The sequence below is a fragment of the Strix uralensis genome, chromosome 2 (genome assembly GCF_047716275.1).
Source record: "Strix uralensis isolate ZFMK-TIS-50842 chromosome 2, bStrUra1, whole genome shotgun sequence".
Taxonomy (NCBI): Eukaryota; Metazoa; Chordata; class Aves; order Strigiformes; family Strigidae; genus Strix; species Strix uralensis.
The window spans coordinates 6,826,318-6,944,620 of NC_133973.1; the positions used below are offsets into that span (position 1 = coordinate 6,826,318).

Consider the following 118,303-nt stretch of genomic DNA (forward strand, 5'->3'; position numbering starts at 1 on the left):
GTGGGGTGTCAAGGCCTTAAGGAGGTAGTCTGCTCAGGGAAGTTGCTATCCTGGGAGGATTTCACCTGTGCACCTAACTGAACACCAAGTACATGATTTTAACATGCTTTAGCCTGTTATTTTTGCTACTGTCCTCCAAACACTGATCTACATTTGCTTTGCACGGTTACAACCAAGGAAAAAGTTTACTATTTTTTTTCCACTTCACTGTTAGCTTGTTTTTAATCCTCATAGACTGTCGGTGTAAATTTCACACAGAGTCATATTTGTGTACTTACAACTTTACATCTTGGGACAGGGAAGTCTCTCAGGTTTTTTTCCTCTTCTTTTTCAGTCTTGATGCTGAATATTCTGATGCTGAGTCAAAAAAACATTTAAACATATGCTAAAATGAAGGAATAACTAGCTAACCAAGTGTCTCATTTTATGTATGTGCCACATAAGAGCTAAATAAATATGCCTATACATATGGTCAATAAATGCTCACCAGAAGTCAGTAAGTTTCATACTGAAAGCAATTGGATGGAGTAGCATTATCTCAGTACACTGAAGACCTTGGTTGGATCAGGGACAGGGTGCTCAGAACCTTGGAGGACCACATTGCTGAAGAGTCCCGGTGACAATTTCAAAGCTTTTCCCCACAGATTCCTATTAAAATGCATGGAAACTGGGGTTCCAGTTCTTCACACTAATATTGAAGGCTGTGCCCTACACCTGTCTTTTGCTTTCTTCAGTGACTCTTTCCAGAGATAATTTTTGATAAAATTAATTTTTGTTTTACTCAAGATTAGAAACATATATTTTGATACTGAGAATTACTTTGATTATTTTGAATCAAAGCTGAAATACAGACTCATTCACAAAGAATTAAATGGAATAAATAACAAAATGCAATCTAATGCAAATAGCCAGCAGACTGAAATACTGGTTCACACAACATACTATTAACCTGTAGAAATCATTGCCATAGGATGGAATCAAACCCAAAAGCATGGCAAACCTCAAAGCACAGATTGAAGAGTACTTCTGAAAGATTCTGAAAGGCCTTTAGAAAGTCTATGAAACTCCCTGTTACAAGATTAAACCAAGAATTAATTCTTAGGGGTAAACAGAAGACAACAAGGGGAGGGACAGATTTTCTCCCATCCATAGTGCCTCCAACCCTTTTTTGGCAGCATCCACAGCCAGGCACAGTAAAAGCCAGAATACAGTTGGACAGACTAGGCACAGAACTGGGAATGGTATAGGTATATTTATCTTCCCCTGTAAAAATAAAAGTTAAGAAATGCTTGCAGAATTTATCTTTCAAAGTCTTTATACTTTCCTGGTGCTTTTTCAGTTCAGAAAAACAGTTTATTGACACAAAGAAAGCTGCAAACTCTGCAGCCATAACTTACAGCCAAGTTTAGGGCTTCAGCTTCCCCACTGCTTTCAGTATTAATGTCTCAATCTCATATTAGAAATGTAGTACAAATGAAAAGCTGACACATATCCCGAAATGACATTTAAAAATGAGAAACAAATCATACTGTTATTTGTAAGTATTATTTTCTATATTGACTATGAAAAACTATTCTGAAGAGCTTTTTATTAGACTTTAACAATCAAAATAACAACTCTAGCTCTCTGTAAGACACACTTCCTGTGAAAGCAGGCACCTGACAGATCCCAAGCAACTTTTAAAATTTCTTGAGAAGACAGAATTTTTATTTTTATTGTAATATTGCCTGGACTTCACAATTCAGCACCGTGTTTTCATTTCTTCTCTTGTGCAAACAGGCGTGACAGTATTTTGAAAATGTCTCTCTCTAGAATACCACTGGGGAAGCCTCACAGACAGAAAAAAACACAGAGGAAACAATTGCAAAGATTTATTTAGCGCATTCTGTGCTTGGCACTTAGAAACAGAGTTCCGTGCATAGGGCAAATCTTTATACACCTTTTTCTTCATACATATTTTACATACCATTTTTATTGCCCTCTTTTATATTCATAATATTGAATCCCCCACTAGGCATATAAATACATTTATCTACAACACCTCACAACAAATCTCAATAATATCTGTATTCTGTTACTTGGTATTTGCATTTTCACACAACTTAAATGCATAGCTTGCACCAAGCTACAATTGTTTTCTTATTTTTAAAGGATTTGAAGAAAAAAAAAAAAAAGAGAAGAAAAAAAACAGAAAAGAAAGATGTCAAAAGGCAATGATCTATTTGGTTAAACAGAGATCATGTGGCAGGCGGGAGGTTGACGAATACTCGACCTCACTGTTACTGAAATGCTAATGATTTTCTATGGCAACTCTTGCATGCAAGGTGAGGGAGGCCGGCTTCACTTCTGCAGAGCAGAGCTCTCTTTTCTTATTGCTCTTCCCTGTGAGCTCAGTCTGAACAGTTTCCTCCATTGGGTTGAGTGCTGTGGGACACACGTTCTCCACAAAGGCCATCATCCATTCAGTTTGGGTGCATCACTTCGGGTCACGTCAACCGTGAGCCCTCTCTACCCCATGCATATTTCTGAAGATCATTCCCTTCTTATGTCTGAGGCTCGCTTGTGGGTTAAAAATTTTCTCTCTCTTCTCTCTCTCCCATCTCCATCTGCAGGCTGGGTGCTGGTAAGCTCGACCCTCACAAAGAAACCACTGGTTGGGCAGAGCTGTGGTGAAAATGCAGAAACCTCTTTGGGAAGAGAAGCTCCAGCCCAGCAGTGCCATTCCAGTGCTACAGTGGGAGAAGGACCCACGGGCCACTGCTGGCTTCAGAAATGGGCTAAGCCACTCCAGCAGTGAGGAACGGTCTGGGAAGAGGGAGGTCTTTAAAGCTATGGGCAGTACAGCTTCAAAGGTTGAAGCCTTGAGAGACTGCCTTTCTTCAACACCCAGACGAGACAGCACAGGGGCACGGCTTCCTCCACGCCGAGAGCTCACACTAGCTGAGAGTTAATGCATAAACAGTATATTTAGCTGCTTCTCTCCAGCTTCTCATTAAAGTCATGCCCTTCTCTCTGCAATGTCCAGAAAGAGCAGACACTCCATGCCAGGTCTGGAGGCCCTGGGCTACAAGCTGCAATGCCTGTCAGTTGAGGCTTTCCACAAGGTTCTGTAGCACATACCTAGATGGCTTGTATTCTTATTTATCATTACAATACTAGTTCCACTATAAGTTTGAAGGCAAAAAGGTACTGGGATGGGTTTACTCCTGGCAATGACGAAGGTCCAGCTGCCTTCGATGCCAAGGAGAAACATGGCTTGTTAGACCATGTGCACAGACATCTGTGAGGAGGAGCCCTGAACCGCACCATACTGTCTGTTGTCACAGGCGTTGGCTGTCTGCTGGTTGCTGGAGGGAGGGCTGATCATGTGCATCCCGTGATCCATCCCTGTGGAAAGGTATTGCCTCTCTCCGAAGGCCCCGCTGGACGGGGAAGAGCAGAGTAAAGTGCTTTGGGAGGTGGTGAGTTTCTCCGGGCTCGCCGCCAGCCTGGGTGAAGCAGGGAAATTGTATCCATAGAGGTTGTAGGGATTGTGCAGGGAGAAGGCATTGTAGGAGCTCTGCTGCATGTGGCCACCACCAAACATGTGTGAAGAGGAGGAGGTGGAGGCAGGGTTGCCTGCTTGCATGACATACTGAAACTGGGAGCTGGGGAAGGATCCCAGCTGGCTGCTGTATGCCTCCATCTTGCTGTTGCTAGGCAGGGAGGAAGGAGTCGGCATTCCTGAGATCAAGGATGGAGTCCTCTGAGGCATGAAGGTTTCTGAGGGCTGCGAGGCGGAAGCGGTGCCACTCTGCAGCCGGTTGTAGCCACCATCACTCAGCCCTGGGTAGCTCTGCAAGGCAGCCATGTTGCTTCTGGCACACGGGGGATAATCAGATAGGTTGAGGTTGCAAAGCTGACTCTCCCGGCAGCCAACGTTGAAAGTGTTGGGGGCCAGATGAAAGGCTGGAGGGGAGCAGGATGGAGAGAGAAGGTGAGAGGAAGCAGAGGGTGATGGGGTCCCTGTGCTGGAGGTGGTCGGGGAGGTGCCTGTGCTGCCTCCTGCAAAACAAAACACATAGGAGGATGTTCAGGGCCCAGGATAAACATCTGCAGAACGAGACAGTCTCATTAAAAAACAACTTAGTTTAATAAAGAAACAAGGGTGGTAAAATGGCCGCTGGAAAGCTCAGCCTTTCTTGGCAAGGGCCCTCACTTTATTAATAGCATGCCTTGATCTTTCCTGCTGCTTTTTTGTTATGACTTTGTTTTTCAAAAGAAGTTTTCTTCCCTTTTAAAATAGGAGAGGGCAGCAAGCCTGCCACAGAGCAATGGAAAGCACTGGGAAAAGCTGCGAGGAACCACTATTCCATCAGTCAAGAAATCTGCCATTTCCAGGCATGTTTATCTAGTCCTTTTTCTTTTAAAAAAAAAAAAAGTCTTTTCTCCTCTCTCCTGGTCTGCAGAAAACCACCAGTCAGTGAGCTGTATGGTGCTGCTACAAACATGCTTTATCATCCGCTCAGGGGGCTTGCAGCAGGAAGTGGCTGAAAGCATGTTGGACTTCTGCACCGTTCAAGTTTTTTCGGATGGTTCAAATGGTGCAGTGGTACTGATTTAAGTCAGAAGTAACACTAAAATGAATGGACACAGTTTCAGGCTATAGCCTGTTCCACAGGGTGGAGAAAGAGGATGTATCAGGTTTTTAAATCATGTATTTAGCTTTAAAAGGGATTCCATATGTTGTATCACTGGTGTTAACAAAATACTGAGATATATGCCTGTTGGTAGTATCGATGTATTATACAGTATTTATGCTATGAATGATAGAATTGATTCTTTTGCACAGCAGGAATGGTCACATGTTCTGACCTGGGAAAATAATACTGAATAATTCTACCAAGAACAGTAATAAACTGAAAGTAAGTGATATGAAGAAGCTGATGGCACAATTTTGAGCTTGAGAAGAGATTACTTATAGGCAAGATTCTGAGTTAGAGGAAGTTTCCTTGATCAACCAGGAAAATCAGTTCTGTGCTTAAGGAAATGCAGTTTTCTGGTGTGAAACTTTTTGTTTGTTTGTTTGAATGATTCTCTTTGCATAAGATCCCATTTCTGCAACTAACACTGAAGACTCTTGTAAAAGGAGCATAGAGGTGGTGGTGAAGAGATTTGACTGGGGGCTAAATAGAATCAGAGGAACTAGGAAGACAACTGGTGAGGACCATTTTGGACAAGCTAGAAAATGACAGGTGAGAGGTGAAGGGACTGGAAAAGAAGGCGTTAGAGTGGGCAGCTGAAATTTAACCAAGCCAGAGATTGCACATTGAAGATCAAAAGTAAGGGACAGCTTTCTCTTGTATCGCCTTGTGGGGAAAAAAAAAAAACAGCAGGATTTTGAGAACAGTCTAGGTTTGCCGCTTGATGAAAAGAGAAGAGGTGGTGTTGATGGTTAAGAGATGCACTAGAAAGACAGGTTCTGAGTCAGTATATGATGGTGAGAATGTAAACGAAATTATATCTGACTCTTTCTGACACATCTAGGATGAAACAGAGTGGGGCAATAGAGTGGAAATGTAACTTTGAGACATTGACATTAATAATATTTGGGATACTTTTTTTTTCCAAACAAGAGCCAGAAAAAAAAAAAAAAAAAAAAAAAACAAACAAACAACCTTGGGTAAGTATAGTCTGGAGTGGCTGTCATTGACCTAGATAGCATCAAGAAAATGGATGTTTCTGTGTTGCTAAGTCAAAACAGTCATCCCCATTACCAGCCATGGGGAGGAATGCTTATTGCTAAGCCACTGACTCCTTTTGTCATTCATTCAGAAACATAAAAGAGAAACATAGCATCAAATCTCCATTAAAATTAACAAGAAAATTTGATGTTTCAAATGGCATCATAGACTCCCTATATTCCCTCCTTGACAACACCGAAATGCTCAAATTTGCTAGCGTATTTTAGATCCAGAGTTCAAAGACTTTTTGTGTGAATTTCTAATTTAGCATTTATTTTAAAAGGTACACTTCCCTGCTCCATTAAAGTCTCTAAAAGACAATCTCTGGCTAATTTTGTTGCGGTAAATTAAGATGGTACCTCCTCCAGCCTTTCTCCCTGTCTCTGTTACAGGTTGTCAATACTGAAGCAGGGTCAGCAGGAGGAAACGTCTCTACACATGTCATTTCATTGCAAAGTCTATTTTAGTTGAAATTGCTGATAAAGGTGAGATTGAACCGAGGTACATGATTACAGACACACATTTTCCTGTCAGCCCTACACTAAAGAGGGTAACCTCCAACAGAGAGGGCAAGCAGACAGCTGAGTTCATATATCATCACTTAGCTATCAAAGCTTAAAATACAGAGATCACATAATCACAAAACAAATACAGCACAAAGTGAGATGTATTCAACCCACAGTAATCCCGCACTTGATTCTTTACACCACATATTTCATGAACAAACTTCAGACGGTGACTTACTTGCTGACAGTGTCTGGAGAATAAGTAAAAATACATATGTATATGTATGAGCATTTAATGATCTGTTTGAAATAAAATACGTAGAATAGATGATTAACTGCAATGTCTTCATTTCAGTCTTCCCTTACCCCATAGTTAACCTTTAAAAACTATGCAGAAGAGCACACACACCAGTTACCTCAAGCATTAGGCTTTAAACATCTGCTAAGGAGTTACGATTGAGTTGTACCTTAACTGAGGCTTTGGCTCCACAGAATAAGAGTAAGTAGGGATCTCTGACTAACAATTGCAAGAGTTGCTTAATGGTTCCAAAACTGAGAACGGCACATTTCATGTTACCTCCAAAAATGGACTGAAGTGATTCTGCTCTGAATTATCCCTGTTTGTGGGCCAACAGAAAAACCCTGAAGTGACAACACAGCAATTAGGAAACAAAGTAAAAAAAAATCTTTTTTTTTTTTCTCTGTAACTTTAAAATGATGAGGCAGTGAGAGATCTATCAATGGGACCAAAAGCCAGACCTGATGACTCTCTTTCAAGAATGCTTCGCGGCCGGTGTCAACCACAAGCCCAGAACACACCACACTTCTGCTGCAACAGAGCATAACACAGAAGCCTGAAGTTCCTGATCATTTCCAGAATAATCTTTACACCTTTAAGTGGAATGGAAAACAGTACAAAGCAAGGCCCATCTCAGCTCACTCTCTTCAGAAGGCAAACAGCTCCACTCTGCTTTATATTTCTCCACTCTGAATTATATTTCTTATCCCTCTTTGCTGGCAGTGCTATGTATGAGCCAAACACAACCTGGACTTTTGTGAAGTTATAACTTGGACTATAGTTGTTACAGTCAGCCAAATACCCCTAGAGATGGCTACAAGCCCAGCAAGTATATCCACACCATACTACGGTCTCAGATACACAGATGTGTATGTCGTTTTAATGGAAGGCATGGATACAAACCAATCTAGTTAAACTGATACACAATGCTATGTTTGGGTCTGGTTTAAGTCAACTGAAACCACATTTAAGCAAGAACAAAATGAATCCCTCAATATTCTCCCCTGTTCCTTTCCTATACCCACTGTTCCCCCTGGAAATAGTTGCCAACACCAACAGCATTTACCGGTAATGTCACAGTATCTCTCACCAACACACTTACCATGATTCCAAAGTGATTAATTACTATTGTGTCTGGTCTCCAAAAGATCATTTCTGGCCCTGCATACATCAGTCCTACATATGTGTGGTTAGCAAGTCACATTTGTATAAAAAAATACAAGGTTCATAACTTCAGAGCTACCTCCTTTGCATCTGAACCCTGTCCTGCATGGCAGATCAAAGTGTCTGTCCTCACAGTGTCCTGCTGTTACGTTCAGGGCTTAGCCAAGCACTGGTGCCCTCCTGAAAGGAGCCTGCGCTCTGTCTGGGCATGCAAGTGATAACTCAGTTGACCTTATCAAAGGGACAGGAACAGTTCCAAAGAGGGGGAGTGGCGAATGATCTAGTGCGAGAAAGGTCAAAACTTGCAAACTGGACTGGAGAGTCATTGGTAAGGAGGAGAGGTGGGAAAAAGAAGAATGAAATCGTGGTGGAAGACAGAGAAACCCTGTGGAGAGGGTGCAATGTAAAGGCAAACTTTTTTCCTTATGCCAGCGTTCCTTCTTGTGACACCATATAGAAATGCTGGCTGTGCACCAGTGTCAAATACCTGCCCACAAGGATTAGGGAAGAAACTACAGCTTCTCATCTGGGTACAAGTAAGACTGCCATTAAAAATTCATCCCAAGTAGCTTATGACTGGTCTTTCCTTCCTATCACCTCTGTCCTTCTAAGTCTTGGTAGTGGTGCTGTCTCTATATACGTTCCAAATAGACCCTGGCTTTTGCTTTCACCTAGACTGAGCTTGCATTAAGGACAATTTCTGTAAACTGCAAGCCCAAACATACCCAGTCCATGGGTATGATGTGCCTTAAAATGAGGAACTAGAGTATTCTTGAAGCATTCAGCATGCCAGGGCATCTGAAAGGCAACTGGGACCTCTTCCACACAGGGCAGGTCACGTAGCGAACTTCTAACGCTGGAGTGTAGATGGAAAACACATCTGCCAGCAGCCAACATTAGCCAAGGGAGCCTTCTGGCAACAGGAAGATAGGGGGGAGAGCATCAGTGTCAAGGGAGTCTGAAGCAATTGTGCATGGAAAATTTTCTTACAAATGACACCACACTAGTCAGTTGACCCAAAACTTATCCCAAGCTCCTTTATCTGAAAGGACCACATAAATCATGCTTTGGACTCCACTGCAGTGTATTTCCCTTGCTAATGTTTCCAGGCATCGGTTGCTACCATCACCTGCAGTGCCTCCATACAAACCTCTCAGTCCTTGAAGTCCTTGCTTAGGGCAGAGGAGGAGAGCAAACGCAAGTGGAAGCTGCAGTCAGCACAAGGTAGCTGAACAAAAGTGCCATGCCCTGTGCAACAGCAAAGTCTCATCCGACAGCTGAGAGCTTTAATGTAGCTTGGGCAACTTGATCACTGCCATTATTTGACCACATCTGTAGCCTACAGCTCTTAGCATGGTTGGGCTCAGACAGTGATAACCTGGTATTCACTGTCTCGTTAAGAACAGATGTGGCTGAGGGTCCTCAGAGCTTGTGCCTTGACTTTCTAACAAGGATGGGAACAGCAAGGTCAATTGTCTTAAGATTTTACATTTTGACATGTCAGTCAGCACAAAGTTCTTTTTCTTTGAGTTCAAATGCTTCTTAAACAGACCGGCCTGCTTCTGCATACAAGCTAGTTTAGCTTACCAAGGCTGCACGTATGAGCTGTGTGTTCAGCATGGCCAGCCTATGGCCCATAGGCTGTACTCAGCCCAACAGGACAGTTTCAGGCCCACAACCTCAGCCCAGCCATCTTCTCCCACCTTCAGATGCGAGCAGGACCTAGCCCAAAGGCCAGATGCTTGGGAGTGATAGGTGCACAACCTCGCTGATCGGTCTCCTGGAGGAGCCACGGCCCCTCTTGTGACACATGCCCAACATGTTGGCATCTCCACCAAGTGATAAGCATGTGTCCGAGCACCTGAGTGTGTGGGAAAGAGGGTCTGTGGCCACTAGCCATTCATCTGGCTCACGGCTCTCCTTCTGGCGATTAACTTGAGCGAATAAGCCCTCCTGAGAGGCAGTTTTTATTCACTTGGGCACAGAGCCATGCTAATGCAGCTCTCCAGCTTTCCAAATGGAGCTGGCTGGGAGCTGGCATGTGTCTGGCCAGCATGGAGGAGGAGCCTGTCCATGCAGACATACTCTAAGTCACTCCTGAAAGGCCTGGGTTTTGTGAAGACTATACAGACATACACATATGTAAAGGGACTTTTTAAACCATGGGAGTGACCAACTCTTCCCAGTTTTTTCCAATGTTCTACACAACAGTAAATAAATGTGGTGGCATGCATACAAGAAAACAAATTTGAACAAAAATCCCACTCCTGTTCTGTGCATTTGTATATGCATGCACCCCAAGTATGGTTTATGAAACTTACTCCCAGTCTTCCAAGTTACTGCACCTTTGGTCACAGAACAAAGATTAAGTATTTGCCCAAAGATGGAAATCTGAGACAGTAATGAGGGAGGGTTTGTGGAGATTGCCAGGTGACGTGACTGATAGATTATGAGGCCAGAGGGTGTGCCACTGTAATCATCTGATCTCATGTCCTTTAAGAGCCAGGCCTAGCACAAATCTGGATTCATTTCTGCTTCAAGCAGCACATGCCTCGGTCCTACTCAACACCTACTTGCATCTCCAGGCATCTAAATGCCACAAAATCAGGTGTCACTACTGGTTTCAATATCATGACAACTTTTGCCTTGCAAGTATAAATGACAGACCAAGGTCTCTCTTCCCATTCCTAGCTTTCCAAAACTCAAGCCTAAAACTTCAGAAAGACTGAAAGATTCTTCATCACATTCTTCTTGCGCCATCACTACCCCTCTGAGTTCCCTCTTCACCACCTTGGAAAACTAAACAGCTTTGATGCCTCTTCCTCATCCTCTCACCCAGCAAGGGCAGGGCCACCTCATCTGTGACGTGCTGGACTCTCTCTTCGTTCTTTCCACATTTCTAGGAATGAAAACTTTCCACTTTCATGGGAATGAGAGCTGTTTCTGTCTTCATGGAGTGTAGCTGCCTGTTTTCTCTCTAGAGCCCTTGGCCAATTATCAAATTATGAATCCGCTGGTAAAATCTTTAAAAGGCCCAAATGAAACCTGAAATCTACCACATGGCAAGTTGCTGGGGTGGTAGAGGAAACATAAAGAGTGCTTTGTAGTTCTTTGAGATGCAGCTCACAGAGCGCAAAAAAGATTGTTACAGCAATAGATTTAAGGGGGAAAGTATGTACTGTATGGCACAAAAGTGCGGAATGAAAGAAAAATTTGTTTAAGTTTAGTAAATTATAGAGAAAGACCTTTTTTTATAAGTTTGCCTCAGATTACAAGAATCACTGGAATTAATGGTAAATCTAGAACAACTCAGAATAACACTTTACTTCCCTTTAGCTTTAGTAACACAAACTGAGCAGTCAGAAAGCTAGAGAAACTTGCCTTAGTCATCCTCGAAGATAAAATATTTTCAAGATCTAATGGTAAAAAACAACCCTTTTTTCCAATGTGGGCAAAAAGTACAATTCAGGATGTCTGATTTCCATTCCTATCTATATCCAGAGTACCAAGAGATCTTACCCAAAAGTAAGAGACAACAACCCTTTCCCAGTCCCCCCAGACTGTCTTTAATACAAGAGTTTCTGATCTTCATATAAACACATGGTATCCTTGGGCCAGCTCCATGCTGTCTCAGGAAAAGGCCTCTTGGATGTGATTTTCTGTCTTTTGCGCAGACACTTGTAACGCAGTGTACACACTTTCATGAGCTGTATGTCAGCTCCTAGAGAAATGTCTCCTGTTTCCCTTCTTCAAGTACAGACAGATCAAATCATCTCAGGTTTGGAGGATGATGAACCCCTCACTTTAGCAGAGAAGATTGCTCATCAGTGATAATTATGCACTGTCCCTCACACTTACAACCATCATCTGGGCACAGACATTGACAAGGGGGTCATGTACCAAAAGCTATCCAGGAGATGACACTGAATGGAAGCAGGATTGCAGGAAAGGGCTCCCTGTGGCACAAATCCTTCAGGAGGTCACAACAGAAGCTGCTGCAACTTTGCAGCTGAGATTAACTGAAATTGGAGTGATTTCTTTGGTGGTGACAGAAGTAAACTGAATTGTAAACCTCTACTGCCAATCTTGATGTGGTCTGTTCTGGGCCAACACAGGCCCTGGAAGCTCCAGCACATTAAACAATTAAAAATATGATAAACAACTATAAAACCCCAGAGACACTGTAGTTCAAACTTTCTAAACTGAGGAAAAATGTCACAGTATTGTGGCAAGCTCAAAGCACATGCCACTTTGTATTCGTAACAAAATAATGTGCCGCTCTGAGCAAATTGTGCGACTCTTCAACGTATCATTGCTCCCCTCCAGTCATTCATGTGAAATATGATCACCACCCATGAGATAACAGAGATTTAGGCTTCAGTAACTAGACTTTGGGGTAAACACTTCCCTGGAGTAGCAAGAGTGCTTCAGGCTCCTTTCAGGTCGTCAGGGAGTGGCACAGACTGTGACTCTCAGCCCCTTATGTCACATCTGGGAGGGTATTTTAGCTTTTCACTGTGAAAGATGAGACCTTGAAGCACCAGAAACGCCCCTTCCCTAAAGAAAAACTGTCTGCAGCTCAACCAAGAAGCTGGAACGGTTTGTTCCCTGTTGCTTCGTTTAAATGAGGCAATCTATGAGCCATTTGAAGTATGCAGCAGAAATCAGCGCTTGATCCCAATAACTCTGGCAACAACTGCTGTTTCCAATCTCCTCTTCAAGGTCAAAAGAATCAAGAAGATAATTGAGACCAAACCCAGATATCTGACCTCTGCCAATAGCCTAGACCGTTCACAATTGATTTCAAAAGGGAAGCAGCATCCAGATTATCCTGGTGGCATTGCTGAGAGAACCAATGGCTGCCGTTGGGAGGCAAGTGGCCAAGCAGATGTATTTGTAGGTTGTTCAGCCTTCTTTGACACCAGCAGCTCCGCTCTTCTAGCAGATGCTATTTTAGGGTTCCAGGATCTCAGATAAAGCCAAAAGGATCTTAACAGTTATTTGCTTCTTTCTGTCTCAAGATGCCTCTGATGCCTTCAGATGAAGTTCTAGAGGTCTCAGTCTTCCCTCCACTCGACACCAATACACATTTGTGCATTCACGATATTGTTTTCAGATGGGTGCAATCAGGGCAGCTCTCTCAGCACCAGCCCCAGCAAGGAGAAGAATATTATACCAAAGAAGAAATGAGTAACAAGCAGTACAGACAAACTTTGGCAAGACAGAGGTGATGCCTGCCCAAAAAGGGTAATGTTTACAGACAGGGAAGATGGAAAAGCAGCAACACCTCAGCTCAGGGTATCTGGCTCCCATCTGCTGATACATCATGCAGCCTTAGGGTCTGTCTGGAACCATCGCTACTACAAGAAAACATTGTTCCTTTCCAGCAGTAAATGAGAAGATTGAACCTCTTCCACACAGAAGAGGGAGCCTTTTGTGCATATCCTTGTTGATGTAAGACTGCAGGGTTGTGATGTTCCCTCTCAGAGGAAGACACTAGGAGCCATACTCAATCACCAGTTTGTACACACATGCTGCTCTAGAAAGAGCAGCATACTTGCTGCTACCAGAGATACTTACTGATACTAGAGATAGTCTGACTGGTGAGGAGCACACTCCTCTTTGCCTCCAGTACCCTTCCAGACAAATTTCAAGCTGTTGATGTTAATCTCAACAACCATTAAAAGTTTTGCAGAATCTCTACCTCAGGTCTCCAAATCCAAGATCAATGCAGATGCTCAAGTTGATGAAGAACAGGTTGAATCTACTGAAAGCAATTGGTAGAGTCCTCAGCAAAAGCACTTATTCAATAAAAGATACCCCATTTTAAAAGAAAGCTGCCTTGAGAACTCACCAGTCAAAGCTAAGATGCTTGACTCTTGTGGATTTGGTATGCATGTATCAAAACAGTAATTTTAATGGTGAAGTAAAATTTTATGTGCTGCAAACCTGCTGATAATACTACATTGGGTGACTCTCATACTGGTCCTGAAGTTCTGCTTAGAAGGCAATTGGTTTTGCCAGCTGCCAGGGTACCTTCAATTTTACTTCTTGCATAAGTCAGCAGCTTTTGTAGGAAGGATCAGATAATGATCACTGTTCTAGCATTGTCACAGTGCCTTTCTAGTCTCTATGTCCTGGCAAAATTTACAGTCACTGGTAGTGCTCTGCTCATCACAATATCCTGTGGGAAACTGTATATCACATAGGAGCCAGCAATGACTCTTTTTACTCTTGGAAAGCGACACAATCCAGAGTTACTGGAACTCTTATTTTCTTTTTCCCCACTCTCTTCTTTTTTTTTTTTTTTTTTTTTTTTTTTATGTTCCCTGTTAAAATCAAGAAACTGAGCCACATATTTTTAATAATGAGAATCTGGATGAGGTTCAATCTAAATTTTGAAAATATATTCCAATTAAAGACTTTAATAGATTCTTGGCTTTCCCTACATCTCATTGCCATGTGCATTCAATAATCCCAAGCCCCCTTTTTCCCTAGTAATAAGTAGACTGCAGAGCGGGTGACATCATTCTCCAGAAGGTCAGCCTCTCCTGGACTGCTGTTTTCTAAGCACTTCTTGCAAAGGTTTTGTTCAGAGGGGACTTTTTTTTCCAAGTTGGCTGCAGATCTGCTGTGATTGTGTCAAACATGGCGCTTGCCCTTGTAAAGCTGTGATGATTTTCGGATTGCGTGCTCCAAAACAGAGGTTTTGTTCTCAGGCCAGAGGGTTTTACTGACAGAAACAGCACGTTCTTCTCCTTGGTAGGACAATATGGTGACGACTCAGGTCACAGACCTGCAGAGACTTACTGATGCGCTTTACTTCAATGGCAACATGTGCAAATAAATCTTGTGGACTTCTAGAGTCAACCACACCAGGCATCTGTGTGACCGGTCATAATATCAGGCTCTTCAGTTTGTGTGGCAGCTGAATCCTATCGTTCTGTAGATTAGAAAGTTATTTAATCCCTGTATGAAACAGCTGCAACCAGCATGCCAAGTCTTGATTCGGTGTGTCACTGTGGCCCTTGCTCAACACAGCTTGGGCCAAACAAATAAGCAAAGCACTAGGATGTATGTTGAATGGCAGAAAGAATAATGTGGAAAAAATTCTAATACCTTTAGATAATTGTATCATGTGGACACATCTGGAATACTCTGTGCAGACGTGTTTTCAAAGAAACAATTAAGGACCTGGAAAACTTCCCACTTGAAAAGAAATTAAATGACTGGTGCTATTCACTGTGAGAAGCACAGAAGAGGGACATAAAAACCTGCAAAACAATTAAATATATGAAGGACGTGGATGAGGGGGAACTTCTGTTCTTCTCTCTTAACATCCCACGGAAAGGGATGAACATTCAGTTAGAGTAGGAAAATCAGAATGAATCAGAATGAACCACTTGAATGAAGCATGTTCCACACAGTTGTGTCATAAAAACATGGAAATTGGAGTCACAAGAGTCTATTGAGGATGGGTGACACAAAACTACCATGTATTCTTCTCTCTGCAAGGTAGAATAAGCCGTAAAGATTCATTACTGGATCTTCTTTTTGATTAACTATGCAAACTGAGTATTCGTTCTCAGGCACCTTCTCCATTCAACAAATCATTCTACTTTTTTTCCCCTGAATTCTCTTCAATCTCTTTCCTCCCTTTAAAAATACATACAGTAGAAGACCATATTGTAATGTCAGTTTGCAGTTAGGAAATTGTCTCCCCACTGCTTACCACTATTTTTTTTCTACACCAAAGACTGCATGTCCCTTTTTATCACAGTATTACATACACTGTCTCTTGCCTGTGGCTTATCCACCAAGACCTCCAAATTCTTGTCAGTGCCAACACTTTCCAGCACACTGAGTGGGTATGTATGTCCTAAATTTTGTTTCTAGACACAGAATACTGTATCCACCTGAACTAAAAGCCACGCTTTGCTTGAATGCATGCAGGTTACCAAGCAACCCCCATTGCTCTTCATACCTTTGTCCCCATCATTTCTGACCACGTTGCAGTCTTTATGAGATTTGTACCTTTTAGCAACTTCACTGTTTCATTTCATTCTGGACAACTTAATATTGAAACCAGTCTCTTGCAGAGCAACACTGGGACTGTCCTCACTGGATGGTGTATTCACGGTTATCACATCAGCTTTGAGATCAGTCAGCTACTCATTTCTTAATACACACTAATGCTAATTTTTCCAAGCTGGCACATGTGGCAATAAGTTAAATGCTCTCCAAAAATCCATCACACCTATACAGTTATTTCTATCAGTCAAATCTCTAACCTAACAAAATAATTCAGTTGGATTTGTTTGACAAAACTGTTTTGGAAAAAGCAGATAACTTTTATTTCATGAAAATATTACTAAGTGACAAAAGAAAAGCTAAGAATCCATAGCAGTCCATAGCACAGAAAAATCTAACTGAAAGCAGCAAAGGTACCATATTTAGGCTGCTGAAATCCCAAGCTTCTGCCCCAGAAAGCATCGTTTTTCCTACCACGGTAGGAAAAATCAGGGCTGAATTCCACTGTTCCTACAGGGGATCTGCTCCATCACTTCTCTAGATTTCATATAACTGGAGCCTATTGCTTTTTTCCTATCCATCACAGACAGCATCTTATTTCAGTACTATGAAGTCCTCCCTCCCCTCCCAGCTGAATAACCATAACTCATTCCTCATCAGTGATGTTTCTTCCTAGTCATGTGGCCATTTTTGCCACTCTCATCTCATCTCATCTCATCTCATCTCATCTCATCTCATCTCATCTCATCTCATCTCATCTCATCTCAGCAATAAGTGTGCCCTCCTCTTAAGTTGCAGTGGACACATCTAGGCTTCATGTAGAGCCACAGCAGAGATAAGAATTGAGGAAGAATAGTTCACACATCTTAAAAGTCTCCTGTAGCCCCAGAGCAGTTTCCCAGAGTCAGCACCTTCCTGGTGCCTTCCTGTTCAGCCTCCCAGGAGCTGATCTGCTTCTCATCCATAGCCACAACTAAAAATATCCATTTTGGTGTCAATCCCAAAGAATGTCACCCTAAACTAGATGCAGCCTATGAGAAACCAACAATTCAAGGGATAAAATAGAGGCTTGCGATCCCTTGAGTGTTTATTTGAAAATGCCACATATTCACCCAGCTTTGGAGACAACAGTGTGATCTAGAACTAAAGTGTCTGTTTATTAAAATAATACCCTGAAGACTTCTAATTCATAAATATGCAAGGATACAAGGTAACAGCACGCAGCTCAGAGCACTGATGCTTCAGGTGGGAGAGAGGACTAGAGTCCCGGGCAAGTCCCTTACGTTGAAAAACTGGCTAAGTCTCAGAGGATCTGAGGTGCAATAGCTTATGCTGAAGTCAGCTGTTAAACACCAGTGATTTACTCACCTGTCACACAGTTCATGTGCTAGAAAGCAAGGGGATGAAGAGGTATGGACACCATCCATCCTGGTCATCTTAGCTTTGGAGGGAAGAATCACATGTGGCTTAAAGCCACCTCAGCATTTCTTGCTCTTTCTGCCAGCAATTCCAAGCCTCCAGACCAGTGTATTTGTGCTGGCCCTTGGGGGTTGTCTTGGCAGCCAGAAATTAAAAGAGCTTTTAAAAGTGTCTGTATCTTGGCTTTGCACCTATCACTGAAACCAGGGGTCAGCTCGTTACAGCAGCCACTGGAGAGGTGAGCACTATGATGGAGGGAATATTTCTGATTCATTATCTTGAGGTCATTTCGCATGGCTAAATACAGAGTTCGAGAGCACTGTTTTATAGTGAGTTATTAACTTTTGAGACTGACCTGTGGACACAACTTTAGTTAAGGGCTGCCCTAAAGCTAGTGGTCTGTGGTGTGGCAGTGGTGGTCTGCACAGAGCTGGCTGGTTATAGGGTTCTGGCTTGCTTCCTGATTTTTCAGCTGCCAAACTATATTAAAACAAGCTAAAAATACATTAAATATTTTCCTTTCCTAATATTACCTTACCACGTAAGCACTAGCTGGACTTGCCACTAGGATGTTATCTGATAACCAATGGGAGGGGAGGGGAGGTGTGTGAGCCCGAATAGGGGGTGAGGCAGAGGACGGAGGCTGCTTCAGCAACCGTGACCAGGAGGAGAGGCAGTTATGTTTCTATTTAGGTGGGTGATGAAAACATTTCTGAATCCCTGCTTTAACCCATCTCTGACCGCACGCCCCACCAGAAGTGCTCCTCGACAAAAGCCCCTGAGCTTGTGCAAAACCTTGCCTGCCCCATGCTGTGCTGTTTAAGAAGGGTTGGGTGGTTGTGGAAAGACCAGGCATAGGGAGTCTCACACAGCTGACAGGAGTGTGGTCTGTCCTCTGGTGCTGTGACTTCAGAAAAATGATTTAGTGGGTGAGCTGGGTTCTGGCATGTTGCTTGGGGAACTGGGGTGGGGGATGGATGGCCAGAAGAGATTCCTGCTCTGGATCCCCTTCTGATTCTGCCCTGGTGATGGGTAGCCCCGGCAGCCACTGCTGCTCCCCTCCCTCTAGAGGAGACCACGCCATCCCCAGATGGATTCAAGGTCCAGAGGGAAGTTTTGGGGTGATGTCAAGCTCAAGTGTGACAGGCTGGAGAAGCTGCTACACAGGGCATGCATTTGGTTTTGATTGCTTAACATTTGTGTCACATTTGAACACAGTTTTGGATTGTTTCTTTTCTTGCATGTATATTGGAATAAAAAAAGTACCAGATTGCCTTAATACCTCTATTCCCAGTGATCACTGTGTTTTTAACTAGAAATAACTGCAATGAAGTGAATGGGGAAGCCCTACTCCTAAAAAAAAAAAAAAAAAAAAAAAAAGTAACACATCCTGAAACTAGAGATGAAAGCCCTACTTAACAAATGAAAGATGTAAAGGGCAGAAGCTATGAAAAGACACGGCATGAATAAGCGGAAAACACTTGGCCTACCCAATAATTCCTCCCAAACTCATACTAACAGAAAGTCTTTCCAGCAAGGCCAACAGGTTTTTAAAGCAAGACAGCGTGATCCTGGGCGAAGGCCCATTTCTGGTCTCCTAAAGCTTCCAGAGGGCATACATCCCTTCCCCTTGTGTTTCCACACAAATGGTAAATGTTAACTGTAAATGCAGAACACAGTGTCTGACATGCTGGAGCATTTCCTCAGTTTCTCTGTGCATTCTTCATGCTTAACTCATGCCAGGTACTTGGGCTGGTTCACCTAACCCCTGTGCTCCTTCCTGCTCCTCCTTCCAGCTCTTAGGACTCTAGCTCTAGCACTGGGAACACCAGGGAGATGAAGCAGCTCCATTGCACCTCATAAGGCACGGCCTGTCCACCATTTCCATCCATCCTCTCTGCTCTGTGTCCTTTCACAGCAGTCAGGAGCTCAACAAGGTGTGTGATATCCCCATCCCAGGCACTGGATGCACAGCAGAGCACATTGCTGCTCTTACACCCTCTTCTCCTGCTTATTCTGCAGCTCTTTGCATGCTCTTTGTCTGCTCACCTTGCTGCTTCTGCATGGTAGTGAAATCTTCGAAGGTGAGAGTGCGCACGGGGGGCCTCCAGAAGGCGTAGGTCTCCATAATGGCCTCCAGCCCCGTCCTGTGCAATGAAAATAAAACAAGGAAAGAAGAATGTCAGTCAGCTGGCAAGGGTATCAGTGCCGGGGGAAGAGGACTCTGACCTTGCTTGACAGGCTGCCAGCGGCCTCTGAAAGGTCACCTTGGCATCTGTGAATTCCTCAAGCGAGCCTTCCCGCACAGGTGTTAGCCACTAGAGTAAAAAGAAATTTCCCCAGCCCAGGATTTCATGAGCTCCTAACAGTCTTCCAGCACCTTTTTCTTTTTTTAACAAGGAACCCAAATTTTCTGTCTGCTTTGCAGGGGACACATGACCGTCAGCTCCTCAAGGCATGCTTTATCATAGAGCAGGCTTCCACACTTTGTGGATGCAAGCTGTGATGCAAATGAGGAAGGTCTGCGATTCAGCCTTCAGAGTCAGAGAGATCTTGTGATTTGGTTTCCCTGCCACCTCCTAGTTCTGGACACTGCTTTGAAGTGCTACGGGAAGCTGTCCAAAAGGGAATCTCCTTGGTTTTTGGACTTCAACTAAAAATACATAAGAAGTTTTTTATGAAGGATCTGTGGCGTCTCTGCTTTGGGGACCTAACTCATTTCAAAGACAGTATCAAAGAGAAAAAGCCAAAAATCAAGTGAGAACTTTTCCTTTCGAAAGGCTGGGGTCTCATATTTGTTCTTATTTTCACCACAGAATGCTAGCTCTTCTGAAAGTCTCTAACTCCATAGGCTCAGAGAGGACATAGGTGTATTATCAGGGAAAGACCCCCATGTTCTTCACGAGACAACCCCCTGGAGTTTCTTCCCAGGAAAGGCTCTCCTCTGTGGAAGCTGCACATTGCTCTGTTCCCCATTTCTTGCCTTCCCCTGCCTCTTTTCCAGCAGTAGGTTATAGACCTCACACTGACCGAACTTGACTAGAGATGCTTCGTCAAATGTGAGAACATATCCCCTTTCAACGCAAAAGGCTCTAACATCCCCAGAGCCTCTCATCAGATGTTGAGCTGATACTGGAGCTGCCTTTTGCTTCTGAAAATGTCTTTCTGCACGTGCCTCCACTCACTCAGTTAACTTTCCAAAGTCTCCCCGGAAGCTCAGATGCTTTAAATACATTGGAGTTGGCAAACCAAACTCTGTATTTTAAGAGGAGGTTTAGAAGAGAGGTTGTTGCATGGTGTTTATTAGCTGCTAAGCTGTTAGAAGTAGAAACAGAAGACATCTCTGCATAGCAGTCTCACACTAGTGCTGAGCACATTACAACAAAACTATTTGGTTAATACAGTGGCCTCTGCCAGCTCATGAAGCTCAGAGACAAGGCAGCGCAGAATGCGAACCCATCTGCTAAGCTGGGCTCTGTGTGCAGAATCAGCTCTTCGACTACTGGTACCACCCCCAGGATTTCCTCCACTCCCTGTGTGAGAAAGCCACGCATGTTCAGACTCCATCTGCTTCTCGACACACACAGTCAGGAAGAGAACAGTACCTTTTGCATTCTCATGAAACAATCCCCAGCCCAAACACCAAGGGAGGGCATTCTGGTACTTTATATCCAGGGGGCATAAAATGCCCTGAGCAAGTTGCAATGCAAGAAGACTTGCTGTTGGTAGGACCTGCCTTGATGATTAAAACCAAGTAACACATCCAGAAATACAGACTGGAAGTTCCATCTGTGTTAATCCACCTGCTCTGCGTCTGCCACAAGGATTGTGCAGGGAAGTAGGGAGGCCAGCTCACTAAAACCAGTATTCACACAGTATGGCTCAGTCATCAGATCCCTGTGCACATAACCCCACTTTACACCAGCATCTGACTTCTAGTCTCCTCTTATGTCTCCCTTCCAGTAAAATCCAACCCCTAATGGGAGGTGGCTCAGGGAAACAGTAAAGGGAGGTTAAAGCTATTACCCCTGCCTCTGCCTGGAGCCTGCATCACTCTCATCTCAGTTTGACTCACAGTTCAAAGTTTCTAGCTCCCACACTACCACTTTCCCCTGTATCAATACAGTTCTCGCGAGTACCGTATAATTTGTACTTCTAAAAGGAAAGGAAAAAAGAGAATAGTCAGGAGATAATAAAAAGAAGAAATAAAAGATTAAAAAAAGGAATATTATACTGCTTTGAAGGGTTGGACTCCACTGTGCCTGTGAGCTGATAGAGGGTAAATAGCAGCGCTGTATAAATAGGTGATGGTAAATGGGCAATAGGCATATAAATGGTAAATAAGCAAGCTGCTCTGTATTCCTGCCCTGTATGCCAGGGATAGGAGGGATGTCACCAGGGTCTTACCTCCTCCCGCTCCAGGGGAGCAGGTCTACAACAGCCCCTTTGCTATGGACATGGCTCCTATCACCCTTCCCTTTCCACACTGCAACTGCTGGCAGCAACACCATGGCTTCACCAAATTCACAGACTCCCCTGTAATGCTGCGGGCAACACTGCAGCCACGGGTACCTGAAGAATAGATGCCAAATTTCACAGCCTCTTTCCTCTTCCTGCCCCAAATGAGAGTCCTTTACTCCCCCAGAGGTATGCACATGTTGAACATGCATTATAAAACACCCTCTCTAAGTATGTGTGTGACAGATCTCAAAGTTATGTCCAGCTCTCCTATGCACAAATTTAGGTCCCTATATACTATATCATCTTTTTTTCCTGTTGGGTTTTTTTGGGTTTTTTTTCTTTGTCCAGAACAAATATTTTTGAAATAGTATCTAAGCAGAACACATCCTTACTGAACTTCCACATCCTTCTATGAATTCATGATTCATGAGGCAGCAGCCTCAAGATTCATGAGGCAGCAGCCTCACGTGCTAACCTGCTAGGCACCTACCACCCCATGTCTGGAGTCTTGCAGAAAAAGAATGTGCAGCTTTGCAAAAAACAGCTTTGGCAAGAAGTCACACCACCTTTGAGTAACTGATTTTACAACTCTATCCCCAGCCTTTCAATATATTTTTTTCTTCTGTCTCTGATGTATTCCTATTTTTGAAAGAAAATGTTGAGGTAAGGAGGTGGGAATCAAGAAACTCTATCACTGTCAACTCTAACAGCCCTCTCTCCCATAGCAGTTTATCCATTGGTGTGGTACCAAGATATCCAGAGCCACATCACAGGCCTCCACGACAGGACAGAAAGGTAGTGCTCTCTTAGTCAGCAAAAATAGTGGAGTGCTATTCTGTGTGTGTTTCAGCCCATAACAGGGAAAACAAACTCCACCTGGACAACGAAGAGATGTTTTGGGACAGCAATAAATGTTGACAAAAAAAACCCCAAAAAAATTGTTTTCAGCATTTCTGAAATCTCAGCAACTTCTTTTGGACTTTGGTGAGGGCTGATGGTACCAAGTGTGTTGAACATTATCCATGTGGCATCCACTTTCTCTTCCAAAGAACTGCACTGAAAGATTGACTTCAAAATGTCTATCAGGCCATAAACCCTCCCCTCTCACACCATCTTTATGAAGGAAGTAAAAAAAGTATCAGAAGAGGACTCACTGCCAGCTTTATTTTAATAAGGTCAGTCCTTTAAAAGGTATCCAAAATTCGCTCTCTCTTTTTCATTCATTCTTTTATTTTTAGTGCTATAAAGTTTTAATAATAGGCAATAAATGAAACAGTTCCATTGTCTGAAAAATGAAAAAAGATGGACTATCTATCTGTGCACCTCCATAATCCATCCCATATGGCCGACCTTGACATTCCCGCTGCACACAGGATTCAGGTCATTGTTTCATTTTTCACTGGGGAAGCCAAACTGTTGGCTTCAAGCACCCTCCTGGCTCTCCTACCCTAGACAAAAGCTCAAAGAGCATTTCCAACGCAAACAACTTTTATTCACCTCAGCTGCCCACATCTGAAAGGAAAGCGCTGTTGCTTGCCTTCAGCTTGGGTTTTTTTTCTTCCATCACCCTGCTGAGTTTCCTGACTGTTGTCCGTTCTGGCTTCCTCCTGGATAAGGAGCTCCCGCAAGCATCCCACTGTCAAATGAACTTTACTCAGTCTCCAAAAATAGGTTCTGTGGCATTAAACATGCACCCTCGCTACCCAAACATTTGGGTAGCTGAGCTCCATATGTCAAAATCTCTGGTTCTCAATCTCTTGAAGTTCAGGAAAGCAACCAGGTGATACCTGCCCCGTACGTACGTTACATAGGTATTCTTTCACCACCAGTACTGGTTCTCTTGTTTCACTTTTACAGATGCTTCACGTGCTTTTGCAGATAAACCAAAGAGGGAACAAAAATCATGTAGAGGGAATCTCTAGTAAGTGAGAACTAAGACTTGGCCTTCTAACACAGGCTAGCTCCCTAATCCATCAAGACTAATGGCTAGATTGCTGAACACCATTAGTTAATATGGTTTGAGTGCTCAAAGACTGCAAAACAATGTCCAGCTGCTGAGGTGTTCGCATCCTTTCCTCTGAAATATCTCACTGCTCCTTCTCCCAGCACAAGGACTGAGGCAGTCAGCTGTGAAGGGAGACAATCATGCGAAAAAACTGAAGGAGATCCCAGAAGAGATCCATGAAAAAAATCTCTCCCCAGGGTGGATACTGGCAGTTACATCATGATGGGATTGTCCCCAGGGCAGCAGGATTTTAGCAGTCTCTTGTACTAGTGAAGGGAAACCACAGTCATAAGGAAACATACGGGAAGGCTGTGAGTTGACAGAAGTGAAAGGTTTAAAATGGAAACTAGTTTTAAAAACAACAGTCAACTCCATAATTTCTGCAGCAGGCAACAACAGTGTTATCAGAATAAGAAATAAGTGAAGGAAAAACATCCATCTCTTTTCATGGAAAAGTCTCAACACAAAGCAGAAAGGAAATGTCCTAGGGAAGAGGTGGCCTAAGAGTTTCACTTCTCCCACCATGCTCTGTTTTTTCCAGCGTTTGTTTTTTTCTTCCATCATTTGCTGGCAAACTCTAACCATGGCACTAATTCAGTATCCCGATGTTGCTGGGATACCATGCCCTGGCACAACTTCAGACATTCTGTCGCCCCTGTTGCTGCCACACTGGTTTTTTTTCTTTTAAGGCCTTATACAGAAAACCTCTTACACATATTCTACACTTGCCTTCTTCACAAATGGCTTCTTTTTCAAATTACCCTGTTTCTTTTTCAAAGGAGGCCTACACTTTCAGTGGGACGTTCTCCAGCCTGATGCACCATAGCTGACCAAAGTTGTTGTGGGGATGTGGGAAGTTACAGAGCATCACCGTCATCACTCCAGTTGACCAGTGATCCTGATGAGATTAGAAAGTCATGAGGGGAAGAGGAGCCAACCAGCACAGTTTGGAGAGTCCTTTCCACATGCAGCTTGGACCTTAATGCTTTTCTCCCTCTTATGTGCACATCTATGTCCATGTCCTCTTTAAGGGGAGCAACTGAGTGTTAGTGTCCTCCACCAGCTGACAACAGCAGTGCAACCTTAGCCAGACCACTGCTTGTGAGGCAGGCGCCTGACTGCTATATGTGCTTGCAAATACCTTTGCCTGTTTTTTCTTCCTAAAGCCTCAGGCTGCTCTCTTTGATGTGTAATACCTTAAAGATTTTAATTCCTCTTTACATCAGCAGAGAGCCTTACTGAGCCCTCCCCACAGCTGCAGTCGTGTAGCAATTTCCTGCCCTTTCTTAAATCAATGAGCTACAAAGATCAGTAATTCCCAACCTTTTCAGGAAACTGTCCAAATTCACTGGGCTAGGACCTTATTAATGCCTTCCATGTTAATCTAGCCCACCATGTACCTGGAACTGCATCAATCCCTCTTCTAAACCCAGCCTCCAGTGCAGCTGTATCTCTGCACACAGGGAAGACCTTGTACCCAGAGCACATACTACTTCTCCCACTCAGGAGAGGAAATCAGAGTGAAAATCACATATGCCTCAAGTATCAGACCTAATGTTCACGGCAGGGATTAAACGAGGGCAGTAACATCTTTTTGTATAGCTCCAGCAAGATGAAAACAGGGGAGCTGAGCTAGGAAGTTGCTAGGTCAGTAAGATGTCTTCTTGGTGATCATGGAGAGCGTAGCATTTGCACAGGTGATGGGAAACATGGGGCAGTTGCCCATTCACTGAACGCTTCCCATACCAAACCATGAGTGAGGGAGTAGTCCTGGCGAACACACACACGAGGAGCATGCAAGTAGAAACTGAATTACAGTGCCCGTGGGGACAGCAAATGACGGCTACGCACATGACTTTCACTCTGGTCTGCACATTCAGAGCCTTGCTTTACAACCCTAGGGTTCTTGTAACGTAGTCATATATGTCTAATTCTATAATGAATTTAATGTTTAAAGCCTTTGTCACACTGATTTAAAGGATACCTATGTCATGTAGATCTGAAATATTTAGATCTACTGCACATACTGCAGGGTTCATGAGTGGCAGAAAAAGTTGAAACTTTTTGTTTGGACTTTCTTATTCTTCTTTGACAATTCTGTAATGTCTTTTACTAATACAAAAGTTTTTTTGATTAAAAGTTCCTGTTTTACTATTGTGTTGTTACAACACAATGTATTCTAAATAATGTTTGAGGTACTCTACTTGATCTTCTCATAAAAGTCCTGACAAAATTAGTGACACGGTCAAAGTGAAACAATTTGACATCACTGGAGAAAAGCTGAAATTGTTTGAAACTAGAATATTTTTGCACTTTTATCCTGCAAACATATTAGAAACTCAGTTTTCTTCTAATGTAAAGCAAGCATTTGTGCTCCAAGTTTTGGAATTTCCTGTGAAAATTAAAATTTTAAAATGCCCTTCAGTCAGCTCTACAAGAACAAGCAAAAGTGTCTAGGTCCCCTCACCTACAACTTACATTATTTTGCAGAATGTTAGTCTATGACATATTAGTCTGGTTTACAATCTGAAATTTTATATTTTTCTCTCCGTTCTTCATTTTAATAACAAAAAAAAAAAAGTAATTCTACAGTATCTTTACAAGTCCATTTACCTAATTTTTTGGATATCGTGGCACCATATCAGTAATACACAGTTTACTAGTAACTTACCAGAGATCCTAAAGAATGTTTTAATCTCAACAACAAATGGAAAAGCTCAGAGGAACATGAAAATAATAGAAATGAGCATAAATAAATTATCCGGCAGGAAATAAAACAACAGCAAAATATATACAGAAGAAAACAGCCTTGAAAGTACTGGTAACAGAAGGGGTACTGAGGTAGCAGCAAGCAGGAAATGAAACATATAACAGCAAAAAAATACAGTCACAGAAAAATGTTGTCAAGCAGGAAAGTAATAAGCTGTCTTTACAGATATGTTGTCTAAGAATATCTAATGCCTTCTGTCAGGGTTTGGGACTGCAAGACCCAGGCAAAGGTAGGACCAGCACTGGAAGAGACTTCTGAAAAGAAATGGGGTCTGTCTAGCTGGCTAACCTGGAAAGTAGGAAGCCATCATTATACATTGGATCTGTTCAGGTAATTAAAACAGTCCTTCTAATTCCTCTAAGAAATAGTCTACAGCAAACTTCTCCTGTAAAAATTAATTAGGATCACAAAACACCTTCCTCAGCCTTAGATGCATGCCCTGTGCACTTATCAGGGGAAGGAGAGGTAAGATCAGTGAGGAAACACAAACAAGCTCCTCTTACCTGTTTCTCCCAGAATCTCTGAAACCTTTAGCAAAGGGGTTTCTGTCAATTTTTAATCTGGTGATCTACAAAGGAAGAAAAAGACAATTAGTTGATCTCTCTATTTTTTTTTTCTTTCAACAAATGAAAATTACTGATGATTACAACTCTTGCCCAAATCACCTGTACAATGATCTTTCATACTTATTTCCCCAGACTTATATTAAAGTTGCCCTTCTGTTAGCTGTAAACAAACTATCTGCTTAGCAAATGAATGGTGCCAGAGGCAGAAATCTGGCAGCATCGGGACACCTGGCACAACACTGGCGCTGAGCAGCTGCTCCCAAAGGAGGAGCACACCTTGGACCCAGGTACAAAACCCCAGGAGCTATAACTCATCAATGGCCATGTGGTTCAGGAAGCAGACATACAGCTCAGGTTTGGCTGGTATCTGGGTTATCCCCACCTCAACGCTCTAGATATCAAGCAGCTGGATGCATTCATGGACCTTTAAACAATTCTAAGAAATAAAGGCCAAGCAAAGCACAGGCTACAGTCTCCAAAGATGGCAGCTGGCCACCCAGTCCCATGCACAAAGTGCTGCTGTTCTGGTCAGCATCTGGGTGGCCCTTCAAGGGTTTAATGGTCTGGAAACCATATTTTTTTCTTTTTTCCCTCCTCTAAACAAAGAAGATGACAGCCAGACTTTAGTGCTTTTGGGGAACCTTCCTTCCTGCTTTATTTTTAGACATGAATTTCATGCTGGTAAATATGGAAAATAATACTGGGATTTTGACCTTGCAGCCCGTGGTATCATACTCCCTGTTGCTGGCTATTCCCCAACCTGCTGCAGCACAAGAGCTTCCTTCTGCCAGCCTTACCTTGTCCCTGAGTCTCTGGAGTGAAAAGAGAGAGAGATCTCCAGATCCTATCAAATTTGAGGTGGTTTTGCTGAAACAGCTCAAAAGGGACTAGTTTAATATAGACTTATCTGAAGGGGATTTGCAGGTGTTTTGCTTCTGTCAGGATCAAGCCTTTACTCTAGATATTAACCTCAGATCTGGAATGCAGCTCCTATTTTTGCAGAAGCTTAATTTGTGAACTTAATTTCCGCTAGCCTGACTTTGCAGCTGTCCTGGGACTTGTGTGTACAGAGACAGATATGTTCTGTGGAGGATGGAATTACAGCAGAGGGAATCCCTGTGGTGGATTTGCTAACATTTTACAATTGTTTCCAGAGACTCTTCTCCCAGTAAGGCAAAGTTTTACAACCACTGGAGGGCATGCAGGCAGATTGAGGGGATTTAAATTTATATCTAATGAAAAGGTTTCTACAACCCATCAGAATCTTCTTTACTTGTATTATAAAAATCCACCCCCCAATTTTGGGAAGGTGCAAAATGCCCAAATGTTTGGAATTCAGAGTGACAGGAAGAAATTTCAGTGCTTCTTTACAGTGAGGTGGCCTTACAGAGCCAGTGCCTGACAGATATTCCTGCCTTAGCACTCCCCTTACCTGCATAATTATGTCTTATAGGTCTGGTCATTAGGAAGGAATGACAGGCTTCTTTCCTGTCATTACTTTTCCTTTCTCTATCCTCTTTCTATATCTGGTCTATAGTTAAAAGTTTCTGAAGTACATACATGCATTTGGGCGAGGGGGGCAGGAAATTTCAAATGCTGCAATGGCAGCAAACCCACCATTGTGTTGCAGTATTTTTTTCTGCTGGAAGTTGATCCATTTTGGATCCAAATTTAATTCAAGGGGACCAGTCAGAGAAAAAGTTAGGAGTGGGTATCCAGAAGCAGTCATGGGAGCACTGTAAGCATATGTGCTCTCTCTTATATGTTGCACAATGAAAACTCTGTAACAATTTACTAAATTGTTACAATTCACAATTGTTACGTATTGGCTAAATCTTACAATCTGCCCTGAACTGACCTGACATGAGTCTGTCTCTCAGTCCAAGAATACTAAATATAATGACATTCACTGAGTTCATGAAGTCATTCTCCAGAAGCACAGATGTTGTCATGGAAAAAATATTTACTTCACCATTTCTGATTCAAGACTCCTCTGCAATTTATGGCACAAAATTGTATAACCTATTTCCTTAACAGGCTTGATAACAGATTATTTTTATTCCAAGATGGGTTTATAACAGTACCTTGTGCTCTCTAAGCAGACACACTGTTAATACAGCAAAAAGCTTCGCTAACTGAGATTCTGTTTCACGTGGCTGGGAAAAAATTACCTTCCACAGACCTTTTAATGCCGTCACAACCCCCGCCCCAGTAAGAAGGAGAATGGTAGGAAAGGGAAATGTGATGTGCACAGTACCTCTCACCTGAGAATAAAATAGGGAGTACGTGTACACGAACAAGAGAAGAGGAACACACTAAGCCCAAAGCGTGACAGAGGTGGTGTGAAGGTTAATGGGAATCCCTGAGGCAGATGAGCAATACATAAGGAGACTATAAAGAGAATAGATGAATATAAGGAGCTCTCAATGTGTGCAACGAACATGGCTGCAGAAACGATGAAGCAGGCCACCTCCTTAAAGACTAGGGCACCATCTTTCACTGGCCACTAAAGAAAAAGGGGAAACAAACATGTGTAATCCACAACAGGACCTTTCCAAATCTCTTTTCTGGTGTCTCAAATGCTTATATTCTCAAATGTTCACATTTTCCTAGCAATTAATTTCCTCTTAAAGATATCTTTGGGGAAAATAGAGATAGATAGGGAATTCTGTAATCAAACACTGAGATTATATTTCTTAGTGCTATGAAGTCTAGTTTAAGAAAAAGGGCAGATCAGTAACAAAGCTCAGTAGTCAAGGTCTCTACAGATAGGATCCTGGTGTGGCAACATCTTTTCCTTATGATATCTGGAGTCAGTAGTAACACTCTTCACTAGGAACTGTGCAAGGTCTGAATCAAACGTGAAGCATGCATGAGAATTTCAGTTCAGATGCAATACATTGATTGCTGCTGCTGATTGTCAAAGGCTTCTTTTGTCAGCAAACTGATAAAATTGTGCTTCTCTAAAACTTTCTTTCACTGTTAAAAAAAAACCCACAACTATGTGTTTTGTCTGTGAGATAACAGATCTGGACTAGTTGTACTGCCTTAAAATTACAGTGGGGACAGGACACTGTAGTATGTACCATGAGGCAGCAAGGAAATGAGTACACAACACCTCTTCTTTATGGTTGATCTCACCTACTTACTTTACACGAGAAACCGCAGACACCTTATCTGCAAGGTGGTTTTCTGGATAAATACTTCGTGCCTACACACTACTCCATCACAAGCATTTTCTTTTTGTGCAGAAAAATAAAAAACAGTGAGCCTGTAAAGTGTATACTCTTCTTGAGCTACATTTCTTAGAGAAGTTAATGTCTCAAACATGAAGAGCACAGTGATATTTTTACGAACAGCCAGCATAAAAGGAGACCGAAGGCATGCAGCTTCACCTGTTGATTTTGGTAGGCTGTCACTGTGGTGAAGACAGTCTCAGGGAAGTTAAAGGTTTTCACCCCATCTCCTGAAGGAACTGGTTTTGTAGGAGAAAGATCACTGCTGAAATCCTTGCGGATGACATGAACACGGGGCTGGTACTTGTGCATTGAATGTAAGATTATCTGAAGAGAAAACAAAAGGAGAAGGAAAAGGATTATTTTATTTTTTTCCAAATATTCTACACTACATCCAGATGTACAAGAAAGCAGGGATGGAGTAAGGTCTAATATGAAGAAAAATATCCTTTTCTTACAAGCATGTATGAAACAAAGTTTGTGCTATGTGCAGAGAGAAATGTTCTATATTGCTTTATAGGGTCAGGCAACATTTTGAGGAAAAGCACCGAAGTAGGGAAAAAAAGCCCCATAAATCTGGAGAGCGTGCCCAGCAGGACATCGAAGCAGCAGCAACACCCTTCTGAGTCTGAGAGAAGCGAGGCTGGAGCAGCAGGCACCAGGATTAGCTTCTAACTTACATGGCCTTGATCATCAAGCTCGTTGTTGGTCAGCTTGAGCTTGTCAAAACTGACCACCTGCCTCATCCAGGTGTCTCCAGAAGCCAGCGAGTCGGGGTGGATGTAAACCCTTGGGGGCACTGGGGAGTCAGCATTGCCAGCCACCATCCACTTGGAGCTATGATACACATATCTGAAAGAGGAAGGGTAGATGGCTAAGGGAAGTTCCCACTCACTCACTGGAGGAACATTTCCAGGGCTCCCCCTCCCCTGCCACCCTACCGCACGCACCCCAAGCTCTCATTTGCAGTCAGTGGAGAATGTGCTTTATTGCAACCTCCTACATTCTAAATGAAAGCCAGATTACCCCTGAGCCACTTGTTCAGACTTGATTCCTTATTAAAACCACCTTTGCAGTTATTTTCCCTGTAAAACTCTGCCACATGTGCCTTCTCAACTCCTTAACCCTCTCTGAGCCAGAGTAAGAGGCTACGAAATATGTGTAAACAAAGCCCTCTCCAAAAACATTAATAAATGCCCTGTAATTTCTGGAAGTCTGTACTGGCTGCCATGCCAGACTGTACAAAACACGTGTCTTCACCCAGAAAGAACAAAATCCAATGGATACCACTAAAACAATTGATAAAAGAGAATTTCTGGTTTGAAATGTTGCAAAATAGGAAATTCCATATAGTATTACAGATGTTGGGATTACAGAAAAAAATAATTTTTGTGTTCCTGGTCTTTTGTAATATTTTGTGTTCCTGATCTAGCCATTCTATATATGCCATAAATTTCTCTACCACAAATTTGCCTAGACACTTTTTTTCTTTCTGTCCTGTGGCTCCTTCAGCCTACAGCATTTCACAAACAGTCCTGCTAATGTCTCTGAGTTGTGCTGCCCTGTGCTGCCCCTCATTGGGTCTCTACTCAGCTCTACTAAGCTATTTCAGTCCTTACCTACAGTGACTCATTTCCTGTACTTTCATAAGAAAACCAAAAAAAAAAAAAAATCTGTTCCTTTCACTGTTAGTTTGCTTGATATTGCTACAGAAGCTAACAAAGAGAAACAAAGTGTAAGACAACATATTTATTTTCAACATTATTGCTGTTCAGAACCATACTCAAAGAAAGCGGAAAAACATTTAGCTGAGTATAAGACACTACCTTGATGCTTCCCAGCAAAAGCATTTTCCTGAGAAACACTGCACAGTCTGAGAGCAAAAATGTAATATTTAGTATTTGAAGCAGAGGATCAATTCTTGAATCCTTGAAATGTGGTTCAGTCAAGACTATCTGGGGAAAAGACCTGCTCTCAGGGGTCTTTTAATGAGTATAGATAAATCGCCTCTGTCTGGATAGTTTTCTGGGATGCAGAGGACCATGGGTTTTCCAGACTACTTTTTAGGATCAGAAGCCCATTAATATCAGAAAAATCACTTCTTCTTGTCTTTCAGCTTAGGGGTGAAGATTCACAGAGAGTTTCTTAATGGCTCCACACTGTAGGTCAGGGCCTATGTCCCCTGTGGCTGCTGTGCTGGACAGTGAACTCTTTTAAAACAAAAATCACGCAATTCATTTCAGGCCAGACTGGAGGTGCCCACCTTAGTTCAGCTTCTACTTGCCCATTCCTTTCTTGCTGAAATAATTTGAGAGGCTCCAGACTCCCCATTGATAACTCCAGTTATCAGTTCCCTCAGACAGTCATTGTTAATCACATCAATTGTGAAACGTATGCTATGGATTTCCCCTATTAAAAACTGCTATTTGAAAAGAGCAAGATTTCAATCCAGAAGTGCAAGAGAGTGTATTCAACATCTGGGTTTGTATCTCACAATTCTGGTCAAATCAACTATGTTGGTGTCAATCAAGATGGTCTCCTCCAGCACACCTTTGCAATGGTGCATAGTGGCATGTGTCTTTCCTCTTCTGTCACTGACAGCGAGTTATCACAAGGTTCCTACCTCTGCACCTAAAACGTTTACCTGTATCTCTTGTTATCCACAGGCACAATGTCCATGGCAATATAATACTGCTGGTGGGGATCCAAGCCTGTAATTTTCACTCTCATGGCTGGAAACATTCTCCTAGGAAAAGTAGAAATAACGAAGAAAATGGTGAATAAAGGAGCTGAAGGGGCTTCTTAGACCTGTCTCTGACACCAGGAGTATGCTACTTTACACAGCCCAGCTCTTGGCATGACTCCTCTGGGCTTGGTGTGGGTAGCAAAGGCTCTGCTGGCAGTGGTTTGAATCTTCAAATTTTTACCACTTAAGAAAAGGTGTAGCAGGATAACAACCTGTGGGTAAAAGTAAAACACTCCTAGTCAAGCACTCTGTTCCCAGCTCCTATCAGACAGTTCTGCTATGCTCCACACAAAATGTCCTCTCTAGGCCTTTCTAGGGTGGGCAGTGTACCTCCTTCCTGCTGTTTTTCCCGCTGGCCATCCATCTATAATTATTCTCTCATATTCCATTAAACACAGGATCACTTTAGTTCTCTTTTTTGTGAAAATAACATTTCAGTATAGAGTTTGATAGTACTGGAGTAATATTTAAAGCAAATCCATCATCTTGAAAGATCCTCTCATTCTTATGTTTATAGTTATTTAAGAAAAAGTGTCCCTCAAATTAGTCTACTTATTAGGCACATATTTCACATTTAACAGAAACACTGGCATTATCATCATGGTTTCCTTGAAGTCCTGGTGGTATTTTGTGCAATTTTTTAAATAAGTGTTGCTTTTTCTACATCATATGATCCAGATCTGTCTTAAGCATTTTCTCCTAATAGGCAAGTCATGAAACTTTACACCAGCAAGAATCAATTCCCAGCCTCTCTTTTCCTGTCTGAGCACAAGTTTAACTCTGCTGTGCACTAGTCACTGTTCTGGAGGTGTTTGTAGCTAGGTAGTTATTTCAGAAGAGAACAGCAATGTTAACCTCAAAGCATGTCAGTGTTAGTGCGGCTATGGCATAATTTCTCCTTAAAAATTTTCTGGTTGCCAATAGTCCAGTTGCCATTCTACACTTTCCTCAGCATGCTGAGCTGAATTGTTTATGCCATATTATATTTGCAACTAATGCAGTGTTTTAACATCTTCATAAAATCTGAGGAGCAGAACTGGGTGAAAGGAAATGAGCAGCAGAGCGCTGAAAGAAATCCTGTGTTGTTTCACTGACTATTAACTCAAACCTGAGCTCTACCTGAGTGGCTTCTCAGCCTTTATTGGAGAAAATCTTGAGCTGAGGTCCTACAGGATGGTGTTACTCGATTGCATGACTTCTGCCCAGAAGATACAGAGCTTTGGTAGGAGAAACGCTGAAAGTACTGGATGCTCATATGAAGCTACATTCTGCTCCTCTGATAAATAGATATATCTTTATGGAATGAGGGTAGTTTGGATGGCAGGAGGATATTAAAGGGGAATTTAAAATCGCAATGCCAGAATTGTGGAAAAGTGTACAAGAAATGTTTGTCCACTGTTTCTAGGGTCCATCCCTGGAAACCATCAAGACACTTTCCTTTCTATTTAGTAAGGAGCAGTGAAATGTCAGAGAAGATTTAGACCTCCTCCCAATATTTTTGTTTCTCAAAGTATTACCAGTGGACACAGCCTGAAGGAGGAAGAAAACAAGAAAGCTTATGTCAAGATCTCCAAACATGTCTTTAGAACTTTGCACTGAAGGGATGTAACCATGAGAAGCTATTTTATTCTTTCCCATCCAGGCCACATATACCCACTTGCAGAAGACGGTGGGAAGGAGAAGGTTGGTGCTCAGCCTTCACCCTACCCGCAGTTCTTCCATTTCAGGCCACCAAGAAGTAAAGTTCTGACTTATTAGTAACTGCATCTGCCTTAGAAACAGGCATTTCTCATGGGGGGCAGGGAGAGCACCACCCCACAGTTGCTGGGGCACAACTACCCACAGTTATGAGAGACATAAAACTGTCAGAAAAATTGTCTGCAGAAACCCTTCAAGGAGAGAGCACATTTGTGCAACTAATAGTGTGAGTGTGCTAGTTGAATGATTTGGGGGGGGGGGGGGGGAAAGGAATAATGGATTAGTCTTCAGTGTCTTGAGGGCATTACCTTTTTTCTACCACAATGGCTCATTAAATCTGCCAAGCCAAATGGGTACCGGATGTGGCATTTTACAGTCCAGCTTTCCTTAATTGGAGAGAAGTGGCTTGGGAGCAGCTTAAGAGGTAGGTCATGTTTCAGAGGGTTGATGAGAAACCCAGGATTAAATCTGAGTCTCTTTGGGTCTAAGTCTGCGCACTGTATTGGGAAAATTGAACGCTGCATGTCCCAAGAAGCTCTCTCTGAATCTGCAGCCCAGTGTAAAGTTGCATATAGCCTGTGGGGTTGTTTGCTTATGAAATACCTTGTAAAAGATTACCACAGACCATTCAGCAGGCTTAGAGGCTAATCTCTAAAATGATCAGAGAGAGCTCTGCTGATCCCACTGCTTTCTCTAAGGTTTAAGTGTACTTTTAAAGTTTTGTAAATTATTACTTTTTTTCTTTTTCAGGGGATGTAAGAGTAACTCAGGTTTCTTTACTATAAGGATGTGGCCTGGAATTGTCACAGCAGGTCTCCAACAGCGCTGCTGTGTGGAAAGGGGAAAATGGAAAAGGCAGAGGCAAACAGTGGCGATTTAGGGATGTACTCAGGTATAATCCTGGCTAAGTCCCTGTGCTCTGGGTTTCCTCTTGGCTGGCTCTTGGCTCCCCAGAGGCACCAGCCCTATAGAAAATGGGAGGCTTGAAGGTTTGGAAGGAATTCAGGCCATTTGAATATGACTGTATTAATAAACAGTCAAGAACCTTTCATCTAGAAAGATATCAGCTAACTTTATAGACAACAGCTACAGACACGAGGGCTGTCTGTTTTCATAGGAAACACGTGACAACATCTGATAGATTTCAGGAGGTTTTATATCAGCAGCAGTTTGGGATGATCAAGTTATTTATATGTCAACTTTACCACTCAGCAGGAAAACGGTCTTCCTAAACTTAGACTGTGAATTTACACACAGTACCCTTTCAGGGGAAATATGATGTGATATGAAATAAGTTATTACAATTATTTTAGGATCACTTAAAAGTTTTTTAAAAAGCATTTTTGTAACAACCATGTACCTCAGTCTACTGAATTCCCATCTCCTTCCATAATGAGAATTAAGTTTATGAAACTCTGAATGTGAAGAAAATTAATTATATACAAAGCTCTCTAAAATTTGATTAAAATAGTATTTGTCAGCACAGATATTAAGAACCATGTTTAGGAACTTTCAGCAATAGAAAGAAGTCATTAGATTGTTGCAGCCAGCATTATTTTGTTGTTGTTGTTTAAAATTTTCATTTAACACAAAAATATAGCTCAATTTTCCTTTGTGAAAACTGTTTAAAGAAGGAGGATCACAGGTATATCCCCAAACTGGATTTTTTTTTCCCCCAATAGCATAAACCTTCAGTTTCTAACCCTCGGGAGCCTCAAAGTCCCAACTGTTGCCTCTGACCCTTGAATCAGCACATATGAAGCTTGTGTCAAATTGGATCTGTCTTCAAAGTTGGCCTGCTCTGAGTGGAGGCATGGGCCAGGTGACCTCCAAAAATCCCTTCCAACATAAATTCATTCTTTGTTTCACAGCTTAATTTTATAGAGAGCAATTCCCCATTAGGGGATAAAAATTAAAATTCCTTGAAGCTCTTCAGACATTGGAAATACTCCTGTAGAGACAGCTTAGTGAGCAGAAGTCAGATGAGAGTTTAAAAGGGCTGACACAATTTACTGTACAGTTTTCATGCCTGTTTAATGTAATGATTTATGCTCTGCGTAAGAAACAACTTAACTTAAACAAGATTAAATTTGCCTAAGGGTGACATCTGCTAAATACAAACCCTAAAATGAACGGATGTGCTCTTCAATTGTAGCAAAAGACAATTTGTCTATTGACAGCAACAGAGTAGTCATTTCCCAGTCATAAAAAAATCTGATTGAGAAACACTGCAAAATAATCTGATTTAGGTTTGCAGATTAAGTGTGCATGGTGTTTACAATGTGCATGAGTTTACAGGGCAGCCTGAGGTTATCATTGCTATTTTATACCTCATATTTCCCTGCATTTAAGACTGGTGCCACATATATATTTCTTCATAAAAACAAACCTGTGATAAGTGAAAATGAGGGAAGGGAAAGAAAGGCAAGGCAAGGCAAGGCAAGGCAAGGCAAGGCAAGGCAAGGCAAGGCAAGGGAGGAATGCCTTTCTGTTTCCCTCTGCAGAGTGGGATCATGTAGAGGAGATGTTTGTGTTGAGAGAAAAGGCTGAGGGCAGGGTCTGGGAGCAAAGAATGTATTGTTTATCAGGGATAGGGAGGCCAGCAGATCTTCTCAGTAGCTCCCAAAGGGCACTTTTTTTCTGGAAGCCGAAGAACTCTTATCTGGCCCACTGAACTAGGACCTCTGGGTGGCACTTTGGTAGCTGTAGCCTGCCAGCCCTCACTTCGAGAAGTCCTCTCCATAGGCCCCTTCAGCATCAACAGAGCTTTGCAACAAAATCCTGCTGCTGTCTCTAACTGAAGAGCACTGTGGGACCCTTCCTTCCTTCCACTGAAGATTAAAAAAAAAAAAAAAAATTTGGTAATGTAAACAGCCCCTAGTACATGTTTCAAACAACTCAGATTCATGGTTTCAGGGAAGCAAAGAAACTCCAGACAACCATTCAACCTATCAGGAGGCACAGAGGAGTCAAGACAGGGCAAGATCACCTGTTCCACTCACCATTAGTTTTTTCCACTCTTATTACTGAGCCTGGCCTCAGCACATAGGTTGGAGCCATCCCACAGTAGAGATATGATAACTATAATATGACAGATGAGATCATTTCCCTCACTGTTGAGATGAGATCCTGGCTCTGTGACAGGTAGAACCTGGGTCTGCAGAGGAACACCTCCTGGCTGTGTTTGTGTGTGTGGTCACACTCATATAACCACCTCCCTAAACAGTAGTCAGTGCTTCCCTTCCAGAACAATACTCCAAGCAAGATTTATAGTGTATTTCCCCAGTGCTAAGTGCAAATCGCTTCCCACTTTGGGCAGCACTTTTATACAGCAGTCACCTAACAGTTACCCCTGCAGCTCAGGTGACCATTGACTTCAGCTAGGGGTGTGGGGAGGGACTCAAATTCCTCTGCTGATGTTGCTAGGGTACATGCATGATCACTGTTGGTGAAGGAGAGTAGTGGAAAAGAGTTCAAGATGGGTTTAGGTCTAGTTGCTTAAATCAGTATGACCTGGAGCTTAAGTTGAATTTATTTTGTGCAGAAAGATTGCCTTTCACACAAAAAGGAGATAAAGGTGATTGCAGATTTGAATGTGTTGCACCTGACAGAAAGCCATTTGCATCTTTAGCACAAAGAACAAAGGAGTTTTGTTATAAGCATCTTATTAAATTCTGAATAAAAACATTCTGATGGAAAGGAAGAAAGGAAAAGTTCTAAGAGGACTGAAGTAGGTTTATGGAAACAGACAAAAAAAGACATCTATAAATATAGCATCGAGAAAAGAAAAGACAAGTAGAATTAAATGTGAGTGGGAGTGGGAGTCTGAAAGTTAAAAAGCGTAGTAGGCCTGACGTAGGCAGGATATAGCTCCAGAAATATGTTTGAAATGATAACCTAGGTTAGAAACTAGCATTACAAAGTAAGAGCAGAAAGACATTGTGGGGTCAGGCAGGAACGAAGCAGTGCCTTAAGAGTCACAGAAAATTAAGGAGCAGCTGTAGTTATAGGCAACTGCGTCTGTAATTATAATGGCTTTCAAAACAAGAAGGCCTCACAGGACTCAAAACAGGGTTTCCAAAGAGAAAGCAACAAGAAGAGAAAAATCTTCCCAGGGGAAGGAAGAAGTTGCAAATTACACTGTGCGTCTCTCTCAATTTTGATAAGTAGTAGGAAATCTACAGGAAATAACACCAGTTCTGTTATTTTTGCCAGAAATCATGGTCTAATCTATGGAATTCACCATGCATCCCATATGGAGAAACAGGACTGTTAGACTCAGCTCTCACCCATCACAGACACATCCTCTCTGAAAGAAAAATGTTTAACTTGAGAGGTTAAATATTTAATTTATTAATTTTATCATATCTCAAAGGGCCATTCCCAATACAGAAGTACGACCTAAAGAAACTGCCCAACTCTTCATTATGCTTTTCAATGGTTAACCTACAAATGTAGTCAGCAGGAAAAAAAATTCCCTCCAATACTGTTAACATCACTTCTGGAGAAGAGCATCATTAAGCAGAAAAAATATATATATTTAGTAGCTATACAGATTTTGTGTGGGCGGCCAGTGATGAGCCACTTGGCCATCAGGACTCAAGTAATGATAAACATCTCCTTTCAGAGAGAAAGAATATTATTTAGGATTGTAAAGAATCATTTGCACAGTAAGTTATAACTCTGTATTGTGATACATGGTCTTTTGTAACTGGAAAAATTATTGACATTGGAGCTTGCAAAGGCACTTAAGAATTCTGTTAATGGTGTTACAGAAAAAAATCTTGGAAAGAAAAATATTCTTTACAGTCATTACAGGTTTCCCTATGTCTATTCCCTACTAAAAATTATGGAAATACGTATTGTATTGGACTCCTTAAAATAAAGTTAGGGTGTCCTTCTTTCTTAACATATGCTATTAAACACCTCTGACAGTTGCATAAACAAGGAAAGACATATTCAGAATCAGAAAATTCAGACCAAGATTTTTCGGAGAGTATAGAGATCTCTCCTCCAAAACAGGAAAACCAAAATCTTTGAGCCAAAATGTAAAGATATAAGCAATTTTTTTTTTTATTTGGGGCCAGGTTGAAACAAAGAGAAAAGATCAGGAGGGGGAAGAGAATCTGAATGTTTAGTTTTGGGATGCTTCTTTATTAAATGGGGCTCATTATTCTTGGCATGGTTCTTCACTGAAATTGTACTTCAGCCGCATCATGTACCCACATGGAAGGAACTATGTACATCTCACAATAGTTTTTAATTAGCTTCCTCTTATTACTGTGTAATTAGGTATATGTATCTATTGTTTGTTATGATGATATGTGATGTGGGAAGCCATATTTGTCAGAAAGGCAACATGAATGGCAAGTTCCATGAACCATTGCTGACATGAAACATTTCAATTCATAGATGTCAGAACAAAAGTTTTATATCAAAAGTGTCAAGATATATAGTTCCAGTCAACAAATAAGAGTTTATAGCTTGAAGACAGCAGATGACAAATTCCAACAAAAAGCTGGGGTTTTTTTTAAAAAAAGCAATGTATTCAATATTGTAATTTCTTAAAGACTTTTAAGGAACTACAAAATGGTTTTTGTATACATACATCAGTCTGACCAAATAGAAATTTTTCATTTTTTGAACTGATCCAAAGTATTTAATTTCATTATGTTCTATCTCCACAGAATATTTCACTGGTTTTTTCTATGAACCCTATTTCTCCAGGACCCCTGCCAATGCTGTCAAGGCTTTTGTGAGAAGTTGTGTTGAACTATTTGCAAAATTGCAGTGGCATTGATGTTGCAACTTTTTTGGTGACATTTTTTGTAATCAGGCTATGGCTTTTTAAGATCCCAGAAAGGTCACCTACTTCATTCAGAAATGTGTGAGCTGCTGAGATCATCTTCATACCACTAAGCTCTGGGCATTTTAGTGTGAATTGGTGTTGGTGGACTTCAAGATATTTATGCTGCTGTTAAGTCTATTTACTCCATGTATCATAAAAGAATTAATTGTAGGTAATCCAACAGTTAACATTATATTTCAATTTTCTGAGACAGCATGGCCCAGGCACCAGGACAACAAAGTCAGAAGCAAGGAACTTGATTCTGCCAGTGTCATATTTAATGATGCTGGACAGATCACTTAATCTGTTTAGATCTCAATTTCACTCCCTATAAAAAGAGGAAAATAATAATTTTCTCTGCATCTCCTTTGACATCTTCAGAGAAAAAGTGTTGTATAGTAACCAGTGTTATAATTCCCATTACTTGCCTCTTCCATTTGAAGCAGAAGGGCAAAAACCACAGCCCACTCTGTACTTATGCAAGATGCTTCCTGTGTCAATGAGATCATATATCTAAAACCGGGAGCTAACCTGGTTCTGATAATCTTCTTCAGGGATAATCTGGGTTGTTTGTCTGATAAAACTTTCCTCAAATTATCTGGACTTCTTGGGACTACTGAGCAATAGCGCTCACTTCACAAGAACGTGAAACAACAAGTCTAGTTGTTCTGGCAAATTCTGGGAGTGCAGACGTGAAACAAAATTATAAACAATAGAGCACCGTGATTTTTCCCCAAAACTTGGGGAAAATTCCCTTCTGCAGGCCTGCGGAAGGGGCAGAACAGCTCCTGGGACAGTCACGTGGTTTCTTCGCTTTAATCGGCTCTGTCCATGGTCCTGACTTCCTTCACAGCATCAATCGGCATTAAAACGGCATGAGGTGGAAGTCAGGAACATTATGTTAACACAAACATGGCTGAAAGTCCTAGTTTGAGGGATCTAGAAACTTACAACTAGCTTCAAGTTGTGTTTTGGCGAACAGATTTCTAGCCATTTTTTAATAGTAGACAGCAATGAAGATCTTACCCTTGACTAACAGCATGACAGGGTGAGGTATTCTTTTTAAAAAAAACTCTTATTAGTGACTCTTCCCAACCTCAGCTGATGTGGTATCCATTGCAATAGCAGAGGGAAACATTAAACCTGCACATTTTTTATACAGGAAGTCATTAACATTTTATCTATTTAGAATTGCAGGAAGATATTCATTTGGTGCAAAGGTGAGTTTGAATTTCACTATATTTGAGATTAAGTCAACTGGATCATGAAGTGCTATAGGAACTTGAAAGGAAATTCAAATGGCTCACCCCCAAACTCATAACTCATCTTAAATTCAGTACAGCCAGCAGTACAATAATCATTTCCTGACTTATTTGCTCAAAGGAAAGATTATCCTCAACAGTTTCCTGCAGCTGCCAGTTTTCCTTTGGAGCCACTGATTCAAGCAATATGAAACAACTTTACCTGTCTTAAGAAAGCTAGTAGGAGATACAGCTGTGAAACTCTGTCAGCCATTTAATTTTTCCTGCATATTTATTCCTTTGGTTTATCAAGAAGAAAAAAAGGGATTCTTTCTTAAAAAAAAAAAAAAAATATTGTTTTGTTATGATCTTTTTTTTTTTTTTTAACTAGATGGAAAGTCAAAGATCTCTTACCTGCCTGCTTTTGTGATGATCATCTCTGTCCCAATATCATGAAATCTTTTCCAGAGGTCAGCACACTGCAGCTCTACCTGGATCTCTTCCATGGATGAAGGTGGAGGAGGCTGAGGGCCTGAGCCACCGGATGTAAGGTCAGAATGGGAGCCAAATGAGCAGGACGTCCTTTCTGCCAGCACTTCTGTGTCTGACCCAGTGCTCTGCTCTGAGTCTACAAAGTAAACATGCCAGGTAAGAGACTTCAGTTCTACCTGCTGTGAGCGGTAAAGGGAGGGAAGAGGAAAGCCAACAAGGGAAGTGCTAAAGAACAGTACAATGGCCTTTTATATATATAAACACACATATATATTTATGGTTTGTTGTGATTTATGGCCTGATGTGGGGCCTTGGGTTTCCAACATGACATCTGGCATTTTTGTAAAGTTTTAGAAACAGCTGAAAAAAGGACTCAACATAAAATATAAATAGCAACAAACAATGCTGGGAATGGAGTACAAAATATAGATTAAAAAAATAGAAATGAAAAAAAAATTAATTCAACCCATAGTTTCAATCCAAGATTAGATGGGCTCACTGGAAAACTACATTCCGTTTAATTGAATATCCTCCCGCACTACTATTGAAGAGTTGGCTATTTTTAAACAACACATTTTTTTCCTTTTAATATGCTTGTCATCAAAAATAATGAGCATTTTTTTATTTTGCTATTTGGCAGCACCATTTTGGAAATGTCTTTTATTTGCTCCTATAATATCTTCTTTGGAACAATGATATTTCCTGGGAAAATAACCACGCAGCTTTTAGTGCGGAAAATGCTCTAGGCTACTGAAGGACAAAAAGAGGAGATAGTAAACATATGGAATATGTTACCGAGGAAAGCAACTGAAGCAAACTGCAGAAAAGAGAACATGAGACAACCACGTCTCTAGGGGGGGGGGGGGGGGGGGGGGGGGGAGAGAAGAAGAAGAAGAAAGCTTGCTCAAAAAATAAGCAAACAAACAAAAAAATGAGGTTGGACTAGTTTAAAAGGCCAAGTTGGCGTGTTGAGTCAGATGGCCATTTCCTTGCAAAAATATGTCATGTATGTATTAGGCAGGCATGGCATATACATGGTCTTAGTTCTCATAAGGTAGGGTTATGATGGAATTTTGCAAATAGCAGTGTTATTTTGCAACAGGCTGCACACTCACACAGCATCAAAATAATTCACAATACATTCTGCAAAGCAAGGTGTTTAGGTTTTGAACTTGATTTTTAACAAATTGGCACTAGTATTATATAGATGATTGACAGATGAATAAAATGAGTGAAGCACTTGGTCAAGTGGCTCAAGAAGAGCTCTGTGGATTTCAAAGAAGATACAGAAACAATAGAGTGTCCTCATTGATCACACAAGTACAAGCATCTCATTGAAGGAATGAAACAGCTATTTATATGTATTCTCTGCACTTTAAGAAAGAGATACCTCTGCTGGGGAAACTTGAGGAGACAAAAAGTAACTATCTGTGTTAAAAATGTGATGAAATCACCCCAGCTAAAATTCCTTCCATACCAAGCAAATACCAGAAACTGTTTAATAACCCTGTGGTCATGCAGACTGAGTCTCAGATTTACAGTATTTCTGAGAGACAATGTTTCCTGGAGCAGCTTGCACATCACTGCAGAGGGCAATAGTTAAGAAGAGGCTGGGGTTGAAGATGTCACCTGCAGAACCACCACCCCCACCTCTTGCAACAGGGAAACATTTCTGGAAAATTCATACTGCCACAGTGGCACAAACATAATCTGTTTGGCTGATAGTATATGAGAAACTTCCAGCCCCAGGTGCCATCAGGAAGCATTTATCTTCTGTGAGAACCCTAGGTGATATGTCATTGGGTAGTGGACATTTTGTTTGAAGGACATTTTCAGTAAACTTTGCCAATGATTCAGATAATCTGCCAGTACAATGTAGCAATTCTGTAGTACATTAGAAAGGTTCAGTATGTATTGCTCCCAATCCATTTTGAATATGGAGTCCTTTATGTCTCCCACTGACTTCCAAGTTGGGCTGAAGCAATAACAGATCCATCCCTCTAAACCTACCAACAGAGGATTGTTACCTGGAGACCAGTACCACACCCAAAATTGATATCCTAGACACGAGATGATTCAAGACAAGATGAGATAACCTGCTGGGGTTCTGTCACAAGACAGAGAATCAATCTGAGAGTACAAAGGGGCCGAGACATTTGCTCTGTGCCTCAGGAGTCCAGTGATGCAGGAGCAAAGTGATACTTATCTGCTTCCTCTTGCTCCAATTATTCCATCTCAGAGTGCTGGAGAGGATAAGCCTGAGTGCTAAGGACATTTGTTTTCCTAGTGATGGTTAATCACTTTATCCTTCAACAAAAAGCAAGAATATGCTTCACAAATCACAGTAAGATTTTTTTGTATATTTACTCATGTGCTGAACCATTAACCAAAAGTCTTACATCTTCTTTGAGGTCCTAAGAAAGTAAAGGTAAACTATACTGGGAGTCTGAAGAGACTGGACCTAGGGAAAAGTTTCCACTATGGAGTCCTCCTCCCGAAATGAGGTACCAACCCACCGGTTTGAATCTAAAGAGACAGGTTTAGGACATATCACCTGTGTTTGGTTCAGGCACTCAAACTCCGTGCATCCCTGAAGCAGTATGGTAAATGGCCAACAGATGGCACTTGGCTAGATGTTGTCCCCGCATCATTCTAGCATTTCCTGGACAGCCTTTCAAACTGGGCATGTGGTTGGAGCCTTGGGGATCCCCGGAAATTGACTGGAATTACATGCTGCAGAAAATTAAATATCAGAGGCTTAAGCTCCCTCTCACTGATTTTATGCTGATATCATTCCACTGACTTTACAGACTTTTGGAGGGATTTTTTGACAATGATGGAAGTGGAAGGAGAGGCACAACCTTGGATATAATTTGCCATGCTGGCACAAATCAAAAATTGCAAAAGGAATTCACTAGCCAGTATCTACCCAACCATGCAGTACCACACAAAGGAGGAAAGAACTTGTTTTTCTTCCAAGGACTAATTTTTGTGCCCTGAAATATGAGTTATAATTACCCCCAAATTAGTGCACAGAACAGCAATTATATCTCCTTCCTCCAATTTTGGAAATGGGAGAGGGAGAGTCACTAGTGTTGCTGCTCTTAGTTCACTCTCAGTAGGCATTGAGATGGCTTTTGTGTTTTCTTCAGCTTTTCCTGAGCTAAACTCTCCTGAATGGTGTCATCCAGTTGGAGACACTGACTTCATTCCAGACTCAGAGAATTTGGGGAAATTTAAGTGCATCTGACATATGAAAATCATCCCTAATGACATCCAGCTGCATAAGACTCTGTGACTCTTAACTAGAGTTCTCTGCATGTGTTAGGATTCTGAACTAATCAAGAGACAGGTGTCAACATCTGTAAGTGAGCAACATACAGAGGGGTGCAGAGTGAACCAGTCTCAATATGTAGTAATTACTTGTGGGGGCTGGCAGCTAGCACAGCTCAAGCCACTCTGCTGCACATACTTGCTCACAATGAAACAAAACAGGAAGAAGATCTGAGTTTTCTTCTGGGAACTGGGAGCTTGGCTTTCTTCATGCAACAGCTTCGGTGGAGTGCAACTTTGCTAAGCTCAAAGACATTACTTCTACTTTACGTTGATGTAAGCAGATGTGAATTAGGGAATAGCTCCTGAAGCGCCAACAAAGTAGAACATGTCTATGAACACCCTGAGGTGCAGATTGTGGCTGGTACTACATATTGTGTCTGACTGAAGGACAAGGATTTCTGAAGAAGAAGGATTTCTAAGGAAGATAAACCTTCTATAATTTCTTTTAGCCCCAAAGTGACAAGATAAGATTATTTGCCTTTCCTTAAAGAGGTGCCTTGTACAAAAGCCCACATGCTGAATTCTAAGTCCAGCCACAGGGAAATGCAGACCCCACCATGCAGTAACTTCCTTTCAGAGTTAGGAGACCTTATCAGACTATTGCCATATGAATGTTGGTTCTATGGTGCCATGTTAGGTTGCAATCCATGCCACTTTTGACATATGCTAGGCAAATGGCAATTAAAAGAGTTTTATGGTTTTCTCTTGCTAGAGGAGTGTAGTCTTTGAGAAAGGATACTTCAAAACCAAGCTCATCATTGCTGGTAACTAGCATAGGTAGAAGTAGGTGCAACTGAGATATCTAAACCTACGGTATTCCACTGGACTTTCAGTTGAGACAGTCTCACATCAAAATGTTCCTCATTGCTTTTATGGGCATGGATGAACTTGCATTTTCTGATCTTACCTACTTTTCTCTACAAAGTCCTTCCCCTCACCTGTCTGCTTGAAGAAGGGCCCTCCCTGCCATACCATAGCTACTGAGGTGAATACCTCCAAAGCTCCTGCTGACTGCACAGTTTGTATCACTCTGCCCCTTTCTTTTCCCCCTTCTGTTCTAAAACCATCCATTTCCACTCTTGCTCATTCCTTATGTTCTTTTTTTTTCTGTTGTTTCCACCAATTATTTCTGCTCTTCTATGGAGTGATGTATAACCAGAAGAAAACACAGCCATTTTAGTCTGTGCAGAGAAGGACCCACTAATCACAGAGGAATGCCAGTTCTTAACTCCTCTAGGCTGATACATTCTCACCAGAGACAATACAGGGTTCCTAAAATACTGTCCCTTGTTACAGGCAACTTGCTGGACAAACAGACTGACCAAGTGTTTTTGACCATGGGACTTGGCCTGATCTGTCAAAAACAGACAGGCTCTTGCAAGCATTGTATTTCAAGGAGCTTGAAACTATCTCATGCAACACTACTGAAAAGTTCATGGAGAAGATCTGTGGGTTCAATGTGCAAAAAAACTCCTGCAGCACAGCTCTCTTTCACTGCCACTGTGCCCTTTCTACCGCCCTGTTGGATGGCTTCCTATCATCCCTTCTTACCACACTGACCACATACCCAGCTACTGCAGTTTAACCTATTGGGCCTGGAGAAGAGGAAATTTCTCAGCACTTCCAGCAACCTTTGAGCCTGCCAACAAGACCACAGGGTCACTTTCAGAGTGCCCAGGGATACCGTGGCCATTGCTGAGATTACAGAGGAACATTAAACTAGTTCAGATTTTTTCTTTCTTAATCGCTTTCCCATTTCTACTATCTCCAGATCGCCCTGAAAATCCTCAGCTCATAATTTCTTTTGATCCACAAATTCCCAGGCTTCTTGTTGGCAGATAGGAAGGAAAACACCATTCTCACAAGCATGGTGACTCTGAGGTCAGCATCCCTACTGAGTGCCCCAAGATGAGGGAAAATAACCCCAACCGGATTCCTGTGTCCTGGGATCAGAGCCCTCATACACAAAACAGTGAGCTGCTACTGCTGGACTTCATTCTACAACTCATCCGCCTAATATTACTCATATACATACCCTACTTTTTCATCAGACATTAAAAGACATTAATTTTCTAAGCAACTTCATACATGAATCTTCAGCAGAATTTTCTCTGCAGCTGGAGCACAGCAGGGATACTGCTCCCCTTATTTAACCAATAAAACAAAAAGAGCTCAGTTTAGTCCTTGGCCATATCATGTAGCTCATGTACCCAACAAATGTTTTACTCCAAGGTATCAAAGAATGTAAACTACAGGAGTGAGAACAATCTCAAAAACATTACATACATACAACACTGCCTACCCATAGGAGCCCAAAAACACTTAATGTCTTTCTCTTTTTTCTTTTTCTCTTTTTTTCCCTCTTTTTTTTTTTTTTTTGATTGCATACGTGTAGATATCTCATGTAGATCCTGTCAGATTCCATTTGCATAAATATTTCTCTTGGGTGGAATGTGGCAGCTGTTACAAGCTGTTAGGGTTTTTTTTTTTTTAACTGTTTATTTTTGTTTGCAAGGTTTGCGAACATTTAGTGCAACAGGTGGTCCTTCCCTCTCCCCTACAGTCAATTTGCTGGCAATCTAAAGACTACAAAGAAGGTACTAAATCCTGGATGTGCATGGGCAAAGAAAATTTGGGGGAGGGCACTGTTTTGGGGGTTTTCTCTGTGAACTCAGCTGAAATTAACAGAGCGGACACCTTCTTTTGCTGCTGTTTGCAGACAGATCTCATGGTTCTTTTCAGATTTCTAATTTTAAAACAGGCTACTGCTACCCCACAAAATCAGCAGCATAGGATCCATGCATATAGCAGTGTGACGTTACTGGAATCTGGATACAAAATGTCACAACCCTATGAAAGTGAAAAAACAGAAACTCATTAAGTCAGAACAGTTTCGAAGAGTAGAAGTTCATTTTGGCCATGGTGTGGTGACTGCTGGTGCAACTATTTCAGGTATACAACTCTTTTCCTCTGATAACTAATACTTGAGCAGAAGCTAAAACAAAGACCTCAGTAACTTCAAAATTACACAAGAAGCCTGTCTGTGGCAAAGACAGCAGGAGCACCAGAGGTGAAGCAAATTGGAGTTCAACAGAGCCATGCAGATTAGCATGGTTGCATTTTATGCAGCTGATCTGGCTTTTGCTGAAGGCAAAAGTTTCTAAATGCTTCCCAGGTAATTGTAACCATATACACATGCTACACACAACAAATAACACAAAGATAGTTCTACAGGTGTTCTTATATGCTGCCTTATCCCCCTGAACTGTTTTCTATTCATTGCCATACTCTACTACATTAATCATGCCTTTTTCCAGCATTACCTACAGCTAGAATTTGTAACCTGTTTGTTACTGCTAATAGAGTCACAGAATGGTTTGGGTTGGAAGAGACCTTTTAAAGATCATCTAGTCTATCCCTCAATAATATTTATCATTACTACATTAGTGCTACAATGCTACAAATTGCAACCAATATCAGGATTTACTGATCTGGAGACAGTACAAGCTTGTCCAAACCAAATCTATCTATACTCATGCTACAGTGCAATCTCAAGACAGCCAAAACAAGCATTTGAGTAATTAATTTTCAGCCTAAGACTCTTTTATGAAACCACAGCAGAAAATGGTACTAACATCAGCAAGACTCAAAGAGACAAAAACTAGAAGACGTTGTATAGATGGGAAAATGTGACATAGACAAATAAAGAGACCTGATACAGTCACAGTGAAATCAATGAGAGACAAGCTGATTCTGAAGTGAAGAATTCCTCTGGCACTTTAACCTCAAAGACTTCTTCATCCTCCTGAATTATAATTTTATAAGGTGTTTTCGTAAGATGACTTGAGCCAGCATAACTTGTAAAATACACTGAAGCTGATGACTGCCCTTACCCAAACAAAGACTGAATATAATAAGGCCAGTATGACACAGAATTATTACACATCTATATCCCCATGGTAAAAACAACTAGTAGGAGAATATAAAAACAAACACAAAGACAAAAAAAACGTGGTGGCTTTGGCTCTAACTGCAAGTCTTGCATCAACTTGACTGTGCACTGCCAAGAACTGACTGCCTCTGCCTTGGCTTATTCCATGTAAGACTCAACAAAGGGACACAAGACCCAGCAAAGAAAAAATCACCCTGATTCACTGGTATGCTCCAGCTGCTCTGTTCCACTCCAGCAATGCAAAACAGCTGTAAACCTGGTTTAACCAGCAAGTTAAATTGGGTTTATGGCTTCTCAGTATTGGCAAAGAAGTACAAAGCAGCTGGAGTTTACTAGTATACTTAGCCCTGGGGGTTTGCCCTCAAAAGTTAACTCTTGCTCCAGCCAGGATAAAGAATATCAGCCACAGTTAAACTTTAAAGTGATTTTTTTATCTCACAATCAATGGTATTTTTTAAGAATGGTGAGATAAAGAAAACTTCCACATTTTGACAACATACAGTCCAGAACTAGACGCTCAAGAGGCCAGCTCCACTTTCGAGCTGCATCAGCTAAAAATGGAGATGCTGACTGCTGGGCTCTGAAGTCATCCTTGGCAAATATAAATTTTCATTACAGAAGTGTAAGATAGGTGACCAAGAGTGTTCTGAGTAATGGCAGAGCATAGGACTTTCTTTGTAGACTTTATGCCAAATCCCACCATATTGTGTCAGGAAAACTGTCTGCAACTCATCAGTCTGTGCTTTAGACTATTTATCACAACTGAAAATATCCCGTCAAATAGATGTCAACCAAAAACCTGTTCTATAAACTCTCCCATCTCTGGATTGAGGTAACCTGTTTACTTAACAGCATTTTGTAAGCATAACCTTTCCCCAGCAGAGGCTCCTAGCAATCATATTTCAGGAGAACAAACCCCACTGAAGTAGCAAAATTTGGACTCAAAATGTTTGATGTTGTATTATTGTCTTCCAGAAAGCAAAAAATAGCTTGGGTCTTCAGTATCTTACACTAGCTTTATTGAAAATGCAATCTGAAATTTCGATATAGAAGAAACCTAAAGAGATTCCTAAAATTTCCTGAGGAGGCTCTCTGCAGCTGTCAGTCAGCATTGCTTTAGGACAAGGAATCTCCATCAGAGCCTCATAAAAAGTCTGCTCAGTAGCAAATATTCAAAAAGCTCATACTTAAAATGGTAAAGGGCTTAAAAAGAACATGCAGAAAAGTAAGATTAAGTGAAATTAGGAGACAAAATAAAAGACCATAATATTCAAGAAAATGCAGAAGAACAGAGAACAGCAACCTTCAAAAACATGAGAAGTACTAGGGAGAAAGTGGCATGTTATTAAAAGAAGAGGGAGGTGAAATTGATGACAACTTTAATCTGGCCAAGATCCTGAACTGTACAGACTACAAAGAATTTGTCTGGCCAATGTCCAAGACCTTGTGTAAAATTAAAGAGTGGAAATGCACTTGAAAGTTAGGGAAAGCTAAAAAAATAAGAGACCAGGCATTAGATGCATTATATGCTGTAGCCCATAAACATAGAGTCATTATTCTTATAAATAAAACCATACAACAAATATTTAGAGACCAACCTAAACCAAAATGTTGGCTCTAAATAACCACAAATTGTGCAGGAGTTTGAAACTAGATCCCAGCTCTGCGGCAGGCCCTTCCCTGATGGGAGCGGGCAAAAGCTCTGGGACAGTCTGTTTCTGGATTCTGTGGCTTGGACCACTCTCTGCCAGCCAGGAAAAAAAAATCATTTGTAAAAAAGGAAAACATGATACAAGATTAATGCTGCAGAGGTATCTATACTCTCTGAGACCAGTGTGAAATCGCCGAGAAATTTTAAATTACTGCAAAGTCCAGAAAATATTGCCATCTTTTTTGCATGTATGAACACAGCTCAAGCAAATGAAGATTAACATTTTAAATATTTGGTGGCCTACAAACCACAGGGAAAGAGACATTACATATGTTTCCCTATACCATAGTGGTTATCATGACAGCAGTATCAGGGAGCCAGCTGGCATCTTAATAACAAGAAATGTCCAACCCTTTCCTGAGTCCTACTGAGTTCTTGGCACTGCTGTCACATGGCGGTGAGTTCCACTGTATAACTGTGCACACAAGAAGAGAAAGAGTCCTTTTTCATTTTAAAATGCATTGCCTTTTTAGTATGAGTGTTCATTTGCTGCAGTGTTATAATAAGATAAATACCAACCTAAGTGTTACTTGTATTTCCTTTCTAAATGAAACCATTTCAAAAGGAAATCATTAGGAAATTTCCATGGAAATGGCTTTACAAGAAAAATGCAGCTCTCCATTAAGCTGAAGTTTCAAGTTTAAATTGTTCAGTTTGTTCACAGTCTACAATTTTCTATTGGGAAAACAGTAGTTATCAGACTAGTCCTGTTGAACTGATGTTTGGGTTTGTAATAGTTCAACAAATCATTAAACTACATTTTTTTCATCCACATCCTACCTTAACCAAGCTGTCCTCAGACCTCCACACCACCAGACTGTGGAAGACTATCTGCCCTAGTACAATTTTGATCACCTCCTATCTAAACTTCTTGACTATAATCCAAATCCTTTCAGATTTTATTCATAACAAAGCTTCTCCTGAACATTTCAACTGGTCACTCTGAATCTGTTTTATTTTTATTATATCCATGCACACACAAAGACACATATGTGTGGGGTTGAATGCTTAAAAATGTATTTGGCATTTAAATCAGTGATCTGCCACTGGCTCACATAGCAGAAATTATAGTATTTTCAATGGTACTTTCCACCGGGAAGTTTCCTGCAACCTAATGTTCTGTTTGCTGTTTTGATCACCTCTGCAGAGTGACCAGATGTTTTTACTAAACAATGAGCCTGGGGCATTTTTCACAAGTGATAAACATATTCTTACTTTTATTTGCTTCACGTACAACTCACTTGCATCCAAACCAGCCAGTTTTCCTGCCTCTGACTATGTAGCCATGCAGGTTTGAGACAGAAGATTCTCCAGAAACACCTGAACATCGTGCTGATTTTTTTAACTTCTAGTGTTTCAAGACTGACCCAGGAACATAAAAAATTACCTTTAAAAGTGATAAAACAGGGGATGGAGTTGGTATGAGTTCACAGGGGACAGAACCACAAGAGACTGAACAGGTTACAGTGTGGCATTATGAGAGTATGGTGCATGGACTTGGAAAGGATGTGTTAGGAATTTCAATCCAGCCTACACTGTGAAAAACAACCATGCCATATAAAAACAATTTCATTTGAAAACCGAAATATCAGACACACATGCCAAGCCATAAATGGAATCTCCCCTTCAACTACAACCAAGAATGTACCTCATATCAATTTGAAACAATTATCTTAACAACTTTAAAATAAGCAGGCAACTTGCAAAAGTGAACAACGCTTAGGATGAGGTTATTCACAGAAAGTGTTGAAACTGTGAAAGTTTTCAAAGTCGCAAAAGTTGATGCTTCACTCCACATCCAGGGAGTGGTACCAGGCACTGATGTTTAAGAACATCTTGATAATTAAACCACTGCCCAGATGAGCTGGAAGATTGATGTAGGCAGCACATCAACAGCTGCTATAATTGACAGAAGACAGGGAAGGGAATGCTGAAAGAGACCTAAGGGTGAGAAAGGACAGATGAGCGGACTTCCATACTATGTCATTTGACCAGGTAAAATAACCTCGTGCAATTCTGGGCAGTGCATACAAAGACAATGCTTCAGTGAGAGCCCGGGTGTGGCTGCGTTTAGCAACCAGGGCACGAGGAAGCCCTGTAGCTCGAGACTCCCATTTCATGTACATCAGAGGAAGGAGACACTGAGTTATGTTCCTCCTCAATCCAGCAGACAGGCAGGATGAGGAATGGACGGGGAACAGAGGAGCACAAGCTTCATGCCCATGTTCAGAGGTGGCACAACAGCAGGTATAAACTGTTACCCTATAGAGCAGCAGTGCTACCAGGAATGAGGTCACGGCTGAGAGAGACTCCAGGTCCTCCCCAGCTCCAGCGCAGCAATTAAATTAAATTAACCCTACTCAAAAGTCAGACAGTCTGGACAGTCTGAACATCAGATCTTGAACACCAACCATTATTTCACCCTGCAGGCCGCTTCTGTCAGGTTGCATAGCTTGTTAATGCAGACATTGCCATCAACTGAATTATGTAAAAGATCAGTCTTCTAAAATCCCACAGCTTCCACCTACTTTCACTGAGAAACAGCAGCAAAACTGGTGGCTTAGCCTGGAGGATCAGTCTCAGTGTCTGTATTCTTTCCTTTTCCCTTAACATCCATGCTCCCTGGATGTGTATTTGTGGCTTGGCTTTTTCTCTTTTCTTTTACTAACTGTCTTCAGCAAAGCTCCCAAAGTCACATCCTGACACACTCTGCCAACCGCAATCCCACACGTCAAAGGCCCTACAGGCAGTCACACGTACTGATTCCAGGAAGCACACACTGCTGGACTTCAGTGCCTTTCACTGAGCCACTCTGATTTACGCCAGCTGAAGCCATGGTCCTGAGTGTAATAGCACCTACACTGCACAGTTGTCCCACATGTGTATATCCTGTTATCCAAACAGCAGATGCACCAGCAAGCATACACACACATATTCCAACATCTGGTGATCACAAGCTAACTGTAATAACTCCATGAACTTCATTCATCTTTACAAAACTCACAAACACTTCATCTATACATCCACTGAAGAGATGCATAACCTTTTCCACTTCACCGAAAGAAGTATGTGCTCTTAACATGGCATTCAGTCACACACAGAAATACCACCAAGCGCTTACTCTTACTCTTAAAGCACACATTTAGTCCCTTCTGAATAACAGGGCATGAATGGCTCTTGACATAAACATTTCACAGGTGTTACACCTCTCTATTTCTCAGTCTTACCTGTTTGTGTGCCTACATGCCCTTACCTGCTATGAGGCCCACTTTTCCACTTTCTGAAGTCATGCAAGAATAAAACTGATAAAAGGAAATGAAGAATCACATCATAATATCCAGATATCTGTTAACTTAAAAACATCCCACTGCTTAACACTAAATTTGATACTTGCATAATTCAGCACTTCTGGATGTTGGAAATTTCCTGTTTGTTTTCTTTTGTTTCTCTCATCTGCATCTAATCTAAAAGATATGTCCAAGAAGAATGTGGGCAAAAACTAGTTTGTGTTTGACATTTTATGAAAGATACTTTAATTTAGAATGCTTGTGCCTGCCAGGCTTTCAGTTCAACACACAGGAAATAATGGGATGCCCCACTGTCATGTTCTCAGCAAACTCTACCTTACAGCAAAATATGATGGAAAGTACACAGTCTGGAAGCATTGAAGTTGCAAAGGTCTCAGGTTTGTCTGATTCCCCTACCAGCAATGTCAGTCCATCAGTGGTGACCTCAGAAACCTACTGGCTTCTGTGACCTCAGATAGCATCCTTTATGGATGTCAAGAACAGGGCTAGTAATTTTCTGTGTGTATGAATACCCACACATTTTCAACCATGCAGAACTAAACTATTTCATAACCCATTCTTTTAAAACCTTTAAAAGCATGTACTACACTTGGAAAATTATATGCATATTTCGAGTTTATTGAGGTTTTTTTCCAACCATGTCTAAAAAAGTTAGGTTTTTTGACAGTAGGAAGAATGGCTTGCTGTATTTTACTGCAGATGAGAAGAAGAAAAGTGATAAGTTCTACCGAATCACTTTAGTAAGTTCTAGTTAGAAAATGAGGATCAAAATGTTCATGTGGAAAGGAAAGCTGCAAAATTCTCAAGATTTTCAATCTCAACTACAGGTAGGAATGCAAATATTCCATATATTTTTGAAGTAGAAAACAAGAAGAATTTACATCACTATTAACTTTAGCCTTCAGGATATGACTTTAAAATAATTAAGTTTCCAGATCTCAAGTGTGCAAAAATCCCTGACAGTTAAATGAATATACTTTAATATAACAGCAACTTCTCAGGGTTCTGGCTGTCTTAGAATATCAGCTCTGAATGATGTGATTTGTTCCACGTATCTCACTGTGCTGTTAACTATGAAACTGAAGGGAAAATGTAGTGATAAAGTCATTAACCATTTCATTAATAAACAGATATACAGATAACACATTGAATTTGCAGTGTCCTTGTGCCTCCTAAAATGCCCTGTTCAACCTCACCTTGCCATCCAGCATTAGAGCTTGCACACTGAGACACTCCTCCTGCACTTAGGGGTTTCCATCACAAATAACTGTGTGCTACTGCAGAAAACACAGAATGGAAATTCAAAATCATTCACACTAGAGCCCAGAGATGGAAAGGCACTCGTGGATACCAACACACCAAGAATCCAGTATCTGCCAGTCCTACCAGGGTTTGTTACCACTTAGCATATTCCACATGAAAGATCTTAATGAAAAAGTGTGTGACTTTTCTTACTGGTCAGCTCAAGAAGTGTAGAGAGGCAAAGCAGAGATTTAACTGTCACTGGGGTTTCATTATGAGCGGGGCATAAGTGCACAATCAGCCAATTAGCACATCCCTTATTGGGCCTCTAAACATATTATTTCATCAATTTATTATCTCTGGTGCTTTTGTGCATCCCCCCATGCCCTCCTTATTGCTGAAATGCTGCCATCTGTGGCTCAAAAGATCCCTTCAGGCCTTCCCATCCGGCAGCATGAGGTGGTTGGAAAGAAGCACTAAACTAATAAGAGACCCACCAGTTCTCATGGGGGAAAAGAAAAAGATAGTTTCAAAACAACGTACTTTCCTCCCCCTCTCTCCACCTTCCCTTCAATCATACTTCTGTCACCTTCTTCTTGTGTGGTAAAATTTGATGTGAAAAGCAGCCCAAGCTTGTCTCTAATGCTGCTGAGCTTGACCATGTGGCTACAGGAGGACGCAGCAATTTCCTCTCCTAGTACAGTTGCAGAGCCCCACAGGGATGCTTCAAAGCGAAACTGTGACCCACCCCTTCCAGCCTGGAGCCCAGCAGGGTCTGAGAAGCAGCTGGGCTGTTCTTCAGTGAGATGCGTTATGGAAGGCAGAGAAGGAGAGGGAGGGAAAGGAAGAAAAGAAGGATAAAACAGAAGTTAAACAAATGTACAGAGTAAGAAAGGAGAAGGAAGGGGCTAGGGATTAGGACAGCTTATTGGAATTGGCTTCTTGACACCAAATGTTGTAAAGAGAGGACAGTTCAGGAAGCATTACAGCCCTGTACCTTATACCTTCTCACAAAAGACCCGAGCAGAAAGAATGAGAGTGAGCCAGGCTAACGTCCTCAATGCCATCCAATTCTTTCTCCCCCTTTCCACAGCTCTTGTCAGACAGTCTTGCTTTCTACAGCTGGCTGCAGGTGTGATCTGCTCAGGCAGATCAGCTTATTTCCTCCTGTGTGTGCCAGATAAGCAGGGACCTCTTAACCCATCTCAGCAGGTTGCTTGCCCATTTCCATTTCATGACGAAGGAAAATATGAACATAATAGAGAAATGATTCAAGAAGACACCCTTTGTTGCATGAAGCACTCAGAATCCTGACTGAAGAGTCTGTTCTTTATTTAAACCTTACAGCATTTAGGTGTAAAGAAACCAGTACTAAAAAGCCTTTCACCCACTTGCAGAGTCTTTCTTCTCCCAGCCCTGAGCAGACAGCATGTCTCACAACACTCCTCATTAACAACGCAGTACAGTTGCAGGCAAGTTCCACTGAGGCATACAGGGAAAAAAAAAAAAAAAATAGAAGTGGCTGGCTGAAATTAAATGGTTATTTCCGTGGCTGAATCTCAAGGTGTCTTTTTGTTGCTAAAACAAGTCAGGATATTTACAGAAAGGTAAACTAATGCACTTTGGTGGCCTCACTGGAAAACAGGAGCAACAATTTTCCCCCAGAAGGCAGCAAAGCAAATCCAACATTACATCTATTACATCCCCTGCCTCTCCATTACTTTCTCTGCAACAGGGGCAAACCCCCCACAAGCTCATTGTATCAAGTATTTTACAGAAAGACAGCTAACTTCGTTTTATGTATCTTTAAAAAATGTGCCTTTCTTGCACAGAGCACACAGCTAGATAATAACTGATTCCACCGCTTACTGAGTGGAAGGAACAGAGAAGGTCACATCCATGAGACATGCTTTGTATAATAACTCTGGTGTTTCTAAATCCAGTAAGGCATCTCCACATGAACTTATAGGTTGTAAATACTTTTGGGTTACTTAGATAGCAAGCATGATTCTGGTTTTGTTTTTTTCTTGAGTGAAGGATACCTTACACTGATTGGCAATCAAAAAAATTCAGTAAGAACCTCCCATGCGGAGAAGCCCTTGGAGCACAAAGCAGGATATTGCTAGGGCAACCTATGGTGTCCCACCCACCTCCACCACACTCATCCAGCCTCACACCCCAAAACTTGTACTTCTTGGGTCCCTTGTGTTTCAAGCAGCAAGTGGCCATGCAGCATTTCCTGGAGGGACTCGTGCATGGCACATCCAGGAGGCACATGCTGTCCCCCCCATTGAAACCTGAGCCACAGCAATCCTCTCCTTTGGGAAAGGTTGTTACAAAGAGCATTTCCTCACCCCAGAAGAGGCCTCAGTTCTCTCCTGCACATAGCTCAGGCACATGCACCAGCACACACCTCCTGCAACCAGCCAGATGCACTCCACCTCTGAACATGGCATCATGCTGTTCCCTTGTCAACCTCCACGTAACCCATTATACAGCAATAACTGCTGTCAGCTATACATAGAAAAAATGAAAATATATACCAGAGGGTTCTACAAGACAGCTGCTCCTGCCATTCATGTTTAGTCATTGTTTTGCAAGGCTCCCCCTCCTTTATGAAACTCACACAGCTCAGATTTCACAGAATCACAGAATCACCGAATCACCTAGGTTGGAAAAGACCTTGAACATCATCTAGTCCAGCCATTAACCTCACACTGACCGTTCTCAACTACACCATATCCCTTAGTGCTATATCAACCCGAAAGTCTTTCAAAGTCTTTCAAAGTCTTTCTCAACAGACTCAGCAAGTCCACTCAAAGCTTTGTTTGGAGGTCCACCACAAGCCTTCTCCTCAGCAAGAGCACACATCTGCCCTGACACCCAGTAAGTGTCCCAATCCTATCCACGAGGTACCACAGGAAAACATCATCTGACTGGGAGAAAAACATCTTAAAAATTCACCCTTAGAAGTCACCCTCCAAAGCTTTTCTCTGACATAATTTACCTAGCCTGCCCCACAAAATATTCACTGTTTACCAGGCCAGAGATTCAAATGTTGTAAAATGACAAGTGTGAATAGCTTTCTGTAAGCATCACATCTGCCACGGAGCAATTTTGACCCTGATATGAGGAGCTCCTATATGACAATGTCCTGGGTTTGGGGACTCAGGCAATCATTATGCTAAACCTCACAGAAAGAGAGCATCTTTGCTGCAGAGGACAAGACTGGGAAGCCAGTTTGTGCAGTAGGAGAAGGAACTGAGATTCATCATACTCATCCTTAAAGAGGGACCACTGTGTATCCACGAAGTTGGGGATAACTGTTATACACCCTGAGCTGCACTTGATCCAGATTCTGATCTGGTGCTGAAAGACTCTATAACCCACTAGTTATGCCCTAAAGACCTGCTGGTGCTAATGTTGCATTCTCAAAACTGAGACTAGCTTTGTGGGAAGAAATTGACTGAACCAAAGCTGAGATTCTAAGAGCCTACCCAAATGGTCTTCCATAACAGACTGCATCATCTTCAGGTTCTGTTTGCCACCCCTTTAACCTTAAATGGACACTGCATACATGCAAACAAAACACCTAGCACAACATTCACATGTTTACTAATAATTGCTGTAGGAATGTTACAATTTTTTTCACATAAACGTACTCAGGAGAACAGAGAGAGTAGCAGGGCTTAAAGAAGAAATTATACTTACAGCTACTTTATTCTAAATATCCTAGGGTAAAACAGATCAAGTAATAGGTAAGAAGTATGTTGCTACTCTTTACATGAACAGGCCAATACTACATTTTGCAATGACTGAAGCATAAATCTACCAATAGAAAACAGTGGGCATCAAATTTTTGGTTTCTACCCCTGGCCTAGTATTTAACATCAAAATGAGCAAACATAATAAAGTCCTGTTAAGACTGCCAGTCAAGAGTTCAAAGGAAGCCTCTAGGTGTAAAAAACAGTCTCGGGTCTATACCTGAGCTAAAGGATCTGTTGCTTTTCATGTAACAGTGATAGAAGCATCAAGAAAAGCCATGTGTACATCAGCTTGCAGAGGGTGGTACACAGTACATGGCTATTAGACAAGAAGATAATTAAACAAAAGGAAATGTCTTCTCTGAAATGCTTCTTCTGGAAGATTGCATGAAAAAAGAATAAGACTGAGCTTTACTAGGACAGATATCTCACTTCATTTCCAACTCTGTCAGATGCCCACTCTGTCTGTGAGATTTGTGATGAGCCATTACCAAAGATTACCCATTCCTAGAGGTGTGACACCCTGGAGGGCTGGAGCTTCCTCTGGGTTTCCTGCATAACACATTTCTCTCAAGGCTCTGAGAAGTCCTTTCTCTTTGACCTGATTTCTTAAAAACCATGTACAGCCAGTAACCTGTTTCTGCATTGTGAAACTGATGCAGCATAAGCAAAACCTTATGATAAATCCATAAGATTTGTCAGCACCAGTATTGATAAGATTTGTCAGTACTGGCATGTTGTTCACTGCAAAATTGTTTTTTCTGAGACCTAAAATCTTGCCACAATTACATTTGTGTAAAACACCATTGTGAGGATAAAATTCCCATCTTGTCACCTGACCTCTCCACTGTATCACATCCCGCCACTCTCTTTCCTTTTATTAGTACATCATACAAAAATGAAAATCTTCTCAAGGACCTGCCCAACTTTTTTCTGTTGCCCTACCAAAACCACAGAAGATATTGAAAGGCTCCTAGTGCCAGCAGCTATTCCCAGAGTGCTACAGACCTCAGCAAGCGTCTCTGTGACTTCTCCTATGACACATTTCACACATGGGAGGAGACGTTTACACAGCCAAGTCATCCTTCTCTCTCCAACCCTTCCTTTGGACTTGACCCCACCAGACCCATATGAAAGACCTGGAAACAGCTACAGTACAGCTGAGCTCACCACCATCACCCCCCGATCAATGTCATCTAATGGGGAAACACTCTGGTATAACAATGCCTCTGTAACTAAACTCCTACAGTCTAGTTTAATCATAATTTCCATAAACACACATGCACACCAGCCATTGTGAGTGAAGGACATCAGCTGTCTCATTAATTAACAAATTAAGTACCGGGGTGCGGGAGTCCAGCTGTAATGCACAGACACCAGGGGTCAGAGCTGAGACTGGCCTGGAAAACTTTTCCCCTGCGTTTTTTGCCTAATGCAGGGGAAAGATGATTAATGCCTAATTTCTTGTGACATTCCACTAGCGCATGAAAACCCATATTTGCTTGCAGGAGGCAATGTATTTAAAAGATAAGAATAACTTCCCAGTTGCCTCAGTTATGTCAGGAGGTGCTCCACAGACTTCAACATCCCTTTCTGGTTCCCCCACTCTTACTGTACACAGGACTGGGCAGAGGAGCTTGGGAACTGGAAAGGAACTGAGCAGGAACTCCGAACATGAAAACCTACATGCAGTGAATACTGCTTCTGTCCCATTCCCACACACTGACCCACTGAATGGGTCCTGCAGACTGCTGATGCAAGGACTGTGTGCTACTATTTCACTCTCACAGTGAGAGTGGCACAGCACTCAGCTTCAGAGGAACTAGAGTATGTGTACCTCCAGCTATAAAATGTTTGTTTAACTGCTAGATTGAGCTGCTGGAGTGGAGCAAAGCAGCCTCCAGGCTGCTTAGCACCTGACCCACTGTTTTTTCTGATTTTATTATATCTCTTTACAGTATCATTGCTATTTCACACTTTTTGCTATTTCTTTCACAATCCTTAGGCTGTCTATGCACTCCTGGTGATTTACTGCATGTGATTTCCTCCCGTTTATTTATGCAAATACTCCACCGCTTTTTATTTCAAAGGTTTGCAAAGCACTCAAAAGAATCTTCCAGAAACATACAGCTCTTGAGCAAAAAGCGTATTACCGTTCATACAAATCAGTCACACAGGCCAGCACAGTCTGCCTAAGAATGAACAGAGCTTTCAAACTTTATAAGGCAGCACGGTTGCCTTGATAGCACAAACCACCAGAAAGCAAAAACCACTGTGGTAGCACAGACTGCTTTAGTACAGACCCCAATATCCCAATAAATGCTTTAATTTCTGCAAACAATTTAAAGCAATTCTATGCAGAATGTCTCACAGAAACTATTATATTCCAGCTTCTTCAATGATCTCAAGAAATTTCTTACTTATTTTAGACCAAGGTTGGTCAGAGGGGGTTTACACAAGGGTTACACATTCACAAGAGCAAAGACACACACATCTACTTACATACAATGCACTGAAACCCCTGCCAGGAACATTCCCCTGTGCCTGTGCTCAGCTGTGCTAGAAGCATCCTGGGGAAGTCCAAGCTGAATCACACTTACCAGAATTGCTCAAATCTGAGCCATTCCCTCATAGGGGCTATGATTAATCCACAGTTGCTACCTCAAAGTAGCAGTAAATCCATTAACATTCACTATTGGCCAGAATGCCTTCCCATACAAAATGAAACCCTCACACAGAAGGCAGAGTTGGGCTCACAGACAGTGCCTGATGACTTGCACAAACCACCTCAAGTTATTGCTTACAGCACCACTATTGGCTTTAGAGTAGATACATCCACCATGTAGTCTTAAAACAATTTCACCGTGTTAACGCTAGCACCAGTTCAATAGCTTTCACACCCACACATTTCACTGAGAAAGGACATCCCACCCTGCACAGTGCTCTCCTGGGTGTGGAAGGAAGAAACCAGGCTCCAAGGGAAAAGAGATCTGAAAGCCACTGTGGAGAGAAGGACCCTGGGCAGCAAATCCCTTTTCCCAGCCAGTATCCCTTCACGTTCTTTCCCATTTCCTTGCCATAGGCAATGGCAAGCGACAGCTGCTGATGTTCTCTAAGGCTGCATGCTACCTGAACACTTAGCAAAGAAGTCAGAGCATCCAGCAGGGACCATTACAGGAGAAACACAAGTGAATTTTAGGTCCAATTCAGTTATTGTCTCAGGAGAGGTAACCTTCAGACCTCCTAAGCTGAACACTCCAAATTTTAATTTTTAATATCATAAAAACCTGTTCCTTAGAGGCATAGGTCACTCTGCTCTCAGTAGTTTTAAATGGAGCAAGCAAAATATGATAGGAACAATAAGAATACAAAGAGAAAAAGGGTAGAAGAAGCAAGATGAAAGGACCTGGAAGGACATAGTGGATGGAAATAGATGATGTGGTGGTGTTATGGGGAGAAAAATAATTGAAGGGAGGGGAAAAGAAAAGTAAAAACAAAAAGCCAAAGATGTAATTAAATAAAGGAATAGGAAAAAAATAAAGCAAAAAGAAAATCTGCCCACACATACGCAATAATAATTCAGTGACTGCAGACTTACTAACCAACAAATTGAATCACTGAAAACATTCTCAAGAATTTCCTATGTGTCTTGAAAGCCAATGCAAACACTCAGGAGCCACCTCTCCTGCCACAGGGAAGGCTACAATACTTTTTATTTGCTAAAATTAAAGCTTCAGCTGTAGGATTCCCTAAAAGATCTGTTGGCTCATATTTCCCCAAAAACTCTTTAAGACCATCCTGAGTCCAGATGTTTTCAGAGGAAACACTGCAGGTTGCACAGCAGTAAGAAAGGGGAGAAAACACAGGAGAAGGAGAATGGGAAAAAGCTAAAGAGATCAGTGGGAAAAGAGATTAGGAGAAGAAAAGACAGTAAAGAACTATAACAGCACAGCTTTAAAAAAACATAGAGCAAAAAATAAAACAAAAGAGACATCAAGACATTAAAGGGATGTTAGAAAGACACAAAAACATGAAAGAAAAACATAAAGAGAAAAAAGACTATAAAAAATGCAAGTCAAGCTGAAATTCAGAAATTACTCTGACATGCTAAATGGTTTGAACACCTTCCCAATGCTCCCTGGGTATAATTTCTATACTTCTGTGAGAGGCCCACATTGCATGAAACAGACATTCAGGTGGGCACAAAGCCACATATCCTGGATTATGGAGGAAATCTATAAAACTCATCTAATATTGAATCTTAATCTACTGCTGTATTTCTTTGTGTGCCTTTAACTCAGTACAAAGGAATTCTAGTTCTCCATCACAACAGCTACATTATCTATTTTAATGGCATTTTTCCTCCTTTACAATGATACTAGAGATTTCTAATTATTCTCCATTGTGCTCTCTTTCTACACAGCTATAACCCAGACCACAAACCAAAGGAGAATGAGCTCTCCAGTGTAATATACTGGAGAAAATATTTCTACATCTCTATCTCAAATTAGAAAGCTCTTGCAGAAGACCTTGGAATGGACCTACTCAGACAACCAAAGCCAGACTTTCCTTACCGTCCTGTGGACACTCAGGTAGAGGTGATTATGGGTTTATTTGAAAAAGACGCAAAGGTAAAGTGCAAGACAACAGATGACAGCAGGAAACCACTGTCATATCATTTGTCCCCAAACTGAGGTATGACCTCTCTCTTCTCCACCAACAGAAGCCTCCAATATCAGAAAGCACTCACAGGAACCCAGGGATTAAAACTGCTTAGCTGCCCCAGCTTTTGCAGCTGTTAATCCAACAGATGAACAGGAGTAAACATTTTGCACAGCCTTCAAAATTCCCCTGGTAGTAGGGAGAGGGAAGGTCAAGACACAAAAGGAACATTAACAACAGAATTTACTGCAGTCCACATTGTTTGTCCCCTGTTTCCTCAACCACCAATATCTCTTGATCAAAGGAGGTTGAGGGACTGCCAGCAGAAGGCTTGGCTGGGTCCCATGGTTCTCTTAATATCAGTCTCTTGAGGAGAAACCTATAACCACAGCATCTTACAAGGCTCCAGGGCAACCATGACCCCTCCACACATGCCTTCCTTTTGCATCATACAGGGACTGTCAGTAGCAGAAATATTTAGGAGCATTTGTAAAACAGGGATTGTGACTGAAACATCCAGGAAGCCAAAAATTATCTTTATACCTGTGCACCCTCAGCACCGTGCTGAAGCTTGTAACTATGAACCGTGATGACCCTGCTCACCCTGCATAGCCACCATACCCACAGTACCAAACTAACTTTGGAAGTCCTACCCTGGCCCTGAGGGGAAAATGTGGGATGAATACCTGACATGTGTTTTCTTCTTTGGCTTTTTGTTCAACCTGGAGAAGAACTCTGCAGGAGTCAAGCAGTTCATGTCATCAAACAAGACCGAAAGCTGGCTGGCTGACCACTGCCCAGTCACAGGGCTGAGTGTGGGGGTATGTGTGCATTTGTACCTGCAGCAAAGGATCCACTGAGGGAAGGAAGGCAGCAAGGAGGCTGGACATTCATGAACACTGATTTAGTAATACAACATACCAGCATTTTCTTGAGTCTTTGTTGTTCTAGTCCATCTGAGAAAGTGATGGTAAAATGAAACTTTGACTGAAGCTGGTCAAAACACACTGATGAAATAGCTTTTCTTCAGAAAAAGACATTTTGTGAAAGTAGAAGTGTATCAAAGAGATATTATTTTTGTTTCATAATTGAAACTATGTCTAATTCCCCATTTCATTTTGATTATTACAACCCTTTTTGTACTGACATTTGTAAAAATATAAATATTAAAAAGTCCGCATAATTTTCTGAAACGTCTTGCATATTCCCACCTACTGAAATATTTTCCTCTGTACTATGTACAGTGATACAGAAAAGAGAAAAATACCGGGCAAAGCTGTGGAGTAAAAACAGATGTTGGAATGATCCAGCCAATGGAAGGACAGGTGAGCAGCTCTTGTTCCTTTTCCACCGTAACACTTGATTTTGCAGGTGCCCTGCCCTGCTGCCGTCTCCATTTGGTGCAGAAGGCTGTACGGCTGCAGGTCTGTTACGGTGTAAAACGTCCTGAGAGACCACGACTGGTCTGAAAAACTAAAGGATCAGCAGAGATACCTGTGTCCCCCACTCTTCAATCATTCCTAGGTTAAACCCATTCCATTTCCCAATGTACAAGCAAAGCAAGTTTAGGGAGGGGTTTTTTTGTTTGTTATTGTTTCTCTTGGTTTTGGGGGAGGGGGGGGGCGGGGGGGGGGGGGTGTTTGGAGAGGGAGGGCCCAACCTTGTAAGCTGGCCTGGGATTTGACAGCCAAGCTGAGATCCTTCCAAGAGGTTTCCCTCCAATGAAATAGATTTTATTCTTGCAATCACAGCAACACCTTTCCTGATGAAAAGCCATCTCACTTCTCTTACTACTCTGGCTCTATTGCAGCAGAAGAAATAGGAAGTTCTAAAAATACACCCTTTTTTTTTTTTTTTTTAAGCAAAAATTACTCTAAGAGCAGCCCTCCACAAAACAGGGGTATTTGCCCACAGTACACCTAAGATTATAAAATATTTTTAATTTTAGCACAGGTTTTTGTTTGTTTGTTTGCTTATTTGTGGAGGTACAATTTATAAGCAGTGGCTCTGCCCTCTGACTAAGAATCACTCTCAAATGGCCTTCAGGACATAACCACAGATGTAAACAATGTTTTAGAAAGTACTAACTCATTACTCCCCAATTCCTCTAAAAACCTGTGCTGCAGCATAACCTTAAGACAAACAGACAGTATTCTTTGTAAGTGTAGCTTAATGTAATGCAAAGTCCAAAGAAAAGCACTTTCTTTGCCATTAAGAGTGAAAACCGATGTTTCAGTCTCATTCACTGTCGTTTCTTCAGGATTCCCTAAGTGGTAAATCCAGCTCCTTAAAACTCCTCCTGTAGAGCAGGCAGGCATGAGCCAGCTGAAAGTCATCTGCAGCGATCTTCTGTCCTGCTGCCTTATTTTTGTTCGAGTTTAGTGAGGGTTTGTTTTTTTTTTTTAGCATGAGATTTTTGACGGCACTGAAAATATCTCGTAGCACAAACTCTGCAGCATGCTGTGAGTAATTTACAGCTGCCAAAATCATCTAAATCAAATCCCACAAGGGATTCTTCTTTCTTCAACCCATGCACGTTAGAAAACAAAAATGGCCAGCAGCCATCCTCCTTCTCCTCCTCCTCTTTCGCTGAGCAGATTCCTGCAGCTGGAACAATGTCATTAGAAGCTGCACTTACAGACTCCAGGGCAGAAGCATGGCGTAGTTTAGATATGCAACACAAGCAGTTCAATTCATAACAACAGCTTCACCCTTTTTTTTTCTTTTTTCTTTTTTCTTTTTTCTTTTTTCTTTTTTCTTTTTTCTTTTTTCTTTTTTCTTTTTTCTTTTCTTTTCTTTTCTCTTACCAAAACTGGGAAGTAGGAGAATTTCAGAAGTGAACCCTGTGGTCTGAATTCTCAGCATTGCACAGTGTGCTGGCTGTACAATTGTTTGTAATCACCATTCATCCAACTGCACGCAAAGGCAGTTCAGACATACAGTAGGATTTAATGTCTAACCAGTGTTCTGCCTATATGATTTTTGCAATTGCATTCAATTAAAACAGGTTTTTTAAGGCAAACACTGAGAAATCTATAAAACACCATACAAACCAAATACACACACACAGCGATTCAGGTTTTTCCTCAAAAAAAACCCACAGGTAGTTTTGAAAAATGTGTGCCTTGATTTATTGATTGAGGAAGTTGTTTCTAAGGAGGTTTTTTGCTCTCATTTTTCAATTTTCAGCCTCCAAAGAGAAGCCTCAGGACTATGCATGAAGGCTAGTGTGTGTAAGGTGGGGAGTTCGCCTTCCATAAAGTGCTGGAGAACATCTGGATGAAAACCAGCAGAAGACACAAAGTATTGAGGAAGTCCTGTACCATACAGAAGACACAGAAAGCAACTGTTAGCCAGGCTGACAAAAAAGTGCTTGAGGTACGTTGCCAAATGGGAAGATCGAACCGAAGCCGAAAAGCAGCAAAAAGAAACAATGCCACAAGAGTTTTCAGAAAAAAAAAAAAAAAAAGAAGAAAAAAAAATTGCAAAAGGACTTGGTGAATTGTAAATGTTGCGCTTCATGACTCAGGGGCAAAAATCCCCACCCAGTATCATCACTGCACTTGCTCAGTTCAAAGGAGCCCAAACAGAGACATGCACGACCCGGGGCTGCGTGAGGTCTGGCAGAAAAGCAGACAAAGGTTGCAAGGAGGATAAACAGAGAGGCTGCTGGCAGCAGGGCCTGCTTAGCTGCTGTTTGGTACAAAAGACACTGTGCGGATTCTGTGGAGAAGGTTCAAAGCAGTCCCCAGGGTCTCCTTCCCTCCGCTCCTCCCACCCCACTTCCCTGCCCACTACTTGGCCCAACTGCTCAAGCCAGGTGCTGAAGTCTGGATTTAAGCCTCTGCACATTTAGTTTCTGTACAGTAGTTATTCCAAATAGCTTTTTCTCCTTATTAAAGGCCAATAATAGTTATTCTGTGAATGCTGACAAAAAAATTTTCTGTTCTGAAAATCTATATGAGCAATAGACTGTGCAGCCTGGCTATAAACTGCTAGTTTTCTATTTTTTCCAGCAACACACCATTTTCTCCCGCTCTAACATAGCAGGCAAGTTGAAGTTTTCCTCTTCCAGAGGACAGAAGGATTCCAGCCTTTTACTTCACCTTGGAAAACTGAAGCAGTGAAGCTGTCCTCCTCTTGCAGAGCAGTATGTGATAATTTGTTCACTTACACTTTTTGTTCCCCACCAATAGCAGAAAATATTGGTGCTTCTTCCACTGCATAGCGCAAATTGATAGTGAGACATGCTGGCCTGGTTTCTTTGTGGGATGATTCCCATAACCAGGTCCTGTGGTCCACTCCACAACAAAATGCAAACTAGATTGGGGTTTTTTTTAAAGAAGCTTCTCATTGTCTTCTGTGTCCCTCAAGCCAAAAGCAATTTTCTCCAGCATTCTTCGTACCACTGCCTGCATGGGTTGTGGTAAAAGTTCATATATTTGTAAGGTCCTATTCAGAGATATTTTCAGTGCACCAGAAAATGAAAAACATTTTAACAGAGGAGGAAAAAATTAGCAACATATTAGCTAAAACTGACTTCCAATTTAGAGCCATCAGCAACCACTGGTATAGTTAGCACAGAAAACCTTTCCAGTTCGGGTTTGGTTTTGCTCTGTAATTCACTCTTACATAGTCAATGTGACCTGAATTATGCCTTCCTGATGCTTCCCTTATGCAGGAGTAGTTTTGCTCTCCAACCTTCCCAATGCCCTGTTTTCCATTATTTTTATGATATTATTTTTCATACCACTTTCCTTTCCATCATCACTTTTTTTTTTAATCATGAAAACTTCTGTACATGTTAATTGCAGTGATCAGGACAGCAAACTGCATTTCCAAAGGAGGGCTTTCTGCAGAACATCTCATTTAGCCTCCTTTCTCCAGCCTCATACAGTAAGAGAAGGTTTCCTTCTTGCATATATTAGCCCCTCTTTGATCACCAGAATCTTGCCTGGATGTAATCTGTATTTGAAAAACTCCTCCTTTGGTTTCAGAAAGGTTCTATTAGAAAGAATTATTTAAGCAATGTTACTGAGCAAGACAACACTAAACCTTACAAGGAACTGTCCAAGCTAGGTAAAGAGTAGGTTTCTTCACTTTTCCTTAAGTCAGCTCCTTATTTTTCAAACCAGTCTCAAAAACACTGGGAAAAATATTCATGCTGCTTTAAAACTGACCACCCTTACAGGAATTCTTCTTCAAGGGACTATCTACAGAGACATTCAGGAAACCTATACTAAACCAATGTAGCTGGTAATTCCAAGTGGATTTGCTAAACTCCTTTAAGCCACTTAAGTGGAAATCGCTACCAAAAATTAAAATGAACCTGATCTGATTTAACTTACATCATCTCTAGAGAATGCTGCCCAGGATTTCCATGTAAACTAACTAACACATTAAAAATTAATTCATATTAACTTTCTAGCATATCCCTCTGTAGCAAAGTCCTTAGTTAATGTACTTTCAGTATTACCATTAAAGTTCAAAAGGTTTCAGGACCTCCTAAATAACTATTTGAGTACCTAGCAACTGTGTTAATGAAGAGAAACTACTAAATACACTGCTTTAACCATGACTATTTAAAAGAGTCCTTAAACCCTGTCATCTGTGGTGGTGATTTTGACTGCTTCCAACAGCAGATCAGAAGGCCCTTTGCCACACGAGCTAAATGCATAGGATGGAGGCAGTAGGAAGACAGGTCCAACAAGAAGACTGCAAGTGGTAAGCTGCCAAAACAGCTCATTTCATCTGCAACCTGCTCACTGCCCAAGTCATGAGGATAGTTGGAAAAGCAACAGCAGAGAGAGTTTTTCATACAGAAGCATTAATTGTTCTGATGGTTCAGATATGTAAGCTAGGCTACCGCTTCTGCGCTCCCTCCCACATACCTATAGTCCACTTGGGAATGCACTGTGCCTGCTGGTTTTCTGCAGGGAAGGCATCAGAGCAGTCCAGCTGCACATCACTATAAATCCACGTCTAGCTTTTTGCTCCTGCTGTCCCACACTCCTGCCATTTGGATGTCTGACTTCTTTCCAGATTTACCTTTTAATCATTTTTCCTTTATTTTCACCATCTCTTACGATCATGTTGTGAACATAATCCCACCATACCAAGTCGTCTATATACCAGTGGTGTGTACAGAAAGAATTGGGATAATATTCACGTTCTGAATGCTTTGGAGGTGGCAGATGTATGTTTACCTGTGCAAAATTTCAATCTTCTCTTGCTGTCCTCTGCCTCATTCATTGCCCACTGTTAGTCACTCTGGCAGCCTCAGGAACCCTTACGTTTTTGTTGGTAAAATAAGGATTTTCAGTCACTTACACTGTAAGTACCTCTAACAGCTAAGGGAGATGGGAAAGGTCTTGGTTGTGCTGCCCTTCATGATTTATGAGGTAATGTTGGTGTGTGTTGTGAAAAACCTACATTTTGGATCAGGTTTAGCGCATGTTGCTTTCTTAAGTGAAATGAGTGAACTTGAGCAGAACATATGCTTGTTTCTAAAGACAATGCAGGGCTTGGGGATATGTTTTACATGGAAGAAAATTGGGAAATGTTTGATTTTTAATGAAGTAAAGGAAACAATCTCAGAAAAATCCACTTGTTTCTCTGTATTTCAGTGTTCTGTGTAAATGAAAATGTATGTATATTCATATGCACTGACATACATCCAGTTCAAACCAAAGAATGCAAGAGAAGCTCTGGTACCACCCATTTTCCCCTTCTCTAGTTCTTGCTTTCTCCATGGAAAATGGAGAAACAGCAGTAGATATCCCTGCCACTGCTGCATCTTCCCAAGCTCCTTCCCGTAGCAAGGTAAAGGAGTTACATGGCTGGGGTCTGCCCACCAAAGGAGCGTGCTCATGGGACAAGCCCAGAGAAACCTTAAATGAACATGAGCCAGAGGTAATTTGTACCAAATCCGAGTGGAATGGAAATATCCCTCTGTAAAATGTCTAGTTCTTGTTCCAACCTACAGGCCTGCAGGAAAGGGGGGAGATTTCTGATTTAGGATGCATAAACTGCTCACTGGATCGTCACCTTGTCTCTACAAACAGCTGAACCATTTTTAGTCCAGTTTTGAAAAGTAAAGAAAATCATGCCTGAGCAAAGAGCGAGCACAGTATATTTCAGAACAGCTCTCTAGGATTACAATAGAGACCATGGTGCCACCTATTTACGTATTTATATAATATGATATTTCACACAGTCACGTGCCAACATTTTGAACCGTTTCATGTGGAAAAAGACTATATTCTGTGTTTTATGCATATTTTGTGGTTTTTACTGCAGACTTATCTGGAACCCTCAGTTCAGTTATGATCCCTGCTGCATGCACCAGGCATTTTGTTCTTAAATCTGTCTCCCTGGTTTTGTATTACTAGAACAAAATATTTACCTTCATTCTCCTATTCATTTGTTGGTATTTTATCTTTTCTCTCTACACTGAGTAGTTGCAATTTTTCAGTCTCTCAGCCTCCGAAGCCTTGAATGTCAGAAATAATTTTTGTTCCCCAATTTTTTTGAGGGGGGACTGAGCAGAAATTAGCATGCATCCCCCAGGTGGTTGTCAGTTGTAACTGAATGTTTCCCCTATTTCTTCCATTGCCCTGTCATTTTCTTCTAACACTGACCTGAAGAAAAACAGTTCCCTCCCGTAAGTGTTTAAATGTGTGCAATTATAGCGGTACTCTGATTCCCAACTGCGGGTGGGAAGAGCAGGCTTAGGAAGAATTCAAGCCTATAGTATTATTCTCTGAACTGAGCAAACACCAGGATCTCCTCCAGAGCTTGAAGATGGAGCTAACACCCTACCATACAACAGGGGTGACTTGGTAGTCACCAACCCCAGGGTGCAGGACCAAAGAATGGAAGCCCTGTGTCCACATAAATGGCAGCAGGACTGAGAGCCCCCAGTCCAAAAGCAGCTGCAATTCTAGTATTACAGCAAACTATTAGCATGCACCAAGGCTTCCTGATAGCAGGTGTGAGTGCTTCCATTGAGATAATCACTTTCATAAAAATAGTTTGCTTGAGGGAGAGGGCAGAAGATTAACACTTTTTGTGGTTAACAGTTTAAGGGTCAAATTGTGTTCACAAGTCTGTGAAAAGTTGATTAAATGTGCATGGGTATTTGTCTTTAGAAGTGACTCCTTTCAATGTCGCAATACAATTTTGGAGGAAAAAAGTAGGGGTCCATAGGAACCCATAGCATGAAGGAAGCAATGGGCAAAGGAGGCAATCTGAGCTAAAGCTTTAAATGATCTGAATGAGTCAAGGATAAATTAGCCAAAACCAGCAAGGAAGTCTGCATTAGTAAGTGTTAAATGCATCAGGCATAACATTCTTCATTGGAAACCAGTAATGAATATTAGCTTGTAGCCTATAAAATTAAGAATGCTGAATTAATAAGATCAATGCACTCAGATACATTAATATAAATACAAAATAACAATTACTCATGCCTGGGACTCAGAAATAAGAGAGCACCATGTAAGAATGATGAAGAACACTTATATTTATTAGTAACAGAGGAGGATGCTACATAAATTCAGATCAGTCCCCTAGGAGTAAGCATATTCAACTTGGCAGGCCAAGACCACTTGTGCACAACAATTCTAAAAGACTTGGCTGAAGAGATCTTTGGCCTGCTGTGATGGTCTTAAACGTATCTTGGAAATGCAGAGGAACGCTGAAAGACTAGAATAGTGTCAGTATGAAGTGAATGGGATGAGCAGAGGAGCTCTGCTGAAGAGCCTGATATTCCTTCTGGGCAAGAAGACTGTGAAAGCCGGGAAGGGATCCCATTCATAAAATAACAGAAGAATAAAGATATAAATAAAACTATATCACATAATTCTATGGAACATAAATCTTGTTAAACAGGGCATGCTAAAGCAAGCAAATGCAAAGTTGTATATTTAGGAACGAAGAATGGGAGCCAAACCTACAAACTGAGGACTGTGTTTTGAATGGTGGTGTGTCAGAAGAGGAGTGGGGGGTCATAGTGACAAGCAACACCATATGAACTCCCAGTCTAATGCTCTGGAACAAAAGCAAGTAACTGTGCTTAAACTGGGGAGTATTATGTGGGATTTGGGGTAGTTTTAATCTAGTTTTTTAAAGTAGTAGTACTACTACTAGAATACTGTATACAGTCCTGTGCACACGTTTTCTAAAGGATGTTTGAAAGCTCAATAGGACAGAGAAAAGAAACAGCAAAATTACTTCTGGTCTGGAGAAAAATGTGTTACAGAGAAAGATGCAAGGAGCTCTGCCTGCTTTATATACCGAAGGAAGACAGGGTGAGTTTATTACAATGAAGGAATATGCTTACAGTATAAAACATGCAATCTAAGAGAATTCTTTAATTTCCTGGAGGAAGGAATGACAAGAATTGATGCAAGAAGGTGAAGCCCTTTTCTGAGGGAAAGAAGACACATGTTCCTAGCAGTGGGGTGATATCTCCTGCTACAGGCACTGCTGAATTCCCCAGCTTCTGAACCTTTTAGATGAAGCCTACATGCTTTTCTAGAAGATACTCTTTAGCCAAAAAGGTGACCAAGTAAGATGCTGCAGTCTGTGATAGATGGAAAGGTAATGAGACAATGTGATGATCTCTTTGGTCCTTAAACTCCATATATCTAAACTGCTGCTACTTATCATGATTAGAAGGTAAGCAGGTCTCTCTGGATTTTCATCAAAGTAACCAAGAATGTTGTTAGGACCAAAGATCATTCCTTACTCCACAGAAGGATACCATAAAGCTACAGGCATCTCAGATTATTTCATTAAGAAGGAATAACTCTTTCAGTCCTTATGCTCACTGAACTCAGAGGCTTTTGTATTAAAGCATTGAACAATGAAGAAGCTGTTGGCTTTGGATAACGATGATGACTTTAGTGGGAGCTTCACAGCCCATTTTCTGTATGAGGCTTTGACCTTCTTAATATTAAAAGGAAAACAAAGTGAAATAGAAGTTCAACATATGTATTTTCCCTAATACCATATGATAGCAAATATAGAAACAATGAATATCATTTTGCACTGTAAAAGAAACATATAGGCTAGTAATGTTATTTATTGGCAGAAAACAGTGAAATACTATAGGTAATCAGCATAAAACCAAAAAAATCCTACAAAGGCCACTAAAAGCGATCAGGAGGTTATTCAGTCTACACTCCTTGTGGTCTGCAGCATATCCCTGCTGCTAGTGGAAAAGGTTTGATCTGCAGTGTTAAAGTACATAATGTACTTGTGTTTACCTGTATTAAAAATAAAAAGCTGCTACTGTGGAAGAATGTTCTTAAAGCTAGAAAGCCAAAAATTCTCTCTGAGTTGCACTACAAAGAAGATAAAGACATCACAGATCACAGGAGTGATCAGTTATCTAATCTATTCAGCTCCTCTGAGCTTCAAAACCTGCGGAAGTTTGAATCAGAAATAAAGCTGAAAAAAACCCTGAGAGGTAAAACAACTTCCTTTTCCTTCAATGCAGACAGACCAAATTCCATAATGCCCTTCACCTTTCCCTGCAAATGGCATGAAACCAGAGCATGTCTGTTGGCAGGAGAAGTATTATCAGGAGGGCACGTCTGCACCAGCTTCCATGATAAAGACAGCTCTCAAATAGTTGGATATGACAGTAAATTTGCAGCAAAGCCTTCAAGAGTAGTTTAGTGTTTGCATTAGATCCTGAATTAGGTTGGTTTGCTATTCCCTTTTACATCCCGGACTGTTTACTGTTCTAGCTTATCCTATACTCTCCTCTGTAGGCTCAGCTGGAAAGAACAGGGAGAGGTATTTTTCTGCTTGCACATTTGTCATGCTTTACATCTTGCAATGTTTATGCCTTTGATGTGACTTTTTAAGGAAAAGCTTACACTGGGCTTTGCGTGGGCAAATTTGCCACATTCTCCCACTTCATGATTTCATCCAAACCATACTCCAGAAGCTCTGGTTTTAATATCCTAATGCATTTTTTTAGTTCTGAACCACAGAAAAATCAATACACAGGAAAGCAACACCCTCAGACTGTGTAGAGTTCCCCTGTTAAATTACTGTCTTCAACCTCTCTTGATCAGGTATGATTTCCTCTTTAAACTCCTTTAAAATCTCTTATGAGCCCTGGATATCACTGTAGAGCATATCCTGCTTTCAAACATGCTTTCACAACTGTTCAGTTTCAAGAGACTTAATAACAAGCAGCACTTCCCCCGTCTGGGCAGCAGAAATCTCTCTAGCGAGGCAGGGTGCCTTCCTTGCCTTGACTTTCAAAGAGAGCAAAAGCTTTGGGGACACCCAAAGTCTTCTGCACTGCCAAGTTACCCCGGATGGTGAGGCCCCCTCCATATGTACAAAATAAAACTCCTAGCAGACACCCTCCTCTTGTCAGTGGGTGCGCAACGTGCAGAGACACCATTTTGAATGGGGCATGCTGCAGCTTGGGTTCAGGCAGTGTTTTAAACCCTATCCTTCATTTGATTTGAATGATCTGCCACAGATAGGCAGGTGAACAGCTGCTTTTTGTGTAGACTGTCAGGCAGGCTAACAATCAACCCTGCTGGCCAGGCCGGTAGAGCTTTTTAAATAACGATGCCCTCCCTTCCCTATTCTCTCAGCATCTCTCTCCATTTTGAAAGCACCTTCCACTTTAGTGGTCAGTACCTTCTGTTAATGAGCAATTTGTGGTCACTCGAATTTGCAGTTGGGCTGCAAAGGGCACAGCACACAGCAGTGCTTGGAGACCCAGAAAGGCAGCAATAAGATATTTAAAACAGAAGAAAATAAGAATAGCTAAAGTTAACTCAGTGAATGATAGGGCAACAACGTAGAGTAGGAAGCACAGGAAGCAAGGAAGGAAACTAAGTGTAGTAAGAAGCCTGAAAAGTTATCTGAAGATTTGGTGTCTCAATAAAAGGTGATACTTGCTATTGCAACAGGCAGCGTTGGATTGTTTATAAAAGCATCAGATAAAAGGAGTAGAATAACAGCTTTAAGTTTAAATGTTAGAAAAGGAACAGCTGGAAAGCCAATAGAACAGATGAACCAATTCAGATGATGCCTTTAAATGTTAAATGGTTGACCAGCTTAGGTCAACAAGTTTTACAAGCAATTAAATAAATATATATATATAATAACACAACTGTACAACTACAAGAAGCTCCTCTGCAGACCAACAATGAAAGCTGCTTGAGATGCAATATGAGAACAGACACCATACTGCTCTTCAGGCCATCAAAAGGAAAAGGGGTGGCAGTTTTATTAGTCAAATACCTCCTTTTCATCCTAAAAGCCTGGTGTTTGAAGATGGCAGATATATTCTGATCAAAGACCTCTAAAAGGGTGACTTAAAAGAGCGTATACTCCATACTGTTCCATCCAGGGACAAGCCTCTTTCATGTCACTTTTTTTTTTTTTTTTTTAAGAATTTTTAATAAAATTTAGGACAGGAGAGAGAACTGTAGTCAGTTCAGGAATCCAGCCCTTGATAGACCAAGGTGATCAGGATTTGCAGATAAGAAGGCAACTTAAAGCTAGTCACCTTGTTAGATGCTAGTAATGTTCAAAAAGCGGTAAGCTCAGGGGATGCTCTTACTGTTGTCAACCATGTGATGCATATTCAGGCACTGATGTGCTCCCTGTCACTAGTGGCTTGTTAAATCCTGTTACTTTGATCTCTCTGGATGTAATCAGTCAGTATCCTCACTCCTCGTGCCTAATTTTGAAAGACTGAAATTTAGAACAAACTATATCTATGGCAAATGGATGGAACTCTGCTTATAACTTAGGGCAAAAGAAATATCTATAGCTTTTTCAGAGTTGTCTAAAAGAAAACAGTAAGCTCATTGAGATAAGAAAACTCTGTGGGATTCTTGTAAGGAAAGGATAAATGGTAAAGTTACTAGTAAAGCTTTCCATATTAAAAATCAAGCACCAGTGAAGAAAAAGGCCTGATGGATCCCTTTCAGTTTGAGATAAGCAGAAAGGTACTAAAAGGTTTTGTTAAAAAATACATAAATCCACAGGGATCGGTGGGACTGGATTTCCTGCAAATCTGTTAAACAGAACCAGCCTGAAAATGCATAAACCAAAACATTATATAAGGGAAAGATGGTGGACATGCTTTTAAAAAAGTGGATAATATGGCAGTTTCTTCAAAAGGGACGGCAAGGGACATCTGGTAACATGTTGAGAAGAGATGCTGGGTGATTTGAGACCAAAAGGTTTTATTGATCACAGGTCAACTCTCCAAAAGCCAACAACTTTTAAATTGCTTTAAGGACTTCTTTCCCACAGAACCACAAGAAAAGTACAGAATTCTTGTATAACCCACTTAAAAGGAGTGAGTACTATTATCGAAAGTCTGAATGTAAATAAGACAGCAGGAACAGATGGGTTTATGACCAACTACAGTGTCATCAGACCTATTTATCAAGATCATGCAAAGAAGAAGTAGTTTCTCTTCCGGAAGAAACAAATAAACTAAAATTTTAAAACCCAGATAGTTGCAAAGCTTGAAAATGATACAGTTTGGACTTTTTGTGTCTGGCTGTAGAAATATATTTGAGGCCGCACCTCGATTACTGTGTTCAGTTTTGGGCCCCTCACTACAAAAAGACATTGAATGACTCGAGCGTGTCCAGAGAAGGGCAACGGAGCTGGTGCAGGGTCTGGAGCACAGGTCTGATGGGGAGCGACTGAGGGAACTGGGGGGGTTTAGTCTGGAGAAGAGGAGGCCGAGGGGAGACCTCATCGCCCTCTACAACTCCCTGAAAGGAGGGTGCAGAGAGGGGGGGATGAGTCTCTTGAACCAAGGAACAAGTGATAGGACAAGAGGTAATGGCCTCAAATTGTGCCAGGGAAGGTTTAGACTGGAAATTAGGAAGCATTTCTTTACAGAACAAGTGGTTAGGTGTTGGAATGGGCTGCCCAGGGAGGTGGTGGAGTCCCCATCCCTGGAGGTGTTTAAGAGTAAAGCTGACTTAGCGCTTAGGGATATGCTGTAGTTGGGAACTGTCAGTGTTAGGTTAATGGTTGGACTGGATGATCTTCTAGGTCTTTTCCAACCTAGACGATTCTGTGATTCTGTGATATTTGATTAAATAACAGGAACTTATAGTCCTGGCACTAAAAGTATGATTTTGAAGATAAGTTGAGGACTTGCACTTATGCTCTATAAAGATCCTACAGCTCATCTGTTAGTGGATTGAATGTCTTCAAGGGGAAGACAGTTTACAAGGCCCTGCTCACAGCTGACGGCTGTTCATTTTGGCCATGAGGAATTAAGCAGAATTCTCAAAATAAAGCAACTGGAGGACAGATCAGAGACTGCAATAACTGTGAAACCTTCAGCCTGGGATGTGTCATAAGCAGTGGTGTTCCAAACATGCAGATACAGCACAGCTTCTACATGTAAAATTGTTAGTCAAGATAAAAGGAAAGTGTTGAGTTTCTGCATTTCCCAAAAAAAGCTCAGATACAAAACTATTGAGGATTAAAGATTCAATGAGATACCTGGATATCTCAGGTCTTTTAATATGTCACAGTGTATTAATCTGGTCCAAAATATTAAATTTCTTTTTTTTTTAAAAAGAGCTTTAAGAAACAGAGTAAGAACAGAGATTTCTGAGATGGGTTAAAAAAAAAAATTGTGAAAATGAATATACTCCCTCACATTCTTTTCCTGTTTCACTACTTACTTGTATGTGTACCAGACAGCACTTTAGAGACTTGAAAAGCTGTTGTCATGAATTTCATCTGGCATTAGACAGAGCCAAAACCAAACAGCTCTGTACTATTGAGGCCTCCCACAATGGGAAATCTTGCAGGGCTGAAAGAGTGGCACATTATTACAGAGCTCAGCTGAAATAAGGAACTCAGTTGAAGGATGTTTTATACTTGTGGGCAAAGCCATATTTGTAGACTGATACAGAATGAGAATGTGTAAGTATAAGGACTTCCAGTATAAGGAAATTTCTGAGATGAGTGCTGCATAAGAAAGAGATTAAGGGCAAAAAAATTAAAGCCACCTCTTTACTCAGCCTTCTTTGATATACAAAGATGAATAGGAAAAAACTCTTTTCCTTTAATCTTTCCCCATTTACCATCTTGGTTAAAAAATAAAGAATTCTTCACTCAATTTAATGTACAGTTCTGTTTGCATTATGACAGCTGTCACCCATTTAGATTAACTCTTTCTGCGGAAGATATCAAATCTTATGAAAAGATTTGTGATAATAAAGTAAGAATTGCTCTCTTCTATCTTCAATAGCAATCAGCAATAACCGCGTAAGAGCTCTCATCTGACCTTTTTGCCCTTTTGAGCAACTGACATAAATGAACTCAAGGAAAAAAGGAATAATTTCTAAAATGCATGTCTTCTTAATGGAGAAATAGATATGTTAGCATAAGGAATGAGAGAGAGAACACATAAGCTACTGATCTTCCAGGAGTGATTTGCTCAAAAACAACTTTAATGAAAGATAGTTCTATCTATATATCTGTCTCAGTAGCAATCCAATGTATATTCTGTGGCAGTGACTTTTCCCACCAGAGAAGCTCTTGAGATTTAAGCTCTTTTTCTGTCACCCTGGATTGCGCCAGGGACCCAAACATTCTGAGCGGACCTGACCAGAACCCTAACCCTTGTAGCAGACAGTGATATCCTCTCGGAGCTGCTGGGCTGCCTGCTGCCTGCTCCTCGCATGGAGTTCACTTGGTGCAGAAGGAAGAGAGGATAATCCCTCTTGCTGTGAGATCCTATGTGTGAAATGATCAAATGTAGAAGGTACCAAGTCTCCTCCTTGAACCGGCCCTCTCCTTTCCTCCTTAAAGATGCAAACTGCTAATTCTGGGATGCCTTGGTAACAGATGCAGAACCCCATCAGGTCACATTTCTAGAAATTAGACAGAAGAGGAAAAAGTGTTTGAAAATCCAGATTCTGCTCTTTACTTACACAAAAGGCAGAAATTCACCAGGTAATAAGCCCAAGTCCTTAGCCATGATATTTTTTATTAATAATATTGATTATTCACATACACTGCATATATTATTCACATGCTACTTTTCTTTACATTTGTTAACAGGCATAATTCTCTCATTACCCGAATTGTATCATGTTAATGTTTTTGTGAGTCTTGAATATCTTCTTTTGTAATTTCTGCATGTTCTGGCTGTGTTTTGGTTTGGTTTTTTTAGTTGCCTAAACAGAAAACTGTATTTGTTTTTGTTTTTTTCTTTAATGGAAGGTAAATAGCTTAGGAAATGCCCGACCTGATGATCATGTGCCAGACAACATCTGGAGAGAATTATCAACAGCAATGTTGCTCTAGGCAAGATGGGCTAAGAATATGAGCATGGTGAGTTTCCTAGGGAAAAGCAAAGAAAGAGGATTCTGAAACAAAAGGGGGAAGCTGGACAATTGGGGAAAAGATAGTAAGAAACAAGCGAACAGAAAGTAGCTTAAAGTAGCCAAGAATAAGCAAGAAGGAGCAGGGTTGATGTATCCGAGTAACTTATCTGTTTTAATGATGGATACTTCTTCCTAACCAGGCAGGTACACCCTTGACAGAAAAGGTGTGCCTGGACAGGAACCTTCTTCTGGGCATTTCATCCCAATTTGCTTCTCGACAAAACTCCAGAGTGAGTAGGAGAGATCCTACAGTGTCTTAACAGATCAAGGAAGTAAAAGGCACTAGATGTGCAAGATCAAATTTAAAGCCTCAAACCCATGTCTCGGGCTCTTACAGATTACTGACAGGCAGTCATAGGCACACAGTAGAGATGCAGCCCAGTTTGATCCCATCTGTATGGCTTGCACTGTGCAATTCTTACTTTTACTGAACAAAAATAAAAGGAATTTATCTCAGATTACACAGATAATACCTATCTCACTGCTGTTCTGCCCAATTGGCTACCGTATTCATACTTCTGTCTTTCTGAGTCAACCTCACATAGTATCAACAAGGGGAAATTCACTCAGGTCACTGGAACTGATTTATAGCCGCAAGAATGTGGATTTTGTCTTTGTTTTCCTTTATGCTACTTCCTCTTTTCTCTACAGTAATTTTTTAAACATTTTTTCCGCTAACCTTCTTGGACTTCATGTGCCTGATACTGCAAAGGCAGATACAACTAACTTCAAAGACCAGTCCAACTGCAGTCGTGGCTTGCATGGTATGGGTCTGGCCTGCTGAGTTCATAAAAGCAAAGTTTCATCTGTTTTGTGGATCGGGCTCTTGACCTGCCATAAAAATAAATGCTATCTTCTACAGTTATTAAATGGTAGACTGTTTCTTGTTACTACTGTGGTGTACATGTCTCTTCCATATGCCTGTCATTAAAAATAATAATTTGGGTTCCCTTATCTTATGGAGATCTCTTATTTTCCCCTCCTGTTTTGGTCTCCTGTTCATTTCCACATATACTTGCTGGCAGACTTGCACAGTTTAGATGAAAACAAAATGCAGCAGCCTTTTCCCCTCTGACAGTAGAGACACTAGCAGGTCACACCTTCATCTGATGTTCCGCTTAACCAACAGCGTTCTCTGAATGCCTAAGGGAAGCAAGGTAAAAAATCCTGCACAATACAAGAGGAAATAAAGTTGCATACAAAGATAGTATTCCCATTACTCTTCACCATTGTTAAAACATTAATTATTTAGTACACTGCCATTTTGTGTTGCTCTTTGTTAATTGTGTGTGTATTCCTCCTATGCCATGAAACTCAAGTGTCTATTTGTATCGTGCAATAGCTGAGCAGGATCTTGAGTATTTTAGAGACTGAACACTTTAACACCAACAATGCTGCTGTTCTGAAATGTCCGGTTATCAATTAGCACTAATATTTTCCACACAGTCACCTCATTGATACTTCACAACAGCCTTGGTCCTCCAGACTTTATTCCTTATGCTTCCTCCAGTGAGCATTACACTTCCCAGCAATTGCGCCACAAGACACAGAAGTGTTTTTCTGCCTAGTTATTCAGAAAATAGTTGCACCAAAATCAGCAAACCTCCTCTACTTCTATATGTGAATTGATTAGAGTAAGTTTCTTTTTTGAAGGATGAGAATTCACAGGTTTTGTTGCACCAGAGATGTCCTTTGCCCTATTCCACCCCAGGCACCTAAAACACCCCGTTGATTTTGCACCATTAATATCCATTGCAAATGGTCACTCACACATTTTTCAGGATAAGAAATCATCCAAAGGCACTTTCTGTTATGATTTGTCCTTTTTGCCCTTTTTTTATGGTTATCTTAGTTCCTCAGTCCTAAATTCTTCTGTGAAAAAGGCAATTTTTAAAGCCCTTAGTTCCTTTTTGTTCAAACAAGCACATTATGCTACATTTCAGATTGTCTCCTTAAAGTGTTACGCTATTTTTTTATCAAAGCAACATCAAAATATGAAAAGTAAAGACTCTCAAGATATATTACTGAACACTGTGATCATCTTTTTCTTTCATACTGGCCACCACAATCTTATTTTCATGTCAGGAATTACACTGCCTCTGAAGTTCTGCTAATCAAACACATGAAAATGTGCTAAGAAGTTGTGCTGCTGAACATGATGTGAATTCATTAGACAGGTGCATGTGCTGAGATGCTATCCAGTAACATTTCCCAATTTCTTCTATATCATTGGCCACGCAGACCCTTTGAAAAAAGAACAACTCATGGACAAAACCAGATGATGTTGCCACACTGGTTTTCCCTTACAAGCAAATAAAAATTTGCCAAACATTTAATGTTTGTTTATTACTTTCATTTTCACATCTTGTTCTCTTGCTCACAACTGTACTTGTGTTTTCAGGGTGTTTCACACATGACCCATAAGTTCAGTCCTGCTGCTATCAGATATGACTGCTCCCATTAACTGTAATCCTGCTACCATTAACTGTAATACATTTAGAAGATGGCTCAGTCACACATGGAGAGCAATTTGAAAAACTTATAAATGAATATTATCAATAGTTTTATCTCTGTTTATATTGAATTCATCTGCTGAGCATCTCTTTACATTCCCTCCATGACATTTCCATGCATTGTTCCACTCTCTCCCCAGTGTGCAGCTAGAAGGACAATGGGAGAAAGCAGTTCCATATTTCCATCTATCTATACACAGATGGAGTCAGCCCATGCATTCATTTTTTTTCTTATTTTTTCCCCCCTCAAAAAAGCTCCCAGGGCAGGGAAGGAATGCTAGATCAGGCCTGTCCAGAGTCGTGTGTTCCCTAGCATCCCACAGAGGGATGTTGTTGCTATTATTTTAACAGCAGATCTCTGCTGTTGTTGCTATTTTAATGGCAGATTTTAAAGCTTCCGCTGACATTGGTACAGACCCTGAAGCTCAGCTAGAGAAACAGAGGTGGCGAGCAGATGGTGATACAAAGGAGGAATGTTGTATCTATAAATATTCTGGTGAAATTCATATCCAGTGTTCCACACAAGAGCCAGCAAACTATGCTAAATCCTTACTATAGGGTTTAAATTAGTCTTATGTGGTAAATGGGTTCTTAATCTGGGTTTCCCTGCCAGAGAGATTTTCACTCAGAGGATGTAACTATTTATATCAAACCACTGAAAAAATTATGAAAGGTTAATTCTGTATTAATTATCATTAGAAAAATGTTAACATTTACCAAATAAGGGGAAATGTTTCCTTCTGAGTTATCAGGTCTTCTAAAACAGCCCAAGGAACAGGGCAGTGGCAGAGGCACAGTGATCTCCAGGAAAATGCTCCTGAATGGTTTGTCAGAGTCAGCATTAAGATAGTGTTACAGTACATCAGTTGAATGTGTAACAGCTCAAATCTCCTTCCGGAAAAATGAAGCAAGTAAAATGACATTCATTAAACCCTGAAGTGTTTTAATAATGCAGTTTAATGCACTGAACTTCTCAAAACAAGAGTTAAGGCTGAAGCTTTGCATTCAAATGGTAATCTTTATTTCACCGTATTTGAGTGTACTTTAGATATCAGATAACGGGTCTCACACACACAAACAGGTTCATTTATCATTGTTTGAACACTCAAATACCAGCAGAAACAAAATGAACTGAATCAAAACCGATATGGCCTAAGTCTGGATAGATTGTCTATGCATCAAATACTTTAGCTATATTTCTTCAGAAATTAGGCTCACAGGAGGCCATCAGCTGTCAATTTTCCCTTTCCCCTTAATATTCTGGACCCACTGATCCAAACTGACTCACTGTCAGCTACAACCAACTTTGACAGAGGGATAGAGGTCTCAAAGTAATTAAATTTCTACAAACTCTGTGAAAATCAATGGCTAAATATACTAGCACACTCAACTAAGAGGCTCTCTTGGCTACTTGCTCTATGTGCTCATTCAGGCAGAACATTCCGAGACAGGAGCCAAACAGAGAAAATGCTACCTTGTACCTGGTTGTAGTAGAGGAGCTGGGACCAAAATCAGGATGCTATGGGATATTCAGGGAGCTGAAAATGCTGGTAGACAACAGGATTGGGGAAGGGGCAGGAGGAACTAACATTTCTGTGGTGGGGACATCAGGACATAATGCAAGTTACTCGTCAAGCTGCTTGCAAGAAGCTTGCTTCTTTCACCAAAACACCTTTTAAAAGTCATCAAGAGTTCAGGGCCCAGTAGAAGAGGAAAACTAGGCCTTTGTTGTAGAAAATGCTTTAAAAAATCTTTCTGAAGTGCTACTATGCAGTGATTTGTATTTTATTTTACAAGATCTAAATAATAACATCTCGCCTGCACTCAGCAAATGGCTCTCAGCAAAACAGTTGCACCAGCGTGCAAGAAGAGAGAACAAGAAATAAAGATTGCCTCTCTTCTTCATAACTTTCCTGCAATTAAAGTCCAAAAACTGAGTAATAGCAAAACACCTTTCCCCAACTTTTATCCCAGGTTAATACCTAGAAAGAACGATAATTTCTTGCCTAACGACGCCTATTATCTGCGTTCTTCATGTTGGGTCTGATAGAGGTTTGTGCAGTGACTTTACTGTCTGTAAGATGACAGCAGGTTTGCAGGTTTTTTCTCAACCAGCTCTAGCACAAGTTAAAGGTAACATGCTCTGTCTAGACTAGATTTTTCAATTATGGTCATGCATGCCAGTATCATACTTTAAATCTTGATAGCATTTTTGAAAGCATATAAATTTTTTAAGCACATTTCTTCTTTTTTTTTTTTTCAATTTCAAATGCAGTTTAAGCTTTTAGGTTCAAGTAAATGTCTAAATTGTATCTGGTCTATTTTCCAGCTCAGGGTCACAATTTCATTTTGTTTAACATTCTGGCTTGTGTTGCCACCATAAAAGGTAACTTCATAAATACTGCAATTTCTGAATGGACTTATCTTAAGTTCCATCATCAGAACTGCTAAATATGCAAAAAAAGATCATGCACCAGGGAAATAAAATCAAAGTCCCACTGGAGTTCAGTGGCAAACAACAAAAGGTCTTGACAGTTTTACATTGAAAGGAAAATATAGAATGAAAATAAAGAACCTGATTCCTCACCTCACAACTACAATAATTTCAATACATGCTATTTTAATAGCTATTTCTGCTTAAAACTATATACTTATAGCATGAAAAATTACATTCCTTTCTGAAGGGTCTGTCCCTTACTAGAGTTACACATCACATCTAGCGTTTCTATAACTGAAGTATTAAAGAAATCTATTTTACTCCATATTCTCTATTGTTTACTTTGTGCCACAGACAGAACTCTGTGCAGTTTCCATTTCCCCTACAATTAGGCTCTGATCCTACAAACACATAAATGTGAGCTCACCTTTCCTGCTGGGAGGGATTTTGATGGGAGACTCGCCGCAATAAAGGACATGAATACGTTTTGGCAGGATCAGGGCCTCAGATAGCAAGGAGGAAACTGCCTAACAGAAACCACCTTTGCAAACACAAAGAGGGAAAGATCCCAGAAACAAAAATTATAGTTTTATACACTTTAAATGCCAGCCAGAGTATTTAAATGGAACAGAAACTGGAGGACTTCAGAACTGATCTTTTTTTTTTTTAAGTCCAAGTTGAGAGTGTCCCTTTAAGGATTTATGGCATGGCACAACCCAGGGTTTGCTTAGTTTGGCTTTTACTAAATTATTATTTTCTTTTGCTGAGAGACTCAGTGACTAAAAGCGCAGCTTTTTCTTCCTCACAGCTGTTTGCTCCCATTCTATCGAATATTTTCCCTCCAGCTTTTGCCCTTGCCTTGCTCATGGGATGTAAATGATGCAGGAATTTTGGCTGCTCTGCTTCAGTTTAGCAGAGTGATAATCTTAGGCAAACGCTTGCAATCTGTCTTTCATTAAAAGAGTTTTTTGCACTTCTGTTTAAGACGGGGAATTTTTTGAATTGCCCTTCTAAAAGAGGATTTCACCTCCACTTTTGCCTGGAGGGAAACCCTTGTTGCCACGAGTATATCTGCTGGATAAATGGGAATGCTCCTGTTGTCGAGTGGTTCTCACCGAAGACAGCCGACAGTTCTACCTTTAACTCCTGAATACTAAGTACTTGCTGCAAACTTAATTGTATAAATAGATGCATAAAAAATGCTTCTCCCATTAAAAAACAAGACATTTTTTTGCTGCCCTGTACAAAAACAGGTGTTTAAATTCCATTCTAAAATGAAAGTATCTTTCATTACCAAATCCCAGAAACCTCTTGCAGAGCACAATTCTCTTATTTCTAGCCGTCAAATGTAACACTAGTATCTAAAATGTAACACCAGTATCTAATACTTGTTGCTATAACAAACCGTAAGTGGAAAATAGGAACAGAAAAGATCAGTATTTCTGAAATACTGAAAATATGTTAAATGTTTGAATTCAGGGGTTCAGTGGCCCTTGGAAAAGATTAGATTACAGTCTTATTAAAAAAAAATAAAATTATACTCAAAATATTATTAGTACAATATATACATGTACATATTATAAATCCATCTATGTAGAGAGGCTTATAGATGCGCACAATGTGGAGAAAGTATATAGCAAGCAAAATGGGATTTGAATCCAAATTCTTTGCTGTTTAATATTAGACAGTCACTTTTTCTGAACTGGTAAGAGCAGTGGGAATTTCTTCCCTGCAAAAAAAAAACCTGAATTCTGAAACAGAATAAATCCTGGATTAAAAACAAAAAAAGAGAGGCAGAAGTACATTCACTAAAAATGAGGAATATTAGATATTTGGTGTAAGTCATTGTCACTGTTAAGCTTTTGTTTAAATACAGTAACAGGATGGACTAGATTTCTCAGCTGCTTGCTGAATCTGGCCACAAATGGGTATCTACAGACTCTTCCGAAGCAAAACAAAAAACCCAAATATTTTAAAATAACCTTTTTAAGTCATGTCCTCATAAAAAATAACCTTTATATCTGTGTGAGCATAGACAAAATTTAAATGATGAAAATGAAACTGTTAGATCTCTAATTTTGCAAGTCCCTTGTGTAAGGGATGCAATCACTGACTGATTCCTATGCTTTCCTTACTAAATCAGGATGCTTTCTGAGCCAACAATTTGAATTGGGAATCCTGTTATTTTTAATTGCTCTGCAAACTCTGCAAACTAAGCCTTCAGCTTCAGATTGCTCTCTGCACCCACAAATGAGAAAATACTGCTTTCTATTCCCTTGTTTGTTTTTAAGATACACAGGAAGAAGGGGTTTCTCTCCCAACATCTTAGACAGCAGAAGAAGAAACATATCTCAGGAATTATTTTTTTTTTTCCCACAAAATATTCCTTTATAAAATGGAGATTTCACCTGTAATTTATTGTGCACTGAAACAACACAAGATCTCTGTTCTACTTCACAAAAGTCTACATTCATTATTTCTTCATTCTTTATTTAGAGTTTCCATTGCATTAAGATTTGACTTCCTACCATATATTGTTGAGCGTCCCTTTGAATTTATTACTAAATCGTGTCAAACTAAGACCACAAGTAAAATAATGACAAATAGTGGCTGAAGTCCCTGTTTCCCTAATGACAGAGATACCAGGGAAGAGTTAAGAGCATTTGACCTGCTATGCTCCCAGAAGCAAAGTCTGGCATACAAAATGAAGATCACATCTTACTATGTACATGGGAAAAAATTTAGCCAACCGCAGTGTAAACGGTTGGTGTGAATGTTGTCTTATTAAAAGAAGGTGACTAACCAGCAACACCTTCAAAATATTATTCTTTGTACAACTGTAATGTCCAGAAGCCCTGAATGTGGATTGACACTCCACTGGACTGTTAAACGTAAGCGAAGGAGATCATCGGGCTGTCCCAAAGACAGTCTAAATACATGCAACAACAGTCTAAATACGTGCAACAGCCCAAGTGCTAACAATGAATCCCCCCTTGCTTCAGAAATAAAAGATAAGCATCCTGGTTTACAGGAGAAAAGTCATGACTCAAAGTCAAAAATACTACAACTGTGAATCTGGAATAAAGAAAAAAGGAAGTGGAAATAGGGAAAAAAAGACTAAAAAAGAAACACATTTTTCAGGAAAAAAATACAGAATAACTAGTATGCACTTCATTAGATGACCAATAATAATAAGATTTTTCTTCCCATTTCTCTGCACGGCAAACATCACTGCATAAATGCTACAGTGAATAGCAACTATCTGAGATGTAATTATTTATATTTTAATTCCAGACTGACAAGTATTTTCATGAATACTCAGCAACTGTCTGAATATTCATAAATAAAATTATTAAGGGTCAGTTCACAAATAAATATTCTCATTCAACTACAAATAATTGCAATAAGAAACCATTACTACTATTTGTAATTCTTCATTTAAATTATGTGGCTCTAGCCAGAATGACATTTGCAAAAAACATTGCTGCTGTGCAGAAAAGCTGTCTCCCTCTTCCCTCCACCTCCACTCCCAGGAAAAACATACAAATAAACAAAATAACAAGTAGAAATTTTCCAGTAGAGGAGGAAGACTGAATTATCTCTAGCAGTTGATTATCTTAATTACTTCCTTAACAATAAGAAATGTGCTATGTGTAATTTAATTAGCAATTAGAAATTGCCTCTAGGTATACCTATATAATAACTCACTACACTCATTGCAGTAATGACTAACATGTTCTCTCAGGCACATTAAAAATTTCTTTATACTGACAAATATTAATAATACAAAGCACTTAAATATCTGATTTTTATACACAATGGAAATTAATAATGTACAGCCAATGCAACTGCATAACAAAATAGACAAAACAACTCCAGCTGTAACATCTATTGATTATAAAAAGGCTGAAGGCCTGAATAAAAGAGTAGTAAATATGATTTTAAATAGTATTCTAAAAAAAAAGCCTGTAGATTTCACTGTCAGAGAAATTATTTTTTCTAGAAGAGTCTTTATAATTCTTCCTGAAATTCCAGATTTTTTCACCTCAAACCATGAAGAACAAAGACCATGGGAAGAAACCTGGTTCTTTTTCCTGAAAGCTTCTGCTCATTTGAGAGGTTTTCCCTTCTTTCCCCCAGGCCTCTTACATATCTATGCTACACCAAATGATTACGTTTGTCTGGTATAATGTACTAAGTTACCTTCATAAACTATTTTTAACAGTATATTTCATTTATAGGAATCATGCCATTCATTAGTTGGGGGTGGGGGGGGAACAAACCAAACAGGAGGGTACCCAGATGCAGGGAGAAAGTCTGAAAATAGTTTCTAATTCCTCCTCATGCCGCGAGCAGCTGGTGGGTAGGAAATGAAGCCTTGAACCGCTCCCTTTCCTGCCTCATTCTCCCCTTCCCAACAGTGTTGCCCCTTTCTGCCTGGTTTTCTACTCCTTTGTCCCTATTAACTCCTCTCTTCCTGGTCTCACCATCATTTCATCCCCAGGAGGGTAGTGTACACACACGGCTCAACATTAAATTGAAGGTAACACAAAGGTGACCCTATCCACTCACTGGTGCGCTACGGCCCTTGTCCCTGCCAAGTGAGCCCCTCAGAGCAACAAGGGGCACCCAGTCCTCATCCACGCTGAGCTACAGCACTCCTGTTCCTCAGTTGTTATTCAGTTATACAGTTTCTCAGCGCACGGACAAGGTAGTACCTACGGAAATCCAGGGACATCCCAGTCCAGTGGGTGTCTGAGAGCACAACCAGGGGCAGGGCATCCGATATGGCAAAAGAACAGAGGCAGCAAATGCCCCAGACATTTTCCATCCCCTTTTGGTGCTGAACTGCTTTTCTATTAAAAGCTGTAGCCGTACTGGATTACTCGCTCATGTGCCCTGTATGTACTCTGTCAAGGCTCTCTCCATTTTTTCTAAACCAATTATTCCTGAATTACCCTGGATAAATGATGCCCATCACCTTAATGTAACTCGAGCAATCAGTAATGAAACACTCTTAATAAACAGCCGCTTCAAAACCGAATCTTTCATTCCAAGAAACAGAACAGGGTTTTTTTTCCCTGAACCTGCATTATATGACCATATTTTCACAAAAGCGTAAAATTATTGTTCATTTCTGTAACAGCACACTGCTAGGCACTTCCACAGCCGCCCTCCCTTTCCCCAGCCCAGGCGCAATTTCCTGAGTTGTGGAGTAAACAGAATTGCTATGTACAGAATAATCCGAGCAGTCTCTAACGAGGCAGTGTAGGCTTTCTGCCGCTCTGTCAGCGTTGCAGGGACCTGCATAACAGAACTGTGATGTTACAGTCTTATGTGGGCAACACTCCCCAGCACTGAAGTGAATAACGTGACTGGCTTGCCGTTAGGCAGATGGAGACTTTGCTAAGGCTGTTTGATGGTAAATGAAGACTTTTTTTTATTTGCTCCAAGGAGCCTGGCACAGGAAACCCCTAAATCCTACAATAATAAATCTTCTATTTATCTTTTAAATTCTAGAGCAAAATAAAAACCATTAGGCACCCACAGCCATGTGTTGTATTCTATATTTTCGCAGCTTCCTACAACCTTCTGGCATAAAAATATTAAGTTTTTTGAAGTAAAACAACAACTTCTTAGTTTAAAAGTCACAGCCTCATTGCCTTGTATTACACAATAAAAAGGCAGGAGCACTTAGAAATGGCAAAGACGGTCATAATCCAGAAACTTGTATCTGATCCAACCTGACAGTTTTCACACTATCAGACATTTGCAGAAAAACTGAGGAGCAGAGGAAAACATGATCCTTTCACAGCATAAAAGTGATCACCCATGCATTAACCTCACTGTCATGATTATTTTACTCATACAGACTGACACAGTATTCCAGCAGACAAAAAACAAATCCCCGTATATAAATTAAAATTATTCCAATCCTGACAGTTGTGCTGAGGGGGAGGCTGCTTTCTGGCTATCGCTGTCTGCTTAGGGCATCTCAGAGCAGAAATCAAGCAAGAGGTCAAGATCTCTGAAGCAATTACACGTTCTTAACGCCACTGAAAATAAGGTCACAAAAGCTGCACCCTTGAAAATCAGCACCATAAAGTCCTTTGAAATGCAGATGCTTGGCATCTCGCAGAATCAGGCCCTCCTTTAGCAGCTGCCTCGTGAGCGTGCTTCCGCACAGCCTTTGCGTTACTGGATTTTGCAGTGTCACGGGGCACTTCTAACGTCTTGGTTTTCTGATTTTGCGGATACCCGATAAATAAAAGAACTCGAGAGCAATACACATCTTTGCAAGAGGATATGTAGACTAAAAATTTAGGATTGCCAATCCCAATTATCGCGTGGTATTTTATTAGAAGTCAAGGCAGCAGCAGAGTCCAGTACAACCTCAGGGCTGAAGTCTGCTTTTAAAAAAAACAGTGGGAGTGTATCCACTAAGGTCCAAGGGGGTACAAGGTAGTGCTCAACAGGTCTTCTACCATTTTTTTGCCTTGATAAGAAAGACTGCTTAAAGCACAATAAAAATACATTCACATTTTTTCTGTGCAAATCTGAAAGAGGGATGACAGGGCAGCCCTGCGATAATTTTTTCATCAAACTAAGTGATGTTTCTAGAACTGATGACAATAACGCCTATGAACATTTAATAACTGACATTTTAATAGCATTCTCTGAGCAGGATTGAGGACAATCCAGTGCAACAAGTAGGTGAAGAAAAATGTCTATCTGTGAATCTCTCTATTCCCAAGGTCCTTTCTTCCTCATCAAACTCAAACTTACAGAACTGATCTGCTGGTATTTCAGGGATAAAACAACAAGAACCTATTTTTGAAGACTCCCTAACCTACTCATCATATGCACCACACATTTCTAAATGTTATGACGTGTTCTCTTTAGAATTATTTTCTGTCTGTAAGCATCCACACAGTCAGTCAGCACTTCTAGTATCTTATTTAGGAATACTCCTATTAACTGGTGCATCTTCTTAAGAAGTCTACGATGCACCATTCTTCACTTTCATTAAAAGCAAAGACACTCTGGTGTCTTCAGTTTCCCCCTTAGTTTTGGGGTAGATTTCTGATCAGGGAGTTCTCTATTTCCTGAAGCTCCTAAAAGTAGAGGCTTGGTTTTGTTAATTCATTGGTCATGGGAAAAATGTTAATGTTAGCCAAGAGTGCATCCCGTCCCTGAGTGAAGTCAAAGAACTGTAAGTCATTCATTCATAATTATTCTGTGTGCCCTGGCCCACTGATTTTCAAACAATTTTTGCTGTGGCTGCATTCATATAAATGTGCTGATTATTAATATGATTTGTGTCAGTTCTTAACCAGTTGGTTAAGTACTCTTTAGAAACTGTAAATCGGTTCTTTTAAAGGTGGTTGGCAATAATTTCTTCCCAAGCTCCTTTCCAAGAGCTACGTGTGTGGACATTGCTGAAAATGTCCATTTAACAATACTAGAAGGTTTCCTTCCCAAAAAGCAAAAGCCTTAAAGAAGAATGAGCAGGTGCAGATGCAGTGCAGTGAAACTGTCCCCTATGACAGGGACTGAATTCTATCCTGCAAGAGTTTAGCTGGACATTTTCTTTTTAATATATACATGGTGAACTGACCAAGAAAATACAGCTTTGGAGAAAGGAAAACTTATTTATGAAATCTGGCAGAATTTGGAAAACAACTTTGATTGTTAAAAGAAGAAAAATTGGGAAGTGGTTTTGAATGTCCAAATGCTCAATTCCATTATTATCTAAATCAAAATGTCATATTTTTTAAAGTGAAAATTAATTTTATATTTTAAAAAATATTTTTAAATTATTTTAAACAACGAGGTTTGGGGATCCATTTTTTAAATGGTTGCATAACTTAAAAATGAGAGGTAGTTTGATGAGACAAAAATAAATATTTAAAGGTTGGCCAAAACCTAAGTTTTCCTGTTTCTCAATAAAGCTAAAAAAAAAAAAAAAGCTGTCATTCAGCCCAACCTAAATGCCTCCTCACCATCTTCATTTTTTTTTCTGCGCAGTCCCCAAATGAAAAATCCTTCTCTGAATTCTTCTGTTGCTGCACATCTGGATGTGCTGGCCGAAGACATTTGCTAGGTGCAGCCTTCCCTCTAGCAGCTGTAAGTCTGCATCTGCAAATACGCAGCAAATGTTGGACAACCCCCTGTCACAGGGGTTCGACTCAATCCTTTCACCATCTTCACAATACTGTCAGATCGATAGCTCATCTGAACAAATGGCATATGGAAATATTACTGTAAATATTATCGTAACAAGTGCTTTTGTCACTTCTTGGATTGATTTACTGATTCATTGTTTTCTGATCTTGCAGAATTAAAGCAATTAAAAGATGCCCCCAGCATGAATATTGTTGCTAGAACTTGAATTGACACGTTTCCTCTCAGAGTTTTAAACTTTCTTAGTCTGCTTTCAAAGATATTTCAATTTCATTTTACCGTAACACCATGTTATCTTTCCCTAGCCTTTCTCACTAAAGCACGCTACAGCTTTTACCACAAGAAAAGCAATGGCATTGTGTTTTGAGACAGCAGAAAGAAAGGTTGGAGTTGGAACCTCTTTTAACCAGTATCGGAAATAAGCAGCAAAAAGCTACACTGGTTTTTTCTCTGAAAATAAAAATGTCTCAGCACTGCTGCACAGTTCTCTCTACCTGTGGAAACTCTAGTTCAAATAATAAGCCAGAAAAGCCAAATCTTTCAGTGTCCTGCTAGGCAGAGCTGCTCTGGGCAGGATTAGGCAGTGGAGCGCTGGGAAGCCCCTGGTTGCCTGCGTTTCCCTGCACGCCCAGGCACCCGCTGCTGCTCCTCCCAAGGAGCCACGCAGCTCCCAGCCTGGCAGATCCTGACCATTTGTGTGTACACCCACCCTGCTTTTGCTGTCCGGACTTAAACATACCTCCCCATCCCAACACTGCAAAGTAATCGTATTGTTCAGGAGGATGTCAGAGAGCTAAGGGTTAGCATAAAATCCTGTAATTCCATCAACAGGCACTAGCAAGCTCAGCCACTCTGGGAATGACTGTTGATCTCTGAAACGTTGTCAATTTTTGGAAAACTTAAGCTTCTTTCATTGAACTTGATTTTACATCACCGCTGTAAACTACGGGTCTCAATATGGACGCTTGGGGTGATTTAAATCACACTCGAATAGATTTGACTTGCAACAGGAACTGATGTAAATGCCATATGAGCCAGTCTCAATATGTCCAGGAATTTTCCGAGTGCTCTGACTGATTTTAGTGCATTTTTTAAACTAGTGTAAGCTTATTAATCTAGATCAGAAGGCAGGAAAAAAGAAAAGTTAAAAAAATACAAAACGCTTTGACCTTTGAAGACGTAAGACTGCAAGCAAAGATTCATACAAGAATCCAACTGATTAAAATAGGAACAGTGTGAATAGAGGTGACTTCAGTGACACTGACTGTGTTGTAAGACAATGTAAATGCTCTTTACTGAATGTAGCGCTCTTGGAAGACATCTTTCAAGTTTTCCATCTGAAAAAAGCATCAGTTTTCCTTAAAGACAGATACAGATAAAGCAGGACACTTCTGCCCGAGGAGAGGCTAGCTGGGCTGATATTTGATATAAGCGCTCAGTCCCAAGTGGGAGGAGGGAGAAGTGATTGATGGTTTGTAAGGAATTACTTGACTTTTGCTTGTAACAGAAGCTTTTTGGATTCTCCCAAAGTTCTTGTCAAAGACAAGGAAAGTCTTTTGAAATAGCAGCAGATGGAATAAACCTGTGTAGTAAATGCTGCAGGTTTAAAATACATAGAAAAGAAAGGAAGATCCTGTTTGCCACGCTGCCTTTTTTCTAACACTCTGCTGTTCTGTAAGGTTTGTCTCTATCATTCTATTATGTGCCTTCTTAATACAGCGTGAGCAATTCACCTCTCTGCAGGAAGAGTTTCACAAACCCAGCAGCCGGAGCTCACCCAATTCAGTAAGACGCATATTACCGCGGAGTCAAATCCTTCTCGCTCTCTGTCTCCTCCGGCTCCAAGGTCAGAGTTGGACAAACTTGACCAAGCCAACCCTTTCCCGAGCCCCCCAGGGCTCTCCTGGCTCTTCTCTGGACAGCTCCATCTGCCTCCTGCAACTGGCTCCTCTGGGAAGCGGCAGAGCATTAACTCTGTGGCCAGAGTACGGGGGGAGCAGAGGCATTATGAGGGTCAGGTTTTCACGTTTCCTTCCATCACATACACCAGGGAGCAATGGATCTGAGCTCAGTATCCCCTCTTCAGGGGGAAAGCCGATGATCCAACAGGTGGAATGAATTCATACGAACCCAGTCACACATATATTTGTTAGAAAAGCATTGCATCCATAAATCCCAGTCCCAAGCACTTCTGCCCAAGGCAAAGCTGATGCTCTCTGTCTTACACCTCGTTGTAACGGAGCTTTGAGCATTAGCGAGCCTCGAGGACCATGCAAAGGACATTGTACCCCAATTCACCCTACCTCAGGGAAGAGGTGAGAAAAAGTTGTCTGCCAGCTCTTGAAATCCTTGTTACTGAACGCTCAAACAAAAGCTGAAGCGAGAAACTACATCTGGAACCAAATTAAATCACTCCCTACTCACGAGGTTAACAGCCACCGCTTAAAAAATGGGAATTCATCAACATGAGCATTCAGAAGTGGTGATATATATATATAAAAAAATAAAATGAAAAAAAATCACGTATTATCCATTACATTTCTCCTGCTCTTAAAATTTGTTTGCCTCTCCGGAGGGTCGGCGGGCGGCACGGCTGCCGCAGCCCCGCCGGTGGAGGGGGCTTGCCCTGGGGCGAGGGGGAGCAGGTACCCCACGGCGGAGCGGGACTGGGGTGGGTATTGGTGTCACCTCCCACCTCCCAGGACGGGCAGGAGAACAACACGCCATGGGAAAAGAGACGGAGGTTTTACTCCTGCCAGCCGCGGAAGGCTTTGTCAAGCTATCGGATCTTAATCTTATGGATAAGCAGCTGTAATAAACACGTTGTAGGTCTCAAAATGTGTGCCGTGTTTTCTCTCGTTGCAAAGCTTCGCGGTAGTTCGTTAATGGAGCTTTCGAAAAACATACGGAACGAAAAACCATTCTCGATGCAATGTCTTCGCAGATTGACAAAAATGAAACTCCCGAAAATGTTGTTTGGTTTGGTTTGGTTTGGTTTTTAACTGATGTGTGCATTTTTAATATATTCAATCAAAATTACCGATGGGATGTGTGATACGAAGACTGCGCTGGCGAAATTCGTTTACAAACTCGCTAGCAGGTTCCTTTGCGAGGAACGGGACTGTCCCAAAGCCGCGACATTATAACTTTTTAGCCGCACCGTTTTGCCCTGCCTCCGAAGCGCCTGTGGAGCGACCCGACCGCCTAAGGCAGCAGCCGGGTTTCGAGGGGGGAAAGGCGTCCGCGGGGAGACGAGTGTCCCCCTCCCCCTCAAAAAAAAAAAAAAGGTCTTAAACTTTGGACGAGCAAAAGTGCTCGCTCGGGTCCGCCTCGGTGTGTCCCTGAGCCCCCGGGGTGGCAGAGGGAAGGGCGGACGAAAGACCCCGCTGTAAAAGATGGTAAAGAATATATACATCAAGAGAGGCAACGCCTGCCCCCCCCGTGACCTTTCCGCTGCTCAGGTTTAATCTATAAATACCCAGAAGACATCCGAGCCCATTGTTTTGCTGCCCTCTGAAACCAAACCTGCCAAGGGGACGGAGGGGCGCCCGCCGCCACCCTCCTCCTCCTCCTCCTCTTCCTCCTCCTCGCATCGGCGGCGGCGACAGCCGAGGGCCGGCGGAGGATGCGGGGTAGCAGCGGGGAGGCGGGGGGAAGGGGGGGTCCGCCGAGCCCCACGCGCTGCGCGCCCCGAGTGGGAGAGGCGGGAGAGAGGGGGAGAGCCGCTGTAATGCCGAATTCCTTTGCACAGCTTCGTGATTAAAACCCGCACGTGATTAAAATCCGGCTTTATCCCTCTTTTAAATGAGCCTCGTAAAACAGCACATTAACTCTGGCGACAAGATTCATGGCTGAGACATAAATAACTCGGATGCTCGGGAGATTTTTTTTTTTTTTTTTTTTTTTACAAACCTGGGAAAATTTATCCGCTGGCTTTTCTCACCTTTCCCCCACGCCACCCCCCGACCCGGCACCTCCCGGCCTGCCACCTCGGGCACTCGAGGCGACTCGGGATGGCCAATACTGTCACCGAAAGGTGGAAAATCGCATGTAAAGGTTTGAGGGATTTCGCCAAAACGGGGAAACGAGAAGCGCTCGGTCCCCACGTCCCGCGCGGAGCCGCACCGAGAGCGGCGGAGCCCCCACGCCGGGAGCGGAGCGGGGCCGCCCCGCCGCCGCCCCCCTCCCCGGGGCATCGAGAGCCACTCGCCGTGGGGACGGAGAGGAAAATCCCCGCGAGACGCGGCCAACGCGTGGGAGAGGAATCCCGAGACCCGTCTACAGGGCAAAGAACCGCAGACAGGCGAAGCGGAGCCTTACTCTTCCCTTGGCGGTGTTGGGTTCCCCGCGGCGAGTGGTTTTCAGCTTTTCAGACCCTCCTGGGCTGAAATTGGGGGGTTTTACGCGGAGAGATCGATAAATCGGGCTAGGCCGATTTATGTTATCGCACGCAAAATCAACACATATTTTCCTAGCGCGTACCATAATATCTGGGGCCTCTCCGTAAGCCCACCCGTACCAATAATATCTCCAGCAGAAGGAACAGCCCTGTCTTATTTCCTGCGCTACTCGGGGGCAGCGACTTTGAGTTCTGAACCTTTGGGACGCTATAAAAACTCCCTTTTCTATCTTTTTTTTTTTTTCCATTTTTTTTCTTTTAGTATATCGCTGGAGATTTGGCAAGTTTAAAATACTTTAGGTGTAAAGTTTGCTCTTAATTGGGTCTTGTAAAGACGGAATTTGGTGGCCATTATATAGCCGCTAATCAATTTTCACACAGCAGCAAAGGTACACCGCGGAGGATTTAGGTTTAATGAAGTGACTGTGCAAATTACAGTCGCGGACTTTATTTAAAGTCTATCAACCTCCCAAAAATGATTTCTCAAACTGTTCTTGATTTCCTTTGCTTTATGAAAAACATCACGTTTGCTTTCTAAGGTTTCAGGCATTAGCCGCCATTCTCTCCCTCTCTCCAGCCTGGCGCAGGGGAAGTTTTTCCCAGTTTTATTTCGAATTAATGGAGAAATGGGCAAATTAAACTTCTAGACCGTCCAAAAATATATTCTATTGCGGCTAAAATTTAATGAGAAACAGTTCTAAAAAAGCAGACTGGTGCATATATCTGCTCTGTTATTAGAAAACAGATTTTTGTCGTTTCGTTTGCGTATTATTTTGAACGGGAAAGACTCAGAAACCGTGAGCATTTTTTTTTTTTTTTTTAGGTTTGATATTTTGATCGCTTCTGTCCCCTCGCCTTCGCTCCGCTGAGAGGGAGCAGATTTTACCTACTTCTCCTTAGGATCCGCACCGGGAAGGGCTGCTGCTGCTACAAGCAAATTGAAATGCGGTTCCTTGAGAGCGGAGCGAGGCGAGGTCTCCAGAGCTCCCGGTCTTTCGCTCCCTTCAAAAACACTTAACAGGGTTTTTTCTACAGTAGGTATTTTTTACACCTCGGTGTCTAATTCTTTCTTTCTTTCTTTTTAATTTCTTTGGATGGTTCAGATTTTTTATGCTGCATTTTGGGCAGCTGATGCTTATTGATAGAGCGAGGAACGTCACGGAAAACCAAATAAAAATAAATAGAAAAGGTGTTTTCCTCTCCATGTGCGGCTGAGTGGACTTGGCGCGAGTGGAGGGAATTTCTGCCCTTTCTCTTACTGGGTCGCGCACAGAAATCGCTTGATCTTTCCCCCCCGCCCCGAATATTAAAAGGAAAAAGTAAAGAGAAATTACCTAAAATTCGCTTTCTCCGTACACTATAACTGTGCGAGCGGGGCCGCTCCCCCCGTCCCATTTTAAGGCGGTGGGGAGCGGGCCGGGGGGCGGCGAGAGGGGCGCGGAGGCAGCGCGGGCGCGGAGGCCGCGAGTCCGCGGCTGCTTTGGCGGGACCGTCGTTTTAAAGCGGAGCAAAACGGCCGTGGGGGGCAAGACCAACCCCGAGGGCTTCGCTTGGAGCCAAACGATCACTCCCAGCTACCGGCTCCCTTTTAAATAAAAATAAATAAGCAAATAAAAGTTGAAAATGAAAAGCCCAAAGAGCACGAAGAGAGCCTCGCGCTCTCTCTCCCCAGATCCCGTGCAGCCGGCCAAGGCGGGCCGGGCCCCCGGAGCGGCTCCACACGCCCCGGTTCCCGGGAGGCGCCAGGCTCGGTGGAGGGGGCCAGGCTCTTCGGAGCCCCCCCTCACCTTCTGCCCCTTTTCCCTGCCGGGAGCAGCGTCCCTGCGAAAAGGGGAGACACCCCCCACACCCCACCCCGCCTCGCCACGTCCCGGGCGCGGAGCGAGGCCGCGCCGCTAAGCCCCGGCGGGCCCGATCCCGGGGGGAAGGATCAGGCCCCCCCCAGCCGCTCGCTGCCCGGCTGAGCCCGGCCCGCGGAGGCCTCGGGTGGGAGCTCGCCACGGAGCCGGCGCCCCTCGCCTCGGCGCAACGCTGCTGTGGGACGCCCTCCTCTTCCTCCTCCTCCACCGAAACCTCCGGTTAGGGCGCATGGTCTCCGCGGGGCAGACTCGGGGTGGTGGCCGGTGTCTCGGCAAGGCGCACGAAAGAGGGAGAGGGGTGATCCCCCCCGCGGGGATGCGAGTGTCGTGCCCCACACTCCTTTGCTCCCGACCCACGCGGCACCCCCGCGATGGTCGGGAAGCGCCGCGACAAGGACAAAGTCACCCGGGAAGGACTATCGCGACAGGCAGGCACGGAGCGGGAGGAGAGAGGGAGAAGGGGGAAGAGGGGGGGGACACGCCGTTCCCTCCCGGGACATCGTGGAGTTGAGGAAAGTGGGAGGGGGGGGGAAGAGCCGCAGCGAGTGGGAGAAAAGTCCCCGTAAACCGAAAATTTAAAAATAAAAAATTAAAATCCAGGGAATCTCCGCAAAATCTTCCCCCTTCCCGCTCCGCTTTTCCTCTCCACCCCGTCCCGGCTGTTTCCCGGGAGGCGCTGCCCGCCCTGCCCGGCGCCGTTCTCCCGGCGAGCAGGGCTCGGCAGGGAGGGAGCGGGGCTGGGGGGGGGGGTCCCGAAGAGAAAAAGAGTTGCACTAACCGGGGTTGAGGTCCAGGCACTGAGTCGGGTCTTCATTGTCCCCTAGCTGGCCATTGGGGCTGAGGCTTTCCATGGACAAATCCAGCCCCTTGTCCTCCCAGTCTCGCAGTTTCCTCTTTTTATTTGTCCCGATCAAGGCTTCTACCGAGAAAGCGTGAGCTCGGGAGCTGAGGGCCACGGCCGATCTTCGCCTCTCACTCATCTTATCCCCCAGACCCTTGGGCAGATGAGCGACCAGTGGCTGGGAGCGCAGAGCTCGGGGACCAGAGGCAGAGCCTCTCGCCTCTTTCTCCCCCCACCCCTCCCCAGCTGCACCCCCAGAAGAACCAGCCCTCAAGTCTCCTCAAGGCACTACATGAGGCTGCAGATACTCCGTAGGCAGAGCCGGGAGGGTGTGCTCAGCCCAGGTCCCCAGCACTTGCTCAGAGGGGCTGCAGGCTGGATTTCTTTTTTTTTTTTTTTTTTTTTTTCCTTCTCCCCTTTCCTTCTGTCTCTCTCTGATTGATCCAAACTTCTGGGATTTTTTTTTTTTTTTTTCCTCCAAGAGTTAGGCAGGCTGCGTGCGCCTGTCAAGAAAAAAAAAAAAAAAAAAAAAAGAAAAAAAAACCCCAACCTGTCCCGGGCCAATAGGAGGGAGAGCTCGGGAGAGACCCAAAAGCTGCGACCCAATGGCGAGGGGAGGGAGACTCGGGCTTCAGGGCGAGCAATTTTGGGCATCTGAGTCCTGGAGCACCGGCCGGGAGAATTAACTGTTTGAAGAACGGGGAGCCGTTAGGAAACCCATAGCTCTAAATGCAGAGAGGTAACAACTCCCGCACTTCTCCCCGCCGCACCCAGGTTTCCCAGGGGCTGCTGCCAGCTAATCCCCACGCAAAGCACCCGAGGGGGGTTTCACCGCCCGGGGGTGCCGGATGAGAGGGTGTTTTTTTAAAACGTCATTCATGCCATGTATTACTTGCGCTTGCCGGCGGAATCGGGTGTTTGGCCCAGCAACAGCAACGTCTCGGGGAGGGGAAAGGGGGGGGGGGGTGGGGGGGTGGAAGTTTCGCTTCAAAACGATGCGTGTCCGTGGAGCGGCGGGGCTGAGCAGGCGGCGGGACAGATAAACCCAGACACGCCGGGGCAGGGGCAGCTTCTTTGGGAAGGGGAATTTTATTTTTTGTAATTTTTTCCCCCCCCCCCACCGCTTCTTTTTTGCCACTTTAGCTACGGCGAGAACAAACCCGCTAGGTACAGATCCCGGCCGGCTGCCTGGACGATGTTCAGCATTTTCTTTCTGCTCGCCTGTTCACTCTGCCCCGAAAAACCCTCCGGGCTGAGGCGGGGCCGCAGCGACTCCCGCGGAACTCGGTCGCGCGTGGGGCGGGGGGGTCGCAGGGAAAAGGAACGAGAGCTGCATTCGAGAAGGTGAAGGACGCACCGTGTGTTTTCGTTAGCTGATGGGACCACGCTAAAAAAAATAGGTGAAGCCAAGCGAAACACCGTCTTAGGGAAAACACAGCGGGGAAAGCAGCCGGGGGGTTAATTCGATCCCGAGGATCGAACACAGGTTCAAAATAAATAATAAATAACTATAAATTAAGGGAAGGAATTCATATGGCTCGAGCCACGGTGGAAAAGCAGGCGAGGATACACACCAAATTTCAGGAAGGGATTCTTTTTTGGCTGCTGTTTCTCCGATGCTCCCTGAAGGCGCAGAGCTGCTTCGAGCGGTGCCGGGGGAGAGAGATTTTTCTTAGGCGAAGTTTTGCGATGGGGCTGGACACGAGTGAAGGGGGCAGACGGGGGGGGGGGAGGGGGGCCGGGGGGGGGCACTTCCTTTAGCTGCCAGAGTGCCCCCACGGTGCCCACGGTATGGTGGAGCCCTTCAGCTCCCTCTCCCCGGCCTAAAGCGCTGGGTCTGGCCGGCGGGACAACAGCCCTCCGGGGGTCACACGCACGGATCAATAGCGAGAAAAAAAAGCCGCTTCTTCGGGAAATCCCGGAAAACCTAAGCCCTGGTATCTAGGCCGAGGAGCAGGTTTTGTGCGTCCCCATCACCCGCCCTACACCCCCCCTCACACACACACCCCCCTCCCCGCTGCTCCTTTCCCCTCCCCTCTTGTACATCGCCTTTGACAGGTCACTCGCCGGGCCCTCAGCGCCGGGGGGGCGGCACTGCCACACGGGGTGTTGTGTGTGACCCCCCTCCGGCACTGCCCCGCTCCCCGGCTCCGCGAAGAGCAGCGGGAAGAAGGAGCGACAGAAGCAGAGGGGCTTGGGGGGAGCCGGCAGCGGGGCCGCCCCGAGGACCCGGAGGGGACAACATGCCTTTTCCAGGGGGTCCCCCGACTGTGTGTCCTTCCCCCGGCGAAGGAATGGCTCCCAAATAAAAAAATCCCTTTCCCTATTCTCGAAAGCCTCGGAAACACTCGTCTGGGAGACAGACACCGAGGGAGGGTTTTCAAGAGGCTGGAGGGGGATTTTAGAAAGAGAGCCCAAGAAAACAGAGGATTATTTACAGCGTTTTAGCGAGAGGAAACGGTGTTGGAAAGGCCGGGCGATTTAAACGAAATTTGGGGGCTGATGTAAGAGCTCAGAAATACGTTTTCCACCTCGCCAAGCGTGGTTTTACGACCCGACAGTTCGAAGTCGCCCCGACCCCTTTGGGGTCTCGTACCTCGGGGGTCCCCGCGCGTGTCGGGCCGCGCCGCGCCGGGCCCGGGCAACCGGCCACAACCTCCGCGGCAGCAAGCGGAAACCCGGCGGAGCTTCCACTCCAATACGGCCCCTAATTGACAGACCCCAGGGACTAGACCCTTTCGCCAGGGACGGGAGAGCAGCTCCCCGCGGTCCCGGGAGCCGTGTCCGGGGCGGTGGGGACACGCAGCCGCCGTCGGCCGCTCTTCTCCCTTCTCCCCGCCGCGACGCCGATGCCCCGGGGAGATTTAGCCCAGCTCGCCCTCCCTCTGCCCCTCTGCCCCGGGCGGTGCAAAAGTCATAAACACAAAGGCATTGCCGCTCCTCAGGGCGAGCGGAGGGCAAGGGCAGACCCTGCGGCGATTTTGCGGCCCCACGGACACGAGGATGCGCCGGGGGGTAAAGGGGAGGGATGGGGATGCGGGGTGGGGTGGGGGGGAGCCAACGCTGCCCCCTCGCAGGGACCTCTGTCCCCTGCGCTGAGAGGGCGCTCCTCAAGCCGGGGGACGGGATTTCGGTTCAGCCTTTGCACCAAAATCCGGCCGCGCCGCCGGCACCCGCGGCTCTCCCGAGCCGGAGCGATGTCAAGGACCGGGTCCCCCCTCCCCGCGGCGAGTGGCGTAAATCTGAAGTCGGCCTGGGCGCAATCTGGATTCAGATCCCACTCTGACCCCCGGCCGCCAGAGATGAATGCGTCCCTTTGCCTGGTCTTTATTCCAGACCCTTCCTCGCAAGGGTAACTCCCATTAAATCCAGGAAACTGCTCCCTGGAATAAAGTGGCAGGAGCAAGGGTCGCAGGGCCAGGCCCCGGGGTTTATAAAGAAATCATTCACTCCTGCTTTCCAGTTGTCGCAGAGCGAGCCTGAAAATATTTGTTTATGTATGGAAATATTTGGAAAAAAGAGAAATAAGGGAGCCGGCTGCGGGGCGGGAGTGCTGTCCAGATGTGCTGCTCTCAGGGACTGAACCCAGTCGGTTTCAAACCCTGCTCCACACAGCGAGGAAAACCTTACCGAAGGTCCTTTAGCCAGACCTAGCCCGGGGATTTATTATTTTATTATTTTTTTAAAGTTAGTAATTGAAAACAACGTTAAAACTAGTCAGCGGGTGCGGGCTGAAGGCTGTCTGATAACGTGAGGGAGTGATTTACTGGACTTTAATGCAACGTCGATTATCTTTTAAAACGGACCGGAGGATTTCGAGGCTGGAGCTCTCGTAAGAGGCGAGTTTAAAGCGAACACAAGTCGCCGCTTGGAAACTCGAGCGAGGTGATGTTCCCGGGCTGCGCGGGGTCAGTTATTGTGACTGCGGAAAAAAAAAAAAAATTACGCCTGCAATTTATTTTTATGGTCTGCACAAACGGTATTGTTGCGTATTATTAACTAATTCATAATTATACCCCTATTATGCCGTCGATTCGTTCCTCCCCCCCCCCCCTCCCCTTCCCCCGGTTTTCTCAGGCTTTGAGAATTGAACCACCGCAAAATATTTACAGTCTCAAGTGTTTTTAAATGGGCTTTGTTTGTGTTTTACAGAATAAAAATCTCTATTAGTGTTTAAACAAACACCATGCCAGTCTCTTAAGCCTTCCAGATGTTTGCAATAAAATGTCAGGTTTTGCCTTTGGGACTCGAAATAAAATTTAACTACCTTCACCCTGTAATTATTCTCTTAGCTCTCCCTTCATAAATTTATCTGCTTTCTATCAGGAGAGAAAAAAAATCCGATTATACACTTGGACTATAAAAAACAGCCACTGCTTTCCCTCCATTTCACCAGGACTTCTCCCCGGCTTGTTTCGGCACCGCAGACCCAGGCGCGTTACGTTATTCCCGTCTCTCCAGTTTTCGGGGGGCGCAGAAGGAGACCAGGCAGAGCAGAAACGTGTCGGCAGGTTTCCTGGGCTTCAGGCAACAAAATGCCCCGTGTCCCTGGGTCTGTCCCCCCACCCCAACCCCTCTGGGCCCCGCTGTTCCCGGAGGGGAGGCGAATTGGGGAATTTAAATTGTCCCTGAATTTCCTCCAGCTCCGGGCGTCGCTTCTTTGGCGGCTCTGATCAGCCCTGGCTGCATATCGGAGCCTCCCCGTGGAGCTGTTTGGAAATAGGCAATTCTGATGAATAATTCCAACAAAGCAGGTTCTTTTCGCAAAACAAAGGCGAAAGTCCCTGCTAGAGACCCTTCTGCCTTCCCAGCCCCTAACCTGGAACAACTCGGGCAGAGTTAAAAGCCATGAGTCGGTATTTACCAAGCCAAACTTCAGAATAACCCGGAACGATAAGCGGGGGTCTGGGTGAGCTCTCGCTTCATCCGCCGCCTACAGAACCCCCTTCGCCCGGCTGTCAGCAGGGTCGCGGAGTTTCCGCAGCTTTCAGCTTTCTCTGCTCGCGGAAAACCCGCAGGTACACAGCGAGGCGCGCTCGGTCCGCTCCGCGCTCCCGCCGCGCAGCAGTCAGTCCCACCCGCGACACCCCGCTTCACACACCCACGGGCGCCCCGGCACCCACTCGCGGCCGCTCCTGCCGCCCGCTTTTTTTTTTTTTTTTGTTAGAAGATATTTCTTTCCCCCCCTCCGCCTCCCCCTCGGGCAGAAACCTTCCCCCGCTGATTTTCTCCCAGCCTTGTGTTGGGGACAGGTGAATTCGCGTGGCGGCAGCTCTCGGGTGGCGAGAGGCGGCTCCACGGAGGGCAGAGACCGGAAAAAAAAAAAAAAAAAAAAAAAAAAAAAGCTGCGCTCCGCTTGGCTCCTCCGAGCAGGAGCGGGACGCGGAGGGAAATAGGTGTCTGCTGGGACGTGCCTGCCCGTCCGTCGCTCGCCACTCGCCACCTTTACCTTTCTGGCAGCCACATCTGCCCCCGCCCGAGAAGAGGTGGCCAAGCGAGACGAGGTGGCTCACGGGGGAAGGCCGGTGCCGAGGGGAAGGGGGGGCCGGGCTCCGCCGCCCCCCTGCGCGCTCCCTCGGCCCCATCTGCAGTGGGTCGCGGAGGTTTCCTCGGGGCCTTCTTTTTCCTGCCCCTGCCCCCGTTTGCGGGTGGACTCGGGGGTGGTGGTGGCCGACTGAGAGACATCTCAAGGCGGGTTTTGGGTCTGGGGTTGTTTGTTGGGTTTTTTGGGCGGTTTTGGTTTGGGGTTGTTTTGTTTGGTTTTCTCTCTCCCCCCCCCCCCCCCCCCCCCCCCCAAGAAATAGACCGCCCTGACAGGATTTCGGGGGAGATCTAGAAGATTGGGGGACCTGGGAAAGAGTCGGGGACAACCGGCAGCGGGGCTGCTGTAGGACAAGAGCTTTAAAGAGACTCCCCGGCAGAGCCAGGGGACATGAGACGGTCCCGGCGAGGTTGCCCGCCCGGCGACGCGCACCCCCCGGAGCGGGATCCCCCCTGCCCTGCTGGGCTCAGCACCTACTGCTCCCAGCCCGGATCGGGCCCTGGGTGCCTCCCCTTACCGCCCCACGCCACGCCGGGGGGATTGCCAGGAGCAGCGGGAAAGCCGGGCCGGGGCCGGGCGTGGGGCAGCCCACGCGCGAGTCCCGGCGGGGGACATTTTAGTCTAGAAGGTGACTGTTCTCAGCAGGACGCCCGGCTCTACTTTTCCGCCTGAAAAGAAAAATAAATGAGTTTCACACCGGTAGCAAACAGCATTTCCACGGCGGCGCGTTGAGGAGCTACTTCTTCTCAGATTATTGCCGCTATTCTAATTTGGGGTAGATTGAGGGTTTTGAAGTTTGTGGGGGATTTTTTTGTTTTGATTTGTTGTTGTTTGTTTTTTCCCCCCCAGCCCCAATGCAATCCTCGGCTCCCACACCCGCGGGATGGAGTGTGGGGAGATGTGGGGGCTCACCCACCCGCACACGGGGCTCACGCTGCCTTGCAGCCTCCCCAGCTGAGGCTGCGGGGCCGGGGGGAGGAACAGGAGCCAGGCCAAGCCTGTTTTCACCTCCCCCCGGGTCCACGTCGGACCCACCTGGCAGCCACGCTCCCCCCTTGTCCCCACACCTCGCACAGGCCGAAAAAGCGACGTCCCCCAAAAAACGCTGCGGGTCTGGCACACAATGGTTCTCGTATGGGGCGCTGCAGGCGGACAACCGGCCCCTTGTTACCCAGACGGGATCCAAGATCCGCTTTTCCAGGGAAGAAAGCCGAGCTGCGCGCAGCCTTTCAATGTGTGTTCAGTCAAAAAAATAAATATAAGGGGAATTTTTTTTTTTTCTCTTCAAGGCACAGCTCTTTGAACCAAGAGAGGTCTGTGCGCTCCCCTACCTCATACGTGGTGTGTTATACTGTAAACAATCCCGTTTAAGGCCGATCCTAAAACGCAGAGGACTTTAATAGGACTATTCAGAAGAGCGGTGGCTGCGGGCTGTGATCACTTCGCTATCGAAAATAGGGGTTTATCCGCCGCGCTATCAGCGCTCGGCACCTCCCCAAAAGCAGAAGAGCGGTCCCCGGCCCCCACGACGGGCGGTGTGCCGTGGCACAACCCCGGGAACTTCAAACACGGCTTTTTTCGCCCCATGCGAAACGCGACTGCTGTGTAAAGCGGGGACACGCCAGAAACCCGGCTCTGGGTCCCCACAAAATGGCCGTGATCTGTCGGGCCCCGGCCCGAGCCCCTTTACTGCACCGCACACCTCACCCCCCGCTCTTGCTCCGCGCCCGGAGTTTACCCAGATTGATTATCAAGCGAGCTTTGATTGGTTTCTAATACTGTTTTTATTAGTTTCTCGTAAGCAAAAAGCTGCCGGGGACTGGGCGAAGTTTGGGGCTGTCCCAGACTTGCGCCTAGTGCCTACGGGCCCTCCTTTGCCGTGCGCCCCGTAGGGCTTTTTCCCGGCTGGAAGATAAAAACCTTGGAAGCGAAGGGAGGGCGATGGGCCGTGTCACCGTGGGGCACCCCCTGATCCCGCTGAACCTTTATCCCACCCTCGGCGCAGCCTTCTCGGCTCCCCACCCCGGTAATTCCCAGCAAAGGCGCAGAAACCTACACAGCACACCCCACGCACCCCCGCCTCGGTGCTGGCTGCTTTCCTGTCACGATATCGATGCTACGAGTGAATTTTATCTTCTCTCTCCACGCCCCGGAGGAGATCCCGCGATCCCCCGGCAGCGTGTGCGATGCTCCCCCCGCCGCACGGCCTCTCCTTGCCCCCCCGCTCGCCCCCGGAGCGGCCCTGTCGGAGGGGACACAGGGGTCAAGCGGGCGGCGTGTGGCACCCCCGGAGGAGGAGCCCGAGGGGCCGAGCCTGCAGCCCCCCCCCCCCCCTACCTCCCCCCGCGGGGGGGAGCAGAAAACCCCACGCTTTCGTGGCCGGGGCCGTTGGGTGAGTTCGGGAGCCGGTGGGAGGGTTCGAGGGCCGGTGGGGTGTTGGGGGGCCGGCGGGAGCGGGACGCCGGCCTGCCCACCCCCCCCCCACTCCACCCCCCAAATGGTGCCTTTCAGGCTCTCGCAGAGCGGCTCCATCTCCCCGAGGTGAGCAGGCAGCGAGGGAGGGAGACCCGCTGCAGGGTTCGGGCCCGCTGCCCGTGAAGGGGGGGTGGGGTGGGGGTCTCAGCCGCCTGCACCCAGCCGTACCAGCACCAGTAGGTGCTCCTGGCTTTGGGCTTCTGTCAGGCGGGACCAGCCCGACGAGAGCGGCCGCACAGCAACCAGACAAAGCCAGCCTGGGCCACACTGCAGCCGCGCTCGGGGAATCGCGGTTCTGCCTTTGGAGAAGAAACAACAACAAAAAAAAAAAAAAAAAAAAAAGCCCCCACAATAGCAATTAAACGCTCATCTGAGTGTGACTGCTTGTTTGGCAAAAGACCGACCGGAACCTGGAGGTTTTCCCCTCGCCAGCACACGCATTTGCCCCCGTTCCCCTCCTTCCCCGTCGGTGTCAGGGGTGTCCCGCACCGCCACATCCCGCCCCGGGAAAGCTCAGGAGGCGGAGGGTGCCCCCAAATCCCCGCGGGGGACGGGGGGCGCACGGGGGTCAAGCGTGGCTTTTTTTAAAATAGTAGGGCCGACTAATAGCCTCAGAGTCAAAAACGCCCCCGTCGTAATCCTAAAGGGGCGTTTTCTCCTTTATGAACAGACGGCTCGTTGCAGATCAGTCCAGTTGTTAAAATCCCTCCCGTGCCCTGATAATCCTTCCCGGCCGCGTTCGCTCGCTCCGCGTGGATGAGGTTTCTCCTTTTGCCTTTCAGGATTAGAAAAAGCTCTCCCTCTCCCTTCCTCTCTTTTCCTTCTAAAACCGGGTTTCAGAGGAATGTTGGCTAAACCTCCTCATCTGCTGCTTTCTCTCCCCTGTGATGGCAAATTCCGCGTCATTTGCGGACTTGCCCAACGCAAACATTGCATTAAGAAGAATTTCAAGGCGTTTTATTGTTGCTCTGCAGCCCTTTGATGTGGTCTATAGGCACCAATTCTTGGTGTCTCCCTGCCTCTCCTCGGTGGCAGCGTCTCGCTTCTGTCGCTTCTTCCCCACCCCCCCGCCCCGCCACTGCTCCCCTTTTAAAAATAGGGGGGGTTGAACGGTCGCGACAGATCCCGCCACGTCACCCGCGGGTCCTTGCGGTCCCCTTTCCCAGGGGAGGGACACTTCTAGCGGTATCGAGCTGTCCCCTCCCCTGGAGAGCACAGATATTCCCCCTCCCGCAGCCCCCGACCCGAGGCTGCGGTGAGGGGCGGCCGTGTGCGTGGCCGCCAGGTCTCGTCCTGTCCCCCGTGGGCAACTGGCCTTCCCGCTGCCGTGTGCTGCTCCCCCGCCGCGCCCGGGGGTCCCTGCGTGGGGGGGTTGGGTGCAGCGAGCGGCCCGCACCGCGCAGGGGAGCGGGGGGGCTGCGGCAGCGCCCGACCCTTTGCTCCCGGGGCCCACGCGTGACCCCAGCCCGCGGGGAGGTGTCTGCCCCGCGCTGACCGGCGGCTGGAGCCGTCTCGCCCCGTGGCAGCAGCGGGAGGCTCGCGTGGGGCCAAGGCGGCCTTACACCGAAATCCTGCTCGCCCGCGGCTGCTGTGGGTCCGTCTCCACTCGCGCCGAGGGAGAAGGGCGCATCCTCCGCGCATCCTCCGAGCATCCCGCGCACAGTAGAAGCGGAGCCCGGGCCCAGCTCCCTCCGGCGTGGGCACCCGTGGCGGCAGGCTCTGGAAACATCCCCACGGGGACACGGCGGGATCCCGAGAGAGCCACTTCACCCTCTGCGTGGGACAGCGGCCTGACCCTACGGGCTGGAAAAGCGGCCAGCGATCGCCCGGCAAGAAAATCACGCGCGTTCAACGCCGGGTTCCACACGACCCACGCTGGGGACACGGCGCTGTTTTCCAGTGGGAGAGTGTCTCTCGGGTTCGTTCCCCGTCCCGTGTCGTCCCCCGCCTCCCCGCCCTCCTCCTCCTCGCATTTGTTTTTCCTTAGTAAAATAAACTCCGACCTCAGCACGCGTGGGTCTCTCCCGGGAGGTGGCAGGTGGCTGTGGCTCGGCCAGGGAGGGGAGCGGCCCGAGGAGCCCCCCAGACCCTCCCGGGGGGGCATCTGGCAGCCCGCAGCTCCGGGCGCTCTTAGCGCTGCCCCTGCCATCCCCGCGGGCCCGGCCGTGGCCGTGACCGTGACCGTAGGGACCGGTACCCTGGCGCAGGGACCCGCTCGGGTTGGCAACAGCACCCCACGGCCCCCCGAGCTGGGAGCGAGACTCGTGGTCTTGCCTGGGGCGCCCTGTTTTTGGGGAGCGCTCAAAGAGGTTTGGGGAAGGGAAGGGAAGGGAAGGGAAGGGAAGGGAAGGAAGGGAAGGGAAGGGAAGGGAAGGGAAGGGAAGGGAAGGGAAGGGAAGGGAAGGGAAGGGAAGGGAAGGGAGGAAGGGAAGGGAAGGGAAGGGAAGGGAAGGGAAGGGAAGGGAAGGGAAGGGAAGGGAAGGGAAGGGAAGGGAAGGGAAGGGAAGGGAAGGGAAGGGAAGGGAAGGGAAGGGAAGGGAAGGGAAGGGAAGGGAAGGGAAGGGAAGGGAAGGGAAGGGAAGGGAAGGGAAGGGAAGGGAAGGGAATATCCCCTCGCACGCCACAGCCAGCCCCATGTGCACTGGCAGAGACTTTTCCCTGGTGAACGAGCCGGGATGTAAAACTCGCCCCGAGCAGATGTTCCGGCGGCCAGGCTCGTTTGGAGCGAAAGCCGCGGCCCTCCCCGCAGCCTCATGCCCGCCCCACCGGCCCCCCCTGCGCCGCCCCATGACCTCATTCACGGCATGTTTGCCATTACGCTCCGAGTTACCCAACCATCTCTTTTTTTTCCTTCTTTTTTTTTTTTTATAAAAAATTAAAAAATATAAATTGCTGCTTTGTGAGATCAAAGTAACGATTTCTGGTGCATCTGGAAACTGGAGAAAAAAAACTGGAGCAGCAACAGTTGCACAACTTCAAAGTGTTTTTTAACAATGATTTTTCTCCTTCCTCTCCTCCCCAATCTTTCAAGCATCAGATAAAGACAATGGGCTCCGTGGCTGTTTTCCAAAGAAATAACCTGCCTAAAGGGCCGTACAAAATCTCAACTAGACAGGAAACACCTTACACGGCTTTCTTCTTTCGATCAAATAGAAATAATACGAGACTCGTCTTTCTACTAGCCCCAATCCCGTCGCTACTAAACGGCGTCTGCGGACCGTGTTATAACGTGTAGGGAAACGAGTTTCAGGCTCGGGCTGCCACTAAGGCTTTATTCTTTTATAGAGGCTTCTAACAACCCAGCACATGCCCCGTATAACGCAGCAGCCGAGTGTAACCCAATAACTTGGAGGGAAGGAGCAGAGGGCGGCGGCGAGGGGAAGATTTCCCCAGCAGACGCCCTCGGGCTGACAGGGGATGCAGGGGATGGAGAGAGGCAGGTCCCGGGAGCGGCAGAGAAAGGTTTTTTCCATTTCTTAGGAGGGATTATGCCTGCCCCGGGACCCTGGGGATCCTGGATCCCAAGACGGGAGAAGAGAGCGGGTGGGGAAACGGCGCTTTCCTCAAGGCCCGATCCCCGCCGGGGTCACTTCTTCGGGAGCTCGGTGCCCCGCAAGCGTTTCCAAAGAGAAACATCGTGGGATTTCCCTTCCCCTCGTGCCCCTTAAGCCCCTGGGTCCGCAGGCCGAGGCGATGCCCGCAGCGAAATGCTGAGGCCGAAAAGGACGAGCCCGCAGAGGCTCTAAAGGCTTCGACCCTGCACTCCTGCCCCTCGGCCTGCCCCGCACTTGGCCCTTGTGCCCCCTCAGCGACTTCAGGACCATGCCTTTGAACTTGGAGCAGAGGAGAAGAAACCCCGAGGGGCTGGGAGGTTTCCTGCCAAAGGAAAAAGCCGATCGCGGCTCTTCAGTGTCAGAAAACTCATCCAGAGCTTCGCGAAGCTTTTAAAGGGAATGGCCAAACAGAGAGGGAGAAGGAATCACCCAGAGAGCCGCGGAGGAGAGATGGCAGCGCTCGGGGGAAAAAAAAATTAAAAATAAAACGAAACAAAACCAAGAGCAGCTCCCAGTCTCTCCTCCAGCGCTGAAAAAGGCCGAGCTGGCTCAGCAGGAGCGAACAGGCAGTTCTCACCCGGGGCAGGGGCTCCGGGCCTTTCGTTGCGGGTCTGCCCCCGGGCTGCTCCTTCCCCTCCCACCGCCCGTCCCAGCGAGGGGGGAGCTGCGGGGGGGGGGCCCGGCTACACGGTCGGCTCACACCTTTCCCCCTCCGCCCTGACACGGGCGGGTTTTACGTCACTCGCTTTTATTGCAGCTGCATCTTCTCTGGTTTTCGCATTGGGGTTTCCCCCCCCCCCCCCCCGCCCCCCGCCTCCCCGTTTTGATTTTTCAGCGCAGGGCCCGGGCGGACGCCGTCTAGCCGGTGTTGTGCCATTAATCCTCTTTGCTGCTGCAAGCATTTCCAGGCTCCCCATCCCCTCTTTAGGTTTCACGACCGATCCCCGGCGACTCGGTTTCCAGATTTGCGCGGCTCGTCTCAAAAGCGACGCTTCAAAGGCCGCCTTTTCGTTTTAACCTCGGCATTGGAAAACGATTTTAGCAAACCCTTCCCCCGCCTCGAGAGACCGGCACGGCGCACAAGCCCCAAAGCCTCGCCGGAGAGAAGACACCTCGGTCAGCACCTCCTGAATCGGGGGAGTCCCACCAGCTCTCGGGGTGTTTCCCTGCCAAAGCGGAGGTTCTCAAAGGCTCGGCTTTACAGCGCGGTCCCCTCACGGTTCGCGGCCGTAAACCAGAGCAGAGCTGCAACAACAGCTCGACCCTCCTGCCTTCCCGCACTCGGTGCAAATAATTACCGTCAAGAGAAACGTTTCGGGGTGGGGATCCCCGCAGCTGCAGAGCTTCCCCCCCGTCACAGTTTCACGGCTAAACGCCGAGCGGCTCGTCCTTTCGGAGAGCACCTTTCCTTCAGCGCATTGCCATGTCCCAAAATACGTCTGTCTAGAAACAGAGCTGGCTTGGCGGCACTAACTCTTTTCGTCCTCTAACCGTGATCCGAGGTTTCGAAATTGTTCGTCTCCCGTTTGCGACGGCAGCTACATCACAGAAACGGGGGGAATGCCAGGGGGAAAACGATTTCAGAAATCAGTTCATGGTTATTTCTGGAGGAAAACAAAACAAAACAAAACAAAACCAAAACCAAACCCAAAACTAACAACCCAACAATAAACCGGTAACCTATTTCAAATGCGCCTAGAAGAAGATGAACGTTATCTGTTTTCACACAGTATAGGGGTTGACACCTCGTTTACACGCCGGCGCGGCTCGGGAGCGTTTTACGGGTCTATGTTCGTGTATAAAAATATAAATACATTTCCTTCAAAGAAGCTCTCTAAATTTTGACCGCTGTGATTGGGTCTTGGTTTGGGGGCCTTAGCTGTTCAGGAAGGAGACGGGTCTTTCTTCGTCTCATTACTCAAATAAGAACGAATTTGAGGGGAAACCCACGCAAAACCGGCAAAGGACTGGCAAAGGATTACTTGAGACTCACTGGTTTGACCTAGGTTGCCTCTCCCAGAAAGCCCAACCCCAAAGGTAGATAGACGGACAGACAGATGGACAGAGCGGTGGGCAGGGACACGGACGGATTTTGCAAGTTAGAAAAGGAGCTTGAGTTCAGCCTGGAAAGGGGTGACACAGTTCAGAGAGCGGAGTTTACTCGGATTTATTTATTTGGATGAAAGCACATATCGCTTTTGCAGGCACTGCCTTGCACGAAATAAACCCGCACCGACGCTTCCCTGTCAAGTTCAGGGGAAGAAGGAGAACGCGGAGTAAACTCTTCCTGAGCAGCCGAAGAGAAAAGTCACCCCCCAGACAAGATGGCCTGGCAGCTCAGACACAGCACAAAGAGGGGTCACAACCAGGGGCTCCATCACTCATACTCACCCCCTCTCTGCCTTGCCTGCGGGCCGTGCGGAGACCAGAGCCAGCACTGCTAGATGCTCCAAACAGAAACCAGGCACGGACACGGCAGCCTAAGGCACCCACACCCACCCGGGACTCTCCCACGCACACTCATACACGCGAGCCCCTTGGGTGCAGGCTCCCAGCGGGGATGGGAGCCCTCGCAGCCCCCCCCCTCGCCCGGTGGGGGTTGATTTAGGGGGGGCCCAGCGGCGTGATTTCACGCCGACTGCGGGGTTCCCAAAACGCCTCCCCAGGCGGGGAGCCCCCGGCTCCTTCAGGGCAGCGGGGCCGGCCTGCCCCCTGCCCCCCTGCCTGCCCCCTGCCCCCCTGCCTGCCCCCTGCCACGGCACGTCGCAGCTGGCGTGAGTGGGCCCTGCCTGCGCCCACGCCCCGCGGCTCTCCCGACCTCGCACGCATCCTCTTTTATCAGCGGCTTTACACCTACCCTTCCTCCTCTCTCTTTTTCTTTTTCTTTTTTTTTTTTTTTTTGTCCACATGGGATCTTAACTCTTATTCTTGATCTGTTTGCCATGGCAATTGATCGCTCCGTGCTTAGCCTGTTTTCAGCAACGGCAATAACGATTTTCCAGGGCATTTTGAGCTCTGTCTTAAGGATAGACTCGTTTCCTCGGAATCCACTTGAAAGTGCGTTTGCCCGAGACTTAGTTTAATCCCTCTGCCCAAACGGATCTCCCAAAGCACCCTATACCACTGCAGTCTTAGAATGTGGAAGGAGTCAAATACATATAAATATGCCTTTCGCGGCTCAAAGCTGCCCAGCTCGCAAAAATTAGGGGGAAAAAACTAAACCATATGTGTACAACGCCACATTCGTATTGCGCTATAAGATAAAGAGCTTTGCAGCATCGATTCGATGGAAGTCATTCAAAAGCGAGCCCAGGAAGATGATATCCGTATCTGGGAGGCAAACGCTTGTTTAGAAAATTGATTTCGGACACAAGAACGCTTGGGGAAAGTTTGCGAGGCACAACGCGAGTCGCTGCTGCAGGAGCCTCAGTCGCCTGAAATAAAAGAGGCAGAAAAGCTGCTCGGCGGGGCTGAGCCCTGGGGCGCCGGGAGAAGCCGGGAGCGGAGACCTCCCGGCCGGGGTGAGCCCCGGGAGGGGCAAGGGAGAGAGACCAGCAGCCCCGAGCCGCCGGAGCCGCCACTGAAAAACCGCGGGGAGATCGGCCGGGCTCCCCAGGCTTTGCGGAGAGAAGAATAAAGATGATGAGGGGGGTTTAGCTGCGGCAACTGACGCTGGACCCTGGCCCGGAGCGGTGCCGGGCGCTCAAGGCTTCGCTTCTCGAAACGTATCAACTCTCTAATTGCTCCCTGGTTCCTTTTCTGCCCTAAATTGGTTTGCGTCGTAGGGAAGTTGCTGCAATTTTCCCCGCTGAGATGCTTGAAAAGAGCGAGCGCTGCAGCCCGTCGGTGCTGTGTGTGTGTGTCCCCCCCCCCCCACCTCCCCGCACGTTGTCTCCGGGGTATTTTCACGTGAACCCGGAGTTTAACCTCTCGCTCATCCCAAAGAGCGCAAACTGCGGGGAATGTTACATGATGGGGTGCTCGGCAACTCGCAGATTTATTCCCTGCCTTCGCTTTGGCCGAAAGAGGATGAAGGCAACGGTTGCCTTGCTTTCAGCCCCCCGCCCGAAAGCCCCTGGATGGGGACACAGACGCTTGCGGTTCTGCCCACCCATGAACGTGGGGCCTGAAGGAGGACGGCAGAAGCAAAGGGCTCCGGATTGAGCCCCTCTCCTCCGTCACCCCTCCCGCCACGCTCGAGCCTTGCTCCGGTCCCACGGAGGCGAGGAGACGCAGGGCCACGCGAGGTTATGCATCTCATCGCAAGTCTGAAAGAGGTTTGGGATCCACGGCCGTGGCTTTCCAAACCCTCACGTCCCTGCTTTTGTTCCGAAGGCATGTTAAGCCCCGGCAGAGGCAGCGGGGAAGGAACGGAGCCGGGAGAAGGTGCTCGGGCTGCAGCGAGAGGCGGCGGGAGCCTGAATCTGCCGACACACTCCCTCTGTCCTCGCTGCCATCAGCAGCATCAGGTGTATTTTGCGCTGTGGATCCTACTTCCCTCTCTTGAAAACAATACCATGAAAGGTTTCCCGGGCAGTGAGCACGCTTCTCCCTCTCCCACCACGTTACGGTGACGGCTGGGGCCAAGCTTCGGCTCGGCTCGTGTTTTACGTGTTTAGGGAAGCAAATAACCCGCTGAGCAGAGCTGATCGCGCCTGCACAGTCCCCTCCCGTCTGCTTTCAACCCACTGAAAAATCCGCCCCCCCAGCCTCCGGCTCGCTTGAGGGAAAGCGCTGGGGAATAATCGTGGGGAGAGGGACGCACCGAGAGGGGCTGGAGCTACCCCCCCTCTCCCCCCGCGGGGCTCTCCCACCCCGAAGGTTGGGGCAGGGTGTGCCCCGCTTTCTGCTCGGCAACCTAGGGGAGGCCGAGGGAAGAGCCCTTCGGGGTGCCGAGATCTCGGGGTGGCCTTCAGCGCTGGGGCTCTGCGCCGTGGGGCGAGCACCGGCCCAGGGGGAGGGAGGGAGGGAGAAAAGGAGGGGACAAGGGGCTCGGGAAGGCGAGGGGCAACTTGAGCGTCACGACGCTTCTTGTTTGTTTTTCACGTTTGGGAGGGCTCGGGCGGGGCCCAGAAGCCGCGGGGGAGCCCGGGGACAGAAGCCCAGCTGATGGGAGACCTCCTGCATTCACCCCGCAATTAACGGGCTGAGCCGGGCTCCCCCCCCGCCCCCCCGTGGGGAGTAGTTTGCATTTGGAAGGCTGAGCTGCACCTCTTTGTACCCCCGGAGATCGCCCCCCGCCGGGCCCGCCGGAGCAGCCGGACACGGGCAAAAGCTGCCGCCGGTTCTGTGCTGCGGAAAACCGCGGCCCTGGGCTTGGGGGAGGGTCTTTTTGAGGGGGGGGGGGTGTATGTTGGGGGGCGGCTCTGCCCCCTCGTCGCCGCCCCCGCGGCTGCCCCCTGGCGCCCGCCGGCGCACACTGCGCCCCCCCCCTGCCGGGCGAGGGGGGAACCCAGGCGGGACGCGGCTCCCCCCGCAGAGGTGAAGCTCTTTCCCCCCCCCCCCGGAGGCCCAGCATCGCTCGCCACCGCTGTTCAACTCTTGGGACACCTTCCCCCGGCAAACCTAGTTTCGGGGTGGTGAGCAGGAAGGCAGGTGGGGGGGACCCCACCCGAGAGACACCCACCCACCAGCAGTGCGAGGGCTAAAGGAGCAGACGGACCCGCTCCTTAAAAAAAAACCCAAAAAACCAACACCCAAACAACCCAAACTGTTTACTATTCAGGAAATTTAGTAATTATTTTTCCCCTCCCTGTAGCGGTACTACCCTTCTTTTGATATTAGATCCTTGCCAGAGGCCCTCGCTTTCAGGCTGCAGGGAGGAGACACAGATGAAGGAACTGCAGTAGAGACCTCAGCGTACGTTTCTTTCAGGCCATTTTCAGGCATTTTTGCAGCA

General features: G+C 44.3%; 1 protein-coding gene across 2 annotated transcripts; it reads right to left on the reverse strand.

Moving 5' to 3' along the window:
* Positions 1-3,259: 3,259 nt before the first annotated feature.
* On the reverse strand, positions 3,260-100,979 carry TBX15 (T-box transcription factor 15). Of its 2 annotated transcripts, XM_074860852.1 has the most exons (10): positions 100,791-100,979; positions 80,910-80,922; positions 53,258-53,267; positions 42,127-42,340; positions 32,824-32,925; positions 30,860-31,031; positions 30,339-30,506; positions 26,881-26,945; positions 19,191-19,288; positions 3,260-4,044 (listed from the first exon to the last, which is right to left on the reverse strand). In XM_074860852.1, exons 1-10 carry the CDS (start codon positions 100,970-100,972, stop codon positions 3,260-3,262), a joined length of 1,809 nt encoding a protein of 602 aa, XP_074716953.1. In that variant the 5' UTR covers positions 100,973-100,979. The 2 variants fall into 2 exon arrangements, with proteins under 2 accessions (XP_074716953.1, XP_074716952.1); XM_074860851.1 differs by lacking the exons at positions 53,258-53,267; positions 80,910-80,922 and having other exon boundaries at positions 100,771-100,979.
* Positions 100,980-118,303: the final 17,324 nt, after the last annotated feature.

Excerpts from the sequence above, each read along its gene's own strand:
- TBX15 (XM_074860852.1), bottom strand. The coding sequence starts at position 100,972 with ATGAGTGAGAGGCGAAGATCGGCCGTGGCCCTCAGCTCCCGAGCTCAC. Across the intron at positions 32,926-42,126 it reads ATCATCACAAAAGCAGGCAG|GAGAATGTTTCCAGCCATGA; the intron begins GTAAGAGATCTT and ends TACTTTTCCTAG. Across the intron at positions 31,032-32,823 it reads GTGGATAACAAGAGATACAG|ATATGTGTATCATAGCTCCA; the intron begins GTAAACGTTTTA and ends TTCCTCTTTCAG.